Below are 136,330 nucleotides of genomic sequence, written 5' to 3' on the forward strand. Positions count from 1 at the left end.
TCGCCAGCTTCAGATGATGCGGATTCCTGGGCTCAGGGCCTGATTCAGACCTGCTCACGAGCGCTGAGCGCTCGCAAGTGGGTCGATGTTGGCCCAGTGCGCATGCGCACGAGGGAGCCGGCTCCGTCGTGCGCATGCGCGAGACCCGGATAGCGACGGCCAAGCCGTCGCTCCTGGTCTCGCTACAAAGGGGGCGTGCTGTCGATGGTGAGCGACAGCACACACCCTTTGGTGGGCGTGGCTGGCCAGACGGAGGCGTTCCCATGGGGACGCCTACCGTCTGGGGCCGGCCCCACTGACTTCACAAGTGATGTCAGTGGGAGTGCTCTCGGCTCTGATAGAGCCGAAAGCACTCAAGGGCTTGCGGCAGACGAGACCCTACCACAAGGGTCTTGTCGCAAGCCCGATGGTCGCGATGGTCTTGACCATTGCGACCATCTTTTTGTCCGCTCGCTATAGCTGTGGGTGGTCACCCACAGCTATGCAAGCGGTCAGGAGGCTGCTCGAAAAAAACAGAGGGAAAGCCCTGATTCAGAGCAAGCGCTCTGTCAGAGCATCTGGCTCTGAATCAGGGCCTCAGCTCCTTCCCTATGGGAAGAAGTCCCAGGTTGCAAAGAGGGATCCTTTGGATCCCTTTGACTCTGTTTGGCTTCCTCCACCAGAAGTCGGACACCAGGGGGTAAATTTACTAAAGTGAGAGTTTTTAGAAGAGAGTTTTAAAAGTGATGTTGCCCATAGCAACCAATCAGATTCTACCTAATATCTTCTAGAAAGTGCTATTTAAATGTTAAGTAGAATCTGATTGGTTGCTATGAGCAACATCACTTTTAAAATACTTCTAAAAACTCTCACTTTAGTAAATTTTCCCCTAGGTGTGCACGTGTGGACCCAAATTCATGCATGTGCACTAATACAACTGAGTAGGACCCAGCAGTGCTAAGTTCCCAAGCTACAGTACTAGAGTAGTGGTGATAGAGAACGCAAGGGCAGTTGGTCTTAGGATCAGCTGTCTCCCCACCAGAGCAATGTTGAAGTGCTCCGGTGATTTTGTATGCACCGCTGCTACACGCAGCCAGTTGGTTATTTAATTATCAGGGACTGATAATGAATATGCCCTTTTGTGTTTTGAATAACCGGACGGGAGAGGGGTCAGTATGGACTATGCTGACGATAAGATTATGCTGCAGGTCATTCAAGTGCTTGAGGGCAGAGGGGGGGGGGGGAGAGGCAACATGCGTATTAGCTTAGGGTGGCCACAACCCGTTCTGAGAAATCTGTAATTTTATTCACCATTTAATGGAAACTAAATATTGTTGAAACCTCCAGCCCTGATACTGCTGTGGGATAATCCATTAGACCATGTCCAATTTTCCCCATGGATATACAGGAGTCTCACTCACCTTGCTGATATTACCACCCTTCTAAGCTTCCACTCTTCTACCAACATTCAGGAGAACTACCTAATTCCTACCATAAGGTTATACCAATTTCTTCAGATACATCACCTAGCCATTGTGGCTGCCTCCCAGTACAGTACTTCCAAGTCGCTGCTGATCTCAATCTATTGTCTCCTGTTGATGGCTCACCCACCTGAAAAAAATCTCCATGAGCTGGCCTGGGAGAAGGACTTGGAGGGGATTCTGGAACCCAAGATTTGGGGCCGTATCTGTTCCAATGTAGTCCAAGGACTTGGAGGATTCTGGAACCCAAGCCAGCCAATCAGAGGCCGCTCTACAGTTAGCGGCCGCTGACTGGCTGTGACAGTGGGTCAGAGCCTATCAGCAGTTAGTAGAGCAGCTTCTGATTGGCTGGCAGGCCCGGAGAATGACAGAAGCCTGCCAGTCTCTGTCATTCACTTCGGTAGAGATGTATGTGTTAACACACACATCTCTACATGTCCGATATGGATCGGGTACTCGTTTTTTGTTTTGCCAAGTCCCATGGAGCCTACAGGAGAAGAGGACCAAAGCTACGCCAGGAGGTATTTGAGTATTAGATTTTTTTTCCACAGGGAACTCTACTGGAGCTGGGGGACGTGAACATCTGGTAGAAGGTATGTGTGTGTGTGTGTTAGGTATGTAATAAACGTTTACATTCTACAGTTTGTGAGCACTGTCTTTACAGTGGGAGTACGGGTGCCGGCCGTCGGCTGGCACTTGTAGTTCCACAAGTGCTAAAGGGCAGGCACCTGTAGTTCCACTGTAAAAAAACAATAGTATAATTCTAATTTTCACACTATTATCCCTGCACCCAGGCTTACTTCAGTGTAAGCCTGGGTTGCTTGGGCAAAGGGGTCCTCTTTATATGGGGGATCCCCAACTCCCCTGAGATCCCCAGCTTGTTTTGACTAGCTAGGGGTGTTAATGCTTTGGCCGGTTAGACTCGGTTAAAGGGTCCCCTGGCTGTGGCATTACACCCCAACTAGATTTGAGTTTGGTGCTGGTTTAAAAAACAGGGGGAACCCCACGCATTTTTCCACCTATGTTTAAAACCAGGACTGGCTCTGGGAGCCCAGTGCTGGTTTGTAAAATACAGGGGAACCATACACGTTTTCTCCCCACCATATTTATAGAACTAGGACTTGCTCAGGAGCCCGGGCTGGTTACCTTTGTGGGTGGGGGGGCCACACAGCAATTTTTTTTTTAATTAACTATTTATTGAACACCAAAAGGCAGAAACATACACGGATCACACTGATCTGTGTATGTTTCTGCTAGACACGCTACTCAGAAGTGAGTCTATGTATAAGTTCTATTTTTACACCGTGTTTGATTTTATTACACCCGTGATTCTAATCACAATTTTTGGTAAATTCCAGTGTTGTATTCCTGTCTAGGGAAAGTACTGCCATGTTCAGACAATGCTGTATTAATTTCTAGTTCTATATTTGGGTGCATTTTAACTTCAAATCGGTCGTGATCACTTCTAAAGATACAGAAAATACCCCCGTTTGTTTTATAGTGAATTCCCATGTTTAGAAAAATGGCAAATTACCCCGTGATTGCAATCTCCGACCAACATGATTCTTAGTAAATGTACCCCATACTGTATGTTTCAGGATCCCTACCTAACTACTCAAATCAGAGAACCCTTAAAGTAGTCCCAAAAAGTAATTCCTTCCAGAAACCGTAGTGTCAGATTTATGAATCAGAGAAAAAAAGACAGCCCTGTGATCATATATCAAAAAGAATATAACAATTTATTTAAAACATACACATAGAGTTATGCATTAATAAACTAAAGCACAATAATTCTATACAGTATAAAATATACGCTCACCATATGATGTTGCTAAGAGTCATGAAGGCAGAATTTATAATATTATTGAGTAGAGTTTTATATAAACAGGAACCTTGAAAAGTGATTTACAATAGACATGAGTCCAAAGGCCCAGGGAGGGATAAATGTGAATGTCACACTGTATTCATGGAATAACTTAATAATGATAATGATTACAGGAGATGATGATAATACCAGCAGGGCAGAATGCAGACAATTGTGATGTACATTAGTGCAATACACACATAGTTCAAATCCATATACCTAAAGAGTAGGGATGAGCGGGTTCGGATTTCTGAAATGCGAACCCCCCTGAGCCCCCCCGATCCGAGTCGTATCCGAGTCAGGCTCGACGTTTCCCACCTGACTCAGAACTGAAATCGAGGCAAAACGTCATCATCCCACCTTCCGGATCTCGCGGGTTTTGGATTCTATAAAAGGTCCCCGCGTCGGCGCCATTTCTCACTCCGGCTGTGGACAGTGAAGAGGGAGGGTGGGAGTTAGGGCTGGCTGGGCTGTGTAGTGTAGTGCAGTGTAGTGTTGTACTGTGCTGCTGTTGCCCATAGGGGCTGTGTCCACTCCTCCAAAGTCCATAGGGGCTGGCTGTGTTGTGCTGTGCTGCTGTTGTTGTCCATAGGTGCTGTGTCCACTCCTCCAAAGTCCATAGAGGCTGGCTGGACTGTGTTGTGCTGCTGTTGTCCATAGGGGCTGGCTGGCTGTGTTGTGCTGCTGTTGTCCATAGGGGCTGGCTGGGCTGTGTTGTGCAGTCAGTTGTCCATAGGGCCTGTGTCCACTCCAAAAATCTATAGGGCTTGCTGGGCTGTGTTGTGCAGTGTCCCATAAAGGCTGTAGTCCTAAAGGGGTGCTGTAGTATTGTCCAGGGAGTGATCTGTGCATCAGGGGTGCTCCCCCAAAGTGCACTCCAAAAATTTTTTTTCTGTGTTTGTGAATTGTGTGTGCAGTAGCCACATATGCAAAGTAGCACCAAGCATGTGCCTGTGTCATAAATCAAGGGCCAGCTGGCTTGTCCATTAAAGGGTGCTGTAACCCCCAAAGTGCACTTCAAAAAAAATTTAAAATTATTCTTTTCTGTATTGTGAAACGTGTGCACTGTAGCAGCACGTCCATCAACAAAGGAGCAGCACCAAGCGTGCACCTGTGTCATAAGTCTGTTAAAGGGTGGTGTAACCCCCAAAGTGCGCTCCACAAAAAATAAACAATTCTTCTTTTTTTTCTGTGGTTGTGTGTGAAATGTATGCGCAGTAGCCGCACATGCATGAACAAGGGAGCAGCACCAAGCATTCGCCTGTGTCATAAGTCTGTTAAAGGGTGGTGTAACCCCCAAAGTGCACTCCAAAAAAAATTTAAAATTATTCTTTTCTGTATTGTGAAACGTGTGCACTGTAGCAGCACGTCCATCAACAAAGGAGCAGCACCAAGCGTGCACCTGTGTCATAAGTCTGTTAAAGGGTGGTGTAACCCCCAAAGTGCGCTCCACAAAAAATAAACAATTCTTCTTTTTTTTCTGTGGTTGTGTGTGAATTATGTGCCCTGTAGCCGCACGTACATCAACAAAGGAGCAGCGCCAAGCGTGCGCCTGTGTCATAAGTAAAGGGCCAGCTGGCTCATCTCTTAAAGGGTGATGTAACCCCCAAAGTGCACTCCAAAAAAAAGAAAAAATTATTTTCTGTGTTGTGAATTGTGTGCGCTGTAGCTGCACGTGCATCAACAATGGAGCAGCGCCAAGCATGCACCTGTGTCATAAGTAAAGGGCCGGCTGGCTCATCTGTTAACCACTTGCCTGGCATGGTCGTATCAGATACGACCATACCAGACTGGGCTTTCCCTGACATGGTCGTATCTGATACGACCAGTCAGAAAAGCTCTATGGGCGGCTGCTGGAAAATCATTTTCTAGCAGCCGCCAATCACAGAGGGACCTCCTGGTCCCTCTGCACACTTTGCCCCCCCCGTGGGCCGATCACTGCAGTGATCGGCCAGCCCAGCGCCGGCGAACCCACCCCCCCTGGCGGCTGCCGAGAGGACAGGGTAGAGAAGACAGCGCTGTCCTTCTCTCCCTCCTCCGGCAGTTAGCAGCAGCCCAGTGGCTGATGACAGGGAAGAGAAGGCAGCGCTAACAGCGCTGTCCTTCTCTCCCTCCAACTCCGGCTAGCAGCAGCCGCCGGGCAGGGAAGGTAGCGCTGTCAGCGCTGTCCTTCCCTCATTCCACCCCATCTATCAGCAGCCTCTTCCCCATTGACGATAACCCCACCCCCATGAATAAATCAGAGCCCTGGCCATAATATGTGTGTGTATATATATATATATATATATGTGTGTGTGTGTATATATATATATATATATATATATATATTTATATATATATGTGTGTGTGTGCGTGTATATTTATATATATATATGTGTGTGTATATATATATATATATATATATACATATGTATATGCACGTATATATATATATATACACATATATATATGCACGTACAGTATATATATATATATATATGCATGTATATATATATATATACACGTATATAGATGGCAGCCCCAACCGATGTTAAGGAAACATCGGTAGCTGTGGTCACAATCGATGTTTCTATTGATGGCCAACTGTACTATATAGCATAAAAATTGCCATTTTTATGGTATACAGCGCTTAAAAATTTAATTTTTTTTAGAAAATCGTGTTGGATAAGTTTTAAAAAGCTGTTCCTGACCTAATTCATTCATAAAAAAAATTACAATTTCGGAGCGGTTTTTAGAGAGAGAATTCGTCAGTTAAGTGGATAAAGGGTGGTGTAACCCCCAAAGTGCGCTCCACAAAAAATAAACAATTCTTCTTTTTTTTCTGTGTTTGTGTGTGAAAAGTATGCGCAGTAGCCACACGTACATTAACAAAGGAGCAGTGCCAAGCATGTGCCTGTGTCATAAGTCTGTTAAAGGGTGGTGTTACCCCCAAGGTGCACTCCAAAAAAATTTTTAAATTCTTATTTTCTGTGTTGTGAATTGTGTGCGCAGTAGCCACACATGCATCAACAAAGGAGCAGTGCCAAGCATGCGCCTGTGTCATAAGTCTGTTAAAGGGTGGTGTAACCCCCAAAGTGCACTCCAAAAATTTTTTTAAATTCTTCTTTTCTGTGTTTGTGTGCGCAGTAGCCGCACATATATATCAAACTTTGTCCGATAAAAATAAAATAGGGATAGATCAAGAATCACTTCCTCCTAGTGCTGAAGCTGCTGCCACTGGTCATGACATAGATGATATAATGCCATCAACGTCGTCTGCCAAGGTCGATGCCCAATGACATAGTAGAGGGCATATAAAATTCCAAATTATAAAGTTCAGGAAATGACCTTAAAAAAAACATTTAAGTCATCTGAGGAGAAACGTATACTTGCCAATATGCCATTTACGACACAGAGTGGCAAGGAACGGCTAAGGTCTTTCCCTATGTTCATGACTAGTGGTTCAGCTTCACATGACGATGGAAGCCCTCCTCCCGCTACAAAAATCAAACGAGTTAAGCTGGCAAAAGCACAGTGAAGAACTGTGCGTTCTAAGAAGATATCACAAATCCCCAAGGAGAGTCCAAATGTGGTGGCGGTTGTGATGCCTGACCTTACCAGAACTGGACGGGAAGAGGTGGCTCTTTCCACCATTTGCATGCCCTCTGCAAGTGCTGAAAGGAGCACCCACAGTCCACTTGCTGATATGCAAATTGAAGATGTCACTGTTGAAGTACAACAGGATGAGGATACTGGTGTAGCTGGCGCTGAGGAGGAAGTTGGCGAGGAGGATTCTGATGGTCATGTGGTTTGTTTAAATCAGGCTCCGGGGTAGACAGTTGTTGTCCGTGGGATGAAAAAGCCCATCACGGTCATGCCTGGGCAGAAGACCAAACATTCCACCTCTTTGGTCTGGCAATATTTCTATCCAAATCCGGACAACAACTGTCTTGCCATATGTAAAGGTGAAATAAGTAGGGGTAGGGACGTTAACCACCTAGGAACATCCTCCCCTATACGTCACCTGCAGCGCGTTCATAAAAAGTTACTGTCAAGTTCGGAAACTTTGGCTAAGACCGTAAGCAGTCCAGGGACACCTAAATCCCGTTGTCCTGTTGTATCAAAGCGCCTGCAAACCACACCATCAACTCCCTCCTCGTCAATTTCCTCCTTAGTCAGGATCGGAAGAAGTCCTGCAGGCCATGTCACTGGCATGACTGACTCTCCTATCAGGGATTCCTCTGGAGGATCCTGCATTGCTACGCCTACTGCTGCTGCTGTTGCTGCTGGGAGTCGTTCATCATCCCAGAGAGGAAGTAGGAACACCACTACTTTTACTAAACAATTGACCCTCCAATAGTGCTTAGCGAGGAGGATGAAGTACGACAGCAGTCATCCTGAAGCAAAACGGATAACTGAGGCCTTGACTGCTATGTTGGTGTTAGACGTGCATCCGGTATCTGCCATTAGTGCAGTGGGATTTAGACAATTGATGGAGGTAGTGTGTCCCCGGTTCCAAATCCCATCTAGATTCCACTTCACTAGGTAGGCGATACTGAGACTGTACCACACCATGAGAGCAGTGATAATGGAGCAAAAGGCTTCATTAACTGCTTAATAATTGGGCAGAGTTATACTGCCTATGAGAAAGAATAAACGTGTGTGGCAAATTTAGTTATATAATAACAGCACACAGAAGAATACTGATAACAATTAATATACGGATACAATATTAGAGAGGGTTTGTTATTTATGTAATAAAGGTGTCCCGGTTGCCCTGGTTAATATACTAATTACAATATAATTGGTAATAGTGGCAGCTGAATAACAGTGTGTTTCTACCTTATATGAGGGCAGTAATGAAAGAGTGGATATCTCTATAATATTTTGCCATTTGCCCTGGTTAGAAATAACACTGTAGACAAGAGAGTGCGTAGCAGTAATACTTGTAATATTAATTAGAGGTATATTATGAGGATTAATACCTCTTGTTAACCAAGTTGATACTGTGTGGCTAGTGATACACACTGAGCGCTGTGCGGTGTCAGAGTAGGATCTATGAGCCCTAATAGATAGTTATCTCATAAGCAATTCCCTTATATGTATACTGACTGACGCACACCGTATGATGAATAGTGACACCAAATGATCTATAACCCATAATATAATTGAACAGGAGCCAGTTATAGTGGAGACATACGGCTGCAATTTAGCAATATAATTATTTTAAAAAGAGTGATTTTATTTTATTTCGCCTATTTATTTTATAAGTACATAATAAAAGTTATATTTTATCAATTTTCAGATGGGTCAACAATAAAATATTACTTCATTGTGATTAGTCCGTGTGTGCCCCATTATAGGAATACTTTGCTGTCTTTTGTTTTCTTATGATGATTTTTTATTCCTGGGAGCACCTCCCTATATAAGGAGTATAGTTCATTTATTAATTTAAGATTTGGGAAGGACAATCAATAAAAGAGTGGTCTGTGCGGATATTTTTCTACTATTCTACTGTACAGAACCGTCAGAAAAAGTGTCCTCAGTGTCCTAAAAAATGCGGTTGTACCCAATGTCCACTTAACCACGGACATGTGGACAAGTGGAACAGGGCAGACTAAGGACTATATGACTGCGACAGCCCACTGGGTAGATGTATCACCTTACGCAGCAACAACAGCAGCATCACCAATAGCAACATCTCAGAAACGCCAGCTCGTTCCAAGTCAGGCTACACTGTGTATCATCGGTTTCAGTAAGAGGCACACCGCCGACAACCTCTTAGAGAAACTGAGGGAAATCATCGCCCAGTGGCTTACCCCTCTTAGACTCTCCTGGGGATTTGTGATATCTGACAACGCCACCAATATTGTGCGGGCATTACATCTAGGCAAATTCCAGCACGTCCCATGTTTTGCTCACACAATAAATTTGGAGGTGCAGAATTTTCTGAAAAACAACAGGGGCATGTAGGAGACGCTTTGGGTGGCCCGAAAAATTTCTGGCCACTTTCGCCATTCAGCGACTGCATGCTGAAGACTGGGGCACCAGCAAACACTCTTGAACCTGCCCCACCATCACCTGAAGCAAGAGGTTGTGACGCGGTGGAACTCAACCCTCTATATGCTTCAGAGGATGGAGGAGCAGCAAAAGGCCATTCAAGCCTATACATCCACCTATGACATAGGCAAAGGAGGGGGTAAGCACCTGACTCAAGCGTAGTGGAGAATGATTTCCGCATTGTGCAAGGCTCTCCAGCCCTTCGAACTTGCCACTCGTGAAGTCAGTTCAGACACTGCCAGCTTGAGTCAGGTCATTCCCCTCATCAGGCTTTTGCAGAAGCAGCTGGAGAAAGTGAAGGAGCAGCCAAGACGGAGCGATTCCGCTCGGCATGTGGGACTTGTGGATGAAGCCCTTCATTCGCTTTGCCAGGATTCCAGGGTGGTCAATCTGTTGAAATCAGACCACTACATTTTGGCCACCATGCTCGATCCTAGGTTTAAAGCCTATGTGGTGTCTCTCTTTCCGGCCGACACAAGCCTGCAGAGGTGCAAAGACCTGCTGGTGAAAACACTGTCAGCTGAAGCGGAATGTGACATGTCAACAGCTCCTTCTTCATTTTCTCCCGCAACTGGGGCTGCCAGGAAACAACTTAGGTATCCTAAGCAACCCGCTGGCAGTGATGCAGGGCAGGCAGGACCAAGTTTGGACATATGGTCCGGACTGAAGGACCTGGCAACAGTTTCTGACATGTCTACTGTCACTGCATATGATACTGTCACCATTGACAGAATGGTGGAGGATTACATCGGTGACAGCATCCAAGTAGGCATGTCAGACAGTCCGTACCTGTACTGGCAGGAAAAAGAGGCAATTTGGAGGCCCCTGTACTAACTGGCTCTATTTTACCTGAGTTGCCCGCCTTCCAGTGTGTACTCCGAAAGAGTGTTTAGTGCAGCCGGGAACCTTGTCAGCGAAAGGCGTAGGAGGTTGCTTCCACAAAATGTGGAGAAGATGATGTTCAGAAAAATGAATTATCAACTCTTCCAGGGAGACCAGCCTCCAGAACATACAGAGGGACCTATGGTGATGGATTCCAGCGGGTACAAATTAATACTCTGTGAGGATGAGGATGTACACAACACTGAAGAGGGTGAGGAATCGGTGAATGAGGAGGATGAGGACGACATCTTGCCTCCGTAGAGCCAGTTTGTGCAGGGACAGATTAATTGCCAGCTTGTTTTGTGGGGGCCCAAACGAACCAGTCATTTCAGCCACAGTCGTGTGGCAGACCCTGGCACTGAAATGATTGGTTTGTTAAAGTGTGCATGTCCTGTTTATACAACATAAAGGTGGGTGGGAGGGCCCAAGGACAATTCCATCTTGCACCTCTTTTTTTTCTTTGCATTATTTACTGTTTGGGGCCTAGTTTTTCAAACTGCCATCCTGTCTGCCACTGCAGTGTCACTCCTAGATGGGCCACGTGTTTGTGCCGCTTAGCATAGTCATCCAGCTACCTCGGTGCAACCTTTTGGCCTAAAAACAATATTGTGAGGTATGAGGTGTTCAGAATAGACTGGAAATGAGTTGAAATTAATGTTACTGAGGTTAATAATAGCATAGGAGCAGAAAAACCCACAAATTCTGTGATTTTAGCTGTTTTTATGCTTATTTTAAAAAAAATACAGATCCAAAACACAAAACCCAGAACCCAAAATACGGAAGGGTGGTTTTGGCAAAACCAATCCAGATCCAAAACATGAAGAAAGATCCATATCCAAAACACGAAAAGTGGCCGGTGCACATCCCTACTAAAGACTGCTAGAAAGGATTTCCATGCTGGTTCTGAGGGAGGCCGACGTAGAATTAAATCAGAGTGTCAAATACACTCTCCCTGCCTTAAATAGATTAACAGTAAGCTTATTTGATATTTGGATGTGTTAGAGGGAAGGGGGGGGTTCCTCCTGTGCATGTGTGTGTGTTAAATATATATATAAATATATACACACATATATTGATAGGAACACTAGTAAAATGGTCAGTGGTAGATACATTTGTCCTAGGTTTTTTGACCTATATGTTCTAAAAAACCCCAGGAGAAAGTCTGCAGTGAAGCAGATTTGACTGTCTGCTTTTTGAAAGCCGGTTTGGGTCTTGGGGGTGTGGATGTGAGGAGAGGGAGGGCTCCATCCACAGGCCACTCTGGGTTTTGGCCTTTTTGGCCTGTTAGCATGCTCATTAGGGTCTGCACCTGGGTCTGGCTGATATGTGTGATTGTAAACTAGTGATGCACAATAAAGACTGGTACCGACCAGCTAGTACGAGACCCCAGACTGGTGTACTATTTTTCCGGCTGCTGTGTGTGTGAAGAGGGAGTCCATCTACCCTAATCCAGTCGTGTTACAATTGGTGGAAAATGCGGGCAAGCACACACTGAAAAGTGCAGCAAGGAAAATTTGTCCTTTAAAATTTAAAGGGGCAGACACGTGATTATTGAATCCCTGAAGGTGGCGTCAGCCAATGCTCAGAGAGACAAGGTTCAGCTTCCAACCAGCACCTGGAGGTAAAATGGAGGATGTTGTAAAAGCCCTGCTTCAGGCTACGGCAGGTCAGCAGGAGACTAATAAAGTTCAGCAGGAAGCTACCCGAGTACAGCAGGAAGCTATCCGGGCTCAGCAGAAAGCTACCAATGTACAACTGATAGCCTTTGAGGCAGCCCAGAGGCAGCAACAAGTCATCCTCGAGGAAACCCACCAGGCAATTAAGGAGGTGGTACAGCACCTGGTCGCCCGGCCTGGAGATGCTACTACTGGTCCTCTCACCACCACTCACTCCATACGAGCCAGTCACTTCCTACAAAAGATGACTTCGGGCGATGATGTGGAGGCATATCTCACAGCATTTGAGAGAACAGCCAAAAGGGAGAGATGGTCCAAGGAGCAATGGGCAAGTCTGGTGGCACCTTTCCTGTCTGGAGAGCCACAAAAGGCCTATTGCGATTTATGTCTGGACGATGCTAAGGACTATGTGAAATTAAAACTGGAGATCTTAACTCGCTTGGGAGTCACCACCTTTGTTCGTGCCCAATGAGTCCACCGCTGGGAGTTCCAAATGGACAGACCTCCACGCTCACAGATGCACATCCTCGTCCATCTATCCACCAAGTGGCTACAGCCTGAGATGCTGATGGGACCACAAATCATCGAATGAGTAGTAATGGACCGGTATCTGCGATCCCTACCTGCATCCTTGCGCAAGTGGGTGAGCCATGCTGACCCTAAGTCCGCAGACCAGTTAGTCGAACTGGTGGAGAGGTACGTTGCGGGTGAGGAGCTGATGAGTCTTCCCCACCGAGCCCCGATGGTGCACCAGCGAACTCCCATGAACAATGGTAAGACTGTTCCTGGGGAGAAGGGTGCTGGGTGGTGGAATGTGCCTAAGACTGAGGGTGGGGAACCTGAAGACAGGCCTGCCAGGCCAGGAAGGTTCCTACCCCGCAAAAGACTAGATATTAATGTGACTCAATGTTTCCGAAGTGGTGGCTTTGGCCATATAGCAGCTAATTGTTCACTTACTTCTGAGCCCATGCAATGTGATACTGTTTCTGTTAACCGCAGAGGGCCTTTCTTTGCACAGCCAGCCTGTACTGCTGACCGGCAGGCTGAGACAGATAAACACATGTGTGTACTAACTGTGGAAGGCAACCGAGTAGAAGCTCTGGTAGCCTGGTTACACTTTTGAGAACTGAGCTGGTGAACCCTTCAAAGCATAAGGGAAAAACTGTTGGTGTGACATGCATACATGGGGATACTCTGTATTATATTACTGCTGAAGTGAACATAGAGACGCCATGTGGTTCCACGGTAGTCTCTGTGGGTTTGGTACCGGGCTTAATGTATGATGTGATATTGGGAAGAGACTTTGCTCACTTCTGGAAGTTGTGGGAAAGCCGGTTTTTCACAGTGGTAAGTCACCCTGCCTCGTCTGAAAGGGTGACTCATATAGTGGCAGAGTCAGAGATGTTCCCATTTTGTAATATGATTGGCGAACTAGAGAATGCGGAGTGTGATGGGGGCTCGCCAAGTCTTGTAGAGCCCATTGATCGTCTGCTGGATTTAGAGGTCAGAAGAGAGGTCTTTGCCGTAGAGCAGTTAAATAACCATACTCTGGTGAAAGCCAGGGAGAATGTGAAGGTGGTCAATGGTAAACCCATAGATCCTGATAGTCCCTTGACGTATCCTCACATGGTAATATGTCAGGATCTGTTGTATCAGATAACTAAGAAAGGGGAGGAGATTGTGGAACAATTAATAGTCCCCAAAGCTTACAGGAGAACGGTGTTAGATCTGGCCCATGGTCATATAACGGCAGGCCACATAGGGGTAGAGAAACCACTGAGCGAATCGTGCAGAGGTTTTTTTGGCCCGGTGTCCATAAAGACATATCTGACTTTTGCGCCTCCTGCCCTTAATGCCAGTATCATGCTCCCAGACCACATTTCAAAAGTCCTCTAGTCCCACTACCAATTATAGAGGTACCATTTGAAAGAATAGCTATGGACTTGGCGGGACCCTTGTTGAAGTCTGCCCGGGGACATCAATATATTCTGGTAATTCTGGACTACGCTACCATATACTCGGAAGCGATAACACTACACAATCCGTCAACCAAGTCCATTGCTAGAGAGCTGGTCCATGTTTTTAGCAGGTTGGGAATACCAAAGGAGATACTAACTGACCAGGGTACCCCGTTCATGTCAAAAGTTATGAAGGAGTTGTGCCGCCTGTTTAAGATTAACCAGTTAAGGACCTCGGTTTATCACCCCCAAACCGATGGTTTGGTCGAGAGGTTTAACAAGACCTTAAAACATATGTTAAGGAAAGTAGTCGACAAAGATGGTAAAGATTGGGATTATTTGTTGCCTTATCTGCTGTTGGCCATAAGAGAGGTTCCCCAATCCTCCACCGGGTTTTCACCTTTCGACTTGTTATATGGGAGACATCCAAGAGGGTTACTAGACGTTGCCAAGGAGACGTGGGAAGGGCAGTTCAGTCCTTATAAAACAGTGATAGAACATGTTTCATAGATGCAAGAGAGAATTGCGGCTGTAGTGCCGATAGTTAAGGAGCACTTGGAACAGGCCCAACTAGCACAGCAGAGGGTATATAACCGCAATGCACGGTTAAGAAACTTTGCTCCTGGGGACAGAGTGTTGGTGTTGGTTCCCACGGTAGAAAGTAAACTGTTGGCTAAGTGGCAAGGGCCCTTTGAGATCTTAGAAAAAGTGGGACAGGTCAACTATAAAGTTTACTAGCCGGGGAAAAGGAAACCAGAACAGATATATCATGTGAACCTGATAAAACCCTGGAAGGATAGAGCAGCACTGTCAGCCGTCCAAGCTCTTCCAGTAAACCCAGGTCCCGTGGTACCTGAAGTGACAGTGGCAAAAACCCTGTCAGCCTGTCAACAGCAGGAGGTCAAGGAATTTTTGATCAGAAATAGGGTACTGTTCTCACCTGCCAGGAAAAACCACGGTCATCAAACATGACATAGTCACTGACCCGGGGGTTAAAGTTAACCTAAAGCTTATAGGCTGCCTGAAGCCCAAAGAGAGTCTGTGTCAAAAGAAATTAAAAACATTTTAGAATTGGGAGTAATTGAAGAATCACATAGTGAGTAGTCCAGTCCCATTGTGCTGATTCCAAAGCCCGATGGGAGTGTGAGTTTTTGTAATGACTTCCGAAAGCTGAACAGTGTTTCAAAATTCGATGCCTAACCGATGCCAATGGTGGATGAACTAATTGAAAGGCTGGGGACAGCAAGATATTTAACCACTCTGGACCTAACCAAAGGGTATTGGCAAGTGCCATTAACCGAAAACGCCAAAGAAAAAACAGCTTTTTCTGCAACAGAAGGGTTGTTTCATTACAAGATGTTACCCTTTGGGCTACATGGGGCGCCAGCTACCTTTCAAAGAATGATGGATAGGATTCTAAGACCCCATAGATGATATGCTGCGGCTTATCTGGATGATGTGGTCATACATAGTCCTGATTGGCAGTCTCACTTACCCAGAGTACAAGCAGTTTTAGATTCCATCTTTAAGGCAGGTTTGACAGCCAACCCGAAAAAGTGTTGTCTAGGGATGGAGGAAGTAAAATATCTGGGATACACCATTGGCATAGGTTTGATAAAACCACAGCTCACTAAGATTGAGGCAATACAGAACTGGCCATGACCCCTCAATAAGAAGCAGGTGAGAGCCTTCTTAGGGATCAGTGGATACTATAGGAGGTTCATACCCAGTTTAGCCACCATTGTGGTCCCACTTACTGACCTTACCAAGGGCAAACAAAAATCATGGTAGAATGGGGTCCTGAAGCGGAGAAAGCTTTCCAAGAATTAAAAATAGCCTTATGTACCCAACCTGTTCTGGTGACCCCTGATTTTGACAAAGAGTTTGTGGTACAAACCGATGCATCCGGTGTAGGCATCTGAGCGGTCCTGTCCCAAAGCAAAGAGGGTGAGGAACACCCTATTTTTTACCTAAGCAGGAAATTGAATATACATGGGAGAAACTATGCCACAGTGGAGAAGGAAGCTTTGGCCATAAAATCGGCGTTAGAAACTCTCAGGTACTATTTGGTGGGAAGAAAGTTCAAACTGATTATTGACCATGCCCCTCTGAAATGGATGTCAGATAACAAGGACAGTAACGCAAGAATAACGAGATGGTTCTTGGTGCTACAAACCTTTAAATTTCAGTAGAACATAGGCCAGGAAGCCAGCTGGCCAATGCAGACGCGTTGTCACGCGTTCATTGCTTGGGGCTTCAGTTGTTCCGCCCCACGGGTCAAAACAAAGGGGGGAGTATATGTGATAGGAACACTGGTAAAATGGTCAGTGGTAGATACATTTGTCCTAGGTTTTTGACCTATGTGTTCTAAAAAAAACCAGGAGAAAAGTCTGCAGTGAAGCAGATTTGAGTGTCGGCTTTTTGAAAAGCCGGTTTGGGTCTTGGGGGTGTGGATGTGAGGAGAGGGAGGGCTCCATTCACAGGCCACTCCAGGTTTTGGCCTGTTAGCAGGCTCATTAGGGTCTGCATCTGGAACTGGCTGATATAGGCTGTGTGTGATTGTAACCTAGTGTCTCATACCTGGGAGAGCAAGCAGACTGGCTGGCTCAGAGACACTTGGTGAAAACTACCTGTAAGTCTTGTGCATACGCATGTGTTGATGGTGGAGGCGGTAGGCCCCACTATTTCTTTAGAGAGGGAACCTCTTGTCTAGTTAGCGCCCATATGGGCTAGCGTTTACTTTTATGTTTTGTTTTCCTTTTACGTTGCACAATAAAGACTGGTACCGACCAGCTAGTACGGGACCCCAGACTGGTGTACTATTTTTCCGGCTGCTGTGTATGTAAAGAGGGAGTCCATCTACCCCAGGAGAGGGACCCCTAATCCGGTTGTGTTACTATATATATATATATATATATATATATATATATATGTGTGTGTGTGTCCACATGAGACCGGCAGCACACAACTTTTGAATGACATCATGAGTGCAAGGCACATAAAGGTATAGGCATGTAGAAAAAGATTGGATGTGCTGGCTCTTTTCTGCACACCACACACACACACACACACACACACACACACACACACACACACACATATATATATTGTAACATGGGTTATTGAAATAGGTGGCTTGGTAAACAGAAAATAAGCAGACAACATAAAAGTAATTGTCTAAGCACTGTCTTATACTAATGTCTGCGGATCCTCCAGGTCCTAATGCTAACCACCACCCCCAGCCTATCATCTGGCTAGCTTATCCAGCATCAGGGGCAATGAGCAACAGGTGTGTGAGAGTTTTAAACCATTCCTGTGCTGCTGACTTCCTGCTGGCACTGGGCACTGGGTGACCTAGAAAACAAGGAGTTCCATATCTCCACTTTGAGCTGTGCAGCCCAGAAAACCCAAAATTCCAAGCTTCTATTGTAACTGCAGAATGTGCTGGTCTTTTTTTTCCTTGGAGGGAGCTTATCCCACCAGAATGTGGGCAATTCACGTGAGAGACAATCCCTCTCACCACAATATATACATATATATGTATGTACATATAGTATATATATATATATTATATATATATATATATATATATACACACATACATACACAAACACACACACACATATATATATATATATATATATATATATATTATACATGCATACACACACACACATATATATATATATATATATATATATATATATATTATACATGCATACACATGTATACAGTCAGGTGCATAAATATTGGGACATTGACAGAATTTTCATATTTTGTCCTCTATTCACCACCACAATGGCTTTGAAATGAAACACACAAGTTGTGCTTTAACTGCAGACTTTCAGATTTAATTTGAGGGTAATTACATCCAATTCAGGTGAACGGTGTAGGAATTACAACGGTTTCTATATGTGCCTCCCACTTTTTAAGGGGCCAAAAGTAGTGGGACTATCAACTCAAAAGCTATTTCATGGACAGGTGTGAGCTATTCTCTCGTTATTTCATTATCAATTAAGCAGGTAAAAGGTCTGGAGTTGATTCTAGGTGTGACATTTGCATTTGGAATCAGTTGCTGTCGACTCTCAATATGAGATCCAAAGAGCTGTCACTATCAGTGAAGCAAGCCATCATTAGGCTGAAAAATCAAAACAAACCCATCAGAGAGATAGCAAAAACATTAGGTGTGGCCAAATCAACTGTTTGGAACAGTCTTAAAAAGAAAGAACGCACCGGAGAGCTCAGCAACACCAAAAGACCCAGAAGACCACGGAAAACAACTGTGGTGGATGACAGAAGAATTATTTCCCTGGTGAAGAAAAACCCCTTCACAACAGTTGGCCAAATCAAGAACACTCTCCTGGAGGTAGGTGTATATGTGTCAAAGTCAACAATCAAGAGAAGACTTCACAAGAGTGAATATAGAGGGTCACCACAAGATGTAAACCATTGGTGAGCCACAAAAACAGGAAGACCAGATTAGAGTTTGCCAAACAACATCTAAAAAAGCCATTACAGTTCTGGAACAACATCCTATGGACAGATGAGACAAAGATCAACTTTTACCAGAGTGATGGGAAGAGAAGAGTATGGAGAAGGAAAGGAACTGCTCATGATCCAAAACATACCACCTCATCAGTGAAGCATGGTGGTGGTAGTGTCATGGCATGGGCATGTATGGCTGCCAATGAAACTGGTTCCCTTGTATTTATTGATGATGTGACTGCTGACAAAAGCAGCAGAATTAATTCTGAAGTGTTTCGGGCAATATTATATGCTCATATTCAGTCAAATGCTTCAGAACTCATTGGATGGCGCTTCACAGTGCAGATAGACAATGACCCGAAGCATACTGCAAAAGCAACCAAAGAGTTTTTTATAGCTAAAAAGTGGAATGTTATGCAATGGCCAAGTCAATCCCCTGACCTGAATCCGATTGAGCATGCATTTCACTTGATGAAGACAAAACTGAAGGGAAAATGCCCCAGGAACAAGCAGGAACTGAAGACATTTGCAGTAGAGGCCTGGCAGAGCATCACCAGGGATGAAATCCAGCGTCTGGTGATGTCTATGCGTTCCAGACTTCAGGCTGTAATTGCCTGCAAAGGATTTGCAACAAAGTATTAAAAAGTTAAAGTTAGATTTAGGATTGTTTAGTTTGTCCCATTACTTTTGGCCCCTTAAAAAGTGGGAGGCACATATAGAAACCGTTGTAATTCCTACACCGTTCACCTGATTTGGATGTAATTACCCTCAAATTAAATCTGAAAGTCTGCAGTTAAAGCACATCTTGTTTGTTTCATTTCAAAGCCATTGTGGTGGTGAATAGAGGCCAAAATATGAAAATTCTGTCAATGTCCCAATATTTATGCACCTGGCTGTATATATATATATACATATATATATATATATATATATATATATATATATATATATATATATAAATACACACACATACAAAAATATATATACACATACAAATATATATATAATATATATATACAAATAAATATATATATATATATATATATATATAATTAATATATATATGTGCAGTACCGTGCAACAGTTTTAGGCAGGTGTGGGAAAAATGCTGCAAAGTAAGAATGCTTTCAAAAATAGAAGTGTTGATAGTTTCTTTTTTATCAATTAACAAAATGCAAAGTGAATGAACAGAAGAGGAATCTAAATCAAATCAATATTTGGTGTGACCACCCTTTGCCTTCAAAACTGCATCAATTCTTCTAGGTACACTTGCACAAAGTCAGGGATTTTGTAGGATTATAGTTAGGTATATTACTAACCAATCATACCAAACAGGAGATGATCATCATTTTCATACGCCCTGAGACTATACGGCTTTGCATACAATTAGGTTTTTTGTTTACACCTTCCCCTCCTTGAGTATGGACGCAACAATATATTGCCTATCCTATTCCCTAAAATATAACAAATAGAATAGTGAAGGATTTACCAAAATTGGTTCAGTAGTTCTTGGGTTAACCAAGAACAAACAAACAAATATTCTAAAAATGGCTAACTAATTCTAAGTACCCCATAAACCAGAGGTTCCTAAATTCGGTCCTCAAGTTACCCTAATGGTCCATGTTTTAAGTGTAGCCATGCTTGGGCACAGGTGACTTAATAAGTACCTTAGTATTTGATTTCACCATCTGTAGCTCTGTAGCCTACTCAACTGTGGATATCCTTAAAACCTTTACTGTTCGGGTGCCTTGAGGACCGAGTTTATATACCTCTGCTATAAACGAAGTATCTTTGTTGTAGAGCTGAAATCGCCCAAACAATTTTACAAAGACAGAAAAAGTTACAATTTTATTTGTGTTTATATATGTATACAGACATACACACCATATCTATGACGAGAGCTGATTGAAAAGTAATGAGACTGCCTCTGTTTTTATGTCCCATAGGTAGACGTGGCAATGCTATGCTGGTTATTGTGAAGCTCATACATAGGATGCGTCTGAACCTGCGGTTGGACTGCCGTAGTCCTCTTTGTTTGGTCACAGCGAGTGGAAGATCTTCATATGTTTCATCTTGGCAGATGAGGAAGACGTGTCTGTGAGATTACGTCAGAGATGAGTGATTGAATTTTGTGATAAACTTGGAAAAAGCCAAATGAAACTTATGAAATGTTACGGCAAGCATACGGTAAGCAGTGCTGCAGTATTTTGGTTGTGGAAGCACTTCAAAGAGGGTAAAATGCGAGTGAGTGAAGAATCGCGTTCTGGGAGATCATCCTCCGCGGTTACAGATGACAACATTGCCAAAGCTGCGGAGATGTTGCAAAATGACAGAAAGTTAACTTTACGCAAACTTTCGGCTACACTTGGCATCTCATTCCAAAGGGTTCAGCATGTTGTGACAAAGGGACTAAAAATGCATCTCGTGTGCGCCAGGTGGGTACCCAGAAATCTCACAGAAGAGCAGATGCGACAACAAGATGAATTGTGCAAGAACACCGTTTGAGTGGATACCCGATTTCCTGACATCGATTGTGACGTGTGACAAATCGTCGATTCGTCATTATGATCCGGAATCCAAACAATTCAGGGTATGGAAACACGAGAATTCTTCTCCACCGAAAAATTCAGTGAGATTCCTTTGGCATGTAAAGTCATGCTTCTGCTGTACTTTGATGCACACGATATGATCCTACAGTACTGGGTTCCCCGTGGACACACAATTAATGGTGACTACTATGCAAACGTCCTGAAAACTAATTTGCGTAAAGCAGGAGCGTTTTAAGAGAGGAGGGTACCCGTGTGCAGAGTCTGTTTGGCCCCCTCCTTTATGTCAGTGCAGTAAGTGATGGTTTCATGCTAGAATCTACTGTGCATGTGCGAATCTACAGGAAAATGGCGCCCACGCCTGTTTCCCGGGGACATCTTTTCTGCGCATGCGCAAGTCACAGGGAAAATGGTTGCCGCCATTTTCCCTATGATTTTTTGCTGCTCTGCAGTTCTGGTCCGGATCTGCAGAGCAGGACACCAGATACGCCCCTGGCGTAGAGCCATGAGGAAGAAAAGACCACATTTGCTGAAGAAACAGTGTTTTTTCTCCAAGACAATGCCCGACCACATGTTGTTGCTGTTGCATTGGCAGCACTGACTGAGATTAATGGGACAGCACTGGAACACCCTCCATATAGCTCAGACTTAGCGCCCTGTGATTTCTGGCCATTCCCAGCCCTGGAAAAACAACTGCGCAGAAAGAAGTTCTCAACAGATGATGAAGTGAAAAATGCCGCAGCTGCAACACTAAAAGTGATGTCACAAAACGGTCTACTTACACTTTGAATTGTTGTTGAAACGCTGCAAAAATGTATTGAATGTGAAGAACGCTACTTTGAAAAATAAACATTTTCAGATCCTGTGGAGTCATCTGTTTCTGAATAAATAAAATCAGTCTCATTACTTTTCAATCAGCCCTCGTACATACAATAGACTAGTTTATTATAGTAAGGAAATTCAGTAAATTGAGATTTGATTCTCAAATTTAGCTTATAGCCAAGTCGTACCGAGCCTGCACTGGCATAGCCTTATCACATAATCACCATGCACCTCCTCCTGCGTCAGTGTACTGAGTAGAGTGCCAGCATTGAGAGGGCAGCAGCCCAGGTCAAATTAATTTTTTACTACTAAATTAAATTGGGGGGTAGAAGTGTAAACAATAATTTTTTTTTACGCCATTTGCTCAGTTCGGTGAAACTTGTCTCAGGTCCAACAATAAAACGTGTGGACTTTGTTATGTTCTCGTGGATTCAGCACTCCTAATAGCAGTGAGGGAAACCTATATATACCTGAGGCATGGCGCCCTCTGCTGGGCAAAAGAGAGATGCGTTTATGTTTGCCAAGATACAGTATATCACACCACAAATTCCTTCAGAAAACCATGGGCATAATTACAAGGCTAGCCGCTGCTATGCTAAACTGACAGCTGAGGGGCCCTACCAGCAGCTATGGTCCACCTAGCTGCCAATGATGCAGCACTGGGTCTCTGCTCCCCTCTGTGGTTCCCTATGGTGGGTGCAGTAGACTCTGGGCACACTCTAGTGCCTAGAGTCTACTGATTCTGCGGTGGCCGGCCAACCGCGTCAGTCGACTGCCGGTCGCTGGGGTGAGAGGAGGGGGCCGGTGACGGGCCCCCTCCTCTCTAAAGACGCCCCTGGTCTGAGTGTGTGCTTCTCAATCGCTACTGCACCTCTGTGCGTATACGCCATGTAACCCATATGCTGTGCAACTTTTTAGCAAGTTAGCCGCATTTGCAGTTGAAAAACATTGACCATTTGAGCAAATATAGGCATTGTGCCGACTCACAATCAGGTCCTTAATGTCAGCACCCTGTGTTCTCATGTGATTTACTGAATGCAAGTAGCTGCTATAGGGCCTGGCATAGGGCCTCTACTGTAGCTATGCATGTTATATAGTGTCCCTAATGTTAAATATTTCAACTGTGACACAGTCGGGATAGGGGTCCCTCTCCTGGGGTAGATGGATTCCCTCTTTATACACACAGCAGCCATAGAAACAGGACACAAGTCTGGGGTTCTCTTACAAACTGGTCGGCGCCAGTCATTATTGTTGCAGATAAATATGACAAAACATAAACACAAGTCCTAGCCCATCTGGGCACTAACTAAACATTAGGTACCCTCACTACCAGAATGCAGGCCCGCTGAGAGCCGTGGCAAGCCCGGGTAATAGGGGGCATGGCCTAATCGCGGGAGGCATGGCCACATCCCGTTCCCGAAAGAAAAAAAAAGATTTGCAGCACCGCGAAGCGGCGCTGTGCACTGGGGAGGGGGGCGCTCTGGGCCCCCTCAGCCCTGCTCAAAGCCATGGGGGGCGCGATCAGTGTGATCGCTCCACCCCACAGGCATAGGAGACTGCTGTGGCTGCTGGTCAGCAGCCACGAGCAGTCTCCACTGCAGCTCAGTACACGCTGTGTGCTGGGCTGCTGTGAGGGAGGGGGAGCGGCGCCGGACCCGGGCCCCTCAGGAAGCTCGGGCACTGGTAATCTGTACCCGCTCCCCCCCCCTCTCGGCGCCCCTGCCAGAATGGTAGGGCCTACTGCCCTCACCATCAATAACAACATGTGCACAGTACTCACAGGAATATCAACCAGTGTCTCTGGACATGCTAGCCTGCCTGCATGCCTGCTTCCCCAGGTGTGAGACACTCAGCCACAAACAAACTCAGCTTAAATCAGCCAGTTCCAGGTGGAAGCCTTAATGAGCCTGCTACCAGGCTGGAAGGCCCAAAACCTGGAGTGGCCTGTGGATGGAGCCCTCCCTCTCCTCACATCCACACCCCCAGGTCCCATTCCGGCTTTTCACAGAAGCCGATATTACTAGTCTGCTTTTCTAACAGACTTCTCCTGGGAGTTTTAAAAGACATAAGACAGGAATCTGGGACAAATATAGAAGCCATTCCACACTTCTCCAGTGTTTCTATCACATAACATATTGTTAAACTGATGTGTGTGGCCACAAAAGGGTGGCCATTGGAAACCAATGGTTGGGACTCATCAATGTTACCTATCGTATGGCGATGGTTTTGCCATTCAATTATGGGAAAGTGAGAAACACTGTGTCTGTAGTAGAGCATCTTTTCACATGCGTAGACTGTAGCTGCCCACTGCGCATGCGTATTAGCATACCATCGATGGTTAAACTATTGAATGGTATTCATGTGATTCCTACATGCCATCGCAAGGCATGCCGAGATGGCTACAACAATTCAATGGCGCCGTTCCGATAGCCATCCCTAGCATGTATTTATTTTTATTATTTAGCATCTCTATAAACCAACTATTGTTTTTTTCAATATTAGATAACCCCATTTATATAAAGTCATTGCAGATAGTACTTGGTTTACAAGAATAGTATCAAAGGAAAGTATTGAATTGTAGTTTGGGAGCAGCAGAGCTGGTGGATTACCCAATTTGTCTGAAACATAAACAGAGAATAATGAATGTTGTGATGCTCATTAGCCGGAGGTGTTCTGGGAATGTGCTATTTTGGGAGTGACAAGCTGGTATCTGTCTCTTTATATGATGAGAAAGCGGAGTGAACTCACACACACCCAGCACAGTGCCAGGTCACTCTGGATACGTGAGAACTGAATATCTGTATCCTCCTCTGATCATGTCAAATTCCCAATATGGGTGCGAGGACATGGCTTTCATACCACAACTTTGCCAACTTCTAAAGGCTTTTCCAACCAAATCAGTTTGCTTAGAAACCGGTTTAAAATGCTTCCCACAAAAAAGAAAAGATAAATGTTCTAAAGAGTATACCTTCACTTTCATGTAAGGTAAGCAGCCTATCAAATCACCATGAGCTGGTGACATCACATCACTGAGCCCTAGTGATGTCACTAGTTAGGAGCTGCATTCTTATGAATAATAATGGCTGCCTCCACTAATGTTCATTTATAACCATACAAAAGGGCAAAAAACACAAATGCCCTTTACATTTCACCTGATTATACAGAGAAGATGAAGACGTTGCATTTAGAGACAAGTTCCAATTTTTCTCCCCCCAAAAAGCACCTAGTTGTTCTGCCAGCTTAGAGGTAATGTGAAAAGTGTCATGTGATATAGAGACAGTACAAGTGTAAAAGCTGAGATTATTAATGGGATTTGATTTTAAGCAGAAGTAGGATGGACTGATGAGTGATGGTTTTTAAACTTATCCAGGCACAGTTTGCTACCGAGTCCGTGCACCCACGCATGGTACATGCCCAGTATTGTTTTGCTGGAATTTGTAGCATGACCATTCCCATTATTTTATGATTACGTAACTTTATTATAATGTACTATTTTGCATTTTTTTTTATTAACATCTAAAGCTTAGAAAATACAATAGAAGAATAGAGGGTGAAAACAACTAAAAACATTTTCAGGGATATATATTGTTGTGACATCTAATATTGTGATATATATTTTGTATTGTAGACATCGATCACAAAATGTCTTTGTAAACAATATTTGCAGTTTTTCCTTCAGGGATTAACATAAAAAGATGCTTGGGGCTACTAACTCGTGAGCAAGCCACATAAAGCTGCCCATGAGAGAAGCAGCTGGTCCCGAGATCTATGCCTGCAGCCTAAGCATTTATCCCTGAGACTTGTTGATTGTCATAGCGAAGAAGATGCTTAAAGGTAACTGTATGCGCTTGAATAGAAAAATTGTTGGGAATAAAGGGTATACGTGGTATAAACACAGTCTCACTGCGCCAGATCCAGTTAGAATCTGTGCCTCAATTAGGTTCCTCTTTAGAGCAGTTAAGTCGGGTTCCGCAGCATAATTTGGGCGGTGTCAAGTTCCACAGAAGCATGATCAGAATACCAACTTGTAATGTAGAAACACTAATCAATGATTTTGGATATCGTAAAGTGTGTTCTAAATGGGCTCCAAAGCTAATTAACCAGGGATCATAAGGCCCAGAGGGTGGAAGTGTGCAATGACCTTTTGGCCAACTTTGAAGCCAACCCTGAGACGTTTTTGGAAAATGTCATTACAGAAGATGAGACCTGGGTAGTGGGCGACAGTGACACCTCCTCTCCGCTATGTACTCCTCATTACCTCTATATACTACTGATTTCATAGAGTGTCCCGACTTCCCCACGGGGTGATTGGGGCATTTATTAAGAATTTATTATTGGGGGCAAAATCACTACAAGCTCAGGGGTAAAAGCAGGATTTTTATGGGGGTCTCTCTCTCTCTCTCTCTCTCTATATATATATATATATGAATATATATATATATATATATATTCATAAAAATACCAGCAATCACTTTATTGCAGAGCCTTCCAAATGCTTGCTGGGGTGCTCACTTTGGGGTGTGGTACCCCTCCACATACTGTATATATACAAGAAATATCATTTGGACTGGGAGTGACACTTATTTATTGTATGTATATGTATATATATATATATGTATATTTGTATACACATACATACATATATGATATACACACATACTGTATATACATACACACATACATATGTCACACATACCTTACACACACACAAACATATGTCACATACATTACAAAAATCTTACCTTGCAGCAGATCTGACAGGGACAGGATCTAGCAGGCTGGCACCATGCTCTTAAGCCCTGCCCCCTCTCTGCAATTTTGCCGTGATTCGAGGGTCAACTGGGAGGGGGGTGGAGCCAAATGACTCGAATCTAATTAAATTGTGTCACATTGACCCGAGAATCGCGGCAATGGCGGGATTTAAGAACACGTTGCCTGCACTCTAGTCTGTCAGGGGGGATTTCTGGGTACTCAGAAACCCCCCCTGCATGCGTTACTGAAGCTGAACCAAATTTGAAAGACTTGGCTTCTCCCCTAGAATAAGAGTTCCAAACTAAAACACACTTATGTAAGAAATACGAGCGCATTTCATTAAACATAATATAGTTGACATGGTCCATGTTGCTGCAGAAAGCATGTTTTATAGGATTATTCAAGAGACCTATTAAAGGTTCTAGCCTCACACTAACATGTTACCTCTCTGAGCAGAGTCTTAATTTTATCCTGATATTTCTTCCTACATATTCAGCTCTGTCAAATTTAATATTTTTGGGGATTTTAATATAGAGAAGGAACACTTTACACAGCACACATATTATGCAGCGCTTTACAGAGAATATTTCATTCACATCAGTCCCTGCACTGGTGGATTTTATAATCCATAATCCCTACCACATGGACCCACACACACACACGTTATTTTTTTTGTCAGCAGGTTTTTTTGGAGTCTTGAGGAAACCCTAACACCCAGTGGAGACCCACACAAACACAAGGAAAACATAAAAACTCCACACAGATTGCCCGTGACCGGGAATTGAACTCATGACCTCAGTGCTGTAAAGCAGTAATGCTACCCATACACTAACCATGCTGCCCCTTTAAATGAGATTTGTTGCTGATACACCTCAGCAATGTTGTAAGAGATCCTAGGTGAGTCTAGCATGATCTTACATGACAGTTTTTACAAAGAAAAAACAACTGAAATGTAAGTGGTGACCACAGGTGCTACGTCAGACAAGCAAATGACGGGAATCATGTTTATCATGGACACTAGACATTCCAGTCATCTCCACGGATTGCTTCAACCCATTTCCTCTGTGTGAATTTACACTGACGCTTATTATTCATGTTGAGTAAGATAGAGAGAGAGGCATTCTGGGATACCTGGGGATGTTGTGCAGTATACCTTGAGAACCGCACCTGTCTGCTGAACTGAGGTCACAGGAAGTAGTCACCTCATCCCAGTAACAGATTTTAGTCAGAAGGTCAACACACAATAATCCCACCTCCACCAGTGATCCTGATTCAAATCTTCAACATAAAGTGATGTAATTTAGACTGATTTTATATTGGTACTAGCTGAAGTACCAGGCGTTGCCCGGGTTTAAATCTTCAAGTTAAGTTTTATTATGTGGTGTCATCCAAATCCATCTCGTGGGAGGCCCAGAACAGGCTCCTTGGGGCAAAGTTATCTGCCCAGTGTATATACCAACGGGAGTTCCGACAAGGATCTCAACCCCCTAGTATGTTTCCTGGAACTGTTACCACTCTGTGAAGTTTTCATCCAAATCCATCCAGTGGAAGACCCAGAACAGTCTCCCCAGGTCAAAGTTCTGCCCAGCGTACACCAAAGGGAGGTTCGACTGGGACCCTAACCACCCTAAAACCTGGCCAGGATCTAACTGGACCCCCTCACATTGGTTTCATCCCAATCGGTGCAGGGGTGTCCGAATGCATAACCGTACAGACAATAACACAAACAGACCAATGAATTTTATATGTAAGATTTGTTGCTATGTGGTCTAATAGCTTACTTTTTATACTAAGGAGCCTATTTACTAAGACTCCACATTCCATGGAGTTAATGTCACTCCTGCTTCGCCTGCTACCCGAGCTGGCTAATGCCGCTGCAACTAAAAATAGACCAGCCGAGGAGAGTGAACGTTGTCACCCCCTCGGCGGTAAAGAGACCCCTTTCCCCTGACAGCCCTGTGGGACTCACCATCTCCGGCCGGCAGCATCAGCGAGATTTTTGTTTTTAACAAACAGCCAAACTGACACAGCTGAAGTCCTGCTTCTCCAGTGAGGAGAAGCAGATACCGGCAGCTACAGGAGGCATTATCTGCGCTGGAGAAGACACCCGGCAGTGACATCTTCTCTTAGTAATACCTGGGACACTTAGAGCTGCCATAGGCGTCTATGGCAGCGCTAAGTGCCCCAGGTGCAGTGCGATATTGTAGCCTGCACTTGGCTGCAGGCAGAGAAAATCCCTTTAGTACATACTGAGAAGCGGTGTGTACAGGGATTTTCTCTGCCTTCAGCGTTTTCCCCCTTTTCTCCCCTTAGTAAATAGACGCCCAAATAAGTTTTCCCTATAGATTGTAAGCTTGCAAGCAGGGCCCTCTTACCTCTATGTCTGTCTGTTATTACCCTGTTCTATCAATGTTTCCAATTGTAAAGCGCAACGGAATATGCTGCGCTATATAAGAAACTGTTAATAAATAAATAAATAAAGTATGTAAGATTTGGCAGCTTTACCTTGAGAGTCGTAGAAGGTATTCGCCAACTAACAAACAAACCTCTCATGACAAACAGTATATGTCAGAAGTGAACATATTCATAGTGGTATTCCCAGAAAACAGAACAAGGAGACAAGGCTGTAACAGCCAGTGGGAGGTGGCGCCTATGTCAGCCGTCCAAAATTGTAATCCCTGGGGCTCAGCGGCTGCCCAATAACAGGGAAGGCTCCCCGCAATTTATCCAAGCCTTTCCTTTTGGTCCAAGCTCCTGGCTCCGTCATGATGTCGCAATGCAGCTGAGCATGTCCTTCACTTTGCCAGAGGAGCCCTCGGTGCCCCTAAATACATCAGTGAGAGAACAGACTAGGACACGTGCTATGGGGTAACCTGCTCCACAAAGTAGCCTCAAGTCTAAGTTATAATTGACCTGTGTTTCCTTGCAGTGCTGACTCCCATATTGGTCTGACCATTCATCACAGAGGGCAAAGGACCAGATCAGTGGCAAGTTGCCCCACACGCTGGTCTGTTTGATTACCGGGGTTGTGCCAATGAAACCCATTAGTATCAATATTTGAACAGTTATCTTGATGACATAGACAGAACAATTGCAAGATTGCAAAGTACATGGGCAGATTATATTTCCCAGTGTTATGTCCTTAGTGATTTTGTCTACATATTTTGTACACTATTTTACTTGCTGTTACATACAATTTCTCTCTCTCTCAAAAATAACGTGGCTATAGACTGGTGTGAAACTGTATCTACTACACCTACTACATATATTTGTTGCTCACACAGGGACTGAGTCAAAGTTGTACGCCAATCTCATTGCCGCTGTGTGATGCGATATGCTAATGCTGCAGGAGGCGTCTTGTTAAATAGACGCCTCCTGGCAGCTGCTCACGCCGCGTGAACGTCGGTCATCTGAGTAACCTGCTGCATCTTTGAAAAAAAGTTGACTAAAGGGTAAATGTAATAGCCTGTGACTAGCAGCCATTGGAGACTTTCTATCCAATGTTTTAAAGGGTCAATCATTTAAAAGGCAAAACCTGGTTGATTGATTGACTTTGTGCCCACAACTTCCGTCTTACTTGCATGCTCTTCTCTCCAGGTACTGTATATCTTCTTCTGATTCTTCATCTTAACCTTCCAGGCCAGGGGGCTTCTCGCTACACTTTGGGAAAGAGACGTTGTAAGGTTATGACTTGTCTGCCGAGCATTCGCAAATAAAAAATAAGCCCACCAAAATCACATCCTGCAGCAGGGCAAAATTCATCTGAATATTAGTAAGCCCAATGTCACTTGGCAGCTATGTGTTGATGGAGGAAGCACTCGCAGGCCAGTATGTACCACGTTGCATGTCGTATTTGCCCTCCCAGTTGAATATTGAAGTTCTACTTTAATCTTAGGCTTGATATAATAAAATTGCATAGCATATATAAATGGGAATTGTGACCAGACATCATCAGGAACAACCTATACAAAGCAGAAAAATTGCTATTACTGATCATTTTGATTTTTATGTGTATCACAGGAAATAATCCTCACTTTGATCTGGGAAATAACCTTGATTCCCAAGCATCGTCACACTGCAAGGTAAGTAAGTGTCTGTGCTAGACTGTCATTTGTAACCAGATATACGGACCATCACTGTCAGAACTAACTATGGAATGGCCAAATATGGAGAAAAATACAAGAATCAGACTGAGGAGTAACCAACAAGGCCTGTAATCTGCACATAGTATGGGGCTTGTTGTGTCTTTGCTAAACTAGACAGTGTAGGCTGGACCACACCTTCCAGGCAGCTGAGACTCTTTTCCTATAGTCTGTAATTACACTGCTGGGAGGAAATCATACAGACTATGGCCTATGCTCCACATTAATCACAGATCATACACAAGAGAGATGAAATGTAGAATCGGCATTCCAGTACAGCCCAGGCTACACTGTCAGCTGCAGGGTAGTAAGACCTGTGCTTACAAATGACCTCTCAGAGGGAAGCCTCATTGAATAACCACACCTGTTGAAGCAATCCGGGTGATTATTCAAAGACTTATTGCTGGTCATTCATGAAAACTAGCCTACAGATAGCTATAAATACAGAAAAGAAAATGGTACTTGTTAATTATATGGGCTCCTCAGCACTTGAATCCGAGGAGCTGCTGACAAAGGCCCTCATTCAGAGCCGTACGCTCTGAGCAGAGCGCACGCTCTGAATGAGGGCCGCCCTCCATAATTATGGAGCGTCCTCCTGGACGCTCGTATAGCTGTGGGTCACCACCCACAGCCTATACGAGCGTGCAGTTTGATGGCCGCGATGGTCGTGACCATCGCGACCATCGAAACTGCGAGCCGGAGCCTGCGGTTGAGGTTTTCAACCGCAAGGCCCGGAGTGATTTTGGCTCTATCAGAGCCAAAATCACTCCCACTGACATCACTAGTGATGTCAGTGGGCCGGCTTCTGACCGTAGGCGTTCCCTTGGGAACACCCCCGTCAGGGAGGCACGCCCCCGGCACACCCACCAAAGGGGGCGTGCTGTCAATCAACATCGACAGCACGCCCCCTTTGATCAGACACAACGAGCGAAGGAAAGTCCTTCGCTCGTCGCGTCTTGCGCATGCGCACGACGGAGCTCCCTCCATCGTGCGCATGCTCAGTGCAGACCATCGACCCACTTGCGAGCGGACAGCCGCTCGCGAGTGGGTCTGAATCAGGCCCAAAGTCTGCCCACCTTTCATGGCCAGGAATTTGACATCACGGAGCAAGTCAATTGCGGGCGATTTCCATCCAGACCAGTCTCTAAGGCCCTCCATGGCAATATATCCGCGCTGTGTTTCCTCGCACCCCATAGAGATTACGCAGTAAAAATAGCAAAGATTGTTTACCGTAATAATTCAAAAGTACCGAATATGTTTATTTACACCTTAGTTACTGAAGTTAAATCTGTGGAGTTTCATTTGCTAGGAAAACATTTAATCACAACCAAGGATTGTGTAGGAGGGTCAATTTCGACATTACTCTAATTTGTAAAACATTGAAAGTTTGAACAAAAATAAAAATGTTTTCCTGCAATTAAACATGAATATTCGCCATTGTCTTCCACCACAATATACATATTCCAGGAATAACTGGGGGGGGGGAAGACTTATCAGAGCTTGGAGAGAGATAAAATACCAACCAATCAGCTCTTGTCATATTTCAAACACAGATTGTAAAATTACAAGAGTAAAGCTGCATACACACACAACGATTTTGTTACCAACGATTTTCTGTCAGATTATCTGTCAGATTTTTTTTAAAGTGTATTGAACGATTTTTTGAGCTACTAACGATTTTTGTAACTTCCCTTAATGAAAATCGTTCAATTGGTCAGTCAGACTGAACTACAAATGGGAACGCGCATGATCGATAATCGGTCATCGTTATAACTCAGAAACTGAACGATTTTTCAACGATTGAACAATAATGACGTCGTTATAGTTAAATCGATAAAAAAATTTGTTACGTGTGTATGCACCTTTAGGAGCTGATTTGGTACTTTGTCTTTCTCCACTATAGCTCTCTCCAAGCTGTGATACATCTCACCCTATGTTCCTTTCCCACTGCAGGAAAGTAGGAGGTTAAATGCTGGTGAAGGAAGCAGAGATCCTGCTGAGGATGAGTCACACTTGTGTGTGACAGGAACACAGAGGAATGCCTCGTTCATATCTAGGCATGTAAGGAACCAGACTCCACGTGGGCAATGGGGAGCGTCCCGGCGAGTTTCAGGATCTATGAAGAACCCACTCAAGGGCGGCATCCGGAGAAAAGGAGAAACCACCTGGTATAGATTCAGCTGCACAAATAGCAGAGATAAGACAATCCTATAATCGGACACAAAGTAAAGTACAATAATAAAATAAACACACCAGCAGTGAATTCCAGGTAAAAGCAGGAGTCATTGGGGGAGATGTACTAAAGCTTGGAGAGAGAGTTAAAGTGCCAACCAACAAGATCATAGCTGTCATTTTACAGGTTAGAAATATCACAGTTAGGAGCTAATAGGTTGGTATTTTATCTCTCCAAGCTTTGATACATCTCCCTCATAGTCTCATTTAACTTAATAACTAAAAGAACATAAAAGAAATCAATTAACCCAGCAGTGGACAAGCATATAATATATTTCATATGCTTTTATATAAAGCTCACATACTTCAGACACCTGAAAATGACATTATAACCTGGCACCTAATGACAGAGCTTTCTATTTTCGCACCAGCTACAAAATTTCAGACTACTGGACGTCATACGTCGATAATGTTATAGACAAAGCAGTCTAGGTTATGTATAATCATTTCTGCAAACCAACCTGTGTGTCATATTTACTATGTTACTTCATTCAGATAAGCCAATGGCGGTGCCCAAGCTGGTCAGGAGGCCCCATTTACTAACACTGGTTTAGGTGTAGAAGTTGCGCTGAGTGATAGAAAACGGTCAGTACAAATTGCACATTAAGACAAATTAACAAACTGCAAAAATGGCGAGACCACAATGATCTCTTACGTGCACAAGTGACCCTACTTGTTTGCTAAGTGCATTGGAAATTGCTGCCTCACTCGCTGGTATTAGCTGGGCTCTCCTCCACGTACAATGTAAGCTTGCTCATGGGCAGGGCACTCCCTACCATTTTGTCTGCCCTTGTTTTCTGTATGCCCTGATCTTCCCTACTGTCCGTCGCTGCTGAGTACTGTGGTGCCTCCCACAACCACGATGATAATAACAAATGTCCCTAAAACATTCCTACAATACGGTTTGATTTAGAGTCATATATGGCTTCATTTACTGGTTCCCAAAATTTTTTGAATCACGGCGCCCAGAAGTATCAGCATTTTTTATGGCACCCCTAGGCCAAAAGTTTCTTTTTGAGAAATTATGCAAAAAATGTAAATGAAGTAAACGGTGATTACTGGTCACCCTAAGGCGGTTATGTGATGGTGGCCGGGCTGTGCTTCTGTTTGTCCACATATTTTAGGATTGTCAGCCACCAGCTCTGGTTTTACATATCACATGGACCACAGATAAATTGATTTGGTCTTTGACCACCAACCTGTGGCACTCCTGCAAGCGCCCAGTATGGGAACCACTGGTAACCTAATAATAAATGTGACTGGACAATGAGGCCGACACTTTACCATATCTAACTTTTCTGTGTTTTATCATATTCATTGTATCATGTTAAATGTCGGGTCTAGGTCAAGAAAAAGCACAATAATGATAAATTATAGCAGCTATTGCCACATCAAACATATAGTACAGTATATGTTTTATGCACTGACAATAGCATGTAGAGATCGGGCACACGTGGATTGTATAAAAATATTTTTATTCTTCATACAAAATATGCACTTCCAATTCGAGCAAATAACTTACCCCTATTTTTGTGTCTCTAAACCATAACTTTTATTATTTCTTATTAATATATTCAACTACTATAGAAGCAATAAAACAAAATATAAAAATATAGTAAGGCAAAGATAGGTGTGAGCTAAAAATAAATTAAACTGATGCCCGCAAGCAGCACTTATTGTTTATTCCTCCAATAATGTTTTGTCAATTTTAATGTAGATATAAGGTCACTTTAAATATAGTGCAGTCTTACGGTATAATTCACTGTCTGTTATACAGACAGTGAATTACACCAATGTTTGTATTTACAATATTTAAAAAGGGACCTTATGTGCGGGCATCTGTTTATTTTATTTTTAGATCACTCCTGTCTTTACCTTTCTCACTCAGGGCCTCATTCAGAGGTGGTCGGAGGATGCAAGCGGTCGCTCAGAAACTGGGCGGCCACTTGCATCCTGACCGCCCGCCTCTGTTGCGGTCGTTAGGCTGTGGGTTAACACCCACAGCCCTAACGACTGCTCGGGTGATGGTCGCGATGGTCAGAGACCATCGCGACCATCGGGGCTTACGACGAGACCCTAGGGTAGGGTCTCACTTGTCGTCAGCCCCGGTGAGCTTCTGGCTCTGTCTGAGCCGGAAGCTCTCCACTGACATCACTAGTGATGTCAGTGGGGCCTCCCCCAAATGGTAGGCGTTCCCATGGGAACGCCTCCGTTTGGGCTGCCACCCCCCCGGCCCGCCTTCCAAACGGGGCAAGCTGTCAATCAACATCGACAGCTCACCCCTTTGGATCGAGACCCGCTACGACCGGCGCTGTCGTGCGCATGCTCTGTGGGGGGCCATCGACCCGGTTCCGAGCGCATCGGCGCTAACTACCGGGTCTGAATGACCCCCTCAGCATTTTGTAATATTTTGCTTTATTGCTACTATAGCATTTACATGTGTGAGATAACAAAAGTTATATTTTAGATACACAAAAATAGGGGTAAAGTTATTCCTCCAAATTGGTAGTGCAAATTTTCTCTGAAGAATAATAATATTTTTAAGGCCCCTTGTGCCCTGTAAAAAAAAAAAAAAAAGAAGGAGGAGGAGGAGGAGGAGGAGGAGGAGGACTGACCTTTCTCTTTTATAAACAAAAATAAATAACAACCATCACATGATTTAGGCTTTATGAGCGCACCACTAAAGTATGAGACAACATCTACTAAACTAGATCACGGTGACCGTTCCTGCTGGTCCTAGCCTGCAATGTAAGAATCGCCCTGCCCAAAACACGTTCCATCATCACATCAAGCTCCGTTACAGCCCGAATCTTGTACATATAATTTATCAAATTGTGGCCTTTAAGTATGTATTAATAAAATAAATAAGTTATACCAAATGTGTAAATAATTAAAGTCTACTCTGGTCTTAAATTCTCTATTCTGAAGCTCAGAAAATTGACAATATTAGTCAAACATTTAGCAAATAAATTTGAATGTATGTGACAAATGTTTATTCTTAAAATTTTATTTCAGTGTCTGATCAGAGTAATCCAGTTTGGAGATTGTAAATACAACAGACAAAGCCGAGTGATAAGTTACATGTGCCCAATGTTAATAGAATTCAGCCGCAAACAGTAAATGAAGCCACTGGGGTTTTGTCTGTAGGGAAACCCATAGATTCAGCATATTACACTGAATCTATGGGATACAGCGTGTTACCTCAGGGTTTACAGCAGAGAGAAAATGCAGAATGATTAAATAGCTCCAATCGTGACAGCCAGAGCTTAACCCAGCGCCTTACCGAATATGCCCCTTACTCTTCAAAGAAAAGGTGGTTTTTTTGGAGAAGGGGATTTACAAAATTGGGAGTATTTTCTCTTATATCTTGCTCAGCACATAGGACTTCATGTCCTCTAAACGCAAAAATAAGTAAAGTAGGCTTAAACAGCTTTGCGCATTGTGCTCTCAGATGATAGGCTACTCGGTTATAAAAGTTGAAACCAAAATGTCAATCTCCAACTCCAAGATCCAGGACTTCATCTTCAATTCTATAGATGATACAACATGGAGCCAGCTATTCTGGAATGACCACCAATGACTTCAATGTGGTAAAAAGACTTTAATATAAATAAAGGACTGCAGACCGGCTCCCAGTGGTGGACAATGAGGAACACCGCTGATAGGTTCTACACTGAGGGGTAGATATTGTCCTTCTATAATATAGAATCTATCTTGAAAGATTTTATTCCCAGTGACTGAATCTGAATTCCTCTGCTGCGGCAAAGCTGGGCGCCAGAGCCTGCTCTACAGCGGAGGATGGGCGACACGCCCGTAGCGCGGTCACATTTTCGGATCTTTAGGAAGTCTTCTTGTCGGCCTCAAGTAAAGCATCCTTCAGTTTCCTGGTCATACCGGGGATTAGGCTCATGTGGTCTTCGGCACATTTGATCACACAGCTCTCCAGCTGAGCCCTCGCTTGTGCCTCTTTATTTCCGTAATCCAGTGAGTCCTTAGCTTTGTCATTACAGTGCATAGTACAGCGGCCCAGGCGATCCTAGAGGGTAAAGAGACCATCAGCATGAGTCAGCGCATTACCACAGAATAATCAACACTAATGGAGTCTTACATGTAATTGTGGGCCTGATACTCTTGTTGCTATTGATGGTATGCAGTGTGTATGCAGTGTGTATGCAGTGTGTATGCAGTGTGCATGCAGTGTGCATAACTTAGCGAAAGTTCACAATGCACTCGCTCGCTGCGCATAGACAGCCCAGCAGAGTGAGTGACCGGGGAAGCTGTTTGTAGGTGGTAACAGGGGCTGGCCATTAAAAACTGAGGAGTGGAGGTGCAAACGCAGGCGTGCCTGAGCATCTCAATGGCGTGTTAGAGGTGTGCATAATTAAAAGACGGCATCATAGTACACGTCACCTGGCTTGTTTCTACACTGAAGTGCTCACAGTGCTTACGGAAGGGTATAGTCAACCTCAAGCGCTGCGATAGCATCCGATGTACCGATGGTTGCATACACTTCCTGGACATGACGTGCACAAGTGGGCATCTTAAACCAGGCTGGTGGGCGTCTGCATACACTAAGTGATCGCCCTCTGAGAAATACTGGGTGTGCTAATGCATTACTGTGCGGTAGCACTGCCTACACAATTTGCATACACATTGTGCGAGCGGCTCTGAATCAGGCACTGTGTCTTATGAGACTAATGAATTCTGCTATCCCACCCAATCTGGGCTAAGTGCTGCTTACTGATGTGCTCCTGCTGTTCTCTGCTTGTTTCTAGTCACACTATGGTTTACCGTTACCTCACAGTCTTGATCTCACTCACCTACACTCGACCTCATACACAAGGTCGACAATGAAAAGGTTGACAATGATTTGATTGGCAACAGAAGGTCAACATGACAAAAGGTTGACATTACAGAAGGTCGCCAGCTTCAAAAGGTCAACATGGAAATGGCCGACACCTTTTTTTGTTTTAGGGTTAGGCACTAGGTTAGATTTAGAGTCAAGATCAGTGTTAGATAAACAAAACATATGTTGCTCAATTCCATGTCGACCTTTTGAGCCTGTCGATCTTCTGTACTGTCTAACATTTGTCATGTCAACTTTTTTTTCTCACATGTCGACATTTTGGTGTCAACCAAATAAATTAGTGTTGACCTTTTGTATCACACCCCTCCCCTTTGCTTTTCAGGTGCTCCCTAGAGAAGTAATGAGCGCTCGGCATGCAGTGCACAGTGATCGCCATGGCTGCCAATGGTTTGTATCCATCAGGTAGTAGCGCTTGGTGAAATACTGCACTGGGCGTCTCATGCCAAACATGGTTTATAGGTCGAAAGAGGAAGAGAAAAGGCAGGAGGTGAAGAAGACACAAGTACTTCAGGAGGCCACAAGTACATGCCAGCCTGGGAATGAGCTACCTGCAGCAGGATCTCATGTAAGGCAGCTTGGACTGGTGGTTGGAGATTCAGGACGGAGAAAGACAAGAGAGAGAACTAAGGAATAAAGTAGAGAGGGAGGAATACACCTAGGAGGCCATGGAGAGGTAAACAGGATGGGAGGGAGCCCAGCGTTATGATTAGTCCATATTTGAGAGCTGACTGAAAAGTAATGAGACTGCCTCTGTTTTTATGTCCCATAGGTAAGACGTGGCAAAGCTATGCTGGTTATTGTGAAGCTCATACATAGGATGCGTCTGAACCTGCGGTTGGACCGCCGTAGTCTTCTTTCTTTGGTCACAGCGAGTGGAAGATCTTCATATGTTTCATCATGGCAGATGAGGAAGACGTGTCTGTGAGATTACGTCAGATGAGTGAATGAATTTTGTGATAAACTTGGAAAAAGCCAAATGAAACTTATGAAATGGTACGGCAAGCATACGGTAAGCAGTGCTGGAAGCACTACAAAGAGGGTAAAATGCGAGTGAGTGAAGAATCGCGTTCTGGGAGATGATCGTCCGCGGTTACAGATGACAACATTGCCAAAGCTGCGGAGATGTTGCAAAATTAAATAAGGTTAACTTTACGCAAACTTTCGGCTACACTTGGCATCTCATTTGAATGGGTTCAGCATATTGTGACAAAGGGACCAAAAATGCATCGCGTGTGTGCCAGGTGGGTACCCAGAAACCTCACAGAAGAGCAGATGCGACGACAAGTTGACCCATGCAAAAACACTGTTCGAATGTCGGAGAGGATACCTGATTTCCTGACATCGATTGTGACGTGTGACGATTTGTGGATTCGTCATTATAATCTGGAATCCAAACAACAGTTCAGTGTATAGAAACACGAAAATTCGCCTCCGCCCAAAGCATTCTGTGTAATTCCTTTGGGGTGTAAAGTCATGCTTCTGCTGTTCTCTGATGCACATGGTATAATCCTACAGTACTGGGTTCCCCGTGAACACACAATCAATGGTGACTACTATGCAAACGTCCTGAAAACTCATTTGCGTGGAGCCATGAGGAAGAAAAGACCACAACTGCTGAAGAAACAGTGGTTTTTGCTCCAAGACAATGCCCGACCACATGTTGCTGATGTTGCATTGGCTGTAATTGACAGCACAGGAACATCCTCCATATAGCCCGGACTTAGCACCCTGTGATTTCTGGCCATTCCCAACCCTGAAAAAACAACTGCGTGGAAAGAAGTTCTCAACAGATGATGAAGTGAAAAATGCCGCAGCTGCAACACTAACAGTGATGTCACAAAACAGACTACTACACGTCTGCGAATCATTAGAAAAAATTTACTCAATGTGAAGGACACTACTTTGGAAAAGAAAAATGTTCAGATCCTGTGGAGTCATCTGTTTCTGAATAAAAAAAAAATCAGTCTCATTACTTTTCAAATCAGCCTTCGTAGATGATACAGGATTATGGAGAGCTCCTTACTTTCTATTGTCACTATTTATTTTTTTTTTTTTCAACAGCTTGTATAGTGTAGGTATATTAAGGGAGTGTGTGTTACCACAGTATATGTTCTTGATGGTCTTATTTTAAACGTGTAAAGTGTAAGTGCACAGCATGGTCATATGGTCTGCACAATACAGCAAATAATGTTTATTTGTCATATAGCATTTTTACACCAGTCTATAGAGTTTTATGCTGGAAGTTCCCTATACCAATGGCCTCTGTATGCAAATGTGAGAAACAGATTAAGAAGCCTATTAGTGGTATACACAGATGGCCCCTAACACTGTAGCTCTGAGAAGTGGATATAAAATATATTATCCTTTATTGTGCTCACGCACAACCATTACCACAAATCACCAATAGTTATTTTAATGACCCTAAGGTGTATTCATGCAATGTAACTTCATTCATGCAATGGCGATATAGGTTGGGGTGGAGGACTGCTGCCCTCTGCTGGTAATATGGGATATTACTATTAAGTTATATGGTTTTAAAAGGATTTGGAAGGAAATGCTTACAATCACCCTGGAAAGTGTACAACACTCACCTGAAACCTCTCCAGCTCATTGGTCACCAAACTTTGTGCTTGTGCAAGAGGAGTGTGGCAGCGTTCAATGCAGTTGTGCACCTGCTGCATAGAGGATCCCTCATTCTCACAGCATTGTGCACTACAGCGGAACATCTTCCCCTGCAAGTGGGAGGAAACACAGCAACACTGTTATATTATTATTATTCTATATTTATATGGCGCCACCACGTGTCCGTAGAGACATACAGAGAGAAGATAACTTAGGAAAACAACCAACTCAATATAAGAAAGAATAAACATATAAATGAAAGAGTGTAAAAACAGTGACAGCTAAACAACATCACTTAATGGCCGAGTTCCCCGGAGTGGACAGAAAGGATCATAGACATTGGGCCGTATTCATATGCCTGAGAAAAGGCGAGATCGGTGATACTTTTTCGCCGATGACGAAATTTCGCCAATCTGAACTTATCCCCGTATTAAATTCTTCTGACTTTTCGCCGGCGCGGAAAGTCAGTCTTTCGTTCTCAGCGATAAAGTATCACCTATGAATAGGTGTCGAATAAAAGTGCAGAATTGGGGTTTTGGGGTCCAAACTTCCAGAAACCACCCAGCACCCATTGGACTGTCACCCAAAGGGTAAACAGTCAAAAAAAATGCAAAAAGTTACCCAAAACACCCCAAAAAAGTACTTTTATTTTGGGGGTGAAAAAAAAACAAAAATTGGGGGACAAACTTCTAAACTAGTGAAATAGAATCAGGGCGGGTCCCCAAGTATGCGCCAGGTGTTTTTTTTAGTTTGCAGGTGGTTGCGGCAGGTGGATTTTTCACTTTTTTTTTTTTTTTTTTCACCCCCACTGTCGCTATGCGGGTCTCGCGCATGCGCACGACGGAGCTTCCTCCGTCGTGCGCATGCGCATTAGGGCACCATCGACCCGCTTGCGATCGGGTCTGAATTAGGCCCTGTGCTTCCTTTTTTCTTCTCATAGTATCCATGTGTATAGCCGGTCAGAGCATTAGAACAATTATAGGACTCCACAAACTTGTAGCCAACTAAAACATAGGAACATGTGAGGCTGTCAGTGAGCACTGGGAGGTACATTCAAATTTCCCCTCAGTATGTGCACAGTAAACGTGAGTCCTGATTGAGTAGAAGTAGCGGCCAATCCAATTCCCCCGTCTTCAATATTTCAACAGCATGGACACGTTGCGTTCACCAGTGAGGACAATGTCATCTTCTCCCTGTGGTCAGGGCTTCCTAACCTGTGGCTGCATTCAAGAAGAATAAAATGGGGCTCACCAGGATGAATCCCAATGTTAATGGGACAGGGGGTTTAAAAAGCAAAGGTTATCTAAATGGGGATGGCACCCTGAATTCTTATTTGCAACTTGTACATCATCAGCCATATCTTTATCCCAGTAACAATAATGGGTGGGTGCAGTAGGGTGCTGGGTAGAGAGTGATGGGGGACCTTGACCAGTGAGACGAGTAAGACCAAACAAGGTTACAGCACTAAAAGAAATATATATGACCTGCACCCTCCTGCCACAACTCCTGAATACACGCAGCATCTTTTCAAAGGTTACCCATATAGCCAATAATAAAACGCCAAGCGACCTTCACTATTTGACAAGCAGACTGATCAGAGTTCACTAGTTTCACTGACTGACGCCAGATGTTTACACTGACATTTGCTAATATTCCAACTACTGAATAAGGTTCAGGTTGTCAGATTGGGAAGGGTGGGGGGAGGGAGGAGATTAAAAATATAAAAGGCATAGCAGAATGGGAACAATCAGGATACACGCATTATAAACATTACTTTCTTTTTAATGTACCCATTTTTAATTCTGTTTTGGCTGAAATAAAATGGTCACTCTTTACCTATTACACTATCCATGGCCAAGCTCTTATTTCATGGTTACGAACTGGATGATATGTCCACACTGATTAGAAATATATAAAGCCTATAGCTGCATACACACACAACGATTTTTTGAACGATTATCGTGAAACGATATTGTTTAACGATAATCGTTTGCAAAAATCGTTCACTTTCTGAGTCAAACGATGAACGATTTTCATTCATGCGCATTCACGTTTGTCGTTTGTAGTTCAGTCAGACTTGTCAACTCAACAATTCTCAGTAAGGGAATATGCAAAAATCGTTAGTAGTTCTAAAAAATCGTTCATTACATTTAAATGAACATAGTAAATGAACAACTTTAGTAAACGATTTTAGTTCATTTTTTCAAGGGAGAAAATAGTTTACTAAAATCGTTCATTAACTAAATCATTGTGTATGCATGCAGCTTTATGGAGCATACACACGGTCAGATTTGTCAGACTTGTCAGATTTGTCAGATGAACGATTGAACGATTAAACGATTTGAACGATTTGAACGATTTTACCAAAGTTCTGAACGATTTGAACGATTGAACGATTTTTGACTGCATTAAAATGAATGGAATCGTCCAAGTCTGACTGCAAACACATCAGATGTCAGAAATCGTTATCTGACCATCGGGAACGCGCATCGTTGATCGTCCATCGTTCAGGCATGTCAGATATGAACGATTTTCCTTCAGATATGAACGACTGAACGATTTTTAAATCGTTATCGTTCATATCTGAAGGAAAAATCTGACCGTGTGTATGCACCATTACAGATCATCTCACGCTATATGGCTTTCTGGTATGAGTCCACTCTACTGATTTGTGCACTACTAACAATCTGTTTTAAATACTACTAAGTACACGCCTCGTCTTCCTATTCCTTAGATATTTTTGAATGACTGCCACCGTGTGGCCATAGTGGTACTGCAATTTTTTATTTGTTTGTATTTTTTTCCCCAATAAATACCCCTTGGTTGTACAGCCACGGAAACCTGTTCCACTTGCATCTGAAGTAAATATGCTATTATATAGAACACCTCTGTATTAATCAATGGACATTCATTGAGCGTTTCATTACACTGTCCGCTATTATAATAACCAATGCTATGATTTAGGTTTTACTCATCTGGAAGAGGTTTTTTTTAATTTTTCTAGAAGGGCATTTACTTTCATTTTATTGGCCTACATATTGTTCATAGAATATAGCACAAATCATCTTGATATTTTGATGAATAATGTTTCGATAAATTGTTATTTAGTACCAAGAGGAGGTGCAGACTTACTGAGGCAAATTTAAAGATTATCCATAAACCTCAATATCCCGCATCCCCCACTGGTGAATTATTATTTGAGAAAAATACTAAAACGTAATAAAAAGATTAACTCTATGGCATATAAACTAGAGACAGTCCCGATCCTCCAATTACTGCAACAAGGAGTCATTTTAGAAAAAGTAAAATGGAGAAATTGTAATTAACAAAAAGCATAGCCCAGAAGTGACAGGAGACGAGACACTATTACTCTTGCCATCTAGACCATCCACATGGCTAATGGTCACACACTGTGTATATAGATGTACTTGCCAAAGTGCGTAACTTGTCACACGCATATCTCCATTCTGCTGTCAGTAAATGACCACCACGTTCATCATTCAGAAACACACTGAACCAGTGGTTCCCAAACTTTTTTGAAACACGGCGCCCTAGTGTATCAGCATTGTTTTCACGGCACCCCTAAGCCAAAAGTTGGTTATTGAGAAATTCCGAAAAAAAAATGGAAAGTATAAAGTGAAGTATATTGTGCTTACCTGTCATCCCTAGGTTCTGTTATGTGGTGGTGGACAGGTTTGTGCTTCTGTTTGTCCACATATTTACATTACATTGACCGTAAATAATTTGATTTGGTGCTGGACCACCAACAAGAGGCACCCCTGCTAGTGTCCCGAGGCACCCCAGGGTGCCACGGTGTACAGTTTGGGAACCACTGCACTGAACAAAAATTCAGAGGGGGAGGTGTATCAAACCTTCTAAAGAGGATAAGTGTTGGTGTTGACCATAGCAACCAAGCTATCATTTATCTAGTAAACTCTATAAAATGATAACTACAAGCTGATTGGTTGCTATGGCCAAAACATCAACTTAACCTCATTAGAAGGTTTGATACATCTTGAGGTAAATGTTTTAAAGGATAACCAATGACAAGTGAAATAATGATTACACTGTATCTGCTTTGTACAATAGTGAGAATAGATAAGCCTGAGGAGATGGGAGCCATGCATTCCCCCTATACCAGTGATGGGCACAGACTATATACACATAATGCTGAGACTCAGGCTCCCACCTGCATTTTCCTTATGTTCTCTCTCTCCAGGTTTTTCACCATGGAATCCACTGCATTCTGCAGGCGGCTCTGATACTCCTCTGCCATGTCTCCCCACCGCCAGCATGCGCTCCAAGGGCATGGATGGAGCCGCTCTTCCGCCCTCACTCAACGTCACATCCGGAAACGAAGACCAAGCACGGAGCGTGCGGCTGTCATCTTTGCTGTTGGCATAACGGCATTTCTCTTTAGGGACTATCACTGGCAAAACTATAATAACCCTACCACCATATTAACCGCACTGAAGGCTTGCCAGCCTTTATGCCGGCTTTCAGCATTATATAAACCATATGTATAATTAGATAAAAGAGTTAAAATATTACATAAATCAATTCAAATTATACACGGTCGGTGTGTACACACTGTTGTTGGAACACGTTCTTATAGTATTACAGTGTGACTCGGTTTTGCCCAATACAAAGATGGCTGCTGTGGCATAGCAGGGAGCAGTCCCCCGCCCTTTCCGCTTTCGCCTACGTCACTACCGTGCGACTTCCGTAGTCAGAAGGCGGCAGCAGCAGTAGCGTTGTGTGATCGGAGCCGGCGACGCTGCACGCGGAGGGAAGATGAGCAAAGCGCACCCGCCCGAGCTGAAGAAGTGAGAGCCCCGGGTGCGGGATGGGATGGGGGAGGCTGGCTGTACCCCTACCACTATGTACGGACTCATATCCATGTACTACAAGTCTCAGCATGGCTTGAAGGGCACCCCGAGGCCTCTATCCCCATAGCAGCTGGGGGAGCACCGGCTCTCCCTGGTGTTATATGTAACTTAACTGGGCCCAGCCTTTATTACCAGCAGCCAGTGCCCCTGCTGGGTTTATGTTGTGCTCGGTAAAAAGGAGCCCACTATACATATTGCAGTAGGTGAGATGATGTGGGGATTGGCATGCCAGCACATGGAGGAGATTAGTGTGTGGTGCAATGTGCTGCCATTTGCGCAAGCGCATCTCTTGTTCCTGGTAACCCTGAGGCTTGTTGTGCTGCCACTGCCTGAACGCAGGGCCCTCCGGGGGCCAATGGCAGTAGCCGCTCTGATCAAGGACAATATTTGCTAAATTATTACAAAGTACAAACCAAAACTGTTTTGCAGGATGAGATTATTTAGAAGTGTACATGGTGCATATACAGATTCCCTCCCTGCAACATTTTATTTGCCAGAAAGGCCTCTAGCTCGCTGCCATCTGAGGTGCCTGAGGTTGTGTGTAGTCCCAGTATAGCTTAATGGGCCACACTTTGCACCCCCTGACTTAGGGCGGTATTCAATTAGTTTTGCACCCGTGTTAAAGTTTTGGCTGCCGTATTTATCACCTAAATTGGGCTGTGGAAACTTTATCGTGGGCATCCCCACTATTCGCTGTATTCAATTCCAAAAGATGCAAAAATGACGACGCGACGTCAGGACAGCTGGAAAGTGGTGTCAGAACCGGGGAAATCAGCCTGTATCCCCCAAAAAGATACAGAAACATTGGGGAACAATGTAGTAGTGCCTGATTAGTACTAAAAAAAACTGTTTGGGGTACTAAAGTTGTTACAATTGTCACTAGCGTCTTTGCACAAGTGGTGAAGAATTGCATAAAGCAGTATTTTTGGGGGGAAAATAACAAGTAGTCCTGGCAAATTTTGGGTACCTGAAAATGGGTGCAAGCATCTTTAAATGTCTCTAAAGTGAAGTTTTAATAAAAGCACCTGCACTCCCCAAAACAGTTGGCCCCTTCTAAGAGCATCCCCAGAACCTTATTTCGCGAGTTTTTGAATTTGTCCCCCCACTTTGTGCTTTTTTGCTCCCAAAAAAGTACTTTTTTGGGGTGTTCCTTGCTTTTTTTTTCAGAATTTTTTTGATGCAGTTGTCCTTTGGGGGGGCTGTCCCAAGGGTTCCGAGTGTTTTCCCCACCTTTGCACCCCAAATAAAAAAAAAATGCACTTTTCTCCTGCTATTCAGAGGCGGCTCTTTTTCGCCTATTACATTGCACTGACTTTCCGAGTATGCGAAAAGCAGGTGGAATTGAAGATCAGTTTCCGACAGGCAAAAAGACTCAATCGGCGATACTTTTTCGTGGATCTCGGCTTTTCGAGTCTAATTGAATATGGTCCTTAATGTTTATAGGAATGGAGAGGTGATCCTTAAATGTTTTATCGTTCTCATCCTGCAGCCCTATAGAGTTATCTGGCAGCCTGTAAAGCTAGGTGCTGAGCGTTCCTTCTGCATTTTGTCCAAAGGCCATAATGTGAATGCACATCTTGAAATGTACTTGGCGGAGCCGACTGAAACCTTCTAGGTCTCTAGGTTTTGCAGTTTGTAAATGATCTTTATAGCATTTGTTCTGCTAAACATGTCTTTACTGTACTTGTATTACTTTTGTTTTCCTAACTAATTTCAGATTTAATATTTGTGTTTTAGGTTCATGGACAAGAAGTTATCATGTGAGTATTGTTAGTGTTATGTTACAGTATTCTGTATTTATAAAGCTCCAACTCTTACATCGCATTGTAATATCGAGGGGATCATGAAACAGAAGGTGATAATGGCAGTAATATTGTTGATGGAAACCCATTGCTTGCCATTCTGCGCTATGTTACTATTCGACTTTCTACGAGCTGACTCATCTTTGAGTTTGTTTACCGTATACACTCGAGTATAAGTCGACCCGAATATAAGCCGAGGTACCTAATTTTACCAAAACTGGGAAAATTTATTGACTCGAGTATAAGCTTAGGGTGGGAAATGCAGCAGCTACTGGTAGTAATCCCACCCTGGTACTGGCCCCAGTAGTAATCCAACCCCCCCCCCCCCCTGGTAGTGCCCCTTAGTAATATTTCCCCCCCGCCCCCCTGGTAGCGCCCCCAGTAGTAGTAACCCCCCCCCTGGTAGCGCCCCCAGTAGTAGTAACCCCCCCCCCTGGTAGCGCCCCCAGTAGTAGTAACCCCCCCCCCTGGTAGCGCCCCCAGTAGTAGTAACCCCCCCCTGGTAGCACCCCCAGTAGTAGTAACCCCCCCCCCTGGTAGCGCCCCCAGTAGTAGTAACCCCCCCCCCCTGGTAGCGCCCCCAGTAGTAGTAACCCCCCCCCTGGTAGTGCCCCCAGTAGTAGCAACCCCCCCCCTGGTAGTGCCCCCAGTAGTAGCAACCCCCCCCCTGGTAGTGCCCCCAGTAGTAGTAACCCCCCCCCCTGGTAGTGCCCCCAGTAGTAGTACACCCCTTCCCCCCCCGGTAGTGCCCCCAGTAGTAGTACACCCCTTCCCCCCCCGGTAGTGCCCCCAGTAGTAGTACACCCCACCCACCCACCCCCCCTGGTAGTGCCCCCAGTAGTAGTAACCCCCCCCCCTGGTAGTGCCCCCAGTAGTAGTAACCCCCCCCCCCCCTGGTAGTGCCCCCAGTAGTAGTAACCCCCCCCCCCCTGGTAGTGCCCCCAGTAGTAGTAACCCCCCCCCCCCCCTGGTAGTGCCCCCAGTAGTAGTAACCCCCCCCCTGGTAGTGCCCCCAGTAGTAGTAACCCCCCCCCCTGGTAGTGCCCCCAGTAGTAGTACACCCCACCCCCCCCGGTAGTGCCCCCAGTAGTAGTACACCCCCCGTGCCCCCAGTAGTAGTACACCCCCCCCCTGGTAATGCCCCCAGTAGTAGTACACCCCCCCCCTGGTAGTGCCCCCAGTAGTAATAAACCCCCCCCCCCCCTGGTAGTGCCCCCAGTAGTAGTAAACCCCTACCCCCCCCTGGTAGCGCCCCCAGTAGTAGTAACCCCCCCCTGGTAGCGCCCCCAGTAGTAGTTACCCCCCCCCCTCCTGGTAGTGCCACCAGTAGTAGTAACCCCCCCCCCTGGTAGTGCCCTCAGTAGTAGTAACCCCCCCCCCCCCCCTGGTAGTGCCCCCAGTAGTAGTAAACCCCTACCCCCCCCGGTAGTGCCCCCAGTAGTAGTACTAAACCCTAACCCCCCCCCCCCCGGTAGTGCCCCCAGAAGTAGTAACCCCCCCCCTGGTAGTGCCCCCAGTAGTAGTAACCCCCCCCCTGGTAGTGCCCCCAGTAGTAGTAACCCCCCCCCTGGTAGTGCCCCCAGTAGTAGTAACCCCCCCCCCTGGTAGTGCCCCCAGTAGTAGTAACCCCCCCCCCCTGGTAGTGCCCCCAGTAGTAGTAACCCCCCCCCCTGGTAGTGCCCCCAGTAGTAGTAACCCCCCCCCCCTGGTAGTGCCCCCAGTAGTAGTAACCCCCCCCCTGGTAGTGCCCCCAGTAGTAGTAACCCCCCCCCCTGGTAGTGCCCCCAGTAGTAGTAACCCCCCCCCCCCCGGTAGTGCCCCCAGTAGTAGTACACCCCCCCCCCCCCCCGGTAGTGCCCCCAGTAGTAGTACACCCCCCCCCCCCTGGTAGTGCCCCCAGTAGTAGTACACCCCCCCCCCCCCCCTGGTAGTGCCCCCAGTAGTAGTACACCCCCCCCCTGGTAGTGCCCCCAGTAGTAGTACACCCCCCCCCCTGGTAGTGCCCCCAGTAGTAGTAAACCCCCCCCCCCCTGGTAGTGCCCCCAGCAGTAGTAACCCCCCCCTGGTAGCGCCCCCAGTAGTAGTAACCCCCCCCCCCTGGTAGCGCCCCCAGTAGTAGTAACCCCCCCCCCCCTGGTAGCGCCCCCAGTAGTAGTAACCCCCCCCTGGTAGCGCCCCCAGTAGTAGTAACCCCCCCCTGGTAGCGCCCCCAGTAGTAGTTACCCCCCCTGGTAGTGCCCCCAGTAGTAGTAACCCCCCCCCCTGGTAGTGCCCCCAGTAGTAGTAACCCCCCCTGGTAGTGCCCCCAGTAGTAGTAACCCCCCCCTGGTAGTGCCCCCAGTAGTAGTAACCCCCCCCTGGTAGTGCCCCCAGTAGTAGTAACCCCCCCCTGGTAGTGCCCCCAGTAGTAGTAACCCCCCCCCTGGTAGTGCCCCCAGTAGTAGTAACCCCCCCCTGGTAGTGCCCCCAGTAGTAGTAACCCCCCCCTCCTGGTAGTGCCCCCAGTAGTAGTAACCCCCCCCCTCCTGGTAGTGCCCCCAGTAGTAGTAACCCCCCCCCTCCTGGTAGTGCCCCCAGTAGTAGTAACCCCCCCCCTCCTGGTAGTGCCCCCAGTAGTAGTAACCCCCCCCCTCCTGGTAGTGCCCCCAGTAGTAGTAACCCCCCCCCCTCCTGGTAGTGCCCCCAGTAGTAGTAACCCCCCCCCTCCTGGTAGTGCCCCCAGTAGTAGTAACCCCCCCCCTCCTGGTAGTGCCCCCAGTAGTAGTAACCCCCCCCCTCCTGGTAGTGCCCCCAGTAGTAGTAACCCCCCCCCTCCTGGTAGTGCCCCCAGTAGTAGTAACCCCCCCCCTCCTGGTAGTGCCCCCAGTAGTAGTAACCCCCCCCCTCCTGGTAGTGCCCCCAGTAGTAGTAACCCCCCCCCTCCTGGTAGTGCCCCCAGTAGTAGTAACCCCCCCCCTCCTGGTAGTGCCCCCAGTAGTAGTAACCCCCCCCCTCCTGGTAGTGCCCCCAGTAGTAGTAACCCCCCCCCCTGGTAGTGCCCCCAGTAGTAGTAACCCCCCCCCCCTGGTAGTGCCCCCAATAGTAGTAAACCCCTACCCCCCCCGGTAGTGCCCCCAGTAGTAGTACTAAACCCTAACCCCCCCCCCCCCCGGTAGTGCCCCCAGTAGTAGTACACCCCCCCCCCCTGGTAGTGCCCCCAGTAGTAGTACCCCCAGTAGCAGTACCCCCCCCCCCCCTGGTAGTGCCCCCAGTAGTAGTACACACACCCCCCCCTGGTAGTGCCCCCAGTAGTAGTACACACCCCCCCCCCTGGTAGTGCCCCCAGTAGTAGTACACCCCCCCCCCCCTGGTAGTGCCCCCAGTAGTAGTAAACCCCCCCCCCCCCCCTGGTAGTGCCCCCAGTAGTAGTAACCCCCCCCCTGGTAGTGCCCCCAGTAGTAGTACACCCCCCCCCCCCCCTGGTAGTGCCCCCAGTAGTAGTACACCCCCCCCCCCCCCCCTGGTAGTGCCCCCAGTAGTAGTACACCCCCCCCCCCCTGGTAGTGCCCCCAGTAGTAGTACACCCCCCCCCCCCTGGTAGTGCCCCCAGTAGTAGTAAACCCCTCCTCGTAGTGCCCGCTGGTCCTGGAGCTTAACTCGAATATAAGCCGGGGGGGGGCTTTTTCAGCACAATTTTTGTGCTGAAAAACTCTGCTTATACTCGAGTATATACGGTACTTTCATTTTTATTGTGTTGTATCATTTTTTTAATTGGAACTATGTATGTTATCTCTTCATGGCACATTACTTTCATGGGTGTTAATAGGACATTTTAAAGAATGTGTTCACAATACATCATGATATATATCATATCACAGCTTTCCATGAAGATAGATATGTGCCTGTTGTGTAAAGTGTTTTTTTTTTTTTTTTTTTGCAGTAAAACTAAATGGTGGTAGACATGTCCAAGGAATTCTACGAGGATTTGATCCATTCATGAACCTGGTGGTAGACGAGTGCACAGAGGTCTCAGGAAGCGGACACCAAAACACCATTGGCATGGTAGTAAGTATGATCCTAGGAACCCATTATCTGACTGCTGGAGAAATGATCAGCAGATGTGTTGGTCCCTGTTGTATAACAAAAAAAGAAAAGTGGCCGTTACTTGAAGCCCCATCTTCAGGGCAGGAAGACTTGGTCCACACTATTCCTTCCCATATAGCTGAGAATTGGACAATCCATTTAAATGAAAATCCTGTTTGAGTAATCTGGACACAATCCTGCTCACGCTGTATTCAATTCTGTATCTCCAGGTTATACGAGGGAACAGCATTATAATGTTGGAAGCATTGGAAAGAGTATAATACTGCCAAGATGGACTGACCAAACCCGTTACTAGTTCCCTACCCTCCACGATTCTGTGGAAGACTAGCACCTAGACGCGTGACCTACTCCTTACTTGTGTTGTGTATTGTCTTTTCTCATTTGTATTAAAAGTTTTCAGTTAAATGGATGTTGGTGTTTGATTTTTGCAATTACATTTGGCAAATGCTCAAATAGAGCTTTTAACATCTAGCTCAGTGGTCCCAAACTGTGCCGTGGCACCCTGGGGTGCCTCAGGTTGGTGGTCCAGCACTAAATCAAATTCTTTATGGTCAATGTAATGTAAATATGTGGGTAAACGGAAGCACAAACCTGTCCACCACTACTGTATACAGTATAACTAAACCTAAGGATGACAGGTAAGCACAATTTACTTCACTGTAGTACTTTTAGCTTAGGGGTGCTATGAAAACAATGCTGATACTCTAGGGCGCCATGATTTAAAAAAGTTTGGGAACCACTGATCTAGCTGATGCACTGCAGTTATTTTATCACAAGAACTGACCGTGTTGTGGTCTTCTGTGTGTTGGGCAGTAATTTATTGCCACCTGCTGAATACTGTAATGAAGTTTAACATTAAGCAAAATTTATGTAGGAGATGCTGCCTCTATTGACTCTTTATCAGGAAACAATCCCACTAATATCACTCATTTAAATCTGTAATTAAAAGAAATTACAAAGTGTCTGATTTTTTTTTTTTAGCACATGAAATGGGATTTGGGAATTACAAATTAATTAGGAAGTAATGTAAAAACAGAACGCTCCTAACGTAGCTGGAAATATTCCTGATAAATGTGAATCATTTAGAAGAAAGAAACCGTCCTCAAATTTTTGGCACAGATGAACTATTAAAATACAATGAAGAAGTTACTGAGAGTCTTCCTATGTAATAAGACAGTGTTGGTAATAGTGATATTTATATAGCGTCATTCTCTCTGATAAGAAATGGTTGCAAAAGGCTAACAATGTAATTTGGTTATACGATACTATACTGATTACTTCAGTTAAGGCTAATTGTCTTTATTAATGACATTGTTAGTTTTACTATAGACTTTGGTAATTGCTGCTGTCCTTAACCCCTCTCACTGCTAAGGACAAGTGAGATAAAATGCAGGTGTTCAAATGGGGGGGACTTGCCTAAAGCCCCCCTCTATAAATATTGTTGCTTGGGTGTGGTCTGATGTCATTGTGTTGGACACATTGATTTAATTAGGCCCCACCCTGTCCAAGCGTACCACTGCAGACATTTTTTTTCAAGCTAGTAAGTAGGGAAGTGCATTACATGGTTTATCTTCTGCATCCTGCACACACTCAGGGGTACTCTTCTTTAATAGAAGTCCCTCTCTTTCAAACAATGCGACCCAGTTGTTGTCTGGGGATCCACCAGACATTAACAACCTGCACTGCAGGAACACTAGTAGAGCCATAGATGGGGAAGGATACCTAACAACATGTTTTAATATCCCACGTCATGACACCTACAACCTTGGACACCCTTGTTTAAAAGTGGACAATCTCCTCTTTCAAACCATGTGCCCCCTATAGTAGTTATTGTCTGGTGATCACTAGACTACACCCTATACCAGAGGTTCCCAAACTCTCTCCTCAAGGCACCCTAACAGTCCAGGTTTTATTGATATCCATGCTTGACCACAGGTGACTTAATTTTATTTAACCACCTGTGCTCATCCATGGATATCTCTAAAACCTGAATTGTTGGGGTTGATCGAGGACCGTGTTTGGGAACCTCTGCCCTATAAAACAAAAAGCATTAAAGTGTCAAGATTGGGAGTTCTAATGCCCAAATGTTTCTTATCTTGGCATCAATCACGGGTCCTTCCAGTTTATGAGGTAGGTTATCTAATATATATATTTTTAAATTCTTTTCTGTATACAAAAAGCACACTAGTTTCCATACCCCAACTGAATATAAATATACCTCATCAAACAATGAATAAAAATTAATAAACTCTGGGCCTGATTCAGACGCGCTCGCAAGCGGGTCGATGGTCCCCCACTGCGCACGTGCCAGCGCCGGTCGCTACGGGTCTCGCACCAAGGTGGGGCAGCTTCGATTGGTGATTGACAGCTTGCCCTGTTTTGGAGGCTGGCAGGGGGGGGTGGCTGGGCAGACGGAGGCATTCCTGCAGGAACGCCTGCCGTTTGTGGGCTGCCCTACTGCCATCACTCGTGATGTCAGTAGGTGGACTGTCTGCTCTATTAGAGCAGGAAGTCCACTGGGGCTTGCGGCCACAAGACCCTACCACAAGGGTCTCGTCGCAAGCCCGATAGTCTTGACCATCAGGACCATCACCTGACCGCTCGCATAAGCTGTGGGTGGTCACCCACAGCTATGCGAGCGGCCAGGAGGCAGTCTTTTTTAAAAAAAAAAATAAGATGCCCTGATTCAGAGCAAGAGCTCTCAAAGAGCGTCCAGTTCTGAATCAGGCCCTCTGTTCCATAGAAAGTGTCCATAAACAGTAACAAGAATTGTAAGATTGACAGGTAATAGATCGACAATGTGAAGGTCAACACCAAATGGTCAACACTTTTTTTTTGTTTTGTTTTTTTTCTTCTAAATTTACCCTATCCCTCTGACAAGTGCCTAACCATAGCCTAGCCCTCCCCCTACTGCCTAACCATCCCCTTCTGTAGCCTAACCATATCCCTCCCCCAAGTGCTTAAGTGCAGCCTTGCCCTCCCCTACTACTAAAGCGGGATACACACTCGGTGCTTACAACATCGTAATCGTGCACAGAAATCGTTAATCATTCATCGTGTCGGAAACTACCAGCGATGCGCGCTCCTGCTGGTCGTTTCAGACCTCTATCATCGCCTGAACATGCAGGTCAATTTGCCAATAACGACAGATAGGCCATGTTCAGGGATGAGGGAGGGTACCTACACTGCACAGCATATTATTCAGTGTAGGCACTACAGGGGACCAGGAACGACTGTATGATGTCGTAATCGTACTCTTTCTTAATCGCTAAGTGTGTATGCTGCTTAACCCTAACCATCTCCTCCTGCAGCCTAACCCTCCTTTAAGTTTCTTAACAATAACCTTAAAAATGTTGAAAAAAAAATTTTTGATTTTTTTATTTTATTTTTTTCTGTAGACCTTAGTGCATGTCAACCATTTGGTGTCGCTCTAATCATTGTCGGCCTTTTTTCTTTTCTTTTTTTTTACTGTTGACCTGTTAATCAGATACCGAATTGTACGTTCATATGATAGAATCACAAATTAATTGCTTATTTTACATAATGAGGAAACATTACAGTTTGGGGTACATTGCCTTTGTCTTGTGTGGAGAAGAAGCGAAGTAATACTATTTACTGGAAATTCAGAGGTATAATTTGGGTGGGTGCATACATAATTACTGATGTTGTAATGTGACTATCCCAAAAAGTGCCAAACTAGGCTGCAAATGGGTTAAAGTGTGGTTTCTCAAACTTCTCCTCAAGGCACCCTAACAGTCCAGGTTTAAAGGATAACCATGCTTGGGCACAAATGACTTAAATGGTTCCCTCAGTCTTTTGATTTAACCATCTGTGCTCAACCATGGATATCCTTGAAACCTGGACTGTCAGGGTGCCTTGAGGACCGAGTTTGGGAACCTCTGTGTTATCAAATGTAGTGCCTAAATTGCTGAGATAAATGATGATGATGATAATATTGATTTATATGGCTCCACAAGTGTTCTGTAGCGCCTTACAAAATATATAAACAATTACGTGACTAAAGACTTTACAGTACAATAGAATGCAGGGCAAGGACATGGATAATATACATTTGCGACCATAACACCCACATAAGCAGCAGAGCTTAAGCAACCAAGTGTTGGGTGCCCTAGTGAGGAGTAAGAAGATGAAAGTAAAGTAGGGAGAAGCTCAAGAGGATAGAGGGCCTTGCTCATAAGAGCTTACATTCTAAAGGGGAAGGGCAGACAAACAGGTTGGAGACAGATTGGGTAGATGGGGAGGAAGGAGCATATAGCAGCAAGTTAGGATATGAGCTGGAAGGCTTTAATGAAGTAGTGGGTCTTGAGAGCCCGATGTGCAGGCTGTTATATCTGGGCCATATTATGTCTGGATATTTTTCATGTCTTGTCACAAACAACTCTGAAAAGAGTTCTACATACATACTGTCATATTAGTATAATCTATTAATGCTGTATAGTCAAAAAGGCTATTAGTACTGTTGGTGGACCATGCAAACTGCAGCAGTGAATTGATATTGGCAAAAGAATAGCCAGTATATGGGTCTAATCACTGGAATCTATAACACTAGTGTGGCTATTCATGCTAGCAGAAAAATAAAGACATCATGAGTAGCTGCTGTTATTTTAGAATTAGAGCTGCTAAACACAAAATAGGTTTGCTGCAACAGATGTCTGATTAAATGCTTTGATAGCTTGTTACCCAGAGAAAGGCTTACGCATTATCAACAATAACCGCCAAATGAAAAGAAAATTAATAATAACTTCAAAGATTTTTCTTCCAAACTGAGCAACAGCAAAAGGTGTCTGGTAATCATACGGAGCGATGTCAATCCTCCTGCTGTGCAGAAATGTTCTCCTGAGCCCTGCATTCCCTTTTAGAATGTGCTCTAAAGGCGGGTACACACTAGACTAGAGGTTCTCAAACTCTGTCCTCAGGACCCCACACAGGTCACGTTTTCCAGGTCACCCAGCAGGTGCACCGGTGTATTCATTACTCACTGACACATTTTAAAAGAACCACAGGTGGAGATAATTATTTCACTTATGATTCTGCGAGGAGACCTGGAAAACATGCACTGTTTGGGGTCCTGAGGACCAAGTTTGAGAACCTGTGCACTAGACAATATGTTGTCTGATCCCGTGGATGAGCAACCTATTGGGTACATCGGCTAGTGTGTACCCATGATATGTGCGCTCCTGCGGGTCGTTAGTGACATCACCCATCGGCCCTTCTGCAGGGTCGACGGGGAATGTCACTTACAGTGTCATGCTGCAGAATGCACTTGACACAGGCTGGGTCCCGTCGGCTAATGTGTACCCAGAATTTCCGGTACCTCACCTCCATTACTACTATAAACCTGAGTATTTAGGCTGATTCAACTTTCAGCTATCATTTATCAAGTAAAATGATAGCCAAAAGCTGATTGATTTCCACAGGCAATTTCTCCACCGGCCTGTAGAAGGTTGGTACATCTCATATTATGTCACATATAGGAATAAAATTAACACAGGTGTTTCAAGTGGAATTGTAAACAAAGAAAGCTGCTAGTTCTCTGCTCCCAACTCGCCTAACTAGTTTTAAAACTATTGTAAGGCAGCAGCATTGTTACGGGATAATTATCCTCTTGTGAATGCTGCATAAGTGACAGATCAGAAGCAGTCTGTTACTGTACTTGTGTTGTGTATATGAAAGTAAATGGGAGAATGCTAAGCTTTTAGGGTCTATCCATAGAGCAGTGAAAAGCTCTTTATCAGTGACAACGGCTTTTTACAGATTCACTCCATCCAGATAAGAGAGTATTGTGGAGAACCCTCAGATTTCTCCAGCGGTTCTCCTGGTTAGTGAAGCTGTTGCTTCCCCGTACAGTTGTATGAGGAGAACAATTCATAGAAGCACAGAAAGCTCTGCTTTCCATTAAGCTCCCCAAAATTAATTCGGCCATCTCAGGACGGTGTAAGGAGGTGTGTTAGTGAGAAGAGCAACAAAGCAGTCTTCCTGCCTTCTCCCTGTTCTCTCCACCCCCTTCACCAAAAGCAGCCAATCAGAGGAGCCCAGGCATATGCCGGATCACCTCCACCTTACTGCCCAGGGCCCGCTAGCTCTGCCCCTACCCCCGCTATAGTAAGGTAACGCCACCTCTTCCTGACTGCCCATTGCTCCTGCAACTGAGATGACCCGGCCCATGAAGGAAGAGCAGTACCGAATTCACTGTAAACTTGAGGACCCACGGACAAGACTGGATCACCGGAGCCCTGGTTTGCATCACAGGAAGGTTAAGTATACATGAATTTCATGTAAACAAAACTAGATTTCTACTTCAGGGTCCATCGGGTATCCACAGGATACCTTGGGGTAAGGCAGACATCGGGCACCTCAGAGTTAGTTTTAAGCCTCCCAGGATGTACTGGGGTCCCTCTCCTATACCCCACCCCCGAACCAAGGCAAGGCATCCCAGTTTCGTAGGTGCCCGGCTCGGAGTCGGATCACCATATTCAAAGGGGGGCTGTTAACAGCCCCTGAAGTTTATTTCCAGACAGCTTTGCTGCACAAGATGAGCTGTACAGCATAGACAGTCAGCTCAGACGTCTATGCTGTCGCTCTTTCACCCCACCGGACCAGAATGCCGGTACTGATTCGGGAATGCTGGAGGGAGTCTGGGGTCACAGCTAGCGGTGAGCCCGCAATTTCCCTGACCGTGGCTGGATTCAAAAGGGTCAGGTAAGCGGCGGGGTCCTGCGGAGGTTACCTGCCGATTCACAGTCATTTGGTCCTCAGGCAGGGGGCTCGGCTGCGCATGGAGCCAGGTATTGATCCAGCGCTTTCCACTAGACCACCAGGGACAGCGGGCTGCAACAGTATGGATATGCTCCAGCGTCCCAGGGGTTAATAGCATGTCCGGGGAGCGCGCCTTCCCTGTCTCAGCCGGCGCCTCCCCCGCTGCACAGTGCCTTTCCACAGCGGTCTGGCAGGCTGTGTCAGTACTCCTCCCCCAGGCCCGCCTCCTCGGCAGCCATTTTCTAGGAACTGTGCAAACGCTGCTGAAGTTTGATACAGGTGGCATTGCAGTCCGGGTCCCCCCACATACCTCTCCTCCGATAAGGTCAGACTGTTTCCTACCAGGCTCTAGTCTGTGTAGCTGATCACAGTACTTGTAGTGCAGGCTATTTATTTCTGCATTGTATGTGACTATATGCTAGCGCTGTCTGACTGTACTTTCACTTCTGACTGCCAGCCATTTTACTATCCCTATTCTTCCCTTGCAGTACGGTGTTGCAGGGTGTTCATTGCCTCACAGTAAACAAAGTGTTTTTCTGTGTGGGGAGTCACATGCGCTCCGTTTACACTCATGTCTGGGAGTGAACGGGAACACCCTGTTCAGCTAAAATGAACCATATATAATTTAGTGTTAGCGGAGGGCGATGTGAACACTGAGGGTTTATGCAGGGCATGTTATCTCATATCACGCCTGATTTCTGTCACTGAGCTTGTTTTGCTAAGGCACTTACAACCCTTGTGGGCAAGTTGGCGACACCCCCTGCGTTTCCCCAGATGGGGTTATCGCAGCATACGGTAGTCTCCCCAGGCAGTTGAGTATACCTCAGGGTCTCCCGGTTTCGCAGGAGCCTGTGTGGGGGAATTCATTGTCCACTACAGTACAGCACCTGACGGACGTTTTACAGGGGGATTCACCATTGCGGCCTTCTAAGCATAGTGCAGTGTCTCAGACTGCTCAGTATGATCATGACGGTGAAATTATTGACCTTTCAGACCAAGAGCCCCTTCGTGCTAAGGAGGCGGAGTCAAAGTCTATATACCTGGCCTTATATGGGCAGCGTGCGGCCTTTGTTATTGAGGATGAGGATTCCCGTGGCCAAATCTAAATGCACCTTCTTTAAGGATGTTAAGGGAGATGCCACTGTATTTCCTCTATCTGGTCAGTTAGTGGCTCATTTAGAGGAGGGTAAGCGGTTCCAGCCTCAAAAACGCTTGGCTTCTGCATACCCATTTGTGGATAATTATTTTTCCAAATGGGAAACCCCTCCACAGGTGGATTCTCATGTCACACACCTAGTAAGGAGTGCTAAATTACCCATGCCCTCCATGTCCTCCTTAAAAGATGTTACGGATCACAAGGTGGAAATATGTTTAAAATCCATTTATTCCCTTGGTGGAGGGGCTTCCAGACTGGTTTTGGCTGTATGCTGGGTGTCCAGAGCCATGGAGCGCTGGGCAGATAACTTGGATACTGACTCAGCTGAGCAAGTGGAATTAGTTGGCAATCTCGGAGACTCAGCCATGTACATTAACGAGGCAGCCTTGGATATAGGTCTCCTCACTACCAGAATCTCCTCGGCAGCAGTAGTGGCTCGCCGCTCCTTGTGGTTGCACTCTTGGAAAGCGGATGCAGATTCCAAGAAGGGATTGGAATGCTTGCCCTTTAATGGACAGGTCCTGATCTGGACAAAATTGTGGCCACACTGGCAGCAGCTAAATCTGCGTGTTTGCCATTGGCTACAGTTCCATCAGGGTCTGGTACTCCGTCCTTTCGGCCTTATAGGGCCCAGGCTAAGTCCACGATACAGTCCTTTCCAAGACAGTCAGGAAACAGGAAATCTGCCAAGCCAAAGAAGCAGGGTTTGAGTACAAGACGTCCTACTCCCAAGTCGGACGATAAGCCTTCAGCCTGACAGGACGAGCCTCCCCTTGGGAGACCCCACAGTGGGAGGCCACCTGCTTCAGTTCGCCCAGTGCTGGTACCAGACTACCAAGGATACTTGGGTACAAGAGATGGTCTCTCGGGGGTATGCCCTCCTTCCGGCGAAGGCCTCCCAGCCAGTTTTTCACAACAGGCCTTCCAGTAGATCAGGATAAGGCCCTGGAACTCCAGAAAGTGTTGCACTATATGCTCCAAGCTGGAGTTATAGTACCTGTTCCGTTACCCCAGAGGGGTACGGGATACTATTCCAATCTCTTTCTGGTGCAGAAACCCAATGGGTCTTACAGGCCTATCCTCAAATCCCTGAACAAGTCCTTGAGGGTCCCTCGGTTCAGGATAGAGACCCTGCGTTCCATTATTCTGGCAATGGAGCCTCTGGATTTCATGGTGTCGTTGGACATTCAGGACGCCTACCTGCATGTCCCTATTATCTTAGCACACCAGCAATTACTCAGGTTTGCAGTGCTCAACCAACATTTCCAGTTCCAGGCACTGCCCTTTGGTCTGGCCACAGTGCCTCGAGTATTTACCAACGTCATGGCAGCCCACCTGCAGATACAGGGGGTCAGCTTGTTGCCTTATCTGGACGGCCTTCTGTTGTTTTAGCAGGGTCTCCAGAGATCCTCCAGCGCCATCTGCAACTGACAATATCTGTGTTGCAGAATCACGGCTGGTTGATAAACTGGAAGAAGTCCACCCTGGTTCCCTCGCAGAGGATGCTCCATCTCGGAGCCCTGTTAGACTCTCAACAACAGAGGATCTTTGTGACAGAGCAAAAGATCTCTGCATTACAGAATTGCCTTCAGAGCCGCCGAGTGTCTGTTCACTCAGCGATGAGGTTACTGGGCCCCATGGTGTCAATGTTCGACATGGTGGAATATGCCCAGTTGCACTCCAGACCTCTGCAGAAATTGATCCTCTCCAGATGGAATGGGTTGCCCCATCAGATAAAGACACAGACCATGGTGCTTTCTCCGGAGGTACGTCTGTCTCTGGCCTGGTGGCTACAGTCGGCTCACATGAACAGGGGACACCCCTTTGAGGTAGCAAACTGGGTCCTTCTGACAATGGACGCCAGTCTCCGAGGCTGGGGAGCAGTGATGGGTCCATACCTGTTCCAGGGCAGGTGGACACCAGCAGACTCTGCGCTTCCAATAAACGTCTTGGAACTTCGGGTAGTATTCAGAGCTCTTCAGCAAGCAAGCCATGTTCTCCACGGAAAACCCATGCAGGTACAGTCGGACAACGCCACCACGGTGGCTTTACATAAACTGCCAAGGAGGAACACGAAGTCAGGCGGCATTGACAGGTGTCCCGCATTCTGGCTTGGGCGGAGGACAATCTCCCTGCCATCTCGGCAGTGTTCATACCGGGAGTCCTCAACCGGGAATCACTGTCTCAGCCGTCAAGACGTGCATCCAGGGGAATGGTCTCTTCACCAGGAGGTGTTTCAACTACTGGTAAACAAGTGGGGTCCTCCCAACACAACAACAAGCTGCCTGTGTACGGGTCAAGAACAGGAGACGCGGAGGCTCTTCTGGTAATGCTCTGTCGGTTCGGTGGACCTTCAGGTTTCGTACCTCTTCCCTCCGTTCTTCCTTCTTCCACAAGTAATTAGAAAATTCAAGCAAGAAGGAGGCACGCTCCTGTTGATAGCTCCAGCGTGGCCCAGACGTCACTGGTACTCAGGTCTTCAGAGTCTCTCCATAGACACTGCGATGCTGTTGCCTCAACTTCCGGACCTGTTGTCTCAGGGTCCTTGCCTTTACCAGGACCAGAGTCGTCTATCTTTGACGGCGTGGCTGTTGAGACAGCCCTCTTTAGGTCCAGGGGTTTTTCCAGCTCTGTAATTAACACCATGCTCAGAGCTCGGAAGCCTGCGTCTGTAAGAATTTACCATAGAGTGTGGCATACTTTCTTTGAATGGTGTCGCCCTAGAGACTATGATCCTTAGGTGTTGAGGATATCCAGGGTTTAGGCTTTCCTACAGGCGGGCTTAGATCACGGTCTTCACCTTGCTTCCCTGAAGGTGCAAGTTTCTGCCCTGTCAGTGTGGTTTCAGAGTAGGATTGCTACTCTTCCTGATGTCCGCACCTTTCTGCAAGGTGTCCTTCGTATTTAGCCTCCCTTTGTTCCACCAGTGGCTCCTTGGGACTTGGCTGTGGTTCTGAGGCTCTCCAAGGACCACCATTTGAACCACTGGGCTCAGTGGATTTAAAATGGCTTACAGCTAAAACTGTGTTTCTTCTGGCCATTGCTTCGGCCAGAAGGGTGTCAGAAATGGGGGCTCTCTCATGTCTCCCTCCCTTTCTAATTTTTCATAGGGATAGGGCGGTGCTTCGCACTCGTCCTGGTTTCCTACCTAAGGTGGTATCTAGTTTCCATATTGAGGAAATTATAGTGCCGGCCTTTTAATTCCGCAGGCCTCTCAGCTGGTGAGGCCTCCTTGGATGTGGTACGTGCTCTCAGGATTTATGTTGACCGTACCACTTATTTTCGGAAATCGGACTCTTTGTTTGTCCTCTATGGTTTCCGTAAGAAGGGTTGGCCTGCCACTAAGCAAACTTTGGCAAGATGGATTCGCATGGCGATTTCTGAGGCTTACACTCAGGAGGGCCTTCCTGTACCATCCTCTGTTAGGGCTCATTCTACTCGGTCTGTGGGTCCTTCGTGGGCAGCTCGCCGTGGTGCCTCTGTTGTTCAGCTTTGCAAGGCACCCATGTGGTCTTCTGTCCATACCTTTGTGAGGTATTATGCATTCGATACCTTCGCCTCTCAGGATGCTACCTTCGGGCAGCGGATTCTCCTTTCAGCACAGGAGCGTCCCCACCCTTAAAGGATACTGCTTTGGGACATATCCAAGTTATCCTGTGGATACCCTATGGACCCTGAAGTAGAAAATTAGATATAACAAGGGTAAGTTCTCACCATCTCTATTTCTACGAAGTCCATAGGGTTCCACAGGACTACCGCTCTGTCGCACCTGTACTGCAGATGGGCTTTGATCTGGTCACCGTTTTTTTTTTCCATCTCCTTGTGAGAATGTGATTTTTGGGTGTTACAGAACTTTCTTCTCTCTCTCTTTCTTCTCCTCCGGCCTATGGCTTGTTACGTAACTGCAATGCCTTGGTTCGGGGGCGGGGTATAGGAGAGGGACCCCAGTGCATCCTGGGAGGCTGAAAACTAACTCTGAGGTGACAGATGGCTGCCGCCGTCGCCTATACCCCAAGGTATCCTGTGGAACCCTATGGACTTCGTAAAAATAGAGATAACAAGGGTAAGTTATTACCATATCTCATATTATCGCATCAAAGTGATTACATAATTTTACATGAATAGGCCCCCCTATGTCCTAACTCTGGATTTTGTTGTCGGATACCTGGGGTCAGGGCATGTGCATTAAAGCCCGGTTTGAGACTTCACTGCACACCTGCTGCTCTGCCTACCGCCATGATTCCTCCAGTGCCTGGATCTGTGCGCAGAGTGGATGACTTGGAACAGCACAATCAATATATTGTACCAGTTCTGGTAACTAATCATCCTATTGGCTTGAACTCCGACAGAGGATAATGGAGCAGGAGTGAGTAGCATCATTTTCTTTATGACAATCACCAATAGCTTGGAACTATCTTAAGAAGTGGGTGCACAACCAATTGGTGTTCCATGGGCTTCTTGCAGCCTTCTTGTAGTTCCCCGGTGGCTTGAGAACATTAGTGTGGTGGCCAGACAGCTGCAAAAACATATGGTGATATGATTTTCCTTTAGCGTATCGTCCTCCCACTAACTTACGGGAGAAGTCAGGGTATATTGTGGGGGAAAATTATAATGGAGGTGGTGGCCTGTGCCATAACTAGGGTTCCTGTCCCCCTGGCAAAGTGAATGACTTGTCACACACCCTTTTTAAAACTACTGTCCCTACAATGGTAAATTGCTTCAATTCTGGCTGACAATTACTAAAGTTTACCTCTTTGTAGATAGCAAAAAATGTTATTTGATAGGCAACTTACAAATGCACTTTTTTTGTTTTTACATATTATGCAATACAGCCCTGACCTCAATCAGATTACACACCCACAATGTACTATACAGCAGGTCCGTTTCTAGGGACTGAGACTCCCCCCTCCCCCCCCACCCACAATAGTCCCAAACGTTAAGAAAGCGTGCCACGATTAACGCACAATTAAATTCAAACTTCTCCAGATATTACTCATTAACAGGCATATCTAGCGTAACCTTATCACGTAGCAGTCAGTAACATCGCTTTCCCGCCCCACTTAAGTGCTTTTCACCCTTCTTCATTTTGGATGACACTTCACTGAGCATTGTCTACTACAGTGTGGACCAATTTGGACCCTGGATTTCAGTAACACATTTTTATCACTACACATACACAACAATCAGCACATCACATCTAACTTTTCTTATATCTTTCTCTGTATTGATTGTTTTTGTATTGTTTGTGTGTGACACTCAGCACCCTCCATCCTACCACCTGGCCCATCACCCTCCTGCTACCCAGACCTACAGTACTGAACCCCAGCACCCACCCTCTAGCTACCCAGCCTCCCACCACCAACGCTGACACTCTCCTGCTACCTGGACCTACAGTAGTGAACCCCAGCACCCACCCTCTAGTCCCTCAGCCTAGCAGCCACCTGCTAGCACCCCAGTTAACCTTGGAACCCACCCAATAGCCCCCCTAGTAAGTCCAGCACCCACCCTGTAGCCCCTGATTTGTGAATTTTAGTGTGTCATCACAAACCATCTGTACATAAAACAAACTGAAGTGTTTTCAGTTGTGAAAACATTTTCGATTGCCTTGGTGGACTGAAATCCACTTGTGTACCGTTGAATGTTCCAAATACATTGGTGAACACAGAAATTGCAAAAAAATAAAAAAAATTGTCTCCATCCATTCACTGTCATTATCTGGAAATTAATAAACTGGGTCGTAATTTTGCAGAAAACATTTAGAACTTTTATTAACAACTTTGTAAAAGTGGACTGGGGACATACCAGCAGCTAGGGACAAAGTAGGCCAGCACATGTCTGACGCAACCTCCACCTCTGGAAGACCATCCAGCACACACACCTTGTACAATATTGGGATACACGTGGGATTCTGGCCCACACAGACTCACCACGAGAAGCAATTGACTAAGCACCTTCATTCTCTCCCTCATTCACTGCTTCCGGAACAGTATTCACAACGTCAATCACGTCTACCTCACCATCAGCTTCCATGCCCGTCCTGTCCTGTAGACTCCACAGCCTCACCACCATCTTCTTCCATGGCCATGCAAGCACTGCACAAGCACATCCAACCGGTGTCAGAAAAAAAATTCTCCATTATATAAGTCAGCGATATATGTAACATATACGCATGCCTTCATGCTGCTTTCCACCAAGGTGTGCATATATCAGAGCACGACCGCACACCCAAGAGTGGTATATCTATCTTATAAAATGGTCCCTGTTGTGACAAAATCATGCTACATAGAGATGATGTATGGTGAAACAGATACAGAATAGGAGAAATATTTCAGAATAAGCTGTTTAATTTCAATTATTTTTAATGAATAAACATGTAACTGGGTAACAGTAAGTGAATAAAATAGTTTAACATTCAAAAAAGGCTGTTTAAACAGTTGAACATTAATGACTACTGTCACTATGGGCTCTATTTATTAACATTATTTTTACTAAAATAAAGTGAAAAAGGGTGTTTTCACACCCTTTTCACATTATTTTAGTTTCACCTGTAGTTATTACAGGGCAATTGGAGTAGAATTAGTAAAATTCTACTCCAACCCCTAGTATCACTTATTTTTAGTAAAGCAGATCGCATTTCCCATAATTGTAATGGGAAATGTGATCCAACCAGAGTTACTAAAAACAAATTGTAAAAAAATATTGGAGGAAGCCCTGTGATAATAACGCCACCTGGAGGTGGCGTTATCCATGGATTCCCCCGGTTACCGGGCTCCCACTCTGCTCTAACGGGGAGAGCAGAGGCGGGAGCCGGTTCCAGTAATCAGCTATGTGGTCTAAACAGACCGCAAGCTGATTGCTGTCAAAAAAAGAAAAAAAAAAATTGAACATTTTTTTTTTTACTTACCTGAATCCAGGGACCGGTGATCGGGCCTCCGGTGATGGCTCCTCTCCGGTCAGCTGGTCTCCCATAGTGCACTGCGGCCCGGTCATCGGGTGATCGGGTCCCAGTGCAGTATGGGAGATCACCTGATCGGGAAGCCCGGATAAGATCACCGGAGGCCAGGAGGATGCAGGTAAGTGTAATGAAGGAAGGGGGGGAGGGGGGGGGTCGCGGGGGTCTGCGATCGCGGGGGGCGGTGCTTAGCATCGGTGGGGGAAGCAGCGACGGTGGGTCAGCGCATGCGCGGGCTCTTAGTAGCGGTATTTTTTCAGAAAATACCGCGACTAGAGTGCGGATGGGATCCGCAGGGACAGAGCTTTATCACAAGCTCTGTCCCTGCAAGGGATTTATAGTAAATCCCTGTGATATTGCCTGAATTCGCAATGCGAATTCACTCGGTAATATCACACTACAATCCGCATTCAATATGCGGATTGTAGTAAATAGAGCCCTATAAGAGAAAAAAAACATGTTGAGCAGTGAATTGTACTGGGAGGAAGTGCTTAATGGTTCTATATGGACAAGTCTGCTCACTGTTTGCTGTGTTGGATTCTGAAGGGATGTTCAGGTAAGTTCTGTTCAAGTACCAGTCCATCTTTGGCGAGGACTGTAGTAATTTTGACATTTCTTTGAATATTTCTGTCACAATTGCATATTTCTGACAATGAGACAGTGATGTGCTGCTTTTTTGTGAGCAGTGTCTCTGTGAGAGATGTTATTGTACACTTGTGAAGTGATAGAGCTGTGGCTCTGTGATGAGGTTTGATAACAGTGGGAAGTAGACAGTCTTGTGATCTAGTATGTCCAGTCATGTTGGGATCTGTCTCAATATACAACACTGTTTTAAGTTATAGATATACCACTCTTGGGTGTCCGGTCACGCTCAGATATACGTATGCCTTGGTGTGCATTCAACCATCCAAGGCATGCCTATATCAGAGCACAACCGCACACCCAAGAGTGGTATATCTATCTTATAAAATTGCCCCTGTTGTGACAAAATAGTTCTAAATGGAGATGCTATTCTATGATCAATGTCTCGTGAGAGAGGTTATTGTTTACACTTGTGGAGTGACACAGCTGTGGCTTTGTGATGAAGTTCAGATAACAGTAGGAAGTAGATAAAGTGTGAGGTCTTGGGAAATAATGCATGGTCATGTGATCTAGTGTGTCCAATCATGTTATTTGTGTCTCTCTCAATATACCACACCATTGTGAAAATTATATATATATATATATATATATATATATATACACATACACACACACACACAATAGAATGTTAGTGGATGGTATATGTGCATGTCTTAAGATTCTTGTGTTGCTGTATGTATTTTAAAACTCCCGGGAACTTTAGTGTGTTGTTTCAAATATGTTTGAACAAAATACATTAGAAAAAAAAAAAAAAAAAGAGGAGCTGGATATAGGGACCCTACAGCGAGTGGAGCAATAGTGGACGGCTTTCATTTCAATCAACCATTTCTGATTCTCTGGCCTTACAGCCATGTAACATGCTGATGTGCAGTAAATATAAGGTCAAAAATGCCTAATCATACTGAATGTGGGCCAGTTACACAAAAGTTGCTGGACGTGTCTCTATTCCGGCCACGTACCACACACGACCCCAGTAGAGGCTTCCTTTCCCATTCTTTGAAATACTTGTATTAACTCCCACTATTGGTGAATTTCAAATTTGGAAGAAAACAGTGGCCAGCGTTTCTAAAAACTATTTTATCGGCAAATATGATAAAAGGTGGTGTTTGGCTTTACTGGCTGCTATACATTCCATTATAAACTTTTATTTTTTAATTGAGTCAGTGACATTAAGTGCATAGTAAACATGAATAGAAAGTTACAAAGCACCAAATAAACTATAAACTCACAGGAGGAATTTATGTATACCAGTTACCGTGAATAGAGATTAGAAGTCATGGATCGGTTTATAACCAATTAAAAGCAAAAGGCTGAAGGCAAACTTTCATACAGATTACAGAAATCCAAAGTGACTAACTTCCCTAATAATTTGCTATAGTGCATTATTTCTTATGGCACACACGATTCCCTACTGAATGCAAAGTCTTCTCTATACAGATTTTACAGTAGTTGAGTTATACATATTATAGAATACACCTGTAATGCTACAGCCAACATACATTTTTAATAATACAAAATTAGTGCAAAACATTTTCCCTCTTTCAATTTGACGATATTTATTAATGGAACCAATCATTTTAATAAACAATACCATGGGAGATTCAAGTCAGGAAAATATGAGAGGTTATAAATGACAAAGGGGTCTATGTACTAAGCCTTGGCGAGAAGGTGGAGAGAGATAAAGTACCAACCAATCAGCTCCTGTCACTTTACAGGCTGTGTTTGAAAAATTACAGTTAGGAGCTGATTGGTAGGCACTTTATCTCTCCAGGCTTAATACATAGAAACCACTAGCACTAACCACAGATTCTGCTGGCTGGTGAGTGGCTCTGCATTTAAGGGAGTCTTGACTGCAAACAGGTCAGAACAGTGCAGGTTCCTGTATCCAAAAATTGTAGTGGAAGCATAGTCAGACACTGTAAACCAGGAGTATATAACATGCAGCTCTCTAACGGCGTGGAACTGCACATCCCAGCATGCCCTAATAACACCCTTCCTTTTCCAGACTCCCCGGTTAGACCTGCCTAGCAAGTTCTTAAGTGCCTCATGTCACCAAAATAGTGAAGGATTTGTGGTTGATCAAAAATAATTCAGGCAGATCCAAAGAATAAATGATTGGCTAGTGTAGGCCTGGCCAACCTGTGGCTCTCCAGCTGTTGTGAAACTACAAGTCCCAGCATGCCCTGCCACAGTTTTAACATTTCCTAATAGCAAAACCGTGGCAGGGCATGCTGGGACTTGTCGTTTCACAACAGCTGGAGAGCCTCAGGTTGGCCAGGCCTGGGCTAGTGTATACTTATGGACCAAAAGAATTTACAAACCATTATGTAATGCTGGTACTAATGATCTTGCATCGTTTACAATGCAAAGTCTCATACAATGTTCAGTAGTTACTTCATTATTAAGCCAGGAACCAAATGGTATGGCTCTTCAGATACTTCGTAACGGTTACTTTCATTATGGTCAGTACTGTCGTAAATCAGCTAGGGAAGCAAATTACCAAAATAACGATTTCAAGTATAACTCAATAGAGGATAGGAACAATTATTATATAAGTGGCAGTGATAAGGCTCTCAGCATTTTACTCAGATACTCCCCCTACTGGCATATTTAGCAAAACAATTCAGAAATGGCTGGAATATTTTTTTTTCATGGACACCTCCGTTCTCGCTAGAGAGACAGAATTGAGCAGATGCTGTAGCAGCCATTCTATTAAGTCAACAAGTTCTCGCCTCCTCAAAACAGAATAGGCAATCTGCACCCCCCAATGCAAGTTACCATATGATTTGTTGATGGGGCGGAGTACTTCTTTAAAGGCTTAACTACACAGAAATCTTTGGGGAGGAAGGATTCGTAGTCTGAAAATGTCAAACTCAAAAGGTCTTATAAGGTCACTGGTGCATATGTGCATTAATACCTAGATGCTCAAGTGAAGGATACCCAAAGAAAAAGTGGCAAAGCAAAATGATACAAATAGTTTTACAGCAGCCACTCCCACATTGCTTAGCAAAAAGGAGAACTTGGCTCCGCAGTATTGGAAGATTGCCTAGTACAAGGCAGAATTGTCCTTAGCACTGAAAAGTTAAAACGTCCGTCTATAACTCAGACTTAAGCCGCTCTGCTAAATCCTCTTGGTCAATGTATCCATCTTTTTCATACCACCTATGATGAGCAAGTAGTACGGCATTCTTGGCAGAGACGGCGCTCATCTCCATGGCGCTGGCTGCCCATTCTATGCTGTTCAGATAATAAATCCCATGATGCAGGATTATTGGGGGCAGTTTCTCTGGGGGGGTATACTTCGGATAAGCCAGCCATGTTTTTGCACTTACAGCATGATAAGACTCGAACAACAGCTGCAGCTGATTATCAGTCAGTGGCTCTGGAGAAAAGACTTTATAGACTTTAAGACCAGAGTTTTTTGAAACGTCGGATTCGGGTACTGGTTTCACTGGAGACACAGCACCAATACTGCTGAAGAAAGTTTTTGGGTTATCTGTAGTTAATATATCGGACAGGTCAAATTGACAAGGCTTGGAACAGCCAAAGTAAGAAGCATTGAGCCGTCCATGGACAAAGGTGGCCACCGTCTGCTGGTATGGTTTGGGAAAGGTCTCTATGGATGGGTTGAAGTCCAGGAAATCTATGTTGGCAATACCCTTATTGAGAGGTGTTGCCAAGAGAATAATATCATACATGGCATGCCCGGGCCCCGTGCTGGTCTCATAACCAACTTCATACAGTCTCACTGTACCTCCTAATAAAAAAAGATGAAAGAGAATATTATTCATTAATTATTATGATGTACTGTTATAGATCAGTGGTTCCCCAACTCAGCCCTCAAGGAACCTGAACAGCTCAGGTTTTAAGGCTATTCATGTACATGCAGACTCGAGGCTTAATTAGTACCTTGTTCAAGGCTTAATTAGTACCTCAGTCAATTTGATTTAACCATCTCTGCTCAAACCTGGACTGTCAGGGTGCCTTGTGGACACAAATTTGGGAACGACTGTAGATGACGGCTTATATAGGGCTCTTATCGCTCAGTCATTTATTTAAGCATATTTCCATTTCTGTAATTGACAATAGTTATTACTATTATCAGCATCTAAAGAATTAGCAATTCTAGTTTATAGGCATTACACGAGAAACAGTGTCTTAGAATTGAATAAGAGTCATTGAGGGTCAATTCACTTAGATGTGAGTTTGCTTTTGCAAACTCACATCTATTAGGAAACTCGCATACATTGCAGCAATGTGCGCATCCGCAAAATGTGAGATTCAATTAGAAATGGTGATTTGTGGGACTCGCAGTGAGGTTGAATGACTGTTCTACAAAAAGCGACCTCACTGAAGTACATGAGAAGTGGAGAAATCATCCTGAACCTCACAAAGTAAGAACTAACATAGCAGGACTATTTAGAATGTTATAGGAAAGTAATGGAGGTTCTTGAAAAGTGTAAAATGACTGATGTATGCTATAATTTTCCATCAGTAATAAACAATGCAAACAAGTGTTTTTCAGCAAATTTATATCTTTACAATATTTTGGGGTACAGAAAACGTGTTTAAATGTGATTTACAGTGTTTTTATACAAGTTTTAAAAAGTTGGGAAAGAAACACTTTTAGCCCCTTTCTGCAAATTCTAAAATCCCTCTCCAATCAATACAACACTGGCCCCATCACTTACACCTCCACATGCCTGTCCCCTGTCAGTCATTTACTACTCCACCTATCTGTCCCTGTACCCACATCATTCACACCTCCACCTATCCCCATCACTTACACCTCCACCTACTTGTCCCCCTTCATTTACACCTCCACCTACCTGTCCCATGTCATTGGCACTTCCACAGACCTGTCCCCATCATTTACACCTCCCAATACCTGTCCCCATCATTTACACCAAGGAAGAAAATATACCCAAGCGCTTGAAAAACACAGTTACTGATGTATATGCAGCGGTAAATAAAAAATAAATAAATAAATAAATAAAAAAAGAGAAGGGGAAAATTGCAACCCCACTAAAAACAAAAACCGCACTAATATACAATTGTACCAAATATTTAATAATAGAATGATGTATAAAAATATGCACATGTATAACATAAAACACTTAAATCACAAAAATATTATGCAGATGGAAATATAAATATTAGACAATGGTGGATGAATGAGAATAACAAACAGCTGAAATGATGTCAGGAAAAGAGGGACATCACGTGGTTAGTAGGTCCCAATTTGGTAGTCTTCACTGACAATAATATAACAAGTGTATATCCCACTATACACTATGTATATACACTTGTTATATTATTGTCAGTGAAGACTACCAAATGGGGACCTACTAACCACCTGATGTCCCTTTTTTCCTGACATCACTTCAGCTGTTTGTTATTCTCATTTATCCACCATTGTCTAATATTTATATTTCCATCTGCATAATATTTTTGTGATTTATGTGTTTTATGTTATACATGTGCATATTTTATACATCATTCTATTATTAAATATTTGGTACAATTGTATATTAGCGCGGTTTTTGTTTTCACCGTTCATTTACACCACCACGTGCCTGTCCCCCATCATTCACTACTCCACTTACCTGTCCCACAACATTTAAACCTCTACATACCTGTCCCCAGTCATTTATTACTCCACCTACCTGTCCCCACATCATTTACACCTCCACCTACCTGTCCCATGTCATTGGCACTTCCACAGACCTGTCCCCATCATTTACACCTCACAATACTTGTTCCCATCATTTATACCTCCCAATACCTGTCGCCATCATAAGCCTGTCCCCCGTCATTCACTTCTCCACCTACCTGTCCCACATCATTTAAACCTCTACATACCTGTCCCACATCATTTAAACCTCTACATACCTGTCCCCAGTCATTTATTACTCCACCTACCTGTCCCTGTACCTACATCATTTACACCTCCACCTACCGGTCCCATGTCATTCACACCTCCACAGACCTGTCCCCATCATTAACACTTCCCAATACCTGTTCCCATCATTTACACCTCCACCTACCTGTCCCCATCATTTAATCCATTATTGAGCTTTTTAGAGAAATTCACCTGAAAACTGACATGTCTTTATTGGCCAAATTATGTTATTTACACCCCTCTAAGTGCATGATTATTCATTATGTGGGGTGTACCAGAGGTTCCGCAATGTCTCCCGACATTTTTACATTAAAGATTTTCCCTAACTTTTCACCTCCTTAAGGGAGTGCACACAACAAAAGGTGAACTAGCTGGGAAAATACAATGCGAGTTTGGGATTGCATTGCAAATGCATGACATCATGCAGGAGGGGCGGGGCCACCAGCTCTGGTAACAACATAACCTACAGGATGCTCCAGAGGGCTTTGTGCTGCAGTCTGCATGTCGGGAGCATCCAAAGGATTCTGGCTGCGTTGTGACGCTCCATTCACCCTGCTAGCCAGATGCAGAGGCCGTGGGGCAGCGACTGTGCCATCCACAGGGTTCTGCGCGGTGCCACTGCTTGCACACCCTTAGCTACAGCCCTGACACTAATATAAAAGTAGGGAGAACAACAAAAACTGTCCAAAACGGATATAGTTTATTTCTCCCTATTATTACAAAGTATATTACTCACTATACAGAGGAGATAACATAGCCTGGCTTTTAATTATCACAACTCTTTTTTATATTATTCACTTCTATTTTGCTTAAGTATTTTAATAAAAAGGTCTCAAAAAAATGTGTATGTTGTTTTAAAGAAAGAAAAAAGGTGAATGTTTTAATAAAATAGACCCCTTGTGCGTCGTCACAAAAACATTTCTCTTTTTGTGTTCTGAAGGGCAGAGACACTTACCAGACTTCACAGGACGAACCTTCTCTTGCACAGAGGTGACAGTGCCCTGAATTAGCTGGGCCTTTGAAGAATAGAGTAAGCCAGAGCACACCAGCTTGTTCCCTCCTTCCACTGACCATAGCCCTGAGTCAGTACCTGCCAGAGACACTGCCCCTAGGAAAGCAGAACATTGAGGAAGGATATTTATTTATGTATTATTTATTACCAGTTATTTATATAGCACACACATATTCCGCAGCACTTTATAGAGAATATTTGTCCATTCACATCAGTCCCTGCCCCAGTGGAGCTTACAATCTATATTCCCTACCATATGTAGGAGCACATACTTACACACTAGGGTTATTTTTATTTTATTTTTTTGGGAGCCAATTAACCTACCAGTATATTGGTGGGAGGAAACCAGAGCACTTGGAGGAAACCCACACACAGGGAGAATATACAAACTCCACACAGTTAGGGCTGTAGTGGAAATAGATCCACAACCTCAGTGCCTTCTCTTTATTCCACTTGTGCTAAAAGTAATAGTGCAATTACACTGAAGTGCCAAAAGTAATGGAATAGCAGTATGTAAAAGGTAATGGTAGGTAATGTCACTATACTGCGAAGTCTTGGAAATGCCCAGACCTGCATCAGTTGTAATCTGACATCTTGTGAGTCAGTTTGAACACCAGCTAGGCTGCTCATGGCAAGGTGACGTGAATTATCGGAGTTTGAACGGGGCATGATAGTGGGTGTCCGACGCAGGGCCGAAACTAGGATTTTTGTCACTCAGGGCAAGACAGTAATTTGGCGCCATCGCATACACACACAAAAAAAAATAATAAAAAGAGGGCGCTCCCGAAAAGGGTGTGTGATTTTGTGACAGTAATGCCCATTACACATTATTCCACACCAAGTAATGAGTAATGCCCCTTTGTGCCATACAGTAATGCCGCTTACACATTATGCACCACAGTAATACCCCTTACACATTACAATATGCCACACAGTAATGCCCCTTACACATTATGCCTCTCCCCCTCCCCCTCTAGCAGCCTCTTACCTTTCCCCTCTCCCCCCTCCAAGAGTCTCTTATCGTGCCTGCATCAGCAGATGTTGATTTGGAGCCGCACTGGCAGGCAGCCGTCTGCAGCACATGAGTGAGTGAAACAACGCTGCAGTCATTATGCAGCGCTGGTCGAGAGTCAATCAAAGCTCACGGACCGGCAACCGCTGCCAATTGGCTGCTGGTCCGTGAGTCCTATTGGTTCACGACCGGTGCCACCTTGGAATGCAGCAACACCGCATCACGCTCTCAAGGGCTGCTGTGGGCAGCTCCAAATCAACAACTGCAGCCACCCAGGCCCCCGTCTCCTCCTCGGCACCCCCTAGTTGCGGCCCTTCCTGACGGATGGGACATTCCATTTCTGAAGTTATGCAGATATTCAACATTCGTCGATCTTCAGTGTTACGTGTGTACCAAGAATACCTCATGGAAGGCATTACCACCCACCATGGACACAGTGGCCAACCACTGATGCTTAATGATCGTGACCAGCAGTGTCTGGCCAGAATTGTCTGTGGTAACAGACAAGCAACACTGGCTAAAATCACATCCGACATGAACACAATCGAGTATTTATGGGATGTGGTGGAAAGGTCCATTAGCACCCAAGATCCAGCACCTACAGATAGCAGGGAGCTGTGGGAAGGTATCCAAACGGCATGGATCAACATCTCTCCAGGAGGTCTTGCGTCCACTTGTGGAATCCAGTTATTGCACTTCGCCGGGCTAGAGGGGGTTCTACACGATACTAGGCACCTATCCCATGACTTTGGGCACTTCACAAATAACAGCAACCACGAAAAGTGCAAAGTGGTTGAATGCTCTGTTGAAATCAGACTTAACCTGTAAGCAAGTTTGTTCCACAAGTGTATGGTCAAACAACATTGACCCTGTCTCTGTACAGGGGCAACACAAAGTATCCCATTCACACTGTGCTTTAGGGTCTGAATCTGACAGGGATATCACATAGAGCAAATGTTTCACAGTGTGGTACAAAATAAAACGTGGAGAATAATGTATTCTAATTGGATTCATTTCATTCTTAATTACAGCAGTTTTCCATTTTTAGAATGCAGCCATAGTTGTGTGAGATATAGAATGACAGAAAAATATAAAGGGCTTTTATATGTGTGGTACCCCCATAGTTATGGGGTTACCCCTTCGTAAATTAGGGAGACACAGGTGTTCTGTAGCCCCTGTCAGTTTTTTTTTTTAATCTTTTTACATAAGACTATACAATACCATTGGCCCCATAGGCAAATATAGTGAACTCTTACTGACCCTGCTCTCCCTGGACCCCACTGAGCATGTGCAACTGGGGGAAGAAAATGTCCCTTGGTCAGTAATCCATTTTTGCGGGAAAATCCTGCCCCACTCATTGGTAGCCTGGGTGTCCAGGCAGAGACCCTTCTAGGCGGCCTGTTGCTGGGGGTCCCCTGTCCACTCACAGAAGCCAGACCAACAGGGAGGAGAGAGAGATGTGAAGGTTTTAAAAGAGCGAGCCCTGAGTAGAGGGAGTGAGGATCCTTCTGTGGAGTGCCCTTGGAGATTGTGTTCACCCCTTGGTTGATCTGGATTACAATTACTGTACTCCGTAGTAGAGAGGAGTACCCCACTGGAGTGTTATACCAAGCCCCTACAAGTGCCTTACCGTGGATTATAAATACTGTACTCCATAGCAGAAAAGGAGTGCCCCACTGGATTGCCATACCAAGTCGCTACATGAGCCTGAGGTGTAATTACACCCACCCTGAAGGCTAAAGAACCCCGCTGAGCCTACCCTTGTTGCTTCTGCCTATTGTAATCACCACCTGAACCTGGCAGCTCCCTGCAAGACCACAGAGGAGAGAGGCCCCATCCGGCTGCCCAGAGAAGTGCCTGCATCCCTGCGGCTCCCTGCGGCTGACGTACACTGGCTCCTGGAGAGAAGAGGAGTTGCCCAGGAGAAGGACCTGTCGCCCTCATCAGTGTGTGAGGTCCCGTCAGAAGAAAAGATCCCGTGAGTGACGAAAAGGATCTTCGGCCCGCAGCAGGCAGAGGAAGAGACAGCCGGAAGACTGGTGCTCGAGGACCCCAGCCAGCAAAGTGCTCACTTTGCCGGACGGAGCCCCAAGTGGGGAAACTTCCCCTGGATACATCCTTGCCGGCAGGCTGTGGTGCGGAGTTCTGGCGCAGTTCTTTGCTTCCCGGAGCTTCCGCTGGATGTCGTAAGGAGGCTGAATAGCCACTGCAAAAGGGGTGAGATTACTCCAGATCTCCCTCTCTCTCTGCTTCTACCTCTGTCTTGCCCCAGCTCCACCCTTACCTCCAGTTAGGAAAAGAGACCCAGAGGGAGAGGACCTGAGTGTGGGTCCGGGATTAGTTTAGGGGCCATACTTCCCACTGTACAGCCATAGTTAGGAGGGAAGAGGGGCTCATTAGGAGAGGGTTAGTGGTGAAATGTCTGGGGTGTGCAGCTATTTTGGGGGACAGCGAGTAATAGGTTGACCCTCTTTCTTGGGTTAGATCGGCTCACTCACCCGACCACCTGGTGTGTTATTTTTCCTGTGAACCTCCAGCTCACCCTGGGAGGGGACGTGACTTGATTAATTGTGTCAGCTCATGTCTGATGCAATTGTTTATACATCTATACTTGTACATCTATTAATGTAAATGCTGATTTTTCTTGCCCTGAAATGTATATGTCTTTGCTGGTAGTGGTGTGAATATAAATATCTTTAATGCACTGCTTGATTGCCGGTATTTACTGATGGGACAGTCTATTATAATGTAATGTATATCCATTCTGGCCTGTTATACATTTTAAATGCTGGGTCTGTAATGCAATGTATATGAATGTAATGTTTCTTTAATCCTGTGTAACCCCGGCTGGCAACTTCTGTGGTAATAGTGTGTGGCATATGCATGTATGTATTTTTCTCAGCAAAGGCTCAAAGACTGTGTTTAAACTGTTGCAAGTCGCCGGTGAACTACTGCTTCCAGCATAGCCTAAGTGTTGTCCCTATTTTCCTCAGCAAAGGCTCAAAGATTGTTTACATTATTGCAAGTTGCAGTTGAACTATTGCTTCCAGCATAGCCTATGTGTTTATCTATTTTCCCAGCATAGGCTCCAGTATTAGCAAGGACTGTTTTTAATTGCTACATTCTGCTGGTGAACTGCTAGGAGTCTAGCATAGTTTGTTTTCCCAGGGTTCCTCACTTCTTCAAAAAGTTTTGTAACAATTGTGTTTCCTGTAGTTGACCTTTACTTGCCAGCTGGGGTCACCGGTAGAGGACAGGGAGGTTTTAAGTAATTACATTGCTATTGAAAGCTGTGAGTTTGTATTCTGTCCGTGGTACATTTTGTACTGCTGTTATTCACTCACTTGTAAAAATAAAACTGCGTTGCACCTTCCTTCCGGTCTGGTCACTGTGTCTACAGATAGGGGAAATTACTAAGGCTTGCCTCTCTGTCACGGTGTGTCCTACCTCAGCTACGGGGAGATCGGCCACTGAAGCTTACTGAACACACCTGAACCTGGTGCTAGTGGTGCATCATTATAGAAACTTTCAGAGCATCACATATGGTACAAGAGAAAAAGCTTTCTTCAACAAAAGTAGCATTACTACAAGAAGTTATGCACTAAAACTGTAGCGTAACCAATTTAGGGGAAATTTGAGGAAGGGTTATATCACCAAAAAGGTAGTAGATAGGAGAATATGGTTGGGAAAGCTAAACATGCTTGGGGTAGATGAGTTATCCTAACACAATAAACCAAAGAACAATTACATTCCGAGGTTGTTAAGAATAAAAATTGACATTCAAGATGGACAGTTTAGTTGCGATTGCAAAGTCTATGGGGCATATTCAGTTAGGTGCGAGGCGTTTTTGTTTGTTTGTTTTTTTTGCAGCTCCAGAAAACGACTAATTTTTTCTAAAATCCATAGCTTTAGGAAAAATGGTCGGGAATTGCCCTGGGACCCTTGTGGCACCCCCCTAATGATTAAGCTAAATGGATACTTCCAATTGCTTAATTAATCAGTAATTACCCACCTTCCGAAGCGCTTTCTTCTTCATCCAGACTGTAGGGACCCTGTCTTCTGCAGCAGCAGGTAAGTGTGTGTGTCTGTTTATGTGACACCCCTGTATGTGAACCACCCGTTCTACATCTCCCAGCAGCCCCCTGGCCTCCCAGCTGCCTCTACCCCACTGCATAGATAGAGTGGAGAGAACCGGGAGCTGTGGAAACCAACAGACCGGTAAACCCCACTGTGCGAGAAAAAAACAAAAAAAAGTAAATAAAAAAGTGTTGTTTTTTTTCTTACAATATTCCAAAATTGGGCGTGAGATCAGAGTGATTTTTTTGCGGTGAAAACCTCTCTCCCAATTGAATATGCCCCTATATTTCTACATCTATAGGGAAACAGAACGACATTATTTATATTGCACTGACCACTTTACGTCAGATTACCAATGGCCACACAAGCAGCGGGTGCTATATACATTCTTTTTTTCCTTTTAACCCATAGGGGCAGATTATGGCTCAGTCACATACGGCTTTCCTTTATAACACAGCGTTCAGTACACACTGATGTAGCTCCAATAATGTGTAAGTAATAAAGAAATGTTAACAAGGACTTTTTTTTTTTATATATAAAGCTGAGAAAAATATTTGATACCTCGCCAAGACAACTTCCATCATTATAAAATTGCTCTCAGTATGCAAGACAAAACCCTACCCAATTAGCATGGACTCTCACCAACAAATCCGTTGACTTTAACTCCTTGCCCGTAGTTGACTCTCATTGCTGGAACCACTATCTCGTCGATGAACCTCTGGGAGAAGCCAGATTTCTGCATGGCTTCATCGATGGTCATGTTTAGCTTCGTGGTGAAATCACTGCCCCCCACAGCATGCAGTAAGGACTCCGTGGTGGAGAACGAATAGTCAAAGGTCTGGTACCGGTAAATCCTACCCGCAATGAAAACTGAAATTAGTGACACTGCAGCACTGAACCACAACTTATATATTCCGGACACTCACATCATCGGATTCACAAATGCGGCCACATCTAACGATATTTAGCAAACTGCATATGCATCTTTGAGAACCTCCTAATCATTCATAGTCATACGTACCTCCGTCATTTCTCAGTGACTGCTGAATGGGCATTTCTGGGTTGCAACAATGCGAGTGTGCACAAGGGGACTGTTTTGTGTGTGTGTGTGGCGTGTGCATGTAGCCAGAGTTACTTGCTATTCTGAGTTGTGCTTATGCGAAGTAGACGCCACATTTAGACAAACCTCCTGCACCTAGCATGGTGTAGCTGTAAGTGACTATGATAATAATGACAGCTGCTCTCTCGGATGAAGGCGTGGACCGGTGCCATCACATAGATGCCTAAGAATATGGGCATATAGTCACATCAGTACACAGTTGCTGCAGTCATCCGGAATTGCATCCACCTTACGTATGACAAAATCAGCAAACTATAGCGATTTGGCAGATTCCAATGCATAGGAACAACAAATCGTTAATTTCGTCCAGTGTGTACGCACAACGCTGACGTGCGCTCCCGTGGGTCATCAGTCGCATCCTCAGAGTTTTTCTACATGCAGAAAGATCTGAGGATGTAGCTAGCGATGCCATGCTGCCGAATGCAGCATGGCTCCCGCTAAACCCATGCCGTCTCTGCGGCAAGTGTGTATGCACCTGCTGATGCCGGCAAACCCGCAGTGAGTGTCCCGTCGTTCATGAGATCAGGCTGGGTACACATCTAATGTGTACCCAGCTTTAGAAGTAGCTCTCCTGTTGCACATTTTTACCAATATTAGTGTACATAAGATACAAGTATTAAATGTGGTATATTCTGAATATGGTTTTTCACATACAAATGGAAACTAACCTCAAGTGTAAGTGTTTCTGATTATTAGAAAAGTGTTTGGTCTAATTATCTGCAAAGTAGTTCTGAGCGAGTGTGTATTTTGGCTCAAGAACATTGTGATCTATGAAAACAAAAGGGCTTATATAATTCTACTTCTATACTCATTGGTCATATACCGCATTACACCGCTAGAGTCCTTCTCCTCCATTTTATTTACATATTGGAGCCACTGACATTCAGGTGGTGTCACACAAGAGGTATTTCTGCTCCATTGTGTCCTCCAATAAAAGATGCTTAACCATTGAAACTAATGGGTTTTGCCTAGATGGTGGCAGATGGGCAGACTCTCAGGCAGCTAGTAAACATTTAGGGTCTGTAGAAAACCATCTGAAGATTAAATAGAAATAAAATCCTTGAAGTCAGTTCTCCTTGTCTTTCTGAGCAGCTTATTTACGTCTAAAAGTGGAAAGTAAAAGCAACATTTATGGAGCGTACACACGGTCAGATTTGTCAGATGAACGATTTGAACGATTTTACCAAAGTTTTGAACGATTTGAACGATTTTTGACTGCATTAAAATGAATGGAATCGTCCAAGTCTGACTGCAAACACATCAGATGTCAGATATCGTTAACTGACAAACGGGAACGCGCATCGTTGATCGTCCATCGTTCAGGCATGTCAGATATGTCAGATTTTCCTTCAGATATGAACGACTGAACGATTTTTAAATCGTTATCGTTCATATCTGAAGGAAAAATCTGATCGTGTGTATGCACCATTAGGGCCAGCAGCTGAAGCAAAACTACTGGGTCACAGCAGTATGCTATTTTTCCCACAACTATCTAAACAGCTCCCAGGAAACTGTTCATATATTATGTATATTTAGAAATTTTTCCTGCCTGCAGTACATGCTGTTAAATATTGAATATTTTTTTTGCTCTAGTGGTGTTTTTCTGAAACTAGTAGCTAACAAATGTGTGCATTACTGAATCATAAAATGGCACTGGGTGTACTTTAAAAAATACTTTATCATAACCTCAAAACCTCAGTTTCCATAGCTATAATGTGTTTTTCAGAAATATCAGAAGAAAAATTTGTAAATAAATACACTTTGTGCCATATGTAGCCCATTCAGATAAATACATTTTATAATTGAACTTTGAATTAGTTTTTTTCATTATTTTTATAAAACACATTGTACTAAACAATAGTTTCCTTTTTTTTATTTTATGTTCAAAAAAAATAAAAAAAATCTATCTTTATTAAGATTGTTTTGACAATGACATGTCAAATTCAGATTTTAGTTTTATTGATTTGGAATTACTGTGGGCCCGATTCAGAGACGGACGCAGAGGTGATTACATACGAAATCGAGTGATTGTATGCCATTGTGCATAAGCCGCACTGCGAGTGCTCAGATTTCGCACATAGGAATACATTGCAGAGTGAGTTACAGGTCATCAGCGTTTGTGGGTGGAGACGGGGTTGGTCTGAGAAACGAAGGAATGTGTCCGTTTAAAAATGCCGTTACATGAGTGGGCATAAATTAGCCACTGCAAGTGTATACGTAGCTCTGAAAGTCTGAAGAGCTCCCAAGATGGCCGCCGTTGTGCGGCAAGGTTACAGATATTTACGCAGGTATGCGTCGTCGCACGCAAGAAGGCAGCAGCGGGCGTCTATGTTCGGGTGATTTTTGCAGACATTAGCATATTTTTGTTGCATACGAATTCGCAACTGCGATCGCATTACCGTCAGTCTCTGAAACAGGCCCAGTGCGCGCAGGTCCACATTGTAGTTCCAACAGAAGCGAATGGTCACTCTATGATTTTCCTCCATTCACTTATAACCCTAACAGAGCTGAGTATACATAGCTTTATACAGATTATCTTATTAGTAATTACTGTTTCTACGTTTCACTATCCTGCAAAATAATAGCTACGTAACAAACACATTTCAATAAAGCAGCTACAGCTCCAAAAATAAAACAAAAATTGTCAGTCATACAAACGGTAAACAGTCTGCTCCTAACAGTTATGTCTAAACATAAAAGTTTAAAAGGATTCAATTCAGATTATAGAGTTCCTTTACCAGACAACAGAATGTCCACTACATACCTCATGAATTTATCCAAAACGTCTTCTACCCACATGTGCATACGAAGGAAGTTGAGTCCATAATACCAAAGCATTTTTATTACATTTATCAGGTACCATTCACTCTCTTGAAAAACAAACTCATCCCCATTGTAAATTCCGAGCAGACTTCCTGAGGGTGACTGAGCATTGAGTCCTATAGAACAGAACAGACAATAGTAATAGAACATATCTTATAAAATTAATCTGCATCCTTTGCCTATCAAATCTTTATTCAAGGTGTAAAGCTGCCCACATCAGCAGATTGGAGAGTTTGGCTGTCGGCCATGAAGGACCCATTTAGTGTAGTCGGCAGACGGAGTCCAGACCCGTAAAGAGCTTGGTCAGTGGCAGACAAGATTTTACTGCATTCCTAATTAACAGGATGTTAAATCATAATCATTTTGATAGGGGCTGCTGGTCATTGTACACTCCCAAATTCAGCAAAGTTTTGGAAATTATGTTAAAAACAACCAAAAGATATTCCATCATAATCTCTTAAAACACTACCGGGGGAGATGTCTCAAGCCTTGGAGAGTATTATAGCGGAGTAGTTGCTCAAAGTAATCGACCAGTTTGTCATTTCAAAGACTGTGCTTAAAAAAAAAAAAAAATGACATTTAGAAGCTGAATGGTTGCTTTAGGCAACTTCTCCAGTTTATCACTCTCCAAGGCTTGATACATCTCCCCCTGGGATAGTTTAAGACATTGGTAGGGCCCAAGTATATTGTCACATCAGTAGGTCCTCATAGACATGGCAGAATTACATCTTTGTTTAGAATCAGAATAGGTTCAGATTTATGGTTAGGATTAAGTATAGGGCTTGACCCAATGTTAGATGGGTCCAGGATTTTAATAGCTTGGAGACCAGTGTTGGACTGGAGCATGAGGGGCCCACCGGGATAATCAGTGGTAAGGGCCCATGCTTAAGGGGAGTGGTCATCCACCAGAGGGGGTGTGGCCTGCCACCACAGACTGTTGGCTAACCATTACGCAAATCTTGCTGTAGATTCTATAGAAGTGAACCAAGCCCCCTTGGTCCTGCTCCACCAGGTAACTGATTGTGTAATAGTGTAACAATATATAATTTGGGGTCTGAAACCTGGCACCTAGAGAAGGGGGTGGGCCCACAGGCAGTGGGGCCCACCGGGGACTTCCCCTATACCCCTCTGGGCCAGCCCAACCCTGTTGGAGACCCTCATATCCCTCTTTAAAACAAGTGATTGCTAGTCTTCCTAGGACACTGTGACATAAACTCTCCCCTAACCAGGCTCTATTACTTGGATATTTAGCAGTGGGTCCACTGTCCTGAGAGGCCCAGGGAAAATGTACTTCATTAAAAATGTATCTAGCTCCAAGTGTGGCCATGTTAAGGCAGTGGTTCCCAACCATATACATTTTTCCAAGAAGTACCATAAGTAAAGGCGGTGATTTACCAAACTACTTTCTTTATGTCTATCCTGTGAAATGTGAGTTTTAACCTGTAGAGATCTCCAAAGGTGCTAGGACAAAACAAGGAAATAAGTTCCTCCTCTCTCCATAAATAGCCAATTTACTCCCCTTCTGTTGAGCGAAACTCTACAGCTGGGAGAAAATAGGTGAAACCAGCAGTCTATGGTAAAGAGCAACGCATGACCCTGAAGCAAAGAGAGAGCGTCTAAGCACACAGATAGTACAGTCCTACAAGAAAGCAATTAAAGAGCAATTCCACCTAGATTGATACCTAGAGTCTGGTGTTCAGACTCTCCACCAGCTTCCCCAAATTCTACATTTTACACTGCTCCCCTAACTCGCTATCTGAAAAAATACACAGTTTGGCAGGATTGGGTGATAACAAAAAATATGATAAAGAACTGTAGAAATGAAATGTATAGCGATAACTAAATATATCCTGACAAATTTAGTAGAAAATTATAAATAATCTGTAATTAATATAATATATATATATATATATAAAGAAAAAAAATACCAGAGTTTGGTGACAATAGTATAATAACTTTTTGGGAAATTGTATGCCAAGTGGTCCAACCTCTAGGAACATTTGCCGAATACGAAGTGCTCACTAATGTGTAGTTGAAAGGTATGAGGCAATAATAACAACTCTCTAGGTATCTCATTGATGCTTTAATGAATCTAGAATCTTATCAATTTAAGAGGTAAGGTTTCTAATGCTGGGTACACACTGACAGATATATTGGCCGATCAATTGATCGGCCAATATATCTGCTGCCCGTCGGCCAGTGTGTACACTGTAATATATCGGTGAACGTCGTCGTTCACAGACATATAGCATTGGCTGTGCTGCACAGCCGATGGACAGATATGTCTGCAGACATATCTGTCCATCGGCAGGTGTGTATGGGCGGTCTGCAGACCGCCTGTACACACACAGCGGCAGCCGCGGGAAGGGGGTGGGACACGCTCTCGACACGCCCCATGGCCGCCGGGACCCGCAGCCAGACACAGATGATTGCCATTCAGTGTGTATGAACAACAATCATCTGCAGATATATCTGTATAGTGTGTACGCACCTTTTCTGTTGCAAACTTCCTTAGGGCTATCACACACACAAAAACGGTTTTGTCCGGACATAAAATAAAAATTAAGGGTTTTATTCTGTGTGTCACTTTTCACAAGAAAAGGTTTTGTGCCGTGTTTAATGTTATTTTTGAAGACTGTGGACGGCAGCCGTCCTAGACAGTGGTCATTCATGGGTGTAACACAGCAACCGTATTCGTGCCGTCTGAAAGCATGTATGTATTTCTGTGTTTGACTACAAACAAACACTCTACGGAAAAAAAACATGACTTATTTTTCCGTGCAGACAAAACTGTTGTGTGTGAAAAGAGCATTAGGGGTATATTTACTAAAAGTGCGAGTTTTTAGAAGTCAAGACATTGCCCATAGCAACCAGATTCCAAATATTATTTTCTAGAAGGTGCTAGATAAATGTTAAGTAGAATCTGATTGGTTGCTATGGGCAACACCTCCACTTCTAAAAACCCGCACTTCAGTAAATATACCCCCATAGAGTATAACAAGCTTGTTAAAAATAACATTTAACAATTGTTACAAATTGTGTAACTACTGTATCGGAAGTAATCAAGCTGTGCAGATTCTTTTAGATTTTCTTTTTTAAAATGTAGTCCCATGTAAAGCATCAGGCAATTTTGATGGCAGCTCACAAAAAATTCTCTCAGATACATGTTATATCCTATCAGAGCCGTAACTAGACTTTTCGGTGCCCTGTGCCAGAAAGAGCATTGCCCCCCCCCCACCCTCCCTATTTTATGTCCCAAAGAGGGAAATAAAACGCTCATCCGAAAAAGGACCATGGCCTTATGGGGAAGGACCAGGGAAGAGATAGGTGAGGTCAGGAGTTGCTGGGGACATAAGAGAAAGCTACAAGTGTTTGAGCAGGATACTGCTACAGTGGGAGGTGGGGTATGCCACAATTGGAACACAGTGGTTGGCAATTGTTTGGGCATTGGACCACCTTCGGCACTATGTGTGCGACTGGCCCCCCAAAAAGGAAACTGACAGACTATTGTGGTGGAGCCTTGGACTTCAGTGTGATTATTTGGACATTGTGCACAGACAAGGAAAGGCCCACTGCAATATGGATGAACTGTCCAGGCCGGAGCCGAAGCCCCCCAGGTAGCTTCCCTGAACCCAAGAGACTGCGGGACCAGGAGCCAAATCCGCTTGAGGGGGAGGGGAGAAGTGTGGCCGGAGGCCGACCACACGTGATTAAATTGGCTGCCAAGGCATTGAGGGGATTAACCCTCATGCCATTGCGCCATTTTTAAAAAGGACAGTGTAAAAGCACACTGCACATGGTTTATAATAAACTGTATTAAAGTATAAATGTATTGCTGTAATGCACTGCAGCTGATCTGCAATGCATTAGTGCATGAAGCAACATATGTTTAATAGGCTATGCACTATATGGTTTAAATGTATATTTTGTAGAGAAAATGCACTTCTTGAATATATGCCTGAATATGACATGACCAGCCTCTGTGTCTGCAGAAACTAGCAGGAGGTCTGATGAATAGGAAGACCTGTTGTGGTCAGTGAACTCTGGCTGAAAGTTCTCTGTGTGAAGGTGTGAATGGTGTCATATAGCCAAACACTTCAGATACAGAACTTCCTTTTGAAAAGACAATTAATTTGTTTTTAAGAAGATCCTTTTGGATGCCACTTCTAAAAGCTGAATGTGTTAAGGTTGGAAATGCCAAACTGATAAGGATGAATGTCATTTACCATTTCCTGTGAAATGTTATATCAACATTTTAGGAGACAGTATAATGTATGATAAATCAGTTGTGTTTAAAGTTTGGATGGTGGATTAGGAAGGAGGATATTGAGTGACTCCTTTGAAATGTAATATGTTGTTAATTTATGTTTTCTGAGCTAGTATGATTGGCTAGAGGGAACACAGGGTGGATTTGTCCCCCTGTGATGTTGTGTGTAAGAATGACATAAAAAGAGGGCCTGTGAGCCCTGTATGTGTACAACCCTGTAACTTCTGTGTGGAGGAGACCTGCTGATAAGATTCCTGTATGTGTACATCTTTGAAAATCCTTTGTGGAGAATTGCTGTTTGATTTCTGTGTGATATTCCCCTTCAGACGGAAGGGAAGATCTTCTTTAAGACATTGAGCAAACAAACACTGTTTGCCTTTACCAATTGACTCAATCCTGCGACCAACAGAATTGCGCAAAACGCTATTCCGTTCTCCTGCTGTTCTGGGTAAGAGGTCCGTGTCTCCAAGTTCAAGCCCTCTGCCAAGCTACCGGGCAGACCTGGTCCATTGCGAGGGATCAGGTGGGAACAGCCGACACCAAACAGGAGGTGTGTCCGCAGTTAGTCAAACGCATACGCAGCAGAAGCGGTTCCAGGCGCCGACGTAGGAGCCTGACTGTACGTAAAAAGCGGTTCCAAACGGTAGAGTTTGGTAGTGGCAGCATCGTTAAACGCCCACGGCGCAGTGGGCAGAGTCAGTTACAGGCAGTCACTGACGGTGAGTGGGAGTCCAAAAGCGCTAACCCGTGACCAGGGACGGCCTAGGCGAAAGGCGTCCGGTCACATCTAATTTTTAAATTATTTGAAAAGTGGACTGCAAACTAGGTAACCTCATTGCTGCAGATCGTCTAATTTTTAATTATTATTTATCTTAGCTTTGTGGCATTCACTGTTTGTTTATGTTAGGACATTTATTGCTAGCCATATTAGTGGGAGGGTATTGGGGGGATGATTGGATTCATTGCATACACATGCAAGCACTGACTATTTAAGTTCATATCAAGACTGAAGGCCCCTGGGCTGAGTAAGGCATAATTATTAGACGTGCATAATTTGTAAAAGTGCATTTCTTACCGAATTCGGCATTATACCGGCATTAAACCGAAGTTAAACTGAAGGAGACCACTCTAACCTTAAACTATTCTTTAACACGAACATATGGACAAAGTATAATCAAGAAATGTAAGTTCACGATATCTACACTACAAGCAACTGCTGTCTGCATCACCTGGACAATCCTCACTGGCCTCTGTTTGCTCATTATAAGAACTTACACCTGCTATTATTTGTACTGACTCGCTCGTTTCACAAACAACTCATAGCTTACTGTATTCAGTGCCAATTTTAGTATATGTATTAGAAATAATATCTTCCCACCTCTCTTCTTTTCCTAGCCTGTCATCTGTCTTCTAATTCAGTTTACTTTTATATTCCATTTCTCCTCTTTTCCTGTGCTCAATAATAGTTTGGAAATTTTGAAGGCACATTTTCCTACATTGTACCATTACTTGCTTCTCTGCACGCATACCTTATTCCTACATCTAGTTTTCCTCCCCCTACCCAACTCTTAAACAACATTATCATGTGTACCTCCCCCTCCAATCACTGTCTACCTAATACTCTGCTCTACCCACTTTTTCCTCCTATATCATTTCCCCCTTGTCTCCTCCACCTCCTCCTTCCTTTATCTCCCCTCCTCTGTCTGCCGTCCTCCCTCTCCTCTCCCACTACTACACTTTCATTCTCTTCTACCGCTCCTTTGTCCTACTACCCCACTGATAATCCTTCCTCCAAACCTCCTCTCCATGTCACCCCCATCATATTAAACTCCCTCCCTGCCAACCACCTACAGGTTCCCTTCCCAGCACTTGTCCCCACATAATCTCTCCACTACATTCATCTCGGCCACCCATATTAAACTCACCTTCTCGCTACAGCAACCCAAATAATCTAATTCACATTTCTCCCACAAACACTTTCCCTCTATCCTGTGCCCTCTGGAATGCCAGATCAGTATGTAACAAACTCGTACCCACCCATGACCTTTTCATCTCTAAAAACTTGCATCTCCTAGCCATTACTGAAACCTGGATTTCACCCTCTGACACCACTTCCCCTGCTGCTCTCTCCTCTTGGGGCCTCATCTTCTCTCATACCCCTCGGCCTGGGGGTCGCCATGGTGGTGGGGTAGGGGTCCTTCTATCCCCCGGTTACTCCTACCAACTCCTACCCTCTGGACCATCTCTTACTTTCTTTACATTTGAGGTTCATGCTATACGCATCTTCCAACCAGTTCACCTTAGAGTAGCTGTTATTTACCGTCCCCCTGGCCCTCCTTCCAAATTCATTGACAACTTCGCTTCCTGGCTTCCTCACTTTCTCTCCTCTGACCTTCCCTCTATCATCCTAGGTGACTTCAATATTCCTATTGATATCCCCACAGAAGCCTCTGCCTCCAAACTCCTCACCCTCATGTCTTCATTTGGTCTCTCCCAATGGACCTCCTCACCCTCCCATGTGAGTGGGCATTCACTTGACCTGGTCTTCACTCACCGTTGTGATATTTCTGATTACTCCAATTCCCCATTCCCCCTCTCAGACCATCACCTTCTCTCTTTTAACCTATCCCTCTCTCCTTCCCTTCCTCTACCTCCTATGGCCACTATCACTAAGCGTAACATTGATGCTATTGACACAGTTTCTTTTTCTTCCCAGCTTGACTCACTTCTCTCCCCTATCCTCTCTCTCTCTTGCCCTGAACAAGCCATTTCTCTATACAATACCTCCCTTACTTCTGCTATGGACTCTGTTGCTCCGGCGACCACTATTCACCCCCGCAGATTTACACCTCAACCCTGGCATTCCAAATGCACCAGATACCTGCAAAAGTGCTCGCGAACTGCCGAGCGACAATGGAGAAGATCACGCTCTAAGGCTGATTTTCTCCATTTCAAATTTATGCTCTCATCTTACAGTGTTGCCCTTTCCCTTTCTAAACAGTCATATTTCAAGAACCTCATCTCCTCTCAGTCCTCAAATCCCCAACGTCTCTTCACCACCTTCAACTCCCTCCTCCGCCCACCCCCTCCTCGCCTCCCCTCCTTGCTCTCTGCCCTTGATTTTGCTACCTACTTTACATCTAAAATTGACTCCATACGTCAGGACGTCATATCCCACCAGTCCCCCTGCTATCCACCTCCTCTCTTCCCAGATCACCCCTCTCCTTCAATTCTACCAACTCTAACTTTCTGCTCCCCTGTATCTGGAGAGGAAGTCATGTCCCTCATCCAGTCCTCCCCCCCTTCCACCTCCCCCTTGACCCTATCCCTTCACGTCTCCTCCGCTACCTCTCTCCTTCTGCCTGCTCCCATCTTGCCCACCTCCTTAATCTCTCCCTATCATCAGGCACTGTCCCGTCTGCATTTAAACATGCCCTTGTCTCCCCCATACTAAAAAAAACCAACCCTTGATTCCAACACTCTCTCCAACTACCGTCCCATCTCTCTCCTCCCTTTTGCTTCCAAGCTCCTTGAGCGTGCTGTTTTCAAGCGCCTTACCACCTTTCTTCCTCTCATTCCCTCCTTGACCCTTTTCAGTCTGGCTTCCGTTCTCTCCACTCCACTGAAACTGCCCTCACAAAAGTCAGCAATGACCTCCTTGCTGCTAAATCCAAGGGCCACTACTCTCTGCTCATTCTCCTTGACCTTTCTGCTGCTTTTGACTCTGTGGACCACCCTCTCCTTCTGCAAATCCTTCACTCCCTTGGTCTGCGTGACACTGCCTTCTCCTGGCTATCCTCCTACCTCTCTGACCGATCCTTCTCTGTCTCCTCTCATGACTCCTCTTCTCCCCCACAGCCTCTTACAGTGGGTGTTCCCCAAGGTTCTGTTATTGGACCTCTCCTTTCTCACTCTATACATCCTCACTAGGTGAACTAATCAGCTCTTCTGACCTCCAATATCATCTCTATGCTGATGATACTCAAATCTACCTTTCCTCCCCTGACACCTCTCCCTCTCTCCTCACTCGTGTCTCCAACTGTCTCTCTGCCATTTCTTCCTGGATGTCCCAGCGATTTCTTAAACTTAATATGTCTAAGACTGAGCTAATCATCTTCCCTCCCCCCCTACATAACCACACTTCCCACCATTTCTTTATCAATTGATGGCGCAACTATCTCCTCTAGCCCCAAAGTGCGCTGTCTTGGAGTTATCCTGGACTCATCCCTCTCCTTCAAACCACATATCCAGAATCTCTCACAGTCCTGTCACTTTCATCTTAAAAATATTTCCAAGATTAGACCCTTTCTCACCCAGGATGCCACTAAAACCCTCATACACTCATTGGTCATCTCCAGATTGGACTACTGTAACCTTCTCCTATCTGGCCTCCCCAAATCCCATCTCTCTCCTCTCCAGTCTATCCTTAATGCTGCTGCTCGGCTCATCTTCCTCTCAAAACGCTCTGCATCTGCCTCCCCTCTCCTACAAGCCCTCCACTGGCTCCCCTTCCCCTTTAGAACCCAATTTAAGGTTTTCACGCTCATTTACAAAGCCCTCAGCCATTCCTCTCCCACTTACATCGCTGATCTCATCTCCCTTCACTCTCCTGTCCGCCCTCTTCGTTCAACAAATGCACACCGCCTTTCATGCCAGCTGATTACTTCCTCCCACTCCCGCCTCCAAGATTTTGCCCGTGCTGCTGCCCACCTTTGGAACGCTCTCCCGCTTCCCATCAGACTCTCCACCTCTCTACAATCCTTCAAACGGGCTCTCAAGACCCACTATTTCATCAAAGCCTTCCTGCTCTCATCTTAACTTGCTGCTACATACTCCTTCCTCCCTGCCTACCCCATCTGTGTCATCCCTGTTTGTCTGTCCCTCCCCCTTAGAATGTAAGCTCCTATGAGCAGGGCCCTCTACCCTCTTGTGCATCTCCTTACTATACCTTCATCTACTTCTTACTCTCTACCAGGGCACCTAACACTTGATTGCTTTGCATTGTTGCTTCTCTGGGTGTTATGGTCGTGAATGTAGCAATGTATATTATCCATGTCCTGTAATGTATTGTATTGTATTGTACTGTAAGTCACTGTAAATCAATCTATTTGTTTATGTACTTTGTAAGGCGCTGCAGAAAACTTGTGGCGCCATATAAATAAACGATAATAATAATAAAATAATAATACAAGTGAGTATGATAACATACAGAAAATTACCAGGGCCGAACACCCCCTGCCCTGCGCCATGGCACTGGTCGCACCACCCTAGTTTCGCCCCTGTATCCTATACTGCACTTCATGGGGGCATTTATGGAAAACAGAGAACAGGAAAATTGCTTCTTAATTTGTGAAAGGAAAGTGCAAAAATAGTAAATAAATTTTTAACGGTTACCCAAGTCAGCTAAGGAGAGAGATATATTACTCCCATCAGCCAGAAATTATGTAGGCTCCCCTCGTGCCGCCAAAACAGGCCTTACCCACTGAGGTGTGCACTCCGCAAGACCTCTGAAGTTGTCATGTGGTATCTGGCACCAAGCAGTGACGTGCGACGAGGTCATTGGCTGGGGAGGCACACATGGAGATGGGTCTGAGTGCTGGGAGCCTGTCTCACCCCCTACTCACTGTAACTCTCCCCTCACTACACTAAGCTTCAGTGTCTGTTTGATACTCCTACCTGCATTACTTTGTCTTCTCTTGCTGCTGAGCTCTGATCTCTAAACACTGCAGTGCACTTCCTGGTCACATGACACATCCAAGGTATCCATCAGTGCTCAAGGAACACCCCCCCATACTCAGAGGCATGCCTCTCTTAGCTCTCTTTCTGTGCAGCTCACTGCCTGTGGTGTGGCCCAGCTCTGCAAGAAGTGTAACTATACAGAAGCTAGGCTGAGCTGTTGCTGCTTCATCTCTCATCTCCCTGCAGTCCCAGGGAGCTCCACATAGCTGGCGAGTGTTAAGGTGGCCACACACTGGACGACTCGCAAAAGATACAATGTAGTCAATGATTTTCTTTGAACTCCCCAGGCAACTCACCGGCACTGAAGGACAGACGAGATCTTGCTAAACTGTGCAATGTGACTAACGACCTATCGTGCATCCTTAATGATTTCCAGTGCATCGTTAAGAAGATTGCCAGATCTTACCTGCAGTAGCTAAGTTCTGAAGATACGACAAACGACCCGCGGGACCGCGCATCGGATCGTTATCGTTTCTGGAAGCTGCACGGTTTGCACGTTTTTTAAACGATGTACCGTGCTGATGCATAGTTTTCATGCAAATCGTGCCTAAAATCGTCCAGTGTGTTTCGGCACCTTTAGCTATAAAAATTATTACAATAAACAAAGAAGATGTTTATAAGTTATAAATATCTTCTTTGTATTATTCTAATCATTTTTATATCAAATGCCAGGAGTATGACAGGGGAGGCACTGCCTCCCCTGCCTACCCTGACTGCAAGTCCCTGGCACCAAGACATTAGCAGCAGATTGCATGATGGGGCCTCCATGGCTCGGACTTATTATACCAGCACATCCCACAGTTGCCCACTCGGATTGAGATCTGGGCAACACCTTGAACTCTTTGTCATGTTCCTCAAACCATTCCTAATCAAATGTTTGCAGTGTGACGGGGTACATAATCCTGCTGAAAGAGGCCACTGCCATCAGGGAATACCATTGCCATGAAAGGCTGTACCTGGTCTGCAACAATGTTTAGGAAGGTTGTATGTGTCAAAGTAACATCCACATGAATGCCAAGGCCCAAGGTTTCCCAGAGCATCACACTGCCTCCTGCTGGCTTGCCTTCTTCCCATAGTGCATCCTGAGAAATCTGACCATTCTGTGGCTACGCAGCAAGCTTTAATGCACTCTGTGTTCTGACCCCAGCATTAAACTTTTTCAGCACTTTGTGTTACAGTAGTTCTATTGTCGAATAGGACCAGACAGGCTAGCCTTCACTTCCCACGTGCATCAATGAGCCTTGGCCACCAATGACCCCATCGCCAGTTCACAAGTTGCCTTCCTTGGACCACTTCTGTTATGCACTAACCACTGCATACCGAGAACACACCACATGACCTGATGTTTTGGAGATTACTTGACCCAATTGTCTAGCCATCACAATTTGTCCCTTGTCAAAGTCGCTCAGATCCTTACGCTTGCTCATTTTTCCTGCTTCCAGCACATTGACTTCAAGAACTGAGTGCTCACTTGCTGCCTAATATATCCCACCCTGTGACAGGTGCCACTGTAACAAAATAATCAATGTTAATCAATGTTATGGCTGGTGGATATATATTATTTAATCTATATTGTTTTAATGACCAAGAAAAAGTAAGTAAGGCGCTGGCAATCACGTTCTCTGACTTTCAAAAAAATTAATTGCAAAGAATAAAAAATTTGAGAGGCTCTAGTATAGCTACAGAAAAAAAAGTCAACTTTAAAACACATTTGATTAATAAAAGTTTCTTTACATTAAAAATACATAAAAAAAATAAAAATAAAACATAAAAATAACATTCAACACATTGACGATCCTCAAGCAGCAACTACCACTTAGTTTAATCATGTTAGATTAATAATAATGATAGTGTAATAAAGTCTGATTGTGAATTGGTTACTTAATACCCTACACAAGTGTACTTACCCAGATCCTTGACAAAAGTTTTCATGTGGAGATTCAGGGGGTGTATCACGGCCCCCCCAGCTTCATAGTGGTTTCCTTCCATCTCCATGGTAGATAGTCGACCTCCCACATCTCCTTTTTCAAATATGTCAACTTGAACATGTTTTCCAAACTTCTGTTTCAGAAAATACGCTGCAGAGGTGCCTCCAATTCCAGCTCCCACAATCGCTAGAGGGGGCACAACGGCATTACAGAACAGATTTTTACAAGTGCACCAATACGTAAGATTTTACTAGTCATTTTACACAAAACAGAAGTTACCATTTTATCAGCTGGACGAAATTCAGCCCGTCAATTTACCAGGAACTAGTCACCGAGACAAGATAAACAAGTCACCTCAGTGGTATGTTAATAAATATTGGTTTAGTCCATATAATGTCTGTCTCCACGTTAAGTGTAATAGCCTAAGCCAGAGGTTCCCAAATTCCACATTTTAGGGATATCCAAGCTTGAGTCCAGATGGTTAAATCAAATGGATTGAGGTACTAATTAAGTCACCTGTGCTCAAGCATGGATATCCCTAAACCGTGGACTGTAATGGTGGAATTTGGGAACCTCTGGCCTAAGCAAATGATTCTTTATTCAATATACATGGTTACAGTCACATATTCTGACACCTTGTAACTTCAATACTAACTTGATTTTAATGTAAAGTATGTCAATGGCTTTATCTTTTTTTTTTTTTTTCAAATAGCAGGAGTGAGGTCAATTCAGTAGTAGTGTTCATTCTAGCACCCTGTCACAACACATGCACTTTCCTGTCTGGGGTGTCACACTCTGCTCTGTATCTCAGCAGTTTGTTGTCTCAGCATAGTGTGCTAGAAGCACCAGAGCAGAAAGCGACACCCCAAACAGGAAAGAGGAACTGCACGAGTTGTGACAGGTGTCGGGTGTTAGAATGTCGTGCATTGTTCTATAAAAAGGGACATTAGTTAAACTATTGGCTAGCAACATTCTCAGTCCACTTAATTTATAATAATTATCATTGTTATATTAATGTTTGCTTATGTAGCACCAGCATACCCCACAGCACTTTACAGTCTTCATAATATTTCAGGATCATCACTTTAATGAAAGAGTTTTATAATGGAAATGATCCACATGAGCATTTCATAAATTCAGCACTCACATGCCCCCAACAGCTCATGTGTCCACAATTTCTGTCTGTGGGTAATTACGGACCTAGCCAAGTAGGCTACTGCTGGGTACACACTGGCCAACATATCGTCTGTTCAATTCAATGGCTGATATATTGTGTGCCCGTGTGTCCAGACAATATGTCCGTGGATGACGTCAGCTGACCGCCCGTACACTTGCTGCAGAAGCCGCCGGGGAGGGGGGCCGCAAAGCGACCCCTGGCGGGTGGGACCGCTGATGATGGTTGTTGAGTGTGCATGAACAACCATCATCTGCAGATCTGTCAGGTGTGTACCCACCTTTATAGTTATCTTTGCAAATCTATAAAGATTTTTTTTATAGGGAATTCCTCTGTCATTTTTTTTCAGTGATCTCTCATGGTGTCCGACAGCTAATAATTAAATGTCAAAGCCCTGAATATTTAGGATCTCTCTGACAGCCCTGCACACAGCTCAATTTATGGTAAAAATTCCAGAAGTGGTCCTGCCTGGGGAATAATCATTGAGGTGTTCAGGCAGGCGTGGGCTTCTCTCGGTGGTCTCCTGGATATGGACTGGTGAAGGAGGGAGTTAGAATTAAAAAAGGTAAGTAACCAGTAGATATGGCAAGCTGATGGAACTAACCGCCTGTCACAGAAAAACTCTAAGGCCTACACATTCTAACTGGATGGGCTGAGGGCATACATAACAATCTATGTTTTTGCAGCAGCTGTACATGCCAGTGTTTTGTTTTTTTTCCTTAAATTCACTTTGTGGACACGAGAGGTCTGAAAACACGGGAGGTAAAGACGTCCCAAGTGTGCAACCCAGGATAAGCCACAGTGAATTTTTTTTTATTTGAATATTCTATACAGTTAGGAGTTTCATAGTTTGTCTCTCTTCTTCAGGGTAAGATCATCTCATACTACAGAGACCCCCAACTCAAGAAAAGGTCAAAGACAAGATTGCAAAGGAATAAGGGGCCCTGGCTAGATAAGCCCGAGACAAGTGCCTCCCAAAGCAATATTCTGATAAATGTGTAAATTGCTGCAAAGTGAGGAACAGCTGCGATGTCTGGGGTGAATCACATGGTGGATTGTAACTGAAGATACTCTTTAGCAGATGTGGTCTGAAAGAAAGAACCTATTTGCAGACAAGCCTAGACATAGAAAGGGTGGTGGTTAGGACATATTAAGCAATCTGGGCCTAACATACTGTACCTGTCTGCTTGGCAGCAGTCAGGGACATTCTGAAAGAGGGCTATATTTGGACCGTGAAGTACCTCTAAAAAAAACAAAACAAATGAACTTTAAAGTAGTAGCTGAAAAACAGCACATCTTCATAGGAATGGACCTTAATGAGAGACACGTGTCTTAACAACAGTTATGGGACGTTATACATTGAGATTCGTGGAACTTCCACTGGGTAACTAGATTCACAGATACCACTGGGAAGAACTGCCATGTTTTGCAGTTCTGATGAACCAAGAAGTAGTTATCAAAGTTACTCTTCAAAGAGTTTTGTATGTTTGTAGATTTACAGACACTCGTATAGAAGAACCAGGACATTAGAGTTGGAGTCCATTCAGTCTCTCCTGAATGCAGTAGCAGACATTAAGGATGCATTTATTTATTATTTTATTTCTTAACAGTTATGTATATAGCGCACATTCTGCAGTAGTTTACAGAAAATAATTGGCCATCACATCAGTACCTGCTCCAGTGGAGCGTTCAATCTATATTCCCCACCACATGTAAAAACGCATACACTCTAAGGTTAATTTTTTATTTTTTTGTCAGGAGCAAATTAATCTAATATTTTTTTTTTTAATCAATTGTGAGAGGAACCGCACACAAGCACGGGAAGAATATACAAACTCCACACAGCTAGAGCTGTGGTGGGAATACCAACTAGATCACAAAAGTCCTGATGGCAGTAATTGCAAGTTAATACAAGAGGAAACCCTGCTGTAGCCTTAAGGCAATTATATTTTGATAAAGGCAGTATTCAGAAAAGCAGCATTCAAAACCAAAGCATGGATTCATATAAGTTCTAAAACAACATGGTTGGAATAGCAAACGGTAAAGTGTCACAACAATCCCAGAGACAGAAATAAATAGAGGTTTGTCTAGTCATACTACAAGGGTGATCATTTCTGTCCCTAGAAACAAGATGCTCTAAGGCTATGAACATGTCCCTGAGCCACAGCACAGTTGTTCTTAAAAGTTCTAGGTCTCATGGCTGCAGGGGATACGTTCAATATCCCGGCAGATGGGATTCTGGCGGTCAGAATGCCGGCGCCAGTATGCCGACACCTTCCGGAATCCCGAAGGCAAGAAGCGGAGCTAGGGGGAGGGTTAAAGTTAGGGTTAGGCACTAGGAGGGTTAGGTTTAGGGTGCAGGGAAGGGGAGGTTAAGTTTAGGCACTAAGTGGGAGGTTAGCTATAGGCACCAAGAAAGGAGGGTTAGGGTAGGGAGAGGGGGTGGCATCCCGAAGGCAAGTAGCGAGGTTGGGGGTGTGGGTTACTGATTAGGCACTAGTGGGGGTGGGGGGGTTAAGTTTAGGGTGCTGGGAGGTTAGGTTTAGGCACTATCGGGAGGGGTTGGAGAGGATAGGCACCAGGGAGGGAGTGTTAGGGTAGGGAGAGGGTTAGGATACCGATCGGTGTCGGTTTCCTAACCCCGTCGGGATACCGGCATTAAGATTTTGAACGCCAGGATCCCAAATGCCGGCATCTTGTACCCATCCTGGCTGCAGCCATAGAGATCATTCCATGGGCAAGACTTCATGTGACTTTGTTTCAGAGATGTTGAAATTTTCATTATCAAGAGAAGCGAGATAAAAGAAGTCACACTGACCATAGGAAAAGCATTTGCAGATCAAACAGATCATCAAGATTACAAATACCAGCAATACCGGTAGGAGGGTACACTGCGATCACCCAACAGCTCAAGGAAGAATGTGTAGTCATACTGCCATCAGATGTCCAAGAAATGATTGCGGTGTTCAAAGCAGGTCTCTAGTCTTGGATAATTATTTAAGGACATCATGTCAGAATTCATGCAGATAATTGGCTAGTAGTACCCATGCATCAACGAGGCAGGCACCAGAAGTCAAGCTATAATGAGAGCAGTCAGACCATTGATGCAATGGGCAGAAGACATCCTTGAATTTCTCTCAGTAGCCTACATACCTGGATTACACCATGCCAGAGCAAAATGTCTCAGGGGTCTATTTACTAAGCAGTGTTAGGAGACAGACTGAAAATTGATAAGGTGCCAGCCAATCAGCTCCCACCTGCCATCTCACAGGCTGTGTTTGAAAAATGACAGTTGGGAGCTGATTGGCTGGCACCTTATCACTTTTCACTCTGTCTCCTAACACTGCTTAGTAAATAGACCCCTTAGTCACTGTAACCATGAGAATGGGTTTTGGCCAAAATGATTTTCAAGAAGATTATGAACAATTGGGGGAACCAACAAAAGACCTCATGGCAGCAGCAAAGGACCCCAGGTAGGAAGACTTCACTCACAGTATGTGGACAACAGGATAGAATCAGCAGATGCTCTCTCAAAAAGAGGGGAGTGCAATGCACAGCAGGTGTTTCTGACAACTTCCACGATTTTCAGAGACCTAAGACCTAGCAGGCAGTATGTCCAAAGCTTCTGCAACAAAGATGAGAAAGTATAACGGCAGCATCTAAAATGCTTGAAACTGACAGGGCTACTGAGCAAAACTGCTAAAACGGTGTCTCGACAAAGGTGATGGGCAATTTATTAAAGGCCAAAAAACCAGCCCTCATCTACGGTGTGTATTGTTCAATCTGGAACATCTTCAGCCAACGGTACAGTCTGCAGAAGACAACAGCAAAGTCCTCCATGCTTGCATTCTGCAAGAATCAGATGAGGGCCTGGTATGAACACACACAATGACAGAACAGTTTACCTTAGTGGCATTACTCTACAAGGTGCAGATGAGCTGCCAAAAGATTAATGCAGGTGACAAATTTGAACATCCTCTTTGAAAAAAATTCAAAACAATTTAATATAGAAAAATGTATCAGTTGTTAGTTTTCCATTATCGATTATAAGAATCATGTACACAAAAAAAAAAAAAAAAAGCTATAAAACACCGAAAAAAAAACCTTGTCATTTAACTGGCTTCTGATGTAAGAAGCGCGAACCAAAATTAGTATCATCATTTTAATCAAATAAAAATATAAATATAAACTTGAATTAGATAAAACATAAAATTATCTCAGTTGATCCCAATGAACAACGGTATCATAAATAATAAATACAATGATAAAATACAAATTCAATAAAAACTGTATATATTAATATAAGCAATTGCCTACATATATAATAAATACTTTCTATCGCCCATGGAAAAAAACTATTTTGAACCAATAAATGAAAGAAAATCTGCCACAATTCCTAAAAGCTCCACCCCTTCGGCTGTTTAAACTGAGGATGTTACCTGATATCAGCTCTCTTCTAGCAGAGCGGGCAATAGCCTTTCAGACCGCATTGGCGCAGTGTTTCTACGGCTCACAGTGTCCATTAGCAGCCGAACTCCCCTGGATTAATCATCCGCAGCACTATAGACCTCTGGAGGTCTCCGCTTGAGGTAGCGGTAAGCAGCACTTATCAAATATCACCTGGCTCCACTGTCACCGACGGTCTGCTCCACAGTGCAGTGGATCACAGCCGTTTACGAAGGGCATACTGAACACTGTTATTAGCCGGCATACCTTTTACAATATATTTACTAAGCTGTCAGTTTGCACTGTTAAGGTGAACTAAAACTTTACTACAACACATTCACCTGTACCAGCACTTCATAAACGATCACTGCCTGACAGCTAGCTTGCAGATTTTGAAACAAGGTGGCTGTTGCCAGTGGATTGAGACATCGCAGGCGTTTTTATCTAATTGTGTCTGCATCTTGTTACAACAGAAGTGCTACAGGACTGCATCAAAGAAAAAGGAAACTGCACAACTCACTTATTATGAGAAGTTCCCTTAAATTAGCCTATTGTGTGCACACAGAAAAAAAAATAAGAAAAAAAAAAAATATATATATATATATATATATATTTTATTTTCCCTACAATAAGGGATTTTTGCCACCCTAGCAACTGGAAGATTTCTTCATAACTAGTTTTAGGAATTGTGGAAGATTTTCTTTCATTTATTGGTTCAAAATTGTTTTTTCCATGGGAGATAGAAAGTATTTATTATATATGTAGGCAATTGCTTATATTAATATATACAGTTTTTATTGAATTTGTATCTTATCATTGTATTTATTATTTATGATACCGTTGTTCATTGGGATCAGCTGAGATTATTTTATGTTTTATCTAATTCAAGTTTATATTTATATTTGATTAAAATTATGATACTAATTTTTGTTCGCACTTCTTCCTTTTGATTTTTTCTGTTTTGCCATATTCATAAGGCTCAGCTCCTTATACTTAGCAGAAGCAACCAATCTTTAAGTATCAGATACTGCTTATTAGACCACTAGAATTTTGAGTCACGCTAGCGCCTGGTGAGGTTTATCCTTTGGGTGTTCTGAAGTAAGAGATCAAAGTCTCAGATGACTAGGCAAATACAAAAATCTGATATATGTAGTTTATAATGGTCTTCCCATAAGCTTTCATTCCATCTGACTCATCCGCACTACAAAAGTGTTTTGCTGCTACAATGTACTTCTGAGTAGTATCAATCAACAAAGCAATTATTGAGAGCTGCCATGTAACACACAGTCCAGCATGGAGGGATGGTTTGTAACAGAAATGTGCCTTTGGGTAATAATTAGTAATGCATAACTAGAAGGACAATGCACTCTCTTTTAATATATTTCATTGTTTTTAGCTTACAATTACAATGCATGTTTGGAAATAAAGCACTGCCCGGTTTGTTTGGGTTTTTTGTTTGTTTATTTATTTGATGTGCCAAAAAATATATAAATTTGGCATTTTAAAAATGTGACTCTTTGGTCTATTATTTTTTTTTTTGCGAAGATTTTGTGCAATGCACTATTCTGCCAACATTGGCCTGCAGCTGTCTGCCAGTAACCAGTCACAAGCTGTCACGTTCTATTAGCAGCATAAGTTACTCAGCTACTAAATAACTTGTCATGTCATAAAATAAATCAGATACCATAGAGGCCTGGACTAGGATAATGTCCAGTGAGACCAGAAGTGTTATAAATGGGAGAAAAGTTAAATAACAACAATTAGGGGATTTTGAAAATTCTATAAACCTCCTTCCTTTATCACTTCTAGGTGTATTTTGTATTATGAAGATGCTAGTGTCACACAGAAACTCACCCATATGCCATGTCCCCTGTGCATCACAGGAGCACACACACATGTGCAGCAATGCACTCGTTTCTGAGCAGATGAGCTGATTCAGAGACGCCAGCTAGATGCGATTAATCGCACGAAGGTGTATGCAAATTGCATAGGCAGTGCAATCACACAGCAATGCGTTAGAACGCCCACTATTTCTTAGAGAGCGATCATATAGAGTATGTAGACACCCACCGGCCTGTCTTAAGGCGCTCACTTGTGCATGTCATGTTCAGTAAGTGTATGCAACTATCGGTACATCGGGTAACATCGGATGCGATCACAGCGCTTGAAGTTGACCATACCCTTCCGCAAGCACTTAAGTGTAGAGACAAGCCAGGTGACGTGTACTATGATGCTATCTTATAATTATGCACACCTCTAAAACGCCATTGAGATGCTCAGGCACGCCTGCGTTTGCACCTCCACTGCCTCGTTTTTAATGGCCAGCCCCTGTTACCACCTACCAACGGCTTCCCCGGTCACTCACTCTGCGGGCTGTGTATGTGCAGCGAGCGAACGCATTGTGAACCTTCGCTAAGGTATGCACACTGCGATGCATGCGCACAATGCATACACAACGCATACCATCGGCAGCAGCGAGCGGATCTGAATGACCTCCAGAGTACCCACTAAGATACATACACACAAAAGTTTAAATGGACACATATAATCTGTTCTGTGAACAGATTATATCCATGTACTCTGCAGAGAGCATTCATCCTTTGTGCACACGATTGCACCTACTCATGTTACACTGTATTCCTACATATGCCTAGCTGACTTCATGTTACACAGGTTCTATGTACCTGGCTAATAACATTTACATTACACTGTGTTTCCTCCTCATGTACCATCTGGCGGCTCTTACTGCAGGTCCCACCAGCCCCAGGCTGTAGCAACTGCTACCTGACACCGGGATCACACCCCGTGCACTCTCACCTATCTTGCCGGGTGGGTGCCGCAGCTCGGCTGTCGCTGCACACCGCAGGCTACACAGGAGGAAGGGGACAGCGGCTGCAAACTTCATGGCGTCTCCGGATCAGTCATTCACTGACTGTACACCCCGCATGCGCTGCTGCTTCCTGCCTGCTGTCACTGCCGCCCCCCACCCTAATCACACCTCACATCCTGCTGCCCAATAGTAGCTCTTTGTTTCCTCCCACATCGTGTCCTATTGCACCACCCTACTGATATTTATGTCTCCGTATAGTCCGTACTTACCCCTCTCCCAGGGCTGCGGACCGGTGGCATCATGCCTCGTACCCACCGGAGGAACCAACACCAGGGAAAACGCATGTGAAACAACGTAAAGGAATAGGGCTTGTGTCCAAGAGGTCATGTAAGGTCACCCAGTCTTTCCCCAATGCGTTCCCTATTGGTAAGGAGGTCCTTTAGCCACATAGGATCTAGCGTCAATCCTATTGGTAACCGCAGGTGACTGGGGGCCTGATTCAGACCCACTCGCGAGCGGCTGTCCGCTCGCAAGTGGGTCGATGTTATGGACTGAGCATGCGCCGACGGAGGGAGCTCCGTCGTGCGCATGCGCCAGACGCGATGAGCGAAGGAAAGTCCTTCGCTCGTTGTGTCCGATCAAAGGGGGCGTGCTGTCAATGTTGCTTGACAGCACGCCCCCTTTGGTGGGCGTGACGGGGGCGTGCCTCCCTGACTGGGGCGTTCCCACGGGAACGCCTCCCGTCAGAAGCCGGCCCACTGACATCACTAGTGATGTCAGTGGGAGTGATTTTGGCTCTGATAGAGCCAAAATCACTCCTGAGCTTGCGGTTGAAAACCTCAACCGCAGGCTCCGGCTCGCAAATTCGATGGTCGCGATGGTCTCGACCATCGCGACCATCACAATGCACGCTCGTATAGCCTGTGGGTGGTGACCCACAGCTATACGAGCGTCCAGGAGGACGCTCCATGAAAATGGAGGCCGGCCCTCATTCAGAGCGTGCGCTCTGCTCAGAGCGTACGGCTCTGAATGAGGGCCAGGGACAGCAAGCAACAACTTAAATGCTGCATTAGCTGCAACCCTCCTGAACTGTACATGGGTGGGTATAGGGATCATTGTTGGCAAAGGTTTTTATTTTTTACACGCCGTAACCTGGATATACATATGGATTGTCCACAAGTATTATGGGGACTCCGGAATGCAGACACTATGATGTCGGCATGTATGAAATGTTACACAAATCATTTTACGCACACCGGTAGTATAACAGACAACATGATGGTAACTTCTGTTAGGGCGTTATGTATCAAATACGGTAAAACCTCTGAAAACTGTTTTTTTTTTAGATTTACCGCTGTACATATTGTTCCCCATATGTATTAAAAAGGTACGAATTTGCTGTTGATTCTGCGGCAGTGTCATGTTCTGTATGGCCTGGATTCTATCATTTGTAAGATGTCGTAACCCCTGGGTTAGGCAGTGTCCCAAATATTTTACTCTGGATTGGCACTGCTGTAGTTTGTCCTTAGCCACCTTGTGTCCTGTATGCGAGAGATGAAGCAACAAAAGTTTAGTATCATTCAAACATGACATAAACGAGTCAGAACATAGCAATGAATCGTCCACATATTGAATTAGAACAGATCCATTGGCAGGTTGAAAAGATTGTAAACAGTCGTGCAATGCGTGGGAGAAGATACTGGGGCTGTCTATGAAACCTTGGGGTAACCGTGTCCATGTGTATTGTACACCTCTGTATGTAAATGCGAATAGATACTGACAGGGTGGAGAGGCACAGAGAAGAAAGCAGAACAGAGGTCAATGACAGTGAAATGGGTTGCATTTGGTGGGATCTGCATCAGGATGACAGCTGGATTTGGCACTACAGGGAATTGGCTCTCTACTACCTTATTAACACCTCTAAGGTCTTGTACCAGCCTATAACCCCTCCCACCACTCTTCTTCACCGGGAAGATGGGACTGTTGTACTAGCTGTTGTACTAGCTGTACGAACTAAAATTCCCTGTTGCAATAATCGCTCAATTATTGGAAAAAACCCTAATTCTACCTCCTGTTTTAGTGGGTACTGGGGAATTTTTGGAGCTTGCATACCGCTTTTTAAATTTACCATTACAGGGCTTACGTTTGCCATTAATCCAGTGTCCTGTCCATCCTTAGTCCAAAGGGAATCTGGAATTTGGGACAACATTTCATCTACCTGAGATGGATTTTCATTTAAACTTGTAGAGTGATACATTATCCTTTGGGGAGTGTCCAACATATCCCGCACCTCGTGTGCAACTCTCTCTGGGATATCTAAAAATACACCATCAGGAGTGCAATATATAACACATCCCATCTTACATAAGTCTCTACCCAGCAGGTTAGTAGGAGTCGCAGCAGCCAGAAGGAAAGAATGCCTGGTATGCAACGGCCCAATAGTAACCTCTGTGGACTTTGTTAAAGGATAATGTTCCACTTTACCTGTTACACCCATTGTTGGTACTGTCTCGTTGGTCACCTGTAAATTAACGGGGGATTTTATCACTGACCTGGTCGCCCGTGTGTCTACAAGAAAAGGATATTCAGTACCAGCTACATCAACCATCATGACCGGTTCTTCCCTAGTACTTCCCGTTATCCTGACTATCTGTAGACTACAGGTATGACCTGACCCCTAGCGTTGGCTACCATTCTCCAATAAAGCATTTACATCCACAATTGGAGCTGGTGCCTGCTGGACATTTGCTGGTCTCTGTGCATATCCCTTATGGGGATGTCCAGGTCTTCCCTGATTTGGGGTTCCTACTTTTTTTTACTATACAGTTTCTACTTAAGTGTCCTGTTTGTTTACAATTAAAACATGTTCGTGGATCGGATGAAGACACGTGTTGTTGTGAGGTTTGAGCAGAGGGTAAAGGTGGTGGATATGGGTAAGGATAGGGAGGGTAAGGGTATTGTGGGGGATATGAGGTTTGTGAAGAGTATGGGACCTGTGGTTATATAGGGTTTGTGGAATACAGCTGAGTTTTTGTTGTTGCGTGGGGTTAGTGAGGGCATATAACTGTTCAGGTGTAAGTGTGTGTGTGCAGATGCGAGTGTGTCTGTTGGCTGTGATGTTACCGTCATTCCCTCCAGAGCTTGTATACTGACAGCCATTAGTTTTTCGCTCTGGGTCTCTCTCTTCTTTGAGATGTTTTTATCATGTTTTATGGCAGATTCTATGAGGGTATCTATTGTGACTCCCCTCCAGCCAGGTTGTGAGGTCTGAACCCGAGTCTTTAAATTCTCTTTCAGACCGTCCATGAGTACCGTGACTATCATTCCCCTGTGGTGAGTGCTATCTTTAATATCTTCTAACCCAGTGTACTGGGTGATAGCCTGCAGAGCCCGGTCGCAATAATCTTCTGCAGATTCACTCTCCTTTTGCTTAACGGTGAAAATTTTGTTCCAGTTAACTACTACCGGAAAATATATACCCAATTGAGTTACAATGCGGGAAATGTTACCTTGGTTTACTTGGTCTGTTGAGGGAACGTCACCTTCCAATACACAATCCGTGATAAATTTTGTCATGTCGGTATTGCGTGGTAGACAGGCCCTTAACACCACACGCCAATCTTTATTAGTTGGCTCATGAGAACCACCCAAATTTCTCAAAAATATTTGACATTTGGCTAGTTCCTTTTTGGGATCGGGGAAATCATTTAGGATGAAATTTAGTTCTGCTCTTGTCCAGGGACAATGCATTACTACTTCCCTCATGGGCACTACACCGTTCGAATCTGCATTTCCATTCGGAACGGTTATTGTCCGAATGGGATGCAGACCGGCAGCGCTGCTACCTTTGACCTTGTTACTTGGCTGGGGGTTTAATCTGCTGCTGCTACGTATGGTATTAACAACTTCCTCTACAGGTGCAGAGGGTGTTAGCACTTCCCTTGCTGTTACCGATGAAGATGGCGGCACCACTCGTGATTGTGGTGATGCAGCATCTATCATTTGCACAGCATGGGAAATGGCAGACATTACAATAGGCTCATCATCCACATCATGAACATTTTCTTTATAGTTGCCTAAGAGAGGGTACAAATTGCTTGTTACATTTTTATGGGTATTTTTGATAACTGTACTTGCACCTCCATCCACATAAGGTGGGGGAGGTGAGCGTGAACTGCTGGCAATACTCTCCACGATGCTACCTTGCCGCACAGGCGCGCCATTTTGCGGCTCGACCGTATTGCAATTCAGCGTCGTGGATGCATTTTCTGGCAATGTGCTCGTGACGCTAGTTTGTGTCGTTTGCACATTCTTAAGCCACGCATCCCCTTCATGCTGCCACAGTTTTAAACATTCAAAATATTTAACCTTTTTCTCTCGGGAGCGCATCAGACTGATGTGATCCCGGACATTATCTAGTACATTTTTATCAAAACTACCAATTCTGGGAAACGGTCTAACACTCTTCATCGTCATTTTAAACCATACATCACAATACCTTATCGCATAAGTACCATACTTAGTATGCATAATACGACGGGCCGATCCAAACGGCGCTTCCATTAGCAGCACATCATTGTCTAACATCTCTATTATTTGCATGGCCCCCATTCTGAGACAACTCCTATGCTTTTCAATAAAGATTTAAACTGGTGAAAGACAATCAAGATACTTTCACTTACCTGTGGACGATTTAAACGGCAGCGCCCACACACCTGGATTTGAAAAAGGCAACTTCCACACCCGGATAAGATTTAGTAAGGCAACTTCCACACCTATGGAAGTTTAAGTAGTCTACTTCCACGAACCTCTCTACAACAAAGACAACATGTACACCTGCTACTGTGTATAGAACGGTAAGCTGCTTACCAAGCGACTAGCACTTAGCCCTTAAAGGTCATACGGTACCTCTAACTGTAGGGAACAAGTTACCCCTACCAACAAATACTCACTGTTACACACTTTTTCCTGCACAGAAAAATACACGTTAACCCAGATATTGATAACAATTGAAAAATGTAAACCTCAACGGCTTTATTTAAACACGTGGCAGCACAACCGGAAGTACGTATACGCTATTGTGCAACCAGTCACATACACAATAATGTGACTACCACACAACCGCATGACAACTTTTTAGCTGCGTACACAAGTGCGTCTTTACTGTGCGCAAAACTGCGACTCAGCCGCGTGCTCAATACTGCGGCACCCCTTTAAATGTTAGGTTCTATCAACAAAGGAAAACAAACTTTTTCCTCTCTTGTCCCTGGATTCTAGTCAGCTTCCTTGGCTCACACGAAAATGGATAGCGATCTTTCAGCACAAAGCGGTTGCAGGTAAACCCTGCATGTGGCCACTCCACCCTTTGCTGAGATATCGATAACCGTATGTGCCGTGTGAGTAGGTAAGTGACTTCACGATGAGCCCCCAACTAAAGATTCTGCCTTTGAACCTCTATATACCCCTGCCTATACCTTCTAATATCCTTCCTATAAACCTCTAAGGATGACGCTAATTTGCGTATGCAGTCATCCAGTAAATAAAGACTCCAGACTTAGAACATGTGGTTCCAAAGCACAAAGTATTATTTAAGTAAAGTACAGCAGTTACACGCTATGATCCTCATATAATCTTAGCGCAAAGAGATTATACAGACCCAAGTACAATTATACATACCCGGCGCTCTCTGGTCCAGATGTTAGGCATCAGCAAGAAACCCCTCATCAATCAGCATTCAGCACAAAGACTAGGAACCCAGGGTCAGAGCACACATATTTATACCCCCCAGAAATAACACAATAGAGAAGTTTGTTGCTAATACCATTGGTCCTAAAGGAGAGGGCATATGTTACAAGGCATTTAACAGGTTGATTCAAATAGACACAACCCAGCCTCTAACAACTGGGGGTCTCTGGTTTCCTGCCTCATGCAATCATCCTAACAGTTGTTCATATAATGTACATTTTGTTGTTTGAAGTCTCTGTGGTCCATAAGTTGAGAATGCATGATGCGATCTCCACACCGATGGTACTGGAATACTGTTGAAAGACTACGCATCAGTACAATACCAATCACAGCTTACTTATCATGTATAAAACCTTAGTTACCAAATAATCTTTATTTCACAGCATTTATGGTAAATGATCAAACTTAAATCTTATACTTTAAGGCTTATTAAACCTTTTATGTGAATATGTAATGTGTAAGTATGCGGGGTGTGATGTAAAGACGCTAGTTAACTTGGGGCAGATGCGTGCGCATGAAGCTAATAAACAGCGTTTTCATACAGGATCTTATGCATTCGCTAATATGCAATTGTGCGTATTAATGTGTGTATGAGAAATGGTGCACTTAAATATCACTTAAACTAAGTGAACACCTAGCAGTGTGGAATGCTGAGCATTATAGTTCCACACGCCCCCCTCTCTCAACAGCCCCCACCCTTCCCAGGCTCAAAAGTACAGTCCTTTGTTCTCCCAGGTTCTTGTGTAAATACAAATTAGCACAGCTACAAGACCCAAACCTCAGATAACACTCTTGGCTTTGAAGGTATTTTATTGTAGGAAGCCTGCTAATGTAAGGTGCTACAAAAGACCTTCTTGCTGTATTCGAGCAGGGCCACCTGGAGTGAGAGCAGACGTTATGTCCAGGAAGCTTGTCTACACAGGCTAGTTGTCTATACAGGTGGCCATTTGCTCTGTTGTTGCTAATGCAATCCAATTTTGACATACTGTACAGCCATTTCTGAAATATATCCTTTAGGGGAATTATAATAATATACACTTTATCCAGAGCACCCAAACTACGTAAAGTCATGAAATGGGCTTTTGGTGAATTGCCGTAACTTATGGCGATGGTCACAGATGCAATCGCATGATGCTAATAGTAATATCGCCACATGTACTAAAGTGTGAGTTTATCTAAAATGGCGCTTAGGCGGCCATTCGCAAAATGGCGTCTTGTGATCTCATTTCCAAGAGGCGTCTTATGGCCAGTCGCAAGATGGTGTCGCTGTGATTCAATTTTAAACTGATCTTGTCTCAGCCAATAATCCAGCTTCGACAGGACGCTGTGTCGTGGTCCTTCTGGCGGGGGAGCTGGTACTTGGAGACTGGAGCTGGGTGCGTGCCGGAGTCTGATGTCGGTGGGTCATGCTGGCAGGAGTAAGGCTCCTGCGGGTGGGTCTGATGTCGGTGGGTCATGCTGGCAGGAGTAAGGCGCTGCGGGTGTCTGGGCGCAGCCATCTTGCCTCAGGGCATGTGACATAGTGAGCCTGTTCTGATGCATAAGGTGATCTCTCCCAGCCACTCACGCTCTGCTGCTGGGTACTTTAGGGGGAGTTTGGAGTTTCCTGTAGTTGCCAGTGCAGCGTGTTTCACAGCTTGCTATGAGAGAGATCTCTGTGCTCCTAAGCCTTGTTCCTGCTCTGGTGCTACCTCTGCCTCCTGTCAGCTAAATCGGCTACTACAGACCTCCCAGCACCGCTCTAACCATACCCACAGCCTCCAGTCCAGTGGTGACTGCTCGGTCTCCCACAGGTTACCCACTTCTGTGTTCTGAACCTGTCGTTAACCCCTCGTCCAGCCGTTCTTCTGGACATCTTGTTCAGCCATCCTACAGGATATCAGGATCTTTCATTCAGCCATTCTACAGGATATCTCATTCACCCATATTCACATATTTTCTGGATTTCACTTCAAACATCTCTGCCACTTTTCTGGACATTGATTTCGTTCTCTCCCACTAGTTACCTATTATCCACATACTCCGGTTCTAAGTTTATTTACATTGGGACTCTAGTTACTATCTGTATATTCATGTCTACTAATATCCATATTAAACAAACAACTTTCCAATTTATATCTGTCCCTGCTTCCACTCCTGTTTCCACCCCGGGTCCACAAAAAAAAAAGAGCACCAGGGCAAGTTGAATTGGATTGGAACATTATATATAAAATCAGTGCTGTAGGCGGAGCAGGGCAGGCTACAGCGGTGGGAGACCATGGCTGGTTCCGCTCCCAGGGCATCCCACCATGGTTCAAGTGTGGTGGTCCCGTTTGGTGAGTACAAATGGTAGCATCTGAATGGGGTAGGGAAGACCTGGGAAGCTAAAAAATTTCAGCATCCTTAATAGGAAATAAGGAGGTGCTTCCACTTCTAAAAATCAGTCAACATTATATCAAATACTACTGACATCCCATTTACCTGATAGTCTGGGATTCCAAGATGTTTGGGAACGGAAATTTCATTCTAGGGGTATACAGATTAATTAGGAGAAGGTGTATCAGACTGCTAGTACCCGTTCTTCAAGTCTGGAAGTTGTGGAAACACAATATAAAGTACTGCGAGGTGGTATTTGTCAAAATCAAATAATTGGGTATGATCGCTTTACAATTATTATCTGACAATATAGTCGTCTATAGTCTGATGGCGTGTTGTTAGGACACTACTTTGTATCGGTGCAATCAAATGAGCACAAATGCGAACGTACACGTGTATTCACATACACACATACACAGACGCACATATGCGAACGCATACATAAAAAATGGTTCCCACACATTATAGTTAATAACCAGAGTTATTAAAGGTATTGTTGGCTAATAATTATGATGTAAGATGTATGTAAAGGAGATCTAAGGTCCAGAATACAGTGGACATGTCATGTTTGGTATCATACTAAATCCCTGTTTATTTGCAGACATCCATTTCTATCGGTAAAGAAGGCGCATAATGCGTCCGCTAGTTATGGATGATAGGGAATTATTGAATAGAATGTTATTACTAGTATGCAGTGTTGTAGCCAGTTTTAACCAGTTCTTCGGCAGGAAGATACACAATGTGACCGTTGGAAGACTGAGCCATACCCCTGATGACACCGTATGAACTGATCAATGACCAGATTGACCAGAAGCAAGAACAAATGAAAACCTGCCAACTTGTCCCTATGTTATCTCTGTAACCTGTACCATATATAGGCTTGTGCCCTGACCTCAGTGTACAGACATCTTCTTTTCGACCGCAGACTTCTGGACTGAATGACTGTATACTGGGATCAGTGCGCACGGGTATGTATCGGCTGTAATTTATTGTTTATTTTATTGATTTTTACTCTAATTGTTAAACTTTACATATATTACTTTTGTGCTTTGGAACCACACGATTAGACTGGAAAGCAATTCTTTCTAAAGCGACTTGCACCGCAAAATAGCGACTGAACGGCATTAATAGATGGGGGCTCGTGACTGATATCACACTACCGGAAATTACATAAAGCGTACGGATTGGACACATACAGATTGGACGCGTCATATACGGGTAAGAACCAATCTGTTCAAAGCTTGTTTATCACTTTATGTTGTGAAACCGAATGTCTGTTTTTGTGCAATTTAAGGAGCGCTGATTAGGATCTAGGGACAAGAGAGAAAAGTCTGTTTCTTTTATTTTCATTTTTGCGCTGCAATAGGCGATTTTCACATAGCATATGCGTCTTCCCTGTATTGCTGCCACATGTCTAAACTATCGTTTTGATAGATAGTCTTGTTGTATTTACAGCATGATCACTTGTTAAAACCTCTGAATAGTTATTGTCACTTGGGAAAGCAAATTTTCTGTGCAAAAAACATGAATGTGAATATGAATGTGAACGTGTGATTGTTGTGGAAATACTTTTTGTTTTGTACTGTTGAAATGAGACAGGGCCAGTTAGGTGTCCAAGAGGCGGGTAGGACAGCCGTAGCAGTATACATAGCAGGTATAACTGGGCGAGAAAATGGAGGTTGTTTCTCGGAAAACCCCCAATAGTAATTGCAAAGTCCATTGATAAGAGTTAGTGTCTCTGGGAAATATGATTGGACCGCACGGTGGTGTAAACCGTGATTGTGACTTGGGGTGTTGTGGGAGGAAATCGCTGGCAAGGTTAAGTGTTAAAGGAATACTTAAATTCTACCAGTAGGAGACTACTCAAAGTAGGAAGCGGTCGGACAAAGGGGGTCATTCAGACCCGCTCGCAAGCGGCAGTACGCTCGCAAGCGGGTCGATGTTCCCCACTGCGCATGCGCATAACGAAGGGAGCTCCGTCGTGCGCATGCGCGAGACCTGGGGAGCGACGGGCTTTCCATCACTCCGGGTCTCGCACCAAAGGGGGCGTGCTGTCGATGTTGATTGACAGCACGCCCCCTTTGGTGGGCGTGCCGGGGGCATGCCTGCCAGATGGAGGCGTTCCCATGGGAACGCCTACCGTCTCAAGCCGGCCCCACTGACATCACTAGTGATAGAGCCAAAATCACTCCAGGGCTTGCGGCAGTGAGACCCTACCGCAGGGTCTCCGTCGCAAGCCCGATGGTCACGATGGTCAAGACCATCGCGACCATCATCATGGACGCTCGCTCTAGCTGTGGGTGGCAACCCACAGCTATGCGAGCGTCCATGAGGACGCTCCAAAAAAAGGTAGGAGGGCCCTGATTCAGAGCGAGCGCTCTGGTCAGAGCGTTCAGCTCTGAATCAGGCCCAAAGCTTTGTAATTTGTCCGGAAGGCAGAATAATTGCATAGGCACTATTCTGCTCCTCATTGTGTAAGCTGACAATCACGCTTAAGCGGTCGGTTGTGCACAGTGGGAGGAAGTGAGGACGCAGCTTGTAAGACTCGTCCACTGGTCGAAGTCCCTAGTGAAAGAAGCGAAAGTGTTGTCCCAGATGGGTGCTAAGCAGTGGCTAGGGATGGTCGATGAGGTGCTGCTTATGGATGGGCCGATTGGCTCAGCAAGGTATATAATGCATGTGAAGTATGGTGTGTACGGCATACTGCGACATATGGGTCAAGATGACCACAGGATGTATGAAACCATTTCCCAAAGTTGGCAGTTTTGATTCAGAGGTATTAAATAATGTTAGAGATAACATATGTTTAGTCAAATTGTTGAAGAGTAAAGTACAATGATTGTTTGAAGTTATGGCAGCACGAGGGGAACACGTGGCAAGGTGGTGTATGCACGGCGCGCAGCGTACTCACACCGCAAGGTAGCATGCACATGCCACAAGGTAGCGCACATACGTGGCAAAGTAGCATGCCGCAAAACAGCGTACTCATGCCGCAAAGTAGCACACCACCAGGTAGCGTACCCACACTGCAAGGTAGAATTACCGCGCATAAAGAAGAGAGTGCATGCGCACTTCCGCCGCCCTATGCGGCCGCAGGTGAAAGTACAGCCGATACCAAAAACAAAAAAATTGTAACAAGTAACTTATATCCTGTATTAAGTCCCCTTAAGGAAAATGTTGTTGTAGAAGATGATGAACACACTATAATTTCAGCCATTGCCAACGTTGTTCATATGCTAGATGTTCCACAGAGACAAGGATAGAGAGCAATCCAATCAGCAGGGGCAGCGGCTGAAACTGGTGAGAGTAGTGGAGAGCGTAGTAGAAGAGGGAACATCCCTGATACCAAAACGGTAAATCCAGAAATTAATCCTGAACATAGTGATGTGGTAGGTATACATTCTGCCCATACAATAGCAGTTCCCATTGGGAAACCGGACAAAGATGGTATAGCTCCCATCAGGAATGTAGCAATGCATTGTCCATGGACAAGAGCAGAATTGCATTAAATTATGTCAGACTTCCCAGATCCTAGGAAAGTGTTAGCCAAATGCGAGAAATTTGTTAAAGATTTACGTAATGCTCATGAGCCAACTAATGAAGATAGGCAAGTGGTGTTAAGGGCCTGTCTTCCTTCCAATACTGATGTACAAAAGTTTATTGCGGATTGTATATTGGAGGAGGATGAATCCTTAACGGATTAGGATAACCAGGTGAACATCAAGCGAATAATCACACAGTTGGCTATATACGTTCCAGTGGTAGTGAACTGGAGCAAAATCTTCACTATTAAACAAAAAGATAGTGAATCTGCAGCAGAGTATTTCACCAGAGCGCTGCTAACAATAACCCAGTATACAGGGATATCAGAGATAAAGGATGATGTACACCACAGGGAGGTAGCTGTTACGGTACTAATGGATGGTCTCAAAGATAATCTAAAGACCAGGGTGCAAACCTCTCTACCTAACTGGAGAGGAATTACTGTAGATGCACTTAGAGAATCTGCTATAGAACATGATAAGAACATTTCCGGGAAGAAAGAGACACAAAGCGACAGGTTAATGGAAGTGAGCATTCAGGCTCTAGAGGGAGCATATGCACAGCCACAAACTTACAATACATACAAACCACGAATGTGTTATAATTGCAATCAAGAAAGACACCTAAGGAGGGATTGTATGGAATATTTGAATCAGACCTTTACTGCAAGACCAGACATATGGGACACACCATTAGAAGATGTAGATTTGACATTTTACATGGATGGGAGTTATCATAGATAGAAAGACACAGGAGAACTATGCACAGGTTATGCTGTTGTAGATGACGAGGATGTCATAGAGGCTGAACCCCTTGGTCCACCTCACTCAGCCCAGGTGGCTGAACTAGTGGCATTAAGGAGAGCGTGTGAGTTGGCAGAAGGTAAGTCAGCTAATATATACACTGACTCTAGGTACGCCTTCGGGGTAGTACATGATTTTGGGGCTCTTTGGCGTCTTAGGAACTTTATGACAGCAGCAGGCACACCAGTAGCACATTCACAGCACATAAAAGGACAGCAATACAGTTACCAAAGGCAGTAGCTGTCATCAAATGCAAAGCCCACACAAGCGAAGAAGACCCGGTGTCAATGGGCAATAACTGAGCAGATGAAACTGTAAAATGGGCTGCAGGGCTACGTGTAATCATACCAACTAACAAAGTGATGGTCTTCCAGAAACTAGACACACAGAAATTAATTGAAATGCAAGATTTGTGTTCCCTACAGGAAAAGGCAGTCTGGAGATCGAAGGGATGTGGTCAAGAGTCCTCTGGACTCTGGAGAGATGGACAAGGTAGGCCTGTTGCTCCCAGGGCATACTACCCAAGCCTGACTGAGGCAGCGCATGGTCTGACTCACCTGGGAAAAGAAGATATGTGCAAGTTGGTCAGAGCATATTGGTGTGCACCAGGCTTTTCTTCTCAAGCTGGAAGGAGGGCAATGTCCTGTCTGACTTGTTTGAGGAAAAATGTCGGGAAGACAATACCAACCGAGCCATCCCATATCCCTCCGACAGATGGACCTTTTCAGGTAATACAAATTGACTTCATCCAATTACCACCTTGCAGGAATCTCAAGTATGTATTAGTTTGTACTGATGTATTTTCTAATTGGGTAGAGGCATATCCAGCTGCCACTAATACTGCTGTTTTTACTGCTAAGAAGATTGTTCAGGAGTTTGTATGCAGATATGTTATCCCTAGAATCATAGAAAGTGATAGGGGTACTCATTTCACTGGTGATGTTTTCCAGAACATGTGTAAACTTATGGGAATTAATAGTAGACTTCACACCCCCTACCGACCACAAGCCAATGCCAAGGTGGAGAGGGTAAACGGTACTATTAAGAATACTGAGTAATATCATGGCTGAAACTTTATTAGGAAGGCCAGAGGCCTTACCACTCGTCCTCCATAGCATTAGAACCACTCCCAGACCTCCTCTTAATCTGTCCCACTTTGAGATACTGTTTGGAAGGCAACCTCATTTGATTATAAGTCCACAGGATGATTTGAAGAGTAATAATGAGGTTACTGTGCAATATTTTATAAAAATGAGCAGACAAATGAAAGTGTTTCCTAGTGATAAGTGTGGCTCTCTCAATCTATTTCTTTTTGATAATTTGTTATATGTATTTTATTGTTAATACATAATGTATCTGTTTATACATATAATTATGATTCATTATATGTGTTTTATTAATATGTGCCGTTTACCAATAAAACATTTTGTAAAAAAAATGAGCAGACAATTGAAACAACAGCAACAGAAACTGAAAATGTTGTTACCTGGTATGCCAGAAACAAACAGTCATGATGTTGAACCTGGAGAATATGTTATGATCCAAAATTTCTTATGCTCAGGTTGTTTAACAGACCGGTGGGAAGGTCCTTACCAGGTGTTGATGACAAGTACTACATCTTTGAAAGTAGCAGAAAGAGATACCTGGGTCCATTCCACTCACTGCTGAAAAGTCAACCATCCGAAGGGGGTACCAGGCGAAGTCGAGACAGACAACATGGACCTGTCGATTGCGAACCTGTTCTGGGAGAACTAGAGACTGCAGTGAAAACACCTGAGCCAGAGACGTGTACAGACTACTGTCGCAGCAATGGAGTGGTGATTTGTTTCTTTTTCTTGTTCCAGGGTTCTTCTCATTTTTATTTGTTTCAGGATTTCCTATTTCTGTGACAGAGGACAGATGACGGAGAGGGAGGCCGATGGTGATGTTGATAGAGTGAAGTCGGTGGAGAGGGCGATAGAACAATCAGGGCAACATATGGTCAAATTCAGTTCAGGGATTATTAAGAGATCTGTTAGCCATGGAACTCGGAGACAGTGTGAGGGGCTATTGTCTGAGGAATATTGTATCTGGGAGTACTGTGGATCCCTAGTTGATGAGAAATGCATACAATGATGCCAGTCCAAGAGTGTGATGACAAAGAAGTTTGCAGATTATTCTGTCGTTTAGACATCTCTTGAAGAAACTGAGTCATTTGGTGCTGCATAGTTTCCAGGTTTTCCAAACAACCTGCAATACACCGAAGTAAATCTGTTCCAGACTCCTGTTCCATGGCCGGGTCCATGGGGCCAGTGCAAACTGTGATGTCCTGGTTTTGTTGTGGGCCCGGGGTGGTGATAGGAGTAGACACAGAAGCAGATTTAAAACAAAACGTGGAACTTTTAATAAGTGGTTTGGCAGACAGGAACAATGGGAGAAAGTAAGTCCAAAATGGCACTAAAGTGCAAATGGGAATTGAGGTGAATGCAATGAGTAATAGTCCAGATAGTAGCAGATAGGAGCAGTCCAGAATCTGGGTTTTGTGACGGTGGTGAAAAAAGACTTGTCCAGAAGTGTGAGGTTCTGGTTAATAGGGAAATGTCCAGTTAATGACAGGCAGGGGAAATCAGGTGTAGTGGTTGAAATGAAGAATGCAGGCTGAGGGAAAATCATCCAGCAGAGTGTCAGTGGAGGCAAGGTGCAGGGTGAACAGCAGACTCAGGTTCCAAGGCAAGGGGAAGGTATTGGAGAATGCAGGGTAGTCCAGCGGGGTTGGAGAAGACAAGCAGGCAGGCAGGTAGCGTTTCACAGGAACAGATGGTGAGCACAGGGAACTCTCAGCTATGCTGAGAAACACATTGCAGTGGCAATGAAGTGAGGCTCTGAACCTTCCTAAATACCAAGTGTTGTGCTGTGACTGGCCAGAGAGAGCATGTGACAAACCAGGATTGGGTGATTAGGTCACGTGACAGGAGGCAAGATGGCGGCGCCCATGCCGGAGTGGAACGGAAGCACCACCAGGCCTCACCAGCCAAAAGTGACAACATGCCCACACAGAACCATGCACAGCCAACGCCCCTCGCCAAACACCAGCGCCACCATCAGATGCCCCCCGCCATAGTGACCTCACAGGTAATACCCTTCGATCACCATGCCGAGAACTCTGGTCGTGACAGTACCCCCCCCTTTATGGGTGGCCTCAGGACACTCACCAGGCTTTTCTGGATGAGCAGTATGGAATCTCCTGACCAGGGTGGGAGCATGGATGTCTCAGGTATTGGTCCAACAGCGTTCTTCTGGGCTGTAACCCTTCCAATCTAGCAGATATTGAAGTCGCCCTCTGCGATAGGAGAGTCCAGAACCTGAGAGACTTCCAATTCCACACCTCTTTCAGTCTGAATCTGAGGAGGAACAGGGAGGACTTTAAGGAACTTATTCAGAACCAAAGGTTTGAGAAGGGAGATGTGAAAAGAATTTGAAACTCTTTAAGTAAGAGGGGAGCTGAAGGCGATAAGCCACAGGATAGATGATTTCTGTGATGGAGAAGGGTCCAATGTAACGTGGGGCAAACTTCATGGATGGAACTCTGAGGCGTAGGTTCCGGGTGGACAACCAAACCTGGTCTCCAACTTTAATGCAAGGTACCTTCCTTCACCTCCTGTCTGCTTGAAGTTTGTAACGAGAGGACGTCTTTTCCAAATCAGTGCGCACTTGAGCCCATATGGACGCAAACCTCTGTACTGTATCCTCCACTGCTGGAACATCGAAAGCTGGTAAGCTCCGAAACTCAGGTATTCGAGGGTGAAGACCGTAAACCACATGAAAAGGAGTTTGATTCGTAGAGGTATGATATGAAGCATTGTGCGCAAATTCGGCCCAAGGCAATAACTCGGACCAGTTGTCTTGGGATGATGACATGAATATTCTCAGAAAAGTCTCAAGGTCCTGATTGACTCTTTCAGTGGATCCATTACTCTGTGGGTGGTAGGCTGTAGAAAAATTGAGTTTCACTTGTAGGACAGAACATAAGGCTCTCCAAAACTTCGCCACAAATTGAGCACCACAATCAGAGACTATTTCCGTAGGGAGTCCATGCAGGCGGAATATGTGCTGGATAAACAAATGAGCCAATTCAGGAGCTCTGGGTAATTTCTTCAGAGCAACGTAATGGACCATCCTCTAAAGTCGATCCACCACAACCCAGATGGTGATGTAAACCTCAGAACTTGGTAAGTCCATTACAAAGTCCATGGAGAGGTGTGTCCATGGACGTGATGGAATTGGTAGAGGCAACAGTTCACCATCTGGAGCTTGATGTGAGGATTTGTGCTAGACACAGGAGGTACATGATGAGATAAGCTCCAATACGTCAGTTTTCATCGAGGGTCACCAGTAGGACCTTTTTAAAAGTTCTAGAGTCTTCTGAGTACCAGAATGTCCTGTAAAGCGTGAGGAGTGAGCCCACGTGAGCAGCTGCTTCCTTAACTCCAGGGCCACAAAGGTTCTCTTAGTAGGGGGCTGTAACTGTATGGTGGCAAACACCCTTGATTCCAGCACGGGAGTACTGCGAGAGATTTCGGTATTGTCACAGGAAAATTATCTAGACAGAGCATCTGCTTTATGATTGAGAGCTCCAGAGCGAAAGGTCAAAGTAAAATGGAATCGAGCAAAGAATATTGCCCATCGGGCCAGATGAGGATATTTTTGAGGAAGAGGAGGTTTCTATGGTCGGTGAAGACAGTGAAAGGGAATTTATCCCCTTCCAACAGATCTCTTCACTCTTTAAGTGCCAGCTTAACTGCCAAAAGTTCTTGTTCTCCTATCGCATAGTTCTTTTCAGCTGGAGAAAACTTTTTGGAGAAGAAGCCACAGGCGTGTACTCGGTTATCCTCATACTGTTGAGATAGAACTGCTCCCACTGCCTCCGATGATGCATCTACCTCCAAAAAAAGGTCTATCCATGTCTGGTTGTCTTAACGCTGGTGCAGTGATAAAAGCTTGTTTCAAAAGCTGGAAGGCTGTCTCAGCTTCAGGAGTCTAAAGAGCAGGGTTAACGCCTTTACGAGTCAATGCTGTGATGGGGGCCATCAGAGACGAAAATCCTTTGCTAAAGCGTCTATAGTAATTGGCGAATCCGAGCAGTCTTTGGATGGCTTTCAATGTCTGAGGTCGGGACCAATCTAGAATCGCCTGAACCTTTTTGGGATCCATCTCCAGCTGGAGCCGGAGATGACATAACCAAGGAATGGCACACTGGGTACACTGAAGACACATTTCTCTAGTTTACAGTAGAGATGGTTCTTTCTCAAACGAGACAACACTTCCTTCACATGTCTTTGGTGTTTTTCTAGAGAAGAGGAAAAAATCAGTATATCGTCCAGGTAAACGACTACGGAGACATATAACAAATCCTGGAAAATGTCGTTGACGAAGCCTTGAAAGACAGCAGGAGCATTGCATAAGCCGAAGGGCATCACAAGATATTCAAAGTGACCATCTCTGGTATTAAAAGCGGTTTTCCACTCATCTCCCGCACGGATACGAATAAGGTTATAAGCCCCTCGTAGATCTAATTTAGAGAAAATGATGAATCCCTTGACCCTGTCGAACAGCTCTGTAATCAACGGAAGAGGGTATCGATTTTGACTGTTATGTCATTAAGGCCTCAATAATCTATACATGGCCTTAACCCACCATCCTTCTTCCCAACGAAAAAGATCCAGCACCAGCAGGAGATGTAGAAGGACGAATTAACCCTTTCTCCAAATTCTCCTTGATGTATTCAGACATTGCTTTGGTCTCTGGCAAGGATAGAGAATAGGTGCGACTTCGAGGAGGTATCTTATCAGGCAAAAATCAATAGGGCAATCCCATTCCCTGTGAGGAGGTAAGACATTAGCTTGTTGTATAGAAAAAACGTCAGCAAATAGTTGATACTCCTTGGGGATAACTGCGGGTACTAACGAGGCTGTTTTCCTCACAGGTCATATCTTTGGAAGACAGGACTTTTGACACTCCATTCCCCATGAAAGAATTTGCACAATCCCAGGATAGACTGGTGCTCTATGCAGACACAACCAGGGTAACCCTAGAATGACTTCTTGGGAAGCCTCAGGAATCACAAGAAAGTTTAGGTACTCAGAATGGAGTGCTCCAATGCGGACTAGCACTTGTTGAGTCTCATTGGTGACAACTCCGTTAGCCAGAGGATGTCCATCTACAGCAGGGAAATTGAATGATCCAGGGTAGAACAGGAAATTTGTAATTTATCAACAAGACTAGAGGTCATAAAGTTTCTGGCTGCTCCAGAATCCAGTGGAGCAGAGACAAAGGCAGGTTTAGGCTCAACATCTAAAGCCAAGGTCAGAACAAAATTTTTAGAAGTTGAGGATGGACAGATTACTCCTAAGTTGATGTCCCCAGGGTCAGTTAGGAATGGGCGTTTCCCGGTTTGCGGGTACATGAGGCCACCAGGTGACCTGATTGTCCACAGTATAGGCAGAGGTTTTCTAATATTCTTCTCTGGCTTTCCACTCTGGAGAGATGGGTATGATTCACCTGCATTGGCTCTTCATTTGTAGGAGGAGGACGTGGACAGGTAGGAGAAGGAAGAGTAACTGACCTACTACGGTCAGTTCTCTGAAGCGTAGATCAATTTTGAGAGCAATCATATCATTGAGATTAGTAGGGAGGTCACGGGTACCAAGTCATCCTTCAGTTGGTGGGAAAGCCCATGCCAGAAAGCAGAGGTGAGGGCTTCCTCTTTCCACTTGAGCTCTGATGCCAAAAGCTGAAATTGTGCGACATATTGGCTGACAGGACGGGTACCTTGTTTCAGTGACATAATATTAGACAAGGCTGATACAGTTCGCCCAGGCTCATCAAAAATCCTCCTCAAAGATGTTACAAAGTCTGTATAGTTGTCCAGCAGGGAATCTGAATGCTCCCAGAGTGGGGAAGCCCAATCCAAGGCTGGACCGGACAACAGGGACACCAGGTTGGTTCTAGCTGTGGGGAAGTCAGGCTGTAGGGTGAAATGTATATTGCACTAATTCAGGAATCCACGACAGAGCTTGGAGTTTCCGTCAAATTTACTAGGCATAGGAAGGTGCAGCCGAGGGGATGCCCTGTAACTAGTATTGTCAGGCTGTGGAGCAGGGGTAACTATAGTTACATTAGAGGTAGACAAAGAAGTTTGCAGATTATCCTGTCGTTTAGACATCTCTTGAAGAAACTGAGCCATTTGGTGCTGCATAGTTTCCAGGTTTTCCAAACGACCTGCAATACACCAAAATAAATCTGTTCCAGACTCCTGTCCCATGGCCGGGTCCATGGGGCCAGTGCAAACTGTGATGTCCTGGTTTTGTTGTGGGCCCGGGGTGGTGATAGGAGCAGACACAGAAGCAGATTTAAAACAATACGTGGAGCTTTTAATAAGTGGTTTGGCAGACAGGAATAATGGGAGAAAATAAGTCCAGGGATGACACTAAAGTGCAAATGGGAATTGAGTTGAATGCAATGAGTAAAAGTCCAGGTAGTGGCAGATAGGAGCAGCCTAGTATCCGGGTCTTGTGAGGGCGGTCAAAAAAGATTTGTCCAGAAGTGTGAGGTTCTGGTTAATAGGGAAATGTCCAGTTAATGACAGGCAGGGGAAATCAGGTGTAGAGGTTGAAATGAAGAATGCAGGCTGAGGGAAAATCATCCAGCAGAGTGTCAGTGGAGGCAAGGTGCAGGGTGAACAGCAGACTCAGGTTCTCAGGCAAGGGGAAGGTAATGGAGGATGCAGGGTAGTCCAGCGGGGTTGGAGAAGACAAGCAGGTAGCGTTTCACAGGAACAGATGGTGAGCACAGGGAACTCTCTCAGCTATGCTGAGAAACACGTTGCACCGGCAATGAAGTGAGGCTCTGAACCTCCCTAAATACCAAGTGCTGTGCCGTGACTGGCCAGAGAGAGCATGTGACAAACCAGGATTGGGCGATTAGGTCACGTGACTGGAGGCAAGATGGCGGCGCCCATGCCGGAGTGGAACGGAAGCACCACCAGCCTCACCAGCCCAAAGTGACAACATGCCCGCACAGAACCACGCACAGCCAACTCCCCTTGCCAAACACCAGCGCCACCGACAGACGCCCCTGCCATAGTGACCTCACAGGTAGTACCCGTCGACTACCATGCCGAGAAACTCTGGTTGTGACTAAGAGTAATCTGTATTTGGGCGGGCATCCTTTAGAGGATTATCATTCCTTAGTGGGTAAGGTCTTAAACCAGACTGAATGTTGGGTGTGCACTCACATGCCTCAGGTACAACATAATGTAGGATTAGTACCGTTCCCATTACATTTCTCTGAGGTCCTTGAATTACGGGGAGGGAGGTCCATAGATGGGAAGTATAACATCACCAGGTCCCCTAGTTTAAAGCTCTGCTAATACTCCATAGATCGGTCTTTGCTGTGTCTAAACATTTCATACATAGAAAGACTGGAGAATTGGGAAGCAGACTTATTGGATCAGACAATGGCTTGTAGTGATGAACCCCAGAGACGAGGACATAGGAGCAAACCGAATGTGGTATCTATTGGAAAAGTTCCTATGGGTTATTGCCGAAATGTTATTTAGGCTGAGACGTGTCTTGAGCAAATGAGGACAATAGGCAGTTTTGTTAAAACTTTATGTGATATTGTGCAGGATCGTAATATACCTTATGTCCTCCCAGATAATGTATACTATGTTTGTGGAAGAAGGGCGCTTATTCTTGATTATCTCAGAGTTCCAAGGGTTTATGGCCCTCATTCAGAGCCGCTCGTAAGCGGCCGTACGCTCGTAGCGGTCCGATGTTGTCAAACCACGCATGCGTCGGTGTAACAGTGTGCATGTGCGTACGGCTGATTGCGATCATTTTTCCAGTCGTTCGTCGAATAGCGAACAGGAAGTGACATATCAAATGTGATTGACAGAACAGTCCGTTTTGGGGTGGTGACGGGGGTGGAGATGGGAAAACGCAGGCGTGTCAAGGCGTTTTTTGGGCGTACATAAATTATCTCATGCGAACGGCCAATGTGAACGGAAAAAGTCATACGTCACTGTCTGATCCACTTTCCATTCAAACTGCTCGCTCAGCTTGTGGTCTTGTATTCTCTACCACAATGGCGATGGTCTCTTCGTCCCTCCTGAGTCTCATCGATGGTTTTCCGATTTATCAATTGAGACCACAAAAACAATCAACTTTGAATTGCAAACCAGCTTGTAATGTGTTTAGCAAATCGTTTTTTTTTTCTAGCACAAAACCGTACGCAGGTGAACTACTCAGATGCTAATTTCTGGATTAGACAATCAATTAGCTTACCAATTTTTGTGGTAAATATGTTTTTTTTTATTTATTTTTTTTTATTTTTTTTTTTATGCAACAATATTGTCAGCATGTTTAGGTTATTGCTTCATTTTTAAGGGGCCAAGAAAAATGTTTGTTTTTTTTAGGTTTGCAAAGTGTTCTTTAAAACTCCTAAATAGATTTTAACCCTTTGGTTTCGAAATCCAACATAATGTTTAGATTTCCCTTCTATTGTTTTTGAATTTTTATGCAGGATTACCTATTAACCAGTTTTGGAAAAATTTCACAATACAATTGAGCCGATTTTACAGATGTTTTATTTTTGATACACATTTTTTTTTTAATGTGTAATTTGCATATTTTACATCTGAATAACGTAAATAAAGATAAAAAATAATAATAAAACACACAAACACAAATAGTGGCAGTTGGCCAACACAAAATAACACAAATTAAAAACAATTCACAAGAAAGGAGAGGGAAGTTTTGGCCCTTAAGGAATATGGGGCAAGCACAGAAGGATTGTGGGAAAATTAGCCAGTGCTGTCAGTGCCTTTTGCCACGTTTGGCCGGGGTAGGGAGGGAGCCTGACCGTGTCCGCGAGGTCCTTCGGCTGGCCTGTCCAGAGACAGATGTTGTGGCCTCTGGACTAGGCATAGGGCTAGGTGAATTTGGAGGGATGGCTGTTGTTGTGCCCGAGGGGGAGGGTCCTGATGTTCCGGCAGGAAGGGAAGCCGGCTCCAACATGTGCTGGCGAACGAGCTGCTCCAGGGCATTTGCAATCCTGATGTTAGCCCCAGCAATGTCGGCCAGGGCCTGAGCAATGGTCACGTTGGCCGCAGCATTTTGCTCCATGGCCTCCGCCACCCGTAGCAGACTGGCGTCCATCCTCTGCAGAATCTCCATGTGGTGATCCGATTTAAAATTGAGATCCGTGAGGAGGGCCACTGCCTACGAGGGGGATTGCCCTGGACTGGCTTCTGCAGGGTCCCCAGCCGGATCTACTGCTTCCTCCCCTGCAGAGCCAGCAGAAATTCTGCGGCCAACGCTCCCCTCTGGAGCAGACTCATCCGCCTGTGTCTCTGTTGGAAGAATCAGAAAAGAGTAACATTACAATCTACATAGTGTCACAAACACATTTCTGAGTTGTTAACATTACAACATTTACCTGGGACAACATGAGGAGCCGCAAAGTCTGGCATGTCCGTATCCATGTTGGACACGCCAAACACCTACTCAGCCTGCACACACCCCTGTGCCAGCTCCTCCAAATCATTAAGCTCCAATGACACAGGGGTGGGACCCCCACCTGTCCCCCTTGCATGCCTAGCCCTATCAGACAGTTTTTGCTTCAGCCGATATTTGAAGTCGCTCCATCTGTGGGTGACAAAGTTGGCGTTATTCCTGCAGTATTTGGCCCTGTAACCACTTTTTTTTTTAATGTCGTTTTTACGTACCGGCGTTTGACCTCCGGGGTTGTACGGACCAACTCACCCACCCTGTTGACAGCACTGGTTATATTATCCCACATTTTCCACTTTTGGCTTGCACCCATATTCCTATCGGCCTGTGGCAGGATGTCAGTGCACCTTTGGACTAAAACCTCCATCTCCTTTCTTGTGAATTGTGGCTGCCTTTTTTTTTTTGTAGCTTTTGTTGGCCTACTAGGTCCAGCAGCCTCTGACATGGCATCCTTCACTCCTTGTGTATAAAACATATTTTAATTTGTGATGTAAAACATTTACAAAAGTAAGGTTTCAAATAATCCTTTTACCCCAAAAAACCAAATACTTACCGTGCGCCTCTTGGCCCATGCTTTGCTGCTCATTAGACATTTTTGTTTTTCAAGTCTCACTACAGCAGACCGTTTTGGGATTTCCGTGACGTATTTATACCTGCGTCCGCATTACTCGTCCGCATCATTGATTGTGCGCTCCTATTGTCCGTCCTTAATTTGAGTGGGAAAATAAACACTATTTATGGCTCTGGGTGACTCGAGTCGTGGTGGCGGGTGGCGAATGGTGGATTGTGGATTTCTGAGGATTGGGCGTTATTTGGAGTTTGTTGGCGAAGTATTGGAGTTTTTTTTTTGTTTCTTTTGGGACAGTTTATTTTTCTTTCCGTACACTTTTTGCTTTTTGGATTTTCATTTTTGTTTCTTATTTGAGTAAGTATTTTCTATAAACTCCTATAAAACTCATCGTATTTTTTTTGGAAATGTTAGTACTTAGGTTTTTTTTTTTTTTTCTTTTACCAGTTATTTTGGCATTGCCCCCGTGAAGTTTTTGGACTTTGGGTTATTTCTCAGTTTTTGGTAAGTCATTTTTAATGCCTGAAGTTACAGTTTCGATGTGTTGGTGTTCGCATATGTTTGGCTAAGTAATTTGTAATTGTTTCTTTAACCAATCCTGTGTTAACATGAAATATAGCGTACTCTTTGGCGTAATATTGTTTGAGTGGTATGTAATTTTGACCTCCTTAAAAAATTAACGCACTAATGTCTCCATATTCCCCATGCAAAAATGCGAACTATTTAGCGCACTAATGTCTCCTTATTCCCCATGCAAAAATGCAAACTATTTAGCGCACTAATGTCTCCTTATTCCCCATGCAAAAATGCAAACTATTTAGCGCACTAATGTGTATTTGGCTTAAAAATTGGACAGTCTTGTTTGTCCTCTAAATGTAGCATGCATTTCCTAACTAATGTGTGCTCCCTTCTATCTTTTAACGCATTTAAAAAAGTGTTTGGATTCAAATCTGACAAACCAAATTTCTTAAACGAATTTCTATTTTTGAAATGTAGGTTGTTGGACTCATGACAATACCCCGGCCTGTAAGCATCTTTGGATTTTTGGCAAAAGATAAGTAGATTTTTTGATTACCATTTGACTCAAACATTAACTACCTGGCTTACCATTTCAGGTTGATGTTGGTTGTATTATCTTGGCCATGCTTCCGGAACCCGACCAACCTCAACCTCGTCCCAGGCGTAGGCATCGTAGGCATGCAAGGCCCCAGATATATAGAACACGTGTCATCCTTTTTGGGCTGCCCGATGATGAGGTTTTAAGACGGTACCGTCTTCCTCCACAAATCATCATAGACACTCTCTCATTAATAGAGAGTGATCTTGAACGGCAAATTGACAGTCCTACAGCAATAACACCACTTACACAATCAATGTCGGTGTTACATTTCTGTGCCTCAGGATCCTTTCAAACCACGGTGGGAATAGTTGCCGGAATATCCCAATCCTCCTTTTCAAGGATCCTGAGGGCAGTGATGGAGGCCCTTTTCAAACACCTCCATCATTTTATTAAAATGCCATTGGATATGGGTTCCCTTAGTGTGGCGAAGGCCAATTTTTACCAAATAGCTGGCTTCCCACACATCATAGGGGTTGTGGATGGCACTCACATACCACTTCAGCCTCCAGCAAGGCTGGAGGCTATATTTAGGAACCGCAAGCACTATCATTCACTGAATGTAATGGTGGTATGTGATGCCTCCCTCCAGATCCTGTCCCTGAATGCCAAATTCCCCGGGAGTGCACATGATTCCTTCGTCATCCGGCAATCAGGGATTTGGCCTAAATTAGACAACCTACAAGCTGGTGATGCGTGGCTTCTGGGTAAGTGGACACCTTTAGTTGAAACCAATGCAAAGCTTGATACACAATGATCCTGATTGTTGTATTTGTTTTTTCACAGGAGACAGTGGTTACCCTTGCACGCCCTGGCTGCTCACTCCTTATTTGGCTCCCACACCAGGGCCACAAAGTGAGTATAATTCCGCACTTACAGCCACCAGGAAGGTGGTGGAGCGCTGTATCGGCCTTTTAAAAGGCCGATTCAGATGCCTCCACCGCTCTGGTGGCGAACTCATGTATTTGCCGGATATGGTTTCGAAAATAGTGGTCCTGTGTGGGATATTTCACAACATCGCCATAAGGAGTGGTGTCCCAATGCAGCCAGAGGATGCCTTGCCTGAGGATGGCCCCCCCGAGGTTGGTCGGAGGTCAGTATGTGGGGGGGGCCATACGCGATGATGTATGGCCAGATATTTCAGGTAATTATTGACAAACATTTACTTAATTGACACAATGTCGACATGTTCGATTGTAATGTGCCTTTTTAATATTTTTTAACTTTTTTTTTCTTGTCTTCCTTTAAAAACCACCAAAAACCAATGCCTAATACCTGCTCCACTAAATTGTGTACATGTGGCCACATTGGATCAAACTTTGGGAACAATTATTTCATCGCCTCATTTGTGGATTTATGTTGGCCTGCTACTTATTTCAACAGTTCTTGATTGTTTCTTTTGTTGTTTGCTTTTGGTGTTGGTTGTTTTTTGTAGTGTCTTTTCACTGTGTGAATTGCTTGTCACAATTCACTTTCTGTATGTATTTGATGTGTATTAAAAAATTTTTTGCCGTTAAAAACTTTTTTTTTTAAAATTACAAGCACGTGTAACCTGGCACAAAAAATGCCACCTTTCGTAATGCCTAATCCTGTAATGTGTGAAATGGTTAAGTCTTTGAACATGCTTTTTGTCTTTCAAAAAACAACAAAGGTATTATGTTGAATCAGTATATTTTCTAAACTAGGCCTAAGCAGGTTTCATTGTCTATTTACATTACCCCCCCAAAGAAAAACAACAAAATGTTTCAATTTTGAAAAAAAACTATTGGTATGGTGAGGTGTTTTAATGTGGCAGCTTACATACTTACTAGCGCTTTGTACAATCTAATTTACCTTACTTTAAAGAACATGATCAAATAGTCGACTTAGGGAAGGTTAAACAATGTAATATTTTCAGACAAGGAATGAGACTCGATAAAATACAACGCAATTTTATTAAAAAAAAACAGTTTGCCCATAATACAAAATTATAAAAAATTCAGCTCCGAAGGGCCGCCGCCATGTGGTCAAGGACCACTAGCATCCCAATGACGTGGCCACGCAAGGCGGCCAATCCCTCCTGCATAGAATGCAGGCACCTCTGGTCCTCTGTTGGCAAAAAAAAAGGGATCCTTAATAAAATGACACCTTACATTAGAAGTTTACAAAACAAACTAAACAAAAAAATCGAGTTTAAACAAAGATCCGGTTGTGCTGAAAAAAACAAAGTACTGGCAAATGCAAAGATGGGATAAATACTAAATTAAAAATGAACATACAAAAAGGCGAACACAAAAAGGACGACGTACCCTTGGTAGGGTAAACAATAAATACCCAAGTATGAGTGTTTGGACATGTGTGATATGTATCAGTGGAAAATAACCAAGACATTGTCTATCAAAATAAAAATGTCTCCAAAAAAAAAAAAAAAACTTTTAAAGGGAAACATACCGGTCATTGGGATTGCGGGTCTTTGAGGCCCTCCATCCTCCTCCTCCTCGGAGGTGGGCCAGTGCTGGTGATTAGACGGAGGGGACATTTCCGTTATGGTGGACGGTGATGAAAAGCGCGGGGGGGAGGGTGAAGAAAAGAGAGGGGGGGTGGAGTGGAGGGTGAATTTTGGGGGTGGTGCAAATTGTGAGAGGGAGGGGCCTCAGGTAGTGGCCGCTCAGGGGTGGAGGGGGAATTGGGGGAAGGGTGGGGAGATTCGTGTGTGCTTGGAGTCGGCGTCAGGGGACGAGCCCGGCGTCTTCTTCGGCGGCGAGACAGGATTCTGCGTTCAGCCCCTAAATGATGTTAGAAAAATGTTTAGTCTTTTTGTGGGGGGGAGGGTTTGGCCACAAATTTAGAACTCCAAAAATGTTAAAACATTCCAAAAAAGGAAAACATGCACACGCAGATAGGGCCACAATAAACAAACAGGGCTAGACTGAAAACATGTACACGCAGATAGGGCCACAATAAACAAACAGGGCTAGACTGAAAACATGCACATGCAGATAGGGCCACAATAAACAAACAGGGCTAGACTGAAAACAAGCACACGCAGATAGGGCCGCAAAAAACCCCCAGAAAATACCTAAAAAAAAACTTACTTGCAGCGATCCGCAGCTGCAAACAGGCCAGCAAGCGTGGCGTGCGGCGGCGCAGATCCGACCACCTGCGCTCTAGCTGCCCGATATTTTGGCGTGAGCCGAAGGAGCGCAGGCGGCGGCGAACCTCCGCATAGGCCGTTCGCTTCTGGCGGTTGCTGATGGGGGGAGGCTGCGGGAAAAATGACACACACGGACAAGAATAAAGTTTATTGAAAATTGAAAAAAAAACGGATTGCAAACATGTGAAGAGCAATTAAGCTAATTAATATATTGATTGACATGAAACGATTAAAGTATGTATGCAGAATGAACGAGCAGGTAATCGAAATCTGACAGGTCCACTTCCGGAATTGACTTGTGCGAGCGTCCAAAGCAACCGCAGAGGAGACGAACGGTCGCTATTTTGAACGGACGCAAGCTAGAGGAGGGGTTGGGAGAATATGGGGCGGAAGGTTAGCTACGAGCGAACATACGAGCGAGCGCTTAAATTTAAATTTTTTCGCTCGTACGGCGGACGAGCGAACGGCCACTTGCGTCCAGGTCTGAATCAGGCCCTATGTTCTATAGGCAAATTGGTCCCAGAGGTAATGACCCTTACACATGATGAAATGATTGGTATCCATAAAACCGCACCACCCCCATACATACACATGCAGTATGAACATTGTGACAAAAGAAATATGATCCCTAGTGAAGAACATATAGCCACACAATTGATTAGTGAAACAACTGGCTTCCAAATTTTGGTAGCATTAGATCCCACCATGATCACTCGGGGAGCTTTAATTTTAGATACATCCAAGACCTGGCTAAATTAATAGACAATATCACTGAGATGTATGACACTTTCAGGTTTACGGGTAAGGAGCTACAGGCTTATAAAAAGGAGTTGGTACAACATAGGCTAGTTTTAAACTACTTGACACCTATTACTGGTGGATATTGTGTGACTTTGGCCATCCAATTTGGTGTCAAGTGTTGCATATACATCACCAATAATACTAATGACCCCAAAGAGGTGATTGACCGGAGAATGGATGAAATCCTACAGCTGAAATGGGAATTTCAGAAGAATCATAATTCTTCACTGTACGAGACGAAGGAAGAGGTAGTGGAATGGTTCTCATGGTTGAACCCTATAAAATAGTGCTCCGGTCTAGTACAGTGGGCCCAGGAAATGATTGCTAGTGTAGGTAAGCTCCTTATTCTTATACTTGTTGTCATTTTAGTAATTGGTTTATGTGTCAGATGTGTTCCTACTATGTTGAAGTGTGGATAACATACCACCAAGGTAATCAGTGAAAATTATATCATAATGGTGGTGAGTTGTAGTATAGGTACTAAGGTTGATAAAGAACTGCATTATGATCCTGAAATTGAATGTACCATCAGATAATAAAATGTATATAGGCTTAGTCATGTATAATAATATGTATTATATATATATGTATTATAATAATATGTATTGTCAATGTTACATTAAACATCATAGATAATGTAGTCTCAATTCCCCCAAACTTCCTTTATAGGTTAGATGAACTCCCACATCCTACCAATGGTCCCCTATAGATCCGCAGATGACGTATAAGGGTTGTTCTACCCTCTCCTGAAGCACATTATTGACGGTTCAATGACAAAGTTGTATCATACCGTTTAGAACATCAGATAATAATTTATGCATGACTAAATAGGTTAAGAATAGAATATGATAGTGTTATGTTTGCTATCAAAGGGTGGACTGTCAAAAGTCAAATAATTGGGTATGATCGCTTTACAATTATTATCTGACAATATAGTCTTCTATAGTCTGATGCCGTGTTATTACTTTGCATCGGTGCAATCCAATGCGCACAAATGCGATGGATGATAGGAAATTATTGAATAAAATGTTATTACTAGTATGCAGTGTTATAGCCAGTTTTAACCAGTTCTTCGGCGGCAAGATACACAATGTGACCGTTGGAAAACTGAGCCATACCCCTGATGACACCGTATGAACTGACCAATGTCCAGAAGCAAGAACCAGTGAAAACCTGCCAACTTGTCCCTTTGTTATCTCTGTAACCTGTACCGTATATAGGCTTGTGCCCTAATCTCAGTGTACAGACATCTTCTTTGCGACCGCAGACTTCTGGACTGAATGACTGTATACTGGGACCAGTGTGCACGCCTATGTATCGGCTGTAACTTATTGTTTATTTTATTGCTTTTTACTTTAATTGTTAAACTTACATCATGTTACCCCTTTTTACATAAATAACTTTTCTGCTTTGGAACCACACGATTAGACTGGAAAGCAATTCTTTCTAAAGCGACTTGCACCGCAAAATAGCGACTGAATGGCATTAATATATCGTTGCCTGGTTACATTACATACATTTTCTCCAGAAGTGTCTTCACTCTGCTGGCGATGTCATCAGGACAGGGGTTCATTATTCCATAGATGGTGGGACTGCCCATTGATTGTCCCGTTTTGGCGAAAGATTATAGCCTTGGCATCAGAGATTCTGGGTTCGCCTGTCCCGACTGGGCCTGATTTTTGTCTCTTATCGTACACAGATATACCCATTTCTAAATATAAAAAATCTTTACTCAAACATCTGAATAATGCAGCCAGAGCTGTGATACCAGTCCGTTGGCATTCTTCTGTACCTCCCTCACCCTGGGAATGGTTCCAACACATAGATTTCTTTATGTAAATGTACGAAATTTTTTATTCGACCCCTGAAAGGCATTCTGATTATGTGACACTGTGGTTTGGTTGGATGGACTTCAAATCTTCTTCCTATAAGGATTTGACACCCCAAGATCAAGTATAAGCAACTGTTTTCCTGGGCAATAATATGTAGCTTTGGTTATATATTTGCCAACTAGATCTTGAATGGCCACATACTTTTATTCTTATTATATTACAAAAAAGCCTGGATATAGAATATTCAACTTATATGCCTTAGTAGGCAAATAAGATTGTTTAAATTCAACCAGACAAAAGAGCGCTTGACATAAAATTAACAATTTATTGTAAGACAAAATAATTATAAGCAATAAAATGAACTATAAAAATAAAGACACACATATACATACCGTTATACATAAAATACAAGCTGGTGTTGTATATCAATAATGGCTCATACCTATGGAAAGGAGAATAACCTCTGCAGAAGGTATCTCCTATATTAGTATGCAATAAGTAACCATCAGTACTGTGGTTCCAAGTAATAGTCTCTGTCCCTCCGGATAAAAAAAAAAATTATGGTACCACCGTTTATTTAAACGGATTATAATAAATACACCTCAGATGTTTCTTGTATGGTGTTTATAATTAAATAGCCACACATCAGGTTCTCCTCAGATAGACAACAATCGGTTATTGGTAGCCTGTTGTAAATGTTCCATAACACTGTTTATTATATTGAATGACATTGTTTGTACAGTATTTATTTTTCTCTGTTCTACTATCGTATATGTTTGTTGAAAAACATAGAAAAATAACTTTGAAAATCAAGAGTTTCTAAAAAAAAAAAAAATCAGTCAACAGTTGCTGAATATCGGTAAGTTAGTTGAATATAATTGGGAAGGATGGGAAGCTATATGTAAACCTAAATAAGTGATGAACCTGTGGCCCATTTAGGGAGTGGTAGCTTACCCAACCCGCCATGTTGTCGCCAAAGCCTCACTTTTGGAAAGTTTCACGAGGAAAACAGAAATCAAATAAAAAGTATGCAATGTATCTAATAGGGAGGGAACAGCTACACAGCATTCGCTACAGTATACTAATAAATCATCTGCAAAAGCAGATACTTTTATATCATGATAACCAACAGTTATCCCCCTCCAGCGGACATGACAAATAAAATGTCTAATTAGGAGGTTAAGAGCCAGTTGAAAAGTAGTGGGAATAGCGGGACAGGCCGGCATGTGCAAAAGGAAAGAAGTAGTGGTCCTGGTGCAAAAGGAAAGAAGTAGTGTTCAAACCACTAATCGTAAATAATGCTGACGATAAAGCATTTTGAAAGCACAAATGAAATCAGGGCCAAATTGTTGCATATGGAGAACCCTCAAAATATGGGACCAGGAGATGCGGTAAAGGCCTCATCAGCACCACAACTGATTACTATGTTAGTTTTATTGCCCACAGACACGACTGAGTCACAGCAGCCAGTAAGAGTCGATTATTGTGCACTGAGGTATGGCCTTGGACGAAGTCTATCTGTGCAGGGCGAAGGAGTAAAAGCAGGAGTGCATGGCAACAAGTCTGGTGAACACTATTAAATCTTGATTTAGCAGGGAAATCGTCCAGTGGGATCCCTCCCAGGCTTAGGTAACACTATTATCCTGGTACATAAAAACCAAGCTGAGGAGCACTGCCCTCCAATATGGAATTAAAAAAAAGGGGTGAAATGTAGGAGATGAGGAGCCTTTATTTGGTAATACTCAGACACGAGGGCATCAGGACCAGGTGATTTACCTTTGTGTAGGAACTTAATTAAAGAGAGAAGCTCTGATTCCATCACCGGAGCAACCAAAAAGGCTGTATCATTGTCCAAGAGAGTGGGTAAATCAACTTCCAGGAGGAACTTCATACCCAATGCAGGTGCATCAGGTGGAGCCTAATACAAAGTTTCATAACAGTAAAATAACCTCCATATCAGTGATATGCTGGGAAGAGCGAGTCTACAGTTTTAATATGCTAGAGGGGGCAGAATAAGACCAAACCGAATTAGCTAATAGTTTACCAGACTTGTTGTCTAAATTAAATTAAGCTCTTTCAGTGCATAGGTTTGTCTAGCTCCAGGGGAACCCTTAAGAGTACCTCCTAATAGGAAGCAGACAAAGCCCTGCTGAGTCCCTCAGTTTTAGAGGCTAAGGATTTACGTTTTCTGGCCACATATTTCAATATTTGTCCCCTTATCAATGGCTTAGAAGCCGCCCAAAAAAGTTCATGTCAGTAATGTGTTCTAGGTTATCATCAACATAGTTGAGGAAAGCCCATTCCACATGTGCCCTTAAAGCAGCTGACTTCTACAGGTAAGCTGAAGACCTCCAATTATACAGTGTAGGGAGGGGAAAATGTAAAGCAGGGGTAAACAGGAAAGTGGTTGGATATAGCTGATACCAGAGCATACAACCCGCGGGAGCAGAAGAAAAAATTAAATACGGGGTGAGGTGTGATGGGAGTGGGAATAGAATGTGTACTCTTACAATGTAGGATGTTGGTACATCCAGGGATCACACAACTGCAGGGTATTAGTCAAAAGACTCAAGGAGGTCATTTTTCAGATGGGGATTGGGATAATATTTTGGATTGCTTTTTAATCCAACCTGTACCTAACCACAAGGCAATATCTGTTCATTATACATTTTTAAGGGACATTTTGGACCATACTAAGATAATTGGGGGTACGGCTGGATGGTTGACCCACTTCCCTACTCTAACTATGTCAACACTGGAAAAAGCCTTTTTGTTTTCTAGGACACTAGCATCCAACATGTACACCGAACTTTTCCTCAATATACTGTATATCATAATACCTATCTATCCCCACTCCGTTTTCGAATGAGCACCTCGGAAAGTCATGCTTGTCCAAAATATTACT

General features: G+C 44.3%; 3 protein-coding genes across 3 annotated transcripts; 1 reads left to right on the forward strand and 2 right to left on the reverse strand.

Moving 5' to 3' along the window:
* Positions 1 to 35,847: 35,847 nt before the first annotated feature.
* On the reverse strand, positions 35,848 to 44,744 carry TIMCC (TIM double twin CX3C motif chaperone). Its single transcript, XM_088470882.1, has 3 exons — positions 44,537 to 44,744; positions 40,317 to 40,457; positions 35,848 to 36,894 (listed from the first exon to the last, which is right to left on the reverse strand). The coding sequence occupies exons 1-3, from the start codon at positions 44,621 to 44,623 to the stop codon at positions 36,697 to 36,699; spliced, it is 426 nt and encodes a 141-aa protein (XP_088327008.1). The 5' UTR covers positions 44,624 to 44,744; the 3' UTR covers positions 35,848 to 36,696.
* Positions 44,745 to 45,040: 296 nt separating this feature from the next.
* On the forward strand, positions 45,041 to 51,526 carry SNRPG (small nuclear ribonucleoprotein polypeptide G). The gene is made up of 4 exons (XM_088470883.1): positions 45,041 to 45,173; positions 46,974 to 46,996; positions 50,958 to 51,082; positions 51,331 to 51,526. Exons 1-4 carry the CDS (start codon positions 45,142 to 45,144, stop codon positions 51,379 to 51,381), a joined length of 231 nt encoding a protein of 76 aa, XP_088327009.1. The 5' UTR covers positions 45,041 to 45,141; the 3' UTR covers positions 51,382 to 51,526.
* Positions 51,527 to 68,901: 17,375 nt separating this feature from the next.
* PCYOX1 (prenylcysteine oxidase 1) lies at positions 68,902 to 103,170 on the reverse strand. The gene is made up of 6 exons (XM_088470830.1): positions 102,966 to 103,170; positions 94,508 to 94,714; positions 82,536 to 82,710; positions 79,294 to 79,505; positions 73,506 to 73,658; positions 68,902 to 70,405 (listed from the first exon to the last, which is right to left on the reverse strand). Exons 1-6 carry the CDS (start codon positions 103,051 to 103,053, stop codon positions 69,744 to 69,746), a joined length of 1,497 nt encoding a protein of 498 aa, XP_088326956.1. The 5' UTR covers positions 103,054 to 103,170; the 3' UTR covers positions 68,902 to 69,743.
* Between the last annotated feature and the right edge of the window lie 33,160 nt (positions 103,171 to 136,330).

This window comes from Taudactylus pleione, unplaced genomic scaffold (assembly GCF_031769625.1).
Source record: "Taudactylus pleione unplaced genomic scaffold, aTauple2 ptg000105l, whole genome shotgun sequence".
In the NCBI taxonomy this organism is placed as follows: Eukaryota; Metazoa; Chordata; class Amphibia; order Anura; family Myobatrachidae; genus Taudactylus; species Taudactylus pleione.

Bases quoted from the DNA above. Each gene is read 5' to 3' on its own strand.
- TIMCC (XM_088470882.1), bottom strand. From the start codon at position 44,623: ATGGCAGAGGAGTATCAGAGCCGCCTGCAGAATGCAGTGGATTCCATG. The intron at 40,458-44,536 runs GTGGGAGCCTGA...TCCCACTTGCAG, and splicing joins AGAACATAAGGAAAATGCAG to GGGAAGATGTTCCGCTGTAG. The intron at 36,895-40,316 runs GTGAGTGTTGTA...TTTACCCTCTAG, and splicing joins ATGAGCTGGAGAGGTTTCAG to GATCGCCTGGGCCGCTGTAC.
- SNRPG (XM_088470883.1), top strand. From the start codon at position 45,142: ATGAGCAAAGCGCACCCGCCCGAGCTGAAGAA. The intron at 45,174-46,973 runs GTGAGAGCCCCG...TTTGTGTTTTAG, and splicing joins CACCCGCCCGAGCTGAAGAA to GTTCATGGACAAGAAGTTAT. The intron at 46,997-50,957 runs GTGAGTATTGTT...TTTTTTTTGCAG, and splicing joins CATGGACAAGAAGTTATCAT to TAAAACTAAATGGTGGTAGA.
- PCYOX1 (XM_088470830.1), bottom strand. From the start codon at position 103,053: ATGAAGTTTGCAGCCGCTGTCCCCTTCCTCCTGTGTAGCCTGCGGTGT. The intron at 94,715-102,965 runs GTGAGAGTGCAC...TGCCCCCTCTAG, and splicing joins GCACCCACCCGGCAAGATAG to CGATTGTGGGAGCTGGAATT. The intron at 70,406-73,505 runs GTAAGTGTCTCT...TTTTTTTATTAG, and splicing joins GGTTCGTCCTGTGAAGTCTG to GAGGTACAGTGAGACTGTAT.